Raw genomic sequence first — 144,179 nt, forward strand, 5'->3', positions numbered from 1 at the left:
CTAAATATCTTGTTTTTAGGAATGAAGTTTTCTATAGAGATTTACGTAGAAATATAATCTTTTTGCATATCTACCGCTTGTGACAAATATCTAAATAATGAAGTACATTAGGTTTTCAATGCCGTTTTCACTTGGAATTTCTTTTCCGTTTCCAACATAGCTAATGTCGATAATAATTTATAGCTGCTCTGTATGTAACAAACCCACGGCTTTTGGAAATGCTGCCGGTTCTTTCTCCAGGCTAAAAAAATTTTGAAAAATTATATTGTACAATGAGTCAGGAATTGTTCTCCGGTTTGGAAACAGTATTAACAGGAGAAAAGAGTGGGGCGAATGGTCACTGGCTTGAATGACCGTGGAGAGAGAGAGAGAGAGAGAGAGAGAGAGAGAGAAAGAGAGATAAAGTAACAGTAACGCTGAAAGTTCTTAACTGGCAGAACTCGAAGCAATACTCCATACACCTCGTTAGAAAGTATTTTGAAAACACCAAGGCTCATCTTTCAGCATGAAAACCAGCAATGTTGTCAGCACCCAACGTGTCTAGCCCTTAGAAACCGAGCAGATAAAGTTATAGAAATAACTGCTCGCAAACAGGCGCACAAACATTAATTCTTCGCAAGCTCCACCTTCGAATCGAAGAGGAACAGACGGTATGGTTCAGAAGAGTGTACCCTCTGCCACAACATATACAGTGATTTGCAGAACATAGATGAAGATATGAAGGCCGCTGTGGCCGAGCGGTTCTAGGCGCTTCAGTCCAGAACCGCGCTACTGCTACGGTCGCAGATTCGAATCCTGCCTCGGGCATGGATGTGTGTGATGTCCTTAGGTTAGTTAGGTTTAAATAGCTCTAAGTCTAGGGGACTGATGACCTCAGATGTTAAGTCCCATAGTGCTTAGAGCCATTTGAACCAATTTTGAGATGAAGATGTGGACGTATAAGCTCGGTAGAAATTAAAGATCACGAAATACTGATTTTTCTAAAAATAGCGGACCGTTTTCCATTTACAGAGGAAAAACTTATTTAAGTAAGACAAGAATTTAAGTCACTGAGCAAATACGTTTCGTTAACAATTACATTTTGGATATTCAAACTTATTTTCAAAAGAAGCGTTAAGTCTGTTCGCAGGCCCTGTAGGGTCCATCTGTACGGACTGGCCGCCATGTCATCCTCTGCTACTGGTATCACTGGATGCGTTATAGAGGGGCGTGGCGTCAGTTCACTGCTCTCCCGGCCGTTGTTGCTTTCGTGAGCTGTATCCGCTACTACTCTCTTAAGTAGCTCCTCACTTGACATCACGAGGGTGAGTGCACCCCGTTCCACTGACCCCACCAAGGAAACATCCCTGGCAGTACCGGGAAACGTACCCGCGTCCTCCACATGCCAGATAGCCGCGCTGACTACTCAGCTACTGAGGCGTTTTTCGAACTTATGTATTTCTTTTAAATTATCTATTAATTCTTGTTTTGATTTGTAGTACAGTATTAGATATTGTTTCATTTGTTGTTACCTTAATCGGCTTTTTAATAGCTACAGGTAATTTTACTTGTGTTTGTCCTGCGCGTAAGAAGTTAGTCTTCAAGTTAAATAAAGACACTTTGGTTGCTTATTTTGAGTAATGTGCAGTGTTTACGCGCAATGATTCAGGGACGAATCCATGTTTCATGTACCAATAAATCGGGGAAAAATTTATGATTGTATTTCGCTTCACCAGGGTGTTTAAAATAAAGTAGACTGTTTTCCATGTATCTTACTTATTTCACTTTTTGACGTAGATGGGAGGAGAGTGGCAGGGTAATTGTGTAATGTAATTGAACCGTGATTTATTTTCAAAGAATGTTCTTAAGAATTTATTTTATTTACTAGCGATTCATCAAGAACATTAACACATTTAATCACACTATGTAAGCGTGGAAGTAGTTGCCAGGGAGTAACTGATGAAATCATAAGCAAATTCCTTTCAACAAATGGGAATTTTATTCACTTTAATAGTGCCTAAAAGCATTTTTTAAAAGAAACAGATTTAAAATTATAATCAGAAAGCACCCTCTGAATATCAAGTTTCAATTCATTCAGAGGCAAAAAGAAACAAGTTTTGACTGTATGAGCTTTCGGGCAGAGAACCTTGTCGCTCCCTTTTGACACGGCCGTTGCTACGACAGCTCACAACAGCCTCTGAAAGACTACCCTGGTGCAAATCTGCAACACACCAGATTACTTTACTAAAAGTTTTAACATTTCACACAAGCACACAAACTGTGCACCCCGTAGGAGGGATGGAAATGGTACAAAACTCTAACATTAAAATATTAACTTCGCCACCGAAGGTGCAACTTGATTTTAACTTCTAAGAAAAGTCTTACGCTGAAAGGGTGGCAACTTTATATACTAAAATGATCATTTAAATAAAAGCCCATAAAATGCAATCTTATATAAAATTCTACAAGGTTGGCCAAACAAGTTAAGATGCTCTACAGTACACAGATACCGCCTCTCAAGATGATAGGAAAGATCAAAACATATTTCAGGAATGAGGCCGGTACACTCCAAACAATAAATTCGTTAACACACCAAATCCGACAAGCATGAGAGGCAGCTCCGTATGACAGACAGACACTAACTGCGTAACAAATGCGGACGAGAGACAGACTAGTAAGCTGGGGTCGAGAGACTGACGCACACCGACTCTGGAGAACTCATAGCGCCCCTTAAATGCACGTGAACAGGCAACCTTTCCTCTTTCCCACCAAAGCTGCGACTGCCATAGCGGAACCACCGCCAGAAACGGAGGGCGACTGCTTCACACTACGGGCTGCGGCGCACTCTTCAAATCAGCAATTTTTACCACGGCTCAACAGTGTGTGTGTGTGGGGGGGGGGGGGAGGGGGATTATGAGGAGACAGGCATGTAGGACGTGGAGGGGCCCTCCTTTCTGCACTTGCCCAGGGACACTATGACTGTACTTAACGCCCCCTCTGTAGCCTCAAAACTAAGCTAAACGCTGTAAAACGCTTGTGGTTAATTGTTTGGGTGCACAGCTTTTATATCTCGCGGTGCCAGGTGGAGTTCCTGAAGAGCAGCTGGGACCTGTGCTGGTGCGACCCGCGGCACGTGGAGACGGCGATGGCGGCCCTGGACCCGGTCCGCAGGGACGACGGGCGGCGCGTGTGCCACTTCCGCAACCACTACGAGCTCACCCGCAAGAACCTGCTCTCCAGGAACCTCTCCAGGCTCAGGTACCTGCAGCCGGCGCTTACCTGCCCTCATTTGAAAACTCTATGCGGAAGACGTGTTGTATAAACTTTTTCTTGCAGTTCCATTCACGGTCTATAACGCGGAAGGTAGGAAAGAAGATTAGGGTAGAACGTACCAGATACGACGCGGTCGTTACAGATGGAGCACGAGCTCAAATTGGGGAGGGACGGGGATATTAAAAGACAGCATCCATTCAAAGACGCAAGTCCGACTTTTGCCTTAAGTGATTTAGGGAAACCACGGGAAAACTGACGCTGAATGGGCGGACGGGTCCGCCTTACCATAGAGCCACCCCCTTCGGTCGGAAAGACGGAAACAAATAAAACATTTGCTTCAGTGTTAGTTATTATCACGGTCTCCAACTGTTTTCAGAGACGAGACTGGTTCCACCTTGACAGAGGGTTTGACATTTTCAAACTTTCGACATTTCTGTTACTTTCTTCCCCGGTTTAAAGAAGTCTATTACTAGTAGCACCATGTTCTTTCCGTTTTATTCTTCCCTCTCGATGGTTCCTATCAATCCAACAGGATATAAGTACCACTTCCTTGAGAGCATTCCCCTTTAAAATGTGTGACTTTGTAAGCAATCTCTTCTGTAGGCAGACTAGCGTTTAAGTATGCTGCCAGTCAATCGAAGTCTACATTTATAATATCTACACTCTGTATCCAAGTTGTAACACTAGAGAACCCTGCAGTTGCTAAATATCTGTGGGAATTAGATATATGTCCTAAACTCGATCATCTCTGTCCATTTCCTTCCCCTATTTCTGTCTATCTCCTCCTACCCCACCCCACCCCTCTATGCCCATTTTCTCTCTCCTTCTCTGTCCACCTACTCTTCCCTCTCCATCTGATCTTGAACTTTTTTAAATTATTATTGCAAATTCAGATTCTGTAAGTCATAAATAAGCACTTTTATTTTCTGTGAAAAGTTATTTCTCTGCCTCGTGATGACTGGGTGTTGTGTGCTGTCCTTAGGTTAGTTAGGTTTAAGTAGTTCTAAGTTCTAGGGGACTGATGACTGTAGATGTTAAGTCCCATAGTGCTCAGAGCCAGTGAAAAGTGATTGCGAGGCAAAAAACAAAACAGCACATTGTTGTGCATACAATGTTTATTTAAAAATACATATAATTAGAAATAATATCTAAGAGAGAAAAATCTTTCTATTGGTTTAAATACCCTACTATCGTAGTTAAACTTGATCGTCAAAAAAAGACAGAACCGTACTTGAACGAAACACAGCATCTCCTTCCTTGCAGTTGGTTTTAACTGAAAACCTACACAGTGGCCTTAAAAAAAGTATATAGCCCATGTCCACGCGAATGTATATTAGTGTCCTGTAAACATATTACGTAGACATTTATGCGTTATATTCAGGGTGATTATAATTAAAGTTAAACTTTCAAAACACTGTAGAAACAACATCACTTGTCAGAATGACGTCAAAATGCAACAGAATATTATCGGATAAGGGGGAAATCGTATGGCAGAAGAAAAAAGTAGTCTGAAAATTGATCAGTAGATGGCACTGTTGTGTCAGAATATGTTAATGAAAACACCTGTCAATCGCATGACCTAAAGTTGATACAAACACGTCTGTTATCGGCTTTTCCTCCTTTCGCGACTGCGACGTTCGCCATGACTATCTCAAGTCTGGATCGCACTCTGCTTGTAAAGCTGTATTACAAGAATGATGACTGTGCAGACGTCGCTCTGCTTAAGTCCCGGACACTGAAGTATTTTTTTTAAAAAAAATCGTTGGTCCTAAGACTGCCGTGGGTGGGTCTGGTGAAAATGTTTCGGAAATTCGAAAAATGGGTTCTTTTGGTGTGCAACCTGGTAGAGGGAGGAAACGAATTGATTCGACGTCAGTGCTCTCCAGCGGCCACAGCAATGCAGGAGGAGATGTGCAAACGTGTAGTGCACGGAGAGTTGCCCCAACATTGGACATACCCGTGTGCACGGTGCGTAAAATCCTACGAAACATCCTTCTTTGCTATCCATCCAAAATTGGCCATGTTCACGAGTTGCTTCCTTTTGACCTGCCAGCAAGAGATACCTTTGCTTTAGAATTTGGCATGGAAGTGGACAATGATTGACTGTAGAAGATTTTGTGAACAGACGAAGCCCACTCCCAACTGACAGGATATATCAATACACAGAATTGTGGAATATGGGCAACGGAAAATCCACACACAAATCAACCAGTACCACTTCATCCTGAAAAGCTCACTGTGTGGTGCGGGTTTATAGCATCATTTATGATAGGGCCAAATGTTTTCGAAGAAAAAGGTGCTTCCGGTCCTGTTACCTGTACCGTCACTGGTAAGCGCTATGAGTGTGTTTTACACAACCACGTCATTCCAGCTCTCCAACAGCGTGGAAGTGTGGATGGGATCTTTTTTATGCAAGATGGGGCACCTCCGCACATTGCAAATCCAGTTAAATAGCTGCTGCAGCGCCATTTCCCTCCAGCCTGATCGTCCCGACCGCCTGATCTTAATCCGTATGACTTCTAACTGTGGGGCTATCTGAAAGATGTTTTGTTCAGTGTTCCGATTGCAAACTTAGCTCCATTGAAGGCACGAATTGCGCAACACGTTGTGAATGTGACCCGGGAAACACTTCGATCAGTTGTGGAACATGCTATTTCTCGATTTCAACTTGTTGCAGAAAGCGGTGTACAGCGTACTGGACATGTTTTGCGGCAGTCACTCGGAAATTAATAATACGATTTGATTTTGATTCATTCTTTTTATGCTGTTTCTGGCTTCAGGAAAATTAAAAACCAATGTTATTGCTGTTTTTTATACGGTTTTTGCCATCAGGATGATTAAAAACCGATTTTCCCCATCCGATGAGATATGACTGCCTTAGTGGATGGGCTTACGAAAATAACAGTATCATATCTGTACATCAGTGCACACTGAGTAGTACAGTTTGTTTAACGTCAAACGTACACCTTAGGGTTTGGTGTATGATTCGTTTGTCATTTGTAGTCGACCACTATTAAATTATGATGCCATCTATTGCTACATTTTGTAGTTATTTATTTTTATTCTGCCATAAATTTTCCCCCTTCTCCTAAAATATTCCGTTGCAATTTGACGTCATTCTGACCAGTGGTGATATTACTACAGCGGTTTGAAAGTTTAAATTTAACTATAATCACCCTGTATATTAAAATATGTTGCTATGTCCATCCGAATATTTATTACAGTAATGTGTAAAATTTTGAAGTAAATCGGTCGAGTACTTTTCGAGGTTTTTGATAACAACGTTTCCCCATTCTTTATTAAATATATATATTTTCATATTATGAGACTAGCTGTTACTCTCAGCTGGGCTCATATGTGAGCGATGGTGAGTAAGTAGGCTACTGTACGTGCAAGAACACCAGCTGCCTTCATGTGTCTCCCTGTTTGGGTAAGAATAGCTCGTGATGTGCGCGCCGCTATCACTTTGCCCCAAGTTAAACCAAACGCACGAAGCTTCAGCTCGTGCAGCATCGCTCCAAGCAGTGCGTACAGAGGTGCATGGGCAGGTGCGTCCATCTGTGAATCGTGCTATTGGAGTAGCTATACATCATACGTGTACATTATGCTGCAAATAGTGTGGAAGTGTTGATTAAACACACTGAAGATTGCGTAAGCATTGTATTCACTACAATAAATCGTATCATGTAGCACATATCAACCGATGAAAGTATTTTCAAAATATGCTAAAGTTAAATATTCAAAGAGTAAATAGTTGTTTCAAAGACTAAATACTTTTCTCTAACCCGCTTAACATTCTTCAAACGAATACTACACAATTTCTGAAGTAGCCTCTGTTTTTGCTCTGGGTTCAAGCTATCTTCATACCAAATTTAGAGAAACCAGTTCAGCGTGTTAGTTGTAGAAATGTAATAGACAGAGTTGCTTCCGCGTTTATAATATTAGGAGAAGCCTATGGATAAAACTTCCGTCTACGACATCTTTTTTCCATGATCCGATTTTAGTGATTTAGATTGTATGGTACCCCAAGCTATGCTGGTGTTACCTGTGAAAACCCAGTGAAAGAGATCAGCGTGTTCAAACACAAACAAAAAAACGGTTTAAAATTAAACTTTAAATCAGGATATTTTTTTCGCGATTCGATTTTTATGAAATAAATCCTATGCAGTGCCCAAGGTGTTCTCAAGTTACCTGCGAAAATTCCATGAAAAATCATCTACTACTTTTCGAGAAGCGTGTTCAAACCGACAGAAACGACAGTTTTATAAATTTATTATCAATATAGATGGCGCTCCAGTAAGTGTGTAGAAAGAGGATCGTGTTCGAATCAACGTTGTGTCAAAATTTCAAACCACTTAATGAAGAACTTTCAGAGATTTACAGCTTTAATAAACTAACATTTACATTTTTGTTCATATACATGATATTTTATATATTTTAACAAAATATTGTTGCCTTCTTAAATTTTGTACACTTTGTGTGGTTTATTTTAATGTATTTAATGTATATACAATACAAAATTTTCGAAATTTGTATATAAATGTCAGAATTAAATTTTGTGCACTCTCGCTAGTTCATGCTTAGGAAATTAAAGTTGTAGACTATAGGAAAAAGACAGAGGGAAGGCGGTCGGTACTTGAGAGGTGAACGCACGAATAGAAAAGATGGAACGGAGCGTAGAGAGCGCGTACGTTATAGAATAAAGAATATAGCCTGTCGCCAGCCTTACAGCAGAAAGCAATTGGAGCGACGAGTGAGAGAAAAGTGCTTATAAATTGTTCCTAATGAGCCTCGGATTCAACGGGCTGGAGTCCGTAACGGCAGAGCATGTATTACATACTCTGGGTCAGTACTTCGACACTAAGAAGAGATTTATAGAGCGTATTACATGAAGAGCCACGGTTGCACAATCATGGTCAGCATCGCCGCCACAGCAGCTCGATACTTCGTCTATCTCTAGGAAAAGTAATGTTGTAGAATTATACTATAACCAAGAACTATACTTTCTCATATTTGCTTAATATACACTACTGGCCGTTAAAATTGCTACACCACGAAGACGACATTCTACAGAAGTGAAATTTAACCGACGGGAAGAAGATGCTGTGATATGCAAATGGTTAGCTTTTCAGAGCATTCACACCACGTTGGCGCCGGTGGCAACACCTACGAGGTGCTGACATGAGGAAACTTTCCAACCGATTTCTCATACAAAAACAGCAATTGACCGGCTTTGCCTGGTGAAACGTTGTTGTAATGCCTCGTGTAAGGAGGAGAAATCCGTACCATCACGTTTCCGACTTTGATAAAGGTCGGATTGTAGCCTATCGCGATTGCGGTTTATCGTATCGCGACATTGCTACTCGCTTTGGTCGAGATCCAATGACTGTTAGCAGAATGTGGAATCGGTGGGTTCGTGGGGGAACGCCGTGCTGGATCCCAACGGCCTCGTATCACTGGCAGTCGAGGTGATAGGTATGTTATCCGCATGGCTGTAACGGCGGATCGTGCAGCGACGTCTCGGTCCCAGAGTCAACAGATGGGGACGTCTGCAAGACAACAACCATCTGCACGAACAGTTCGACGTCATTTGCAGCAGCATGGAGTATCAGCTTGGAGACCGTGGCTGCGGTTACCCTTGACGCTCCATCACAGACAGGAGCTCCTGCGATGGTGTACTCAGCGACGAACCTGGGTGCACGAACAGCAAAACGCCATTTTTTTCGGATGAATCCAGGTTCTGTTTACAGCATCATGATGGTCGCATCCGTGTTTGGCGACATCGCGGTGAACTCACATTGGAAGCGTGTATTCGTCATCGCCATACTGGCGTATGACCCGGTGTGATGGTATGGGGAGCCATTGGTTACACGTCTCGGTCACCTCCTGTTCACATTGACGGACTTTGAACAGTGGACGTCACATTTCAGTTGTGTTACGACCCGTGACTCTACCCTTAATTCGATCCGTGTGAAACCCTACATTTCAGCAGGATAATGCACGACCGCATGTTGCAGGTTCTGTACGGGCCTTTCTGGATAATGTTTGATTGCTGCCCTGGCCAGCACATTCTCCAGATCTCTCACCAATTGAAAACGTCTGGTCAACGGTGGCCGAGCAACTGGCTCGTCACAATACGCGGGTCACTACTCTTGATGAACTGTGGTATCGTGTTGAAGCTGCATGGGCAGCTGTGACATGTACACGCCATCCAAGCTCTGTTTGACTCAATTCCCAGGCGTATCAAGGACGTTATTACGGCCAGAGTTGGTTGTTCTGGGTACTGATTTCTCAGGATCTGTGCACCCAAACTGCGTGAAAATGTAATTTCACGTCAGTTCTAGTATAATATATTTGTCCACTGAATACCCGTTTATCATCAGCATTTCTTCTTGGTGTAGTAATTTTAATGGCCAGTAGTGAACATGTCAAAGGGAACTTATTGAGTAAGACCTACTTATCCGGTTGATTGACATTACCTGAGTAAGGTTTCCAGCCCCGTTCCATTATGTAATCCGAGATATTATGAAATTCCAAGTCCTCATTCAAACAGTTATTTAATAATGATTTATTCATTGAGTTTTTAACGGCCTTGATGCGCCGGTAATACCGATTCCCGCTAGATCACGGAAGTTGGCAAGCGGGGTGCACTCACCCTTCGAGAGGCCAATTAAGGAGCTACCTGACTGAGAAGTAGCGGCTCCAGTCACGATAATTAACAACGGCCGGGAGACTGCTGTGCTGACCACGTAGTCTTCCCAATCCGCATCCAGTGACGCCCATCGGTTGAGGATGGCCGGTCGATCGGCCCGTCGCGCCTTCTGATGCCTGCTCTGTCGGAGTTTTTAATGACTGATTTGGTTTTAGGTGGAGTAAGTAGTTTAATCAGACGTACTTTGCTTCTTTCAAATGTTCCACGTGTTAGTAACATTGAATCACATCGATGACATTGTTAAATGTTTTTGTTTAATATTTCGCAAAGAAGCGCTACTGAAAGTAATTTTTAGTGTATAAATCAGAGAGTGAAATTGTTGAAAAGTAGATAGGTTAAGGAGCTACAATTTTATAGTAAAATCAGACAGGTTTATAAACAGTGTTTTCATTACCGAATATTGTTTACATATTTCCTGATATGCTACATAGTGAATGTGTTTGCAAATGTATATAACACTATTTTAAAGGTTATCATACATTAACTGTTTCTTTCATGGTTAGTTAAGAAAAAGACGCATCACTAACTATCTAAGCAAATTAGTCACAAATAGTTATAAAGTATAGTAAACAGGGGACATGTAGATAAAAAGCCACGAATTCTTTGCAAATTCAATTCCGTGTATTCAATTGGACAGTACGTATGCCTCGCCGACAGGCGCGTGATCAATGTAATCAGATGTCAGCATTTGAGACAGGGCGTGACGTGTATTTGCGCTCAAAGAAGCCGGTTAGAGTAATCGGGGAACTGCTCGACGTTTGAATACGAGTGATGCCACTATTCCATTATGTTGGCAGGAATGGATGAACTATGGCTGAACATGGCATCAGGAAGGAAGCGGTTGGCCAGGAGAGACGACAAAACGTGAGAACAGGGCAATCGCTAGAGAGGCACCCAGAGCCCCGAATTCATCGTTATCATTAATCTTACGTGCAACTGGTGCTTCAGTGACCGCAAGAACCATAATAAGCAGATAACAGAAAAGGGGCAGAGCTCACGGCACTCATTGCGCCGACTACCACCCGGCTCAGTACACCATCAAGCCAGTTTACAGTGGTCTCGGGCACATATGGCCTCGAATCTCATGAACTGGAGTCGAGTTGTCTTCAGTGATGAGTCCTGTTTCGATCTGAGCCCCGGTAACCAGCGAAGACGTATTTGGAGACCCCCAAACAGTGGTGGGCTACCAACCTGACTGTCGCTCGCCATTCGACCCAACAACCTGGAGTGATGCTCTGGGGTGCCATGTTATCGAGTAGCAGGACCTCTTTAATTGACACCTTCGGTACACTTACAGCACGGCGGTACGTCGACGACATGGCCCGTTTGTGGCTCTTCATGGCAAGCCATCATGGGCTTACGTTTCAGCAAGATAACGACCTCCCGCACACGGTGAGAGTTTCTACTGCTTGTCTTCGTACTTTCCAAATCCTGTCTTGGCCAGCAAAATCGCCGGATCGCTCCCCAGTTGAGAACTTTGGCAGCATTATAGTCATGGCACTCCAACCAACTCCGAATTTTGACGATGCAACGAATCAGTTGGACAGAATTTGGCACGATATCTTCCCGGAGGGCATCCAATCACCAAACCGAATGACTACTTCCATAAGTATCATAGGTGTCCCAGTACGTTACTGACTTGCTGAATTTGCAATATTCGTCCGCTTGAATAAATTATCCATTTTTTTTTCTGAAATTGTAATCATTTGTCTGTCTGTACATGTACGTCTTCTTCGTACATCGTTTGTTTTATTTTCTTTGAGTGTGTAAGGTCATTACTTAACATAGTCTTAAGATTTAAACAATTTCTTTGAGAGGAAGTTTAATCTAGTGTAAAATATTTACAATAACATACTATAGGGCCTTATATGGAATTGCTTGTGCTATTTGTCAAAGATTTGTCACTGAAAATATTTTGTTTTTACACATTGTACGAGGGTCGTTCCGAAAGTAATACCTCCTATTTTTGTTCATGGAAACTACAGGAGATACATAAATCACAACAGAGCAGCTAAATAGAGCAAAAGTTCAGCTACAGACTGTCATTTTTCCCCACAGTCACCGCCATTCGTTATGCACTTTTGCCAGCAATGAACCTGAACCTGCACGCCGCGCTTGCAGCTGAGGCTAACCACTTCCGTATAGCTTTGCCAATAGCATCCGAGTCTTGAAAAATGTTCGCCACGTAGTCCATCTCTGAGGCCCACAGAGATGGAAGTCTGAAGGTGCTAAATTGGGACTGTGTGGTGGATGTAGTAAGACAGTCAAGCTGAATTTTGCAATAAGTTGCGTGGTCGCTAAACTGGCATGGGCCTGGCGTTATCGTGTTACAGGCGAAAGCTGGTCTTCTTCTCTGGCCTTACCTTGGAAATTCGGGCTTTCAGCTTACTCAGTGTCGTCTTGTAGCGTGCTGAACTGACCATTTCTCCAGGCTCAAGAACCACATCCTGGCCATTACAGAAGACTATGTACATCACTTTGCCTGCAGACGGCTGTGTCTTGAATTTCTTCTATGTCTGAGAATTCGCATGTCGCTATTCCACAGACTGTCTTTTCGATTCCGTCTCATGGTGGTGAAACCACGCCTCAACTCCGGTGACAATACTACTCAGAAAATTGTCGCCTCCAACTTCATGATGTCCAGCAGGTCCCGACAAATTTCTATTCCATGAGATTTTTGTTCTTCTGTAAGCATCCGCAGGATCTATCTCGCACGGACTTTGCGATAACCAACTTTTTTTTCCCAAGGCATTACAGCTGACATTCAGCTTTGCACTCAATTGTCTGGTCGTTATCCTCCGTCGATCAGCACGGTTGAGTTGATCAGAACTCTCTTCATTGCGAGGGATGACAGCTGTGCATGGTCGACCGGGCCGTGGCACACTCTGTCCACCACCTTGAAAATGCTGCACCCTTCGCGTCAAATTGCTCACGTCTATTGTATCGTCTCCATACACCTTCAGCAAGTGTCAATGGATTTCAGTCAGCGTAATTTCTTTAGAAGTGACGAATTCAGTCACACGCCGCTGTTTTGTACGTGCCTTCATATAAGACTCCATTTTGGAACACTCCTATGCTGGCCCCAACTACCGCGGAAAAACGAAGCAGCCTTCAAGTGAAATAGGTAGGTTCAAGTACACCAACGACATCCGGCGTGGACATCCAAAGTCACTACAAAAAAAAAAAAAAAAAAAAAAAAAAAAAAAAAAAAAAAATGAAGAAGAAGGAGGCATTACTATTGGAACGACCCTCGTATTTGTAAGGTAGTGATTTGTTTAAAAGTACATTAAGGCACCATATCAGTTTCAGGGTCCCCATATGCTACTAGTTCTGTTGGTAGTTAGCAGTTAATGTGTTAATAGAACCCATAAATTGCATAACTTACTAGTTCATCCTCTCTGTCCAGAGGGCTATGAATGACTCATTATTAACATAACTGAATTTGCTAATACTTTCTCAGCTACTTCTGTTGTTGTTCTGCTAACTAAGCATGAAGATGACATAGCACGTAGATTTCATCCAGAAATGTTACAGTCATTACTATTTGTGCTGTAATTAATTACTCGATTTGTGCCGGAGACTGTATTTATCAGTATTATTTGTTATTTTGTCTGTTGAGGGAATATCGGTTCGAACCTCGTTACTGGCCAGTATCCTTTGGATCCATTACTACAGAAAAGAAAAAATTTAGTCTGACTGCTCGTATACTACGAGGGTTGTCCAGAAAGTAAGCTCATATCGGTCGTGAAATGGAAACCACAGTGAAAACCAGAAACGTTTTATTTGAAACAGTTAGGTACACCTTCCACCTACTTCTCTACATAGTCGCCGCTCCAACTTCGAGTTCTGTAGTAGTGTTGTATCAATCTTCCAATATCCTCGTCATAGAAAGCAGCCGCCTGTGCTTTCGGCTAGTTACCTGCACAGGTCTGCCGCTTGTTGTCTGTGGAAAAATGGTGTCTTCATAGCCAGCGATTCTTGTGAGCAGAGATGAGACTCAGGGGGAGCCAATTACGGACTGTATTGTTGGTGATGAAACACTTCTCATCAGAAACGCTGCAGGAGCCTCTTCATTGCCCCTGCAGTGTGCGGCCGAGAATTGGCATGAAGAAGGAACTGCTCGACAGTTGTGTTATGTGGGCTACAAGACACAGGCGAAATCTCTAACCAGGCCCTCTTACTTGGCGGGAGACGCTATTCCCTACGCGTTTTTACGTGCTCACTGTTCACTCGAAACTGAAAAGAGCGACGCGACACGATCGACGGTCATACTAGAGACACTGCCCAACACATCTGTGCAAAGCTTTACCGGATTTTCCCAGTGGTTTCCATTTCGCGACCGATCGGAACTTACTTTCTGGACAACCCTCGTATTACGCTCGAGATCATGGTCAAATCAAAAATCCTGTAAAAGGGGCGACATAAACCGAACCTTCAATAAAAAAGTTCGGTCTAGTGTTGTAGCCTTGACAGAAGCTATGTGATTATCCGATTTCAAATTTCAACGCTACCACTCTCAATTAAAGTTTATTATTGGCTGCCTCGGGTACAATACCCGGGCGGTCGATCTGTTTATTAGTCAATTAACCGCCCTATTTGAGGTTAACATGACTCACTGTTTGCCTAGGAGCGACCACATATCGTTTTATGAATTCCCTATGGATGATTCTAAGCTATCTATATAGCCCTGCGGACACGTGCTTAAAATTACGTCAGATGACACAGGTGGTTTCTATTTAAAAATTTGTTTATTGGAACTTAGGAACATAAATCACAGGTCATATCTGGTGGAGTACTATGAGAACTTAGCTTCTATATTTGCCTTTGCATCGAGCTATAAAAATTTGTAACTCGTTAGCAGTCACCTGACTTGATATAAAAGAAATAATCATGGAAATCTATGCACCAGTACTGAATGTAAACAAGATTCAGAAGTTGCTCGAGTACAATAAAGTTCCATGAATTTCATTTAAAATTCCCTTGTGGTTTCAAAACACGAACAATTTCACGTTAGCAGTAGCCTTCCTAAAATGGAAATAAAAGTTGGAAGATACAGCTGCTATTAGCGTTCAGTTTGAAAGTCTTCAGTTGTCTCACGCGTTAAAAGTAAAGTCTTTTGAATACTATCGGATTTCTTCAAACTCTGCTCTGCCCATGGCAGAGAAAAAACGTCCACGCAAAACGTTTAAAGTTCCATAGTCTTTTTGCCCAAAAATGGTACGTCCGTGTTAGTTCATTCTCAATCACGTTCCAGACCAACACCGACTACACTCATTTCATGTCCAGAATCGTTCCCCGGACCTATTTGTTGGCGCGACGTAAACAGGCTCCTTCATTCCATCGTTTGGTATATGGCCGGTGAATAGTCTCAGAAAAAAGAAAGTGTCTAAAAGCTGCCGTTTCTGGTCGGTAAATCTCAAAAATATTCACTATGTAAGACAGTCTGCGTCCTTTACAAAAAAGTTTGAGTTTGACATGTATGTTTATTCATATTGAAAACACGGTGAATAAATATATCGCACTTCCACATTCAAATAACTGATAGGAAAATTTTTGATTCTATTATTTTGGCTTGTAAAGTGCATACATTTTAACTCTTTTGCAGTTGTGTGCTCAATGTAAAGCTGTCATACACTGTTTGCGCTTTATCACGTTAATTATATACTTGATTTAGAAACGTAAATTAGCGAAATGTTAGACATTAAAATTTCAGGATCTAGGCTACATTTTAACGGCCTTCCACTTACTGTAATGCGTGCTATTGTTTGTGTCTCTCAGACTAATCATTATATATTTCTAACGAGGTCATTATATTGGTTTGAAATTTCCCGCACCTGGCTGTTCAAAGCACACGAAGAGGTAGTCATTAAGTCTATCACCTGAAAAAGTAAAATACATAATCAATTTGTTTGTTCGTTTAAAAAAATAGCTCGGGGCACTATGGGACCCCGTAATTTGCGTCCCATAGCGACGTATAAGTGTGCAATAGGTTGTCCGCTGCTCGTGGTCGTGCGGTAGCGTTCTCGCTTCCCACGCCCGGGTTCCCGGGTCGATTCCCGGCAGGGTTAGGGATTATCTCTGCCTCGTGATGACTGGGTGTTGTGTGGCGTCCTTAGGTTAGTTAGGTTTAAGTAGTTCTAAGTTCTAGGGGACTGATGACCATAGATGTTGAGTCCCACAGTGCTCAGAGCCATTTTTGCAATTAGGCTCAAAGGTGCCCACAACCTTCCTCTGTAAAGACGCAAAGCATGGCGCGCTGCGGCCTCACTCTCGCGCTCGACGACTCTTCAAACAGCAAGGTGTCGACACTTCCGAAAAGTAAAGGCCAGAGTTCATAAGTTTACGTGAGGTGCAAGGTGGGTTAATGATGTATTTTGTCACCAAACTGCACCACAGTTCTGCGCAACGCCATCGCGAACATGTCACACGATGGAAATCATCACACTCTTCCTTAACCACATTTCACCCCTTCTTTTGACGCCTCTGCGATGGAGGTCAGAACCGTGACGCCAAACGTTGAAAACACGAGTTCTTCTCATTCGTGGCGGAGCAAAACATTCCAGGCACTCCGCTGTTCATAACTGACTCGAAAATACCTCCTTGTATCGCATGAACCGAACGAAACCACCTCTGCTCTTGGGGCATTCATTTGCACACATTTTGCAGTCAACGACAGTTTTCAGTGCGAAGTGCAACAGAACGACATTCTTAACGATCGATGGCATTGCTGACACCTCCGTACCTTTCATCCCATCTCTAAGGACTTCGTGTGTTAGACCATCATTCAACATTATCTGACCCCTTTGTAGTGCAGTGCGAGTGCAGTTTCTGCTCTGGAATATAAGATGGAACCAGTAGGAACCATCCAAGGCCATTCGACGAAATTTGAACGTGATCTGAAGCAGAAAAGGATCCTTATGCCCCTCAAGTGTCGTGAACACAAAGGGTTGCGACATTAATAAGTGTGTGAATAAAATCGCAAAGGGCCTCTCTAAGACCCCCACCTAGTTCGGCAATACCTCCCTGCCTCCCGCGCTCCTTTATTGAGCACGATAAAAATGCCTATGTTCAGGCGCAACCAGCTGTTCAGTCTGTAAGTGCCCGCGGGAAGGATACCACTGACACGTTGCTGCTCTAGCGATTGCCTGCAGGCGTGCGAAACTGGAGGCGTGTCTAAAGGGTTGCGTGCCCGAGAGTTGGTTGTCTCGGTATAGGTACATTTTTAACGTTCCCAAAAGAAGCGCGAATGGTACCGAAGGCATTGCCGAACTGGCGGATCTTAGAGAGACCCTTTTTCGCTTTATTCACACATGTCAGTGTCTTCCCATTCCTGCTCCCCCAAACTCCCGACCCGTGATAAAGTCTCAGAAGGGCGCGGAACAGGAGGGAGGGTTGAAAAAGCGTAATCATCCTTTGCCACTTCGGATCATCTTCAAATTTCGTAGAATGGTTTTTAATAGTCCGTAATGGTTCCACAATGTATACCAGCGCAAAAATTTGGTACACAACTATGTTCTTAGAGAAGGGTTCAATGGTGCGTGGATATCAGCTGTGTCAAAGATGGTTAAGAACGTCGTCCTGTTGCACATCGAACTACACCTGTCTTTTTCGGCCGCGGATAGCGTGTAAATGAATAACTCAAGAGACGGGGTGGTTCCTTTGTCATGCACGGAGGCCTTTTCGTGTCGATTCTGAGTGGACAGAGTTTGACATTTTTATTCGGCTTCCATAAGAAAGCTGCGTTATTTCAACGCTGGGGGCCACTGTTCTGGTCTCCATCGCGGAGGCGTCAAAAGAAGGGCTGAAATGTCGGTAACGACCTTCCCATCGTGTGGCACATCTACGGTGGTGTTGGGCAGGATTATGGCGCAATTTGGTGCAAATTTGACCTCATTAATCTACCTTACTGCTCCCATGAGCTTGTGAGCTCTGGCCCATTTTTTCGCAAATGACGACACTTTGCTGTTTGAAGTATCGCCAATCCCGAAGGTCAGGTTTCAGGGTGCCACGGTTTTCCATAATTACAAAGGAAGATCGTAGGCACCTTGGAGCCAAATTTCAAACTTTAACGGTGCCATAGTAGACAAATAATGAGTTGCACAAAAGTGATACTTTTATTATGTTGCACACTGTATTTGCATGACACGACTGAATCCAGTTTTGTTTCACGTGGATGTGACCATTGGCAAGTCGGTCCAAATTTCAAATTCCATCTCAGAGAGTATATCCTCTAGTAAATGAGGAGGAAAATTTGTTCTCAAATAAAAGGAATAGGAGTATATCAAGTAAAGCGCTATAATGTTCAACTCAGTCCTTCGGTTGAGGACGGACAGTCTTAAGAACCATGCTGCCATTATTTATGACGAGAAAATCGTGGTCTCCGTTATTACATGCTCCATAAATGACTACAAACCTTAATAAACTATCTGCATAAATGAAATTAATCCCGGGGCGACTGAATTCGTTTAAAACAACAGAAAAAATTTAATGAAAAGGCCGTCAGAGTATTCTTTTTGCCAGTATGCCTACAGTTGTGGTTTCAGTTTAGCCTTTTTCACCTCGGGGTGTCCTCAGCTCTCCAACCCATGTTTTCTTTTTACCCATTTCTGTCTTTTCAGTGGCTTTACGTTGCACAGTTCTTAGTTTGGCTATTTCTTATTAATGTACTGCTGTTCAACTGAAGAGTAAAGCTAGGTTTGTAGTGGATTTATTGTCTCTGCAGAAGTCTTATTATTTGTTAATGTTTCATCCTGCGTTACTACCAGTGTAATGATAGCATAGTAAAACAAGTTCAAGTGAACTTTCTTGACTCTTATTTTTAAACAAGCTTTCCATAACAAAAATCGTTTTATTACATTTCCGTAGTACATGAAACTACATACATTTAATGTACAAATGTAAGCATGAATGGCTGCGGTTTTTAAAGAGCTCGATGTGTCAGTCCAAAAAATAACATTTCTCCATCGACTGATTGTTGTGAGCTATCACTTACAAACTTCGAATGTTAGTCTGAAATTAAATAATAAGTCGATAAAGTTATATCTTGTGTAATATACTCACATTGAAATTTCTAATTTATTATCTATGTTATCTTCCAGAATAGAGGTTAATTTTATTTCATGAGTACCTCTCCTAAAGGAGTGTGTTAAGCTGGGCTGACAGCAAGCAGCTTCTGCAGGACCCTTGACACCAGTAGTACTTTCAAAGTATACAGTAGATTAATGAACGATTAAGGGCGCATGTGCATCTACAGTCGACGCAGTAAGATCTTCTAAATAATTGCACCTTGCAGTGTTCCTTGTTTAGGAGATATTTAATCGGAAGCCACTTGGAAACGTTTCCTGGACGAAAATGGATGAGCTGAAACTTCTTGATACATTAAAACTGTGTGATGGATCAGGATTGGACTCCAGAATATTGACTTTCACGGGCAGTGCTTTTACCAGCTAAATCTCCGGCTTGGACCCCGGGTCCGGCACACAGTTTTAATCTGCCAGGAAGCTTCAAACCCCTACAGAGTGAACTGTTGATAGTGGGAACAATTCCCTAGGTTGTGACTCAGCCATTTTCCCCTTCCTCACGAGTGTTTGTCCCGCAAAGTATACGGGAGAGCTATTGCGAAGTTTGAAAGTTATGAAGCAAGTATTTGAAGGAGTGGGTCTATAAGGGGAGGGGAGGGGCTAAGTCGTCCCTGGATTATTGAGTCTGTAACAGCTCTCCCCGCGAAAGGAAACGTTCCTGGTTCGATTCCGGGTCCGGTACACAGTTTTAATCTGGCAGGAAGTTCCAAAACAATGCACACAACATTAGAAAGTAATTTTGGAATGAATGAACTGTACTATGTATGATTTTTATTTCTGTGCCTCACTGCTGGACAGGTCACAGGGTGACATTCAACCTACATGGTTGTATCCGTTTGCTCGAAGCAATACCAAAGGGCTCGGTGATAAAGTCCAGAATTCCACAAAGTTGTGGCAGTGTAGAACCAGCTCTGCCCCTCCTGAATTTTTAAAATTCTTTCCATAAAGGAAAGCAAATAAAAAGTCCTATTAAAATACGTTATACTATTAACCTTCTATATAAATAAAAATGTGAATGTTCGTTAGTGCAAAATTGTAAATATCCAAAAATTCTTCGCAGGCAACTTTGAAATTTGACACAACGTTGCATTCTAATAGGTGTGTGCTTTTGTATTCCTAGTACAGCACCACATATAAAACGTAAATATACAGAGTAGTCAAACAAAGTGTAGAATACTTTGAGAGGTGGATTGTACTCATCCAAACAAGAAAAATATGTCAAATAAACATGGGTCCGGAATGATACATCCTTTGAAGTACAACCGGTTGTTGTACCTGCTGGCACGCATTGAAGACGCTACCCTGTAGTGTCCGCACAACGGTGATTGGCGTCTAGCGGTCCTGAAACGTGTGCGTCAGATGTTCGCGTACATTGTAACGAAAGTTTGCTTGTGCGCTATCATGTATGAACTACATCCCTATTCGTTGCTGCAGAGGCGCAGCCTCTAGCAAGGCAGTATTACTAATGAGAAAGTAACACAGATAAGAGAGTGAGACACGCCTTCTGCTGCTGCAAATTGTCGCACACTGGTCCCAGAGGTTTCTTCCATCGAACGTAGCACACGCTCCTGCATGTCAGGCTTGCGGACTTTGCGGGTCCTTCCACTGTAAGTCTTCCGAAGTGCAAGGTGTGTCCCTCAGACGCTAGAGAAGTCTACCCAACAGTGGGCACTCTGTGCGGTGGATATTTTTCAGCGTAGAGGGCACGGGCTCGCCGGCTGTCCATTTGCTTAACCATGGCAGAATATCATATCTGCCATTTCAGTTGTCAAGTAGTAAGCTTCCATTGTTAACAGGTGGTTTGAAGAGAAAAAATGTAAATGCACTGTATCTTTTGTACGTACAAACAGCGCAACAATAGTAAACACATAAGAGAATCCGCCTTTCGAAGAAGGTGAAACACCATGATACGTACCTAGGGTTGACAGTACTGTACAATAAGGCACATAAACACGACGAAAACTAACACAGTCTACAACACAGCTGGCTGCAGACCACCTAATGGTAGGCAGAGTACTGTCAGTATTACATCATAATACCTAACCGACACATTTGACGGAGTGCCAATGCAACGATTGTGCTAATATCCGCAACCAAGCATCTCTTCCTATAAACACTTCTTAATCTTAAAATGTATGCGTTTCCAGACCCGTGTATATTGGACTTATTTTTCTTTTTTCAATGAGTACTATTGCATCTCAAAGTATTCTACACTTTTTTGAACACCCTGTATATGTAACAATTATAGGCGAAATCCATAAAAATGTAAATGTTTGTGTTTGCACAAAATCGTAAATCTCTGTAAGTTCGTCACCGATTGCTTCGAAATCTTGTCACAACGTTGCATTCGAATACGCGCATGTTTTTATATATCAATTTTTATTACATATATATTACGTAAATAACTACATAATATATAAAGCCGAGACGTTGCGACCAAAATTTCGAAAAGTTCCTTACCGATTTACTTTAATTTTTTACAGAATACTCTAATAATTATTCGAATAGTGAAACGCTGTTAGCGAGCAGGAAAGTTGTATTTATGGCTTATCGCCTTGTGACTAGAATACTACTACAGAATATGAATACGCAATAACAGTAACCAAAGATTAAAGTCAGAAAGAGAGGGAAGAGGAGTGGGAGGAACTGGAGATAGTAAGCGGAAAGGAGGAGACGGACAGAGAAAGGAGGAAGAGGTAAAGAACAGAGAAAGAAGGCAGGAGGAGATGGAGAGAGAGAGAGAGAGAGAGAGAAGGGAGGAGGATGGAATGGGAAAGGGGCAGAAGGTGGTGTACATAGATAGGGGAAGGAGGAGGAGATAGAGACGGTGGGGAGAAGCAGACCAGCACGTATACCCAATTCCCATACATTTTAGAAACGAGTGCTCATTGTTTTCTTTATTTTCTACTTCGCCAGACTGAGCCACAGCAGTGCGCGGTCGGGAGCAGCTAGTTAATAACGTAATATTAAAGTAAGACAGTCCATATAAAATTTATTTTCAACAGTTTTCATCAGTATGAGTACTGTCCTTCCATTTCCTGGTAAAGTTTTTGAGTGTCCGCTTCGGGAACGACTGCAAGTCATTCGAGTCCTCAAATGATATTTCATGAAAATCGGTTACACCTGACTCAGTCAAGTTAGGTGAGTTGGCATAGTGGTTAGCTATCTGGACGTGCATTCGAAAGAAAGTGGGTTCAAATTCCACCTGGCTATCCAGATGTAGGTTTTCTGTGGTTTCCCTAAATCGCTTAAGGCAAATGCTGTGATGTTACCTCTGAAAGCGGCTGAAGATTTCATTCCCCATCATTATCCTATAGGGGCTCCTGCTCAATTTATAATCACCTAGTCCATGGCGGAGCGTTGATCTCTAATCATTCACTTGTTTGTTTCCAATTCTACTCTCCCAGTATCAAAATGCACATATTTGGAAATGTACAAGTGTATGCTTGTCATACATAGCAACTCTGCGAATTAGGCTCGTCTGTACAAACACAGAAATATTTAAATCCTCCGTATTCACTTTACACGTGCAATAAAAGTTATAGTAGCTTTATGACAGTGGAATTGCGGAAGAGGTTGAAGACAAATATTCACGTACCTAAAATAATTTGTTATGTCATTTTCTCAGTGAGATTGGAACAGGTTTTATAATTTGCACTTAACGTGTAAGTTACTACATGCCTAGTAGTGCAAGAAATTTCATTTGATTGACTTGTATTTTCATTTTTCCTGAGCCTCAATATATCTTAACTTACTTAAGAGTAATTTTTTTTCTTTATCCAAGAAAATGACAATTTATCTGTAACCAGCCGCTTTCAGAGCTCTGTTAGTAGCTGGCGACACTGTTTCATATTGCCGAGTGGTAAGTAATTTGATTCTAAATGAAGGTTGTCCAACATCACTGGTAACTTCCTACATTACCGCAGGTTTTATACATTGCCCAAAAGAGGTTTTTTAACACACCATTACTTTCATAGCTCTTAACTATTTCTTTTAAATAGGAAACCTCTTTCCCTATACTATTTCGATCATAGGGAACGGCTAGGTAGCCCTGTAATGAGGAGAACAGTAAACCTGCATTCCCGTACAGTTCAGCAGAACGCTCTGTGTCTCCAATCGTGAACGGGACAGTGCGGCTTTCCGTACGCCGATCAGTCCGTCACCATGCCTCGACATACTGTTTTCAACTTGAACCGCAACCAAAGTTTCACTTTATGGCAAGAAAGGTTGTCAATACGGAAAGTTGCGTGCAGAGTTGGTGTACGTCATAGAGAGGTCAGTGGAACATTCATTAGGTGTGGTGAGACACAAAACGCGGAAGACCTACCTGATAGTGGTCGCCGACGATCAACAATACCAGCTGGTGACGGCTACAAACAAACTGAGTCGAAGGCGTTCCGAAAAGGTTGCAACAGAACAGTGCACAGGTTTCTAGCCGGCACGTAGGAGGGCTGTGACAGCACGCAACCGTCCTGTAGGACCAGTGTGACATCTAATATTTCGTTACAAATAAAAATGCAAAAACGCCGGTTCCTTGTTGTTTGAAGACGAGCAGTGAACAATTTGGACGTTGCGTGTATCAGTGGCATCGAGTACTCTTCACCGAGGGGTATTTGATTTTGTTGGCGCCAGGTGAAAAAAAATGGCTCTGAGCACTGTGGGACTTAACTTCTGTGGTCTTCAGTCCCCTAGAACTTAAAACTACTTAAACCTAACTAACCTAAGGACATCACAAACATCCATGCCCGAGGCAGGATTCGAAGCTGCGACCGTAGCGGTGGCGCGGTTCCTAACTGTAGCGCCTAGAACCGCTCGGCCACTTCGGCCGGCAGGGAGATGGTGGGTCAGTTCTGTTTTGGACTGGTATCACGTACGGATCTCTGACATCCCTCATCGTTTTGGAGGCTATTTTTAGGGCTGTATAGTATCAGGATAGGATCCTCCAACAAACATTTCAGTTCTTCATTCAACACATGGGCGATGCAGGGAAACACCGCAACAACTTTGTGAACAGCATCCTCCAGTAGGCAACAATCAACCGAATCGATTTGTCTGCAGTTGAGCATGCTTGTGACCAGTTGAAACTTGCGGTGCGTCATCACTTGAACCCTTCTCACCCACTGGATAGACTCAGGAGAGGGCGGCCCAGGGAACAAATGTCTCGGCATGTCCTAAAGAACAGACATCACACATTTATATAATTCATTCGCCTCTATGGACAATGAATCGACCACCTTAAAAGTGTGGAAGTACAATTACGTTAGATCTCTTACGGGAATCTCAAAGCAGCAAGCATGGCGGATATGGACGGAAACTGCAGGTAGATGGCGCTAGGTGGGAACATGAGTGGACCGGGAGACATACCGAGATAGCCTTCTCAGTTGCGCTAAACAGTGCTCGGATGGCACAGTCGTTAACGTAACTGCAGGAGTTTTCGGGTTCGAATTCCGGTCCGGCACATCTTTTCATGCGTTGCCGCTAATTCCGCATAAAGTTCCGATGCAGGTTCCATCAACTGTTACTTTCCTTTCCTTTCCTTTTTTCCTTTCCTTTCCTTTTTTCTTTTCCTTTCCTTCTTTCCTTTCCTTTTTTTCTTTTCCTTTCCTTTTTTTCCTTTCCTTTCCTTTTTTTCTTTCCTTTCCTTTTTTTCTTTCCTTTCCTTTTTTCCTTTCCTTCCTTCACCATCCATCTTCAAATTACACAACATGTAACAATGCCTGAGGTGGACCACTATGGTATTTAATGTTATCCAGAAGCAGTTTTATTTTAGAGGTGTGCAAAGAACTGTATTTTCGAACAGACTAGATTTATCATTTTTTTCCTTTAGTTTCTTAAGGACCACTCTTTCATTCCCTGCTCGAAACTTTCGCATGTACAGGGTGTAAACGATATTTATTTACAGCGTACCGCAGGTCTGAAGACGAAGTGGAGACTAAGAATTTGATACAGGACACCTGTCAGCCATCAAGTCGTGGAACCAACTCAAACTGGCCTACAAAAACCACCTAAGCTACAGCACATGCCTGAAGTAAGAGATTTCCAACAGTCTCTCGCTCTCTAGGTGCAAAGTATTGGCACCAGAGAAAAAATTAGTGGGACCTTTTTGTAGGAAATTGAAGGCAGCTTAAATTTGTGCTGGGATACTTTTTCCATAGTAGCTGCGGTTGCTCAAGGAAAACGTATAAATGTGACTTTTAAATGCGTTCTCACACTCACCACCCACAAAATGTTTAGTATGTTGTCCATGGCACTCACTCCCACCACTGTATAAATTATTTATACAATTTATACAATTATTTCCTAAACTTAACCTTTTTGGCCTACATTCACTCGGCTTTTACGCCACCAGTTTAGTTGGCTATTTTATTAACATTATTAATCTGAACATTCCCTTGAGGGTATTGAAACAAAGAAGTTTTTGTAAAAGTTATTCATTAACTAATTACGTTTAAAATCCGATCTCAATTTAATCCTCAAAAGCAGAGTACATTCCTAGTAAGAAGGCCAGACAAACAAATCATTTAATTGTAACTTTAAGCTGATAAAGTTTTAAAAATTATGAGGTAACATTTGCGCAAACGTTAGTTTTGTAATTTGAAGGCGCATGATTAAGCCGATGACATTATAATAGCTCAGTCAACGAAGATAAAAAAAGATCGAATATGGGAAATAATTCGTACAGCCGCAAATTTTTGTACAGTGTTATGAACAACGTACTAAAGATCTTGTGGGTGGTGAGTACGAGGGTGGGGGTATTTGATTGCCACTTTTCTGAGTTTTTCTTGAATAACTCGAAAACCGCAGCTCTAGCGAAAATGACCAAGTATAAAATTAAACTGCATAAACTTTAATTTTTCGCTAGGACCAATAGTTTGCGCTCGGAGAGCGAAGGAATATTGAAAATCTCGGGCACCGCGCGTTTGCTGTAGCCCATGTGGTTTTTCTGGGCCTGTTTGTGTCAGTTTCCCAACTTGATTGATCACAAGTGCCCTGTATCAAATTGTTAGTCTCGACATTTTCTAAACCGCTGTGGTACTCTGTAAAATTTGTCGTTTACATCTAGTATACAAGTGATATTAAACTTTTTTGAGTAATTTATTACATATCATTTGCCGCAACATGTATATCTGCTCCATCAACGGATGAAGAAAAATCATTTTAACACCAAAGCTGCTCTTTATTTACTGGCTTATTAGTTTTGAGCTTTGCACATTTTACGAGTCACCTATTACAGAGAACAAAATTTTTAACGAGTGGATTTGTAGCACGTGGGTAATAAAGATATCAGTGATAACATGTTTCGTATGGTAACTACTTGCGTATTTGTATTTGGGCTATGTTTGCTGAAGACAGTTTTCTTTTTCATCTCACTTAAGTGAGTATCATATCTGCCTTCCAAGATATCACAAATGTAGTTACATATTATAGTATTACGTTAATGTATGTGAATAATATATATTTTTCTTTATTATGGTACCCTCCATCATCCAACCTGATGTGATACACTTGACGCCAATATTTTATATACGCTGGCAATTTGTTCTTACTGGCTTGCACTGTGTGTCACGGTGTCTTCCTGAATACAAGTACCTAAGTACTACCATACGAACTATTTCATCACTGATACCTTTATTATCCACATGCTACAAATCTACTCACAACAAATTTTGTTCTCAGTAACAGGTGCCTTGTGAGAATGAACAAAGTCCGAAACTAGTCAAACAGTAAATAAACAGCAACTTTGGTGTTAAAATGTCTTTTCTTCAGTATTTGAGAGCTGCAAGACGCTGCTTACTGAAGACTTAAACGGAGAAGAGCTATAGCGCGTAATTTCATTGTTGCAGGCGCCGATACATACGAGAAGGCGGAGAAGAGAAGGCTTCTCTGTGCGACATCATGCCACTCACCTTCGAGCTGCCAGTAAGTGCTGCAACCCTTCAGCCTTTGTCGTTGCGCGGGTGGACGACATTTCAGGGACCAACGACTCTCCGCAGATATCTGTGTTACCAAAAGCTTAGCACATTATTTTGTCTGCGTGTAACTGTGCACACTGATTCAAAATTACTATTGATTATGGTATACATTCGTCATTGAATGCATTGCTTGGCTTTTATCCTCATTACTACGTCAAGCTAACTGCAAAATCTACTCGTACTTAAAAGGGACGTCTCTCAGCTCAAACAGGAACTTGTATTTAAACATTTGTTCACATTTCTAACCATGCCTCCGACGACGTGCGATTATGTTGCTCTATGTCTGTTCACAACAGCGCTTGCGGTCTTGGAGGAAAGCTGAGGGGGGTTAACGAGACAGTCAGTCAGCTACACAAGCAAGTAGTTGACGATTTTAGTATACGTGTGTCGGTATTGTCATACATGTATTGCAAACGTGAACGAAACAATTAAAGTTTGGAACATTTTAAGTATTGTGGCATCCCACTTAAGAAGGCGTTATCCAACGGAAGACAATGTAGCACAGGATAATGACACTTTCGCAACGTTTTTGATGAATCTGGTTATTCAGAAACATGAATGTTCATTTGACAGCACAACTGATGTTACATTGGAAAGGACACTGGATAAAGAAAACTAATTTATAGATGATAACACGATTAATCGTGTTCAAGAATGTAATCCTACTGGCAGTAGGGAAGACAGTACACCTCAAAGAGAAACTAAAAGTTCTGATGACGATGAGCCTTTACCAGAAAAGAAATCTTATACTGTTAGTATTTTCATAAAATTTTCGGAAGAAAATCTTGAACGTATTTATGATGATTATCATACACCTCCACATAAAGGTGCGACCTACAACCCGTTACTGAAGAGACATCCATCGATAAGAAGCACGTCGAACATCAAAGTAATGTTTGATTATGCGGAGGAAGAAAGACGTAATAAATATCCATTTCGAGGACCAAGGCAATCAAAGGACTGGAGATGAAACAACGTGTTCTACCCCATCTGACATAGCAAGGAATGAAGGAAAAGGTGTACAGTACTGGTATCTCAAATTTGAGCGATCCAAACTGTAGGAGAAATTGATCACACCAAGTTTAAATGTTCTGCAATTTCTTAGCACGTCTCAAAAAATAATACAGAATGTGCCATAGACAGGTCAGTGCTTTAATGGAAGACGGAGATGTACAGGAGGACCAAGATATTTGTTGTTCTGGGGCCCAGAAAACTGCAAGTTTCCAGACACAGTCACACTGCATTAGGAACACTGATCAAAGTGGATTTAATTATAAATCAACTTCTGGTGGGACACTGTCTGAGAAAGGGAAAAATCAACAGATACCTTGGTCGAGTCTACACGCAATACAATTCATAGTTTACAACAGATGTTAGGTTTTCAATGAGTCTACACTTCAAAAGACTGTCTTCAGGAAAAAAATTCCGGCCCCAAAGTTAAAAAGGTTATGAAGACGATCTTCCATCAAACATACATTTGGAAGCTAGCACATGTAGGAAAACGTCACAAGACCATTTAAAATCCTTTTTGGTAAATGTTGTTAATTACAATGTCGCAAATAACTAGAAGTGTATACTACTATGTGATTCCTGGAGAGCTCATAAGAACGCAACAATAGCAAATGATTCATTTGCGGGTAAATACATTGAATGTATGATCATTCCACCAAAAACAACATAATACGTACACTCTTTGGAAGTATATTTGTTCCGACGGTATAAAATATATCCAAAAACGGTAAAAGAATTCCTACGATTTTGTTCAGTGACTTCTACACTAAATTAGGGCCGGCAGCAGTGGCAGAGCGGTTCTTGCCGCTTCAGTCTGGAGCCGCGTGACCGCTACGGTAGCAAGTTCGAATCCTGCCTCGGGCACACATGTGTGTGATGTCCTTATGTTAGTTAAGTTTAAGAAGTTCTAAGTTCTAGGGGACTGATGACCTCAGATGTAAAGTCCCATAGTGCTCAGAGCTATCTGACCATCTTTGAACTAAATTAGGAAATAGGAATTTTCGTAATAAAAATGTATTCAGTTATTCATAACCAGCTGTCTGCTACAGTGTATCAATCAATGTTTCAATATTCCTAACAAACACGTTACTGAATTCTAGAATGTGATTCAAGTGGCATTTGATTTTGCATCTCAAAAGTGTGATTCTGAGGCAAATGTGCGTATTGTGATTTTCCGTATTGTTTCACACATTTTGTTGGTAACCTCATGTACATTTTTAAAGTACGATTGTAGGCAGATTAAGAGTAACACTTCGTACATCCATAGTTGAAATGGAGGACAGTGGGACATCAGCTGGTATAAATTTATATTAAAAATGAAGAAATTCCTCCAGCTGTATTTAAGGTGTCGATGGTTTGGTTTAGCAATGAAGCCCGCTTTCATTTGGTTAGCTTTGTCAATAAGCAATGTTGGCTCATTTTGGGGACTGTGAATCTGCATTTCGCGATAGAGAAGTATCTTCACCCTCAACGTGTGACTGTCTGTTGTTCAATGTCCAGTCGCGGAATAATCGTTGCGATATTCCTTGGTGACTATCGAACGGTACCATGGTTTTGGAAGAAGATTTCGCCCCTGTTATCCAAAGTGACCCTGATTTCGACAAGATGCGTTTCATGCAAGATTGAGCTCAATCCAGTCGAAGCAGGAGAGTGTTTGATGTCCTGGAGGAGCACTTTTGGGACCGCATTCTGGCTCTGGAATAACCAGAGGCCACTGGCATGGACTTCGATTGGCCGCCATTCTCCGGATCTGAATACACGTGACTCCTTTTTGTGGGGCTATGTTAAAGACAAGATGTACAACAATAACCTCAACACTATTGCTGAGCTGAAAACAGCCATTTAGGAGGTCATCAACAGCAATGACGTTCCGACACTTCACCGTGTCATGCAGAGTCTCTCTGTTCGTCTGCGCCGCAGGTATATCGAACATGTCATAACTTAAAACCGAATATCACTAGGGACATTTACATGTTGAATAAAGTGTGTGCGCGCCTTAGTTTGTAACTAATGCAAGATTTTTCATTTAGTTCAATAATTGTCACCCTGTAAATACAATTGGAACTCCGAATTCCTTTTAGAACCGAGAGACTTCTCTTATTAGTGCAGAGATACTCAAACTATTTTGGACCTGTGTCTGTCTTTTATTGGGCAGCTCTCCCTAATGTTAGTTGTAAGCTTTTTCATTAACTTCACATGTTTACAAGTATCTCTTCGTAGTTCGCAATTTCTGAGTAATATTTACTCCACATCATGTCGTTCCGCTAAAGTTCACATGGAGTTGACGAATTTTGTGCCCTAGCCTGACACAAACTAGGCAAGTCACTGCTGCGAACTGGATGAAAATATCGTCCCTAAGTCTATAACCGAAATCAACGGTGAGAGTGAAAGCTATAACTATAGGTAACGTGGACATAAATCAGTACAGATGAACAACACCTGGACCACCTTAAACAGCAATAATCGCTATCAGAGTTCCAAAAGCAACGTCCAGGTCTAGAGAACTGAGGTGATAAATGAATTCTGATCGAGGCGTCATGTAGACTTCTGTGGGGAGATTCGAAACTGCCGATTCAACAGCTGGGCTAGGTATTCAGTCGCGGCCACCGCAATCGGAATATCTGATACTCAGATACTGTCGTCAGTAATTTGTGAGTCGGCTTCTATAAATCTGGCGAGGATCTATATTACAGTTAGCATAAAACATAAATTTAAATGTTGGGTCTGGTTTAAATATTATGATACTTTTAAATACATTTTTATGACTGCATGATTCATGTGAGCATTTCCAGACGATTCACTGGTCATAATTGCGAATTTTGGTGGGATTTTGCACACTTGCTGTGAAAGATTAACCAATACATGCAAGATCGGTTTCTACGTCACAGGCTGAACCGAGCAGATGATTATAACGAGATGACGGCAGTGGTTCGTCCGTGGTTAAAAATGCTACCCTAAGTAAGTGTAAATATATAACTGGCGATATTCGACGGCCATTATAAAAGTAAAGATAGTTTTGATCCGATGAGCCTCATAATTCCAATCGTATGCCACTGCCGTATTGCGTAGATTCTTAATTACTAGCGTCAGTATGGTAAACAAAATTTTAGGACCGTGTTAAAATTAAAAATCTCACCAATTTCGAGGTTTATAGTGCAATTTGGGTTCTAGATGCAGAGAAAGTCTGCTATATCGAAATTTAAACATCAATATCTGAACTTTATCGAGATGCGATGAATGAAGGTTGAGTTCGTTAATGGTACATTACGGTTAGTGACGTGCGAAAGAAATTTCATGAAGAAGAACGACCAGGAATATCTTCTGTTATGGCTGATGAGCTCATATCAATGATGCAGGGAAAATTTAACAGCGTAAACTTCTCACTATTTTGGGATTTTCTGAAATTTCACGATCAGTTCTCTGTTAAATTGTTAGAGATGATTTAGGCTAGAGAGAAGAGTGCGCTTGCTGGGTTCCTCGGATTTTGACAGATGAGCACAAAAAACAACGGAAGAGATCTGCACCGACTTTCCTCACAACGTTTTGCATTGAAGTTCAGATACAAAGCGTCAGTGAGCAGAATGGTTTCGTTCACCATCCCCAATAAAACCGAAAGGAGCAAACTAATTTTGAGCATAAATAATGTTATGGGCACAGTGTTTTAGATTCTAAAGGAAGTGTTATTCATCGAATTTACGGGTAGAGGAGAGAGCGTAGACCAGCGATCGATCGTCAGACCCTACACCACTTACGCCATGCGGTGCCGCACAAACCAGTGGCGTGTCTTCTTGTCCAGCCGCACTGTGCTTGTTCACGACAACAGTCAGCCACATTCTGCTGCGTTGACGAAGGGTTTGATTTGGAAATTTAAGTACGAAGTTTTTGAACATTCGCCTTACAGCCATCTTTCATTTCCTGAACTGAAGCATTTTTGGGCGAAAAGAAATACGGAAATTATAACGAACTGAAAAGGAACGTTAGTGTCTGTTTCAACAACTTAGTGACAAATAAGTAAGCAGAAGGCATAGGATCGCATGTAGAGCGCGGCGGTATATGTTGAGACTTGAACGGCAATTACTTTTGATTACAAATGTCCGAACAAACTAACGTTCTTTACTTTTACAATCACCATCGTAAATTTCTGCAGTAGTTTCACTCAGCCAATTTCTGCTCATTCCCTTACGAAATAGAAATGAAAACTTTGTTAGTGATAAATTTGCAAAATAGGGATGCAAACAAGTTAGAACCACACACTATGATGCCATCTTATTTTATGTCCACATGGAGCGTTAGACAATATACTGCTTTCTCAGCTTCGAAATTTATGTTTGATTCCTTGTCGGTCACAAATTTACCAATGTTCGAAATTTTTTTGGTTTGTCAAATATGTAATCAATGATATTTAGTCTAGTAGGAAAAGGGAAATATGTAAAATCCTCTTTTCAACATGTTAACCGCCTTTGAATCCACTGATACCCACATAGTATTCTTCGGGATCTTACCTTGATTTCTGAGAATCTCTACAGAAGCTTAAGCTGCCATTTCACGCGTCTTCGCAAACTAAATCTGTGTGTCTTGTCTGTAGCACCAGATACAGTCGGTAACTGCAGTGACAGTGGTACACAAAGTACGCTCCGCCACACACCACAAGGTGGCTTGCGGAGTATAGAGGTAGACGTAGATAATTAGCAGTGCAGAACGATGCGGTCGCAGATTACATGAGCGAGCATGCAAGTTCTGTGTAACCGTTTTTGAGCGCTCAGCAAGAACGTTGAAGCCCACGTCGTTATTTACTTCCAGGTTCGTGTTTGCACCTGCGTACGAATGGGGTTCACTAGCAGTCGTCGGAATCAGTGGCAGAACACAACTCACGTCAATCTCTTTGTCGCGAAAAAGAAGTGCCATGAAAACTTATGAGGCTCGTGAAATCCTGATCAGTACTGCGTCGGCAAGGAGTTTATTCAAGTACTTCCGGAATCAAAGCTTGCTTCTGCGTTATGTCGTCCTTTTGCTAAAACACTAGCTACATGTCCAAATGTCTGTGAAGTGTTATTATGACATGTTTTTCCATGCCAAGTTCATATGAGTCCCAAATAATTAGAACTCGATTAACTGATAGGAAGGCGCTAGGAAGGATTCATTTTTAGTCGTAAAACACGATCAGAGTTGGCCGTTGTCTATCGCGACATTGCGCTGTGCAGAGTAACTTCCCGGTAAAACGTAATCTGCAGAAAGTCCAGATTTTTGTGTCACCAACAGTTTTGTCGACAGTTAACCTAAAAGGTTTTCGTTTATAGAAACGACTACGGAAATCGCCTTAGGTCGGAACAGACATTCGCACAGGAGACTTCCTGTTTAACAAGTTTCTAGCACAGGGCCATTTTCCGCAGGAGCTATATAATTTGTATCGATCAGAACGCCTTTTTTATGCTGCTACTGAACGAACTTAATCACTGAGGCGCATTTCGCATTTAAAGAATCTGGACTATTGTACAGCTTTCACTCGTGTGGTAACAGACTGAATGTCGCATTTTTTCCATTCTTTTGGGAGTTGTTAACATTTCCAAGCCGAAATTTCCTTGTTTCACTAAATTTTCTGCGTATACTGTGTCTGACACTATAGATTCACTATAGGTATCAGCACGATACACCGCATGAAGTTTTGTTCACTGTTAAAGTGACGATAACCACAGTAAATCTGTAGTGAGACACGGAAATTTCGACTTGGACACATTAATAACACCCAAAACAACGGAAACTACTCTAATGCCTTTACCTCATGAGTGAAAGCAGTACAGTCGTCAAAAAGTCAGATATAATTTAAACTGACATCCCCTGATGTTGCCTAGTTAATAAAGGCAAAACTGGTCTGACTGCTGAAATACTCTCGGTCGCAATATGCGGGAAGCGTTTCTTGGTCCCCTGTGGGCATTAAGTAGCAAATACGTACAAGGGAAAGTATGCCCCATTCTCCAGACGGAACTCGCCAAGTAGCTCTGCTGCCCAAGTCCGGAGAAAATACGGTGTTTACGAAGTTTCGACCCTCTTTCATATGACTCGCTACTTAAGCATTTTGCAACCAATATGCTTATTTTAGACAGAAGAGTTTCATGAAATCTTTATAACACGACCATTTAGTGTAAGAACTTGTTGGTTTTACGTATGTTAGAGTCTTCGTTTCTCAACCACGGCAAATTAACTCCGTAAATATTGGTTTGCGTGAAACATGTTACATTGCTTATCGATTCCTTTCAACATTGCCTGTACGTCGTTTGATATTCTCTAGACATCGAAAAATCACCCTGTAGAATGTGTTGCGACATTCGGCATATTTCTTTATTTACTCAGTCTAGATTACTGCGAACGTGGTTTCTAGCACGGAAATCACTTTTGTGTTTAATGTGAATGTTCAGATTAAAATGTGGGCAAGTGGCACTGGCTTTGTGAGTGAAATTCTGGAGCTTCCACTTCCTGCTGAATCTCACTACACGTAGTCTGTGCTTGTTCGAAAGTTTGTGTGATTCGAAGTACATCTTCTAATAAGAGACCCCAAAATTTTAATTCTTCGTGCGAGATTCCTTTGACGCGTATATTTCTACACAACATTATGATTTAAAAAATCTGACTATGAAATCTGACATTGTCTACAAGTAAAAACAGTGTTAGTGTTAGAGTTCTGCTACCCTCGTATGATACAGTTGCTTATGACTTTTCGACTTTGATGAGGTCTCAGCCTAGATGTAATAATCTTGGTCTGACTTCGATAATGTGGGCTCAAAAAACACACATTTTCTTGGACGTAACTGATACGGTTCTCGGACAGTACCTGGTTTGACTAACAGGAGAAAAATTGCATGATCTACCCATGAATGAACTTTCTGTCTTTGCTGGTAAGTTACATGGTATAGTTCGAAATGCTGCCGTAGACCGCATATGTATAGCCTCCAGCCTCCTTGAACGTTTTCAAATCATGTGAATATTGAAGCATGGGGCCAAAATACAGCGGCTGTGAGGCCACTTGGATCGGTTATGGATGCTGCTGCTTAATGAGCCAGTTCAGGAGCTGATGCTGCTGTTGCAGCTTTTGCACTGTTCCGATTTACACAGTATATCGGCGTTGCATTTCCACAAGCCACATTACGGTGTGTGGAGGAGCGTACATCTGCTACCACTATCCGATCCCCCTCTTTCCGTCTATATTCGCGAACGGTGAGTGGGAAGAATGATTGTGATAATACTCCGTATCAGCTCTAACGTCTCGGACATTCCTGCTGTGTTCATTTCGCGAGTCGTAGGTGTAAGGAATTAACATGTTGCTCAATTGTTCCCGGAACGTACTCTCTCGTAATTTCTGTAGAAAACTCCTCCGTGATGTACAATGCCTCTCTTGTACCGTCTGCCTCTGAATTTTGTAGAGTATCTCTATAGTGCTTTCACGCCCACCCCGTGAGGGGTCTCTTTTATTAATGCAATCCTAGTGAGGATCCCAAGCTGATGAGCTATGAACAATACAAATATTTCGTAGGCCACATCTTTTGTGGCTCAATTACATTTCCTTAAGATTCTTCCGCTGAGTATTAGCTTACCGTCTGTTTTTTTCTTACAGTTGGATGGTTACTCCTAGGTATTTTTATAGTGTAATCGTACAGTAGTGAATTTCTCGGCCTGTTTGTGCACACTCTGTTACATTTACTTATGTTCAGGGTCAACTGCGAGTTCCTGGACCAACCACTGCTCCTTGCAGATTTTCCAGCATTTCGCTACATTCCTTAGGCGTTAGGTGGACAACTGCATCGTAAATCGACATCTACATGCACATCTACATTTGCGTACATACTCCGCAAGTAGTCGTAGGGAGCGATGGAAAAACAGCTGTCTTTATGCCTCCGTACAACCCCTAATTTGTCTTATCTGCGTATCCTTAAAGCGAAATATGAGTTGGCGGCAGCAGAATCGTTCTTCAGTCAGCTTCAGATGTCGACTTTCTAAATTTTCTCAGTAGTGTTCTTCATAAAGAAGGTCGCTTTCCTCTCCAGGGATTAGCATTTGACTTCCTGAAGCATCTCTGCGCTACTTCGGCGCTACCAATAACAAACTTTGCAGCCCATCTCTGAACTGCTTCGAAGTCTTCAATACGACTTGCTACCGATACCAAACGCTCGAGCATTACTCAAGAACTGCTCGAACTAGTGTCCTATATGTGGTCTCCTTTACAGATGATTCACACTTTCCCTAAATTCTCGCAATAAGCTGGGGTCTGCCATTCGCGTTCCCTACTACAGTCCTTACATGCTCGTTCCATTTCATATCCATTTGCAACATGATACCCAGATATTCAATCGATGTCACTCTGTCAAGCAGCACACTGCTAATGCTGTATTCGAACATTACGAGTTTTTATTTTTCCTACTTATCTGCATTAACTTACATTTTTATACATTGAGAGCTATCTGCCATTCATCACACCAACTAGAAATTTTGTCTAAGTCGTCCTGTATTCTCCCACAAACACTCAACGACGACACCTTCCCATACACCACAGCATCATCAGCAAACAACCTCGCGGGGTTTCCGACGTTATCCTGCAGATCAGGGCGTGTTGAAAAGCTAAGCCTCTGAATTTTCTACGTGCAAACCTTTGAGGTTTTTAAATAAAACAAACGTTACTAACATTCCGCATCTTTATTCGTCATGTCTATATATTTTTTTCGCAACATACTGATTCTGGCGACGATCACAATTTTCCCAACAGGAAAGCAGTTTGTTGATACCGTCACTGAAGAATATCGGACTTTGTTGACGGAGCCACAACCTCACCTGTGGTTGCACTGCTTCATCAAAATAAAAATGAAGTCCTCGAAGGTGTTATTTAAGTTTTGGGAACAGATGAAAATCTGGAGGGGGCCATGTCGGGACCGTATGGAGGATGATCGCTAACAGTGACCCCAAGGCGTCGGATTGTTGCAGATTTTGCACCGCTCGAGTGTGGTCTTTCATTGTCATGCTGAAGAAAAGGGTGCTCCATGTGCTGACAAAATCTGTGAATTCAAAATTCGATTACAGCACGCTATTTCTTGCGCACCGTCATAGTTACGTTACACATCCACATGTTGCAGTCTAACATTCAAAGCCCCCTATAGGCAGAGGGTTGGAAATGCGTAGACATAAGAAAAAAATATGTAGGTTATTGATAACGTTTTAAGAGTTTTCACGTAATAATTCGGAGGCATTACTTTTCGACACGTCCTCGTATAGCGTGATCTTTAATGAAGCTATGATATTCCTTTGGGTTCTTCAACAAATTACTTTTAAATCTGTCGACTTGGCTCGCTAAGGATAACGGACTGAGTTCTGTCTCTTAGAACGTCCTGAATGTAGTCAGAAATCTGGTCCGATACTCGTTAAGCTTGTATTTTGTTCACTAAACGACCGTGCGGATCTGAATCCGATTAGTTCCGAAAGTCAAGGAACCCGGCACCAACTCTCTGCATCTCATGCACGAGCGGAGCGATTTTGGTTCCCCAAGATCCCTACTTACGGAATCCATATTGGTTTTTCTAGAAAAGATTTCCTCCTCCAAAAACTCATACTGCATACTGCATGGACATTAAAACATGTTCCATAATCCTACAATGGATTGAACTCAACGATATAGATCTATAACTAAGTGCATCGGTCCTACGGCCCTTCTTGAAAACGCATGTGGCGTATGCTATTCTTCCAGTCGCTAGGTATCCTTCGTTGCTGCAACAGCCTACGATACACTACTGCTGCAAGATGGGCAAGTTCTTCCGCACAGTCTCCGTTGAATCACGCAGCTATCGCATCTGGTCCAGATGCCTTTCGACTGTTAAGCTATTGCAGTTGCTTTTCTATCACGTTTCTGAAATTAAATTAGCGTATGGCATCGTTGGCCGGGAGGCCCCATCCGAGGACGCTCGGCCGCCAAGTGCCAGTCTTATTTCAGTCGACGACACACTGGGCGACTTGCGCGCCGGTGGTGAGGATGAAATGATGATGACAACGCAACAACCAGTCTCCGAGCGGAGAAAATCTCCAACCCGCGCGGGAATCGAATCCGGGCCCGCTTGCATGGAAGGCGAGCACGTTCCCACCCAGCTAAGCAGGCGGCAATACCGGCCATTTCAGCGGTCGTTTGATCTCCTGCGTTGAAACAGTTTCGAAAGACCGAATTCAACATTCGCAAATTTAATGTGAACAAAATCAGATTTCTATTGAATCTCAAAAAACATACATTGTGCAATTAAACCTCTGCTATGTTTGGTATGAGACGGTTAGTATATCACAGTATTGCTTACGTCCAGGATAATAGTAACATGTAAGTTAAACTGAATTATCACAGCAGACTCATTTTCTTAGGCGCGACCACATAGTCCCAGACGGGGAATTGCTGTAGTTGAAATGTCATCGTCGCCCGGAGCAGTGGTTCTCAATCTGAGGGTTTCACTTCTTAAGGGGGCAACGAATCTAAATATGGTACCATTATACTTGACACCTAAAACCAGTAGCATTGTAAAATGTTTTTACTATTACCAGTAAGTATGTGACTATAATAAATTACAAAAGAATTACATAAATGCAAAAATGCTTTTAATTCATTTATCCAATAAATAAATGTTTAACTTATACAAGCCGCTAAAATGTCGACAGGAGCTCTCTCTTGGAGTACACAAAGCGGACTAGCTCAGCTTCAGACAGCGTCCCTCCCTGCGAATTCGGATGGTCTCAGTGTGCTCCCGTATTTTATTTGTTCGCAGGGTGACTACAAGATGTTCACAGAGCACCACCGCAAGAACCCAGAAGATATCTGGATCGTCAAACCGGTCACCGGCAGCCAGGGGCGTGGTATTTTCCTCTTCAAGAGGTCAGTCCGCAGCGACACACATTACTGTACTCGTATCTACAAACTGCTGGCAGAAGGCGGCAGAGCCGTCTATAGAACCAGAGTCGCTCTGGTTGTGGGAATTTGCTGTCAGGTGACTCATTAATCTGTAAATATTAAGCCGGCCGCTGTGCCCGAGCGGTTCTAGGCGCTACAGTCCGGAACCGCGTGACAGCTACGGTCGCAGGTTCGAATCCTGCCTCGGGCATGGATTTGTGTGACGTCCTTAGGTTAGTTAGGTTTACGTAGTTCTATGTCTAGGGGACTAATGACCTCAGTTGTTAAATCCCATAGTGCTTAGAGCCATTTGAACCATTTGTAAATATTAAGAAGCGAACACTGCATTATGTGGAGTGTTTTCTCCTTTTTCTCTTCTGCAAATAGTGATTTATTCTCGTTTCAGTATCGACTCTAATCTGGCATGCTGCTCAGGATTCCTTTTTCTTTTTCTTTTTTTTTTTGCAAAAAAAAAAAGGTTGAAATCGTTCTGAGCACTATGGGACTTAACATCTGAGGTCATCAGTGCCCTAGAACTTCGAACTACTCAAACCTAACTAAACTAAGGACATCACACACATCCATGCCCGAGGCAGGATTTGAACCTGCGACCGTAGCTGTCGCGCGGATCCAGACTGAAACGCCTAGAACCGCTCGACCACAACGGCAGTTTTTATTATTATTATTTTTTTTTCGCAGGCTAGATTGCTAGATTTTACCTTCTTTTTTCTCATGTCAGCACTGAGGGAAAAAAATCTTCATAATTATCTGCACGTTGCGTACACTGATGTCCAAAATTAAAGCAACAAGCCGCTATTTCCCCGTCCTGTGTCTAATTCACGATATAATCATACAGACTGGCAACAGATGTCCGTACGATCGTGCTCTACGCGGAATATCGCATTACGGTCAACGGACACCCGTGCCAGTGATGAAGCCAGGACACCTATAAAACGAGGTAGAGTTTGCCGGGTAGCCCCACATCCACAATCGCTGTGTGCTCAGTCACAGACGGTGCAGTATGGCACAGAGAAGATGCCTACCAGACTCTCTGCGGTGAAGGGCCAGGGAAAGAAAGAAAGTAGGACAGTCGCCAGCTGATGCGGTCCGATGGTTCAGTGTGAATCGTTTTGCTATTTCTCTGATATGCCGACAGTGTATAGAGACCGAAACTGTTTCCAAAAGATCAGGGCAGGACCGACAACGTATGACTTTAGAAGAGAGGACAGTTATTTGGCTGTAAGGGCACGGCAGTACCGCCTTTGTGCCACACCGCAACTGGCAGGTCAGCTCGTGGCATCCACTGGACGTGTTGTATAGGCAGAGTGGCCTTTATCGTCGGAGTATGTCTACCTCTGGTATGTCTTCGCAGAAGGAAACGTCTAGAGTGGGGTCATCAACATGTCACCTCGATGGTCGAACAGTGGGCCAAAGTTGTTTACACAGACGCGCACTGATTTAGTGTGGAGAGTCATTCTCAGTGGATTCGCATCTGGAGGAAACGTGGGACACGATTCAGGGTTGGCTCAAATGGCTCTGAGCACTATGGGACTTAACATCTGAGGTTATCAGTCCCCTAGAACTTAGAACTACTTAAACCTGACTAACCTTAGGACGTCACAGACATCCATGCCCGAGGCAGGATTCGAACCTGCGAACGTAGCTGTCATGCGGTTCCAGACTGTAGCGCCTAGAACCGCTCGGCTACCCCGGCCGGCCACGACTTAAAGACTTATACGTTGTGGAAAGAGACTTGTGTCGAGAAGGATCCTTAATGATGTGGGCAGAGATTATGCTTACCACGTGAACCTCTCTTCATGATATTGTATGGGTGAATCGACAAGGTTTAACTGCAGTAATGTATCGTGACGAGATCTTGGCTAAATGGTTCAAATGGCTCTGAGCACTATGGGACTCAACTGATGTGGTCATCAGTCCCCTAGAACTCAGAACTACTTAAACCTAACTAACCTAAGAACATCACACACATCCATGCCTGAGGCAGAATTCGAACCTGCGACTGTAGCAGTCGCACGGTTCCGGACTGCGCGCCTAGATCCGCGAGACCATCGCGGCTGGCAACGAGATCTTGGAACCTCATTTGCAGTTGCGAGGTGTTATGTTTCAGATGGCTCTGAGCATTATGGGACTTAACATCTGATGGTATCAGTCCCCCTAGAACTTAGAACTACTTAAATGTAACTAACCTAAGGACATCACACACATCCATGCCCGAGGCAGGATTCGAACTTGCAACTGTAGCAGTCGCGCGGATAGGGAATGAAGCGCCTAGGTGCTGTGGGCCCAGACTTTGTATTCATGGATGACAATGCTCGACTTCATAGAGCGCGGGTTCTTGAAGTTTTCTTGGAAACGGAAGATAATACACGCATGGCGTGGCCTGTTCGTTCTCCCGCTCTGAATCTCAAAGAGAATGTTTGGGATGGAAATGGAAATGAGCGTTTGGCGTCATTGGCCGGGAGACCCCTTACGGGACAGGTCCGGCCGCCTTGGTGCAGGTCTTAGTACATTCGACGCCACATTGGGCAACCTGCGCACCGGATGGGGATGAAATGATGATGAAGACAACACAACACCCAGCCCCTGAGCGGAGAAAATCGCCGACCCAGCCGGGAATCGAACCCGGGCTCCTGAGGACGGCAGTCCGTCACATTGGCCATTCAGCTATCGCGACTAACAGCATGACTGGGATGCACTGGGGAGACGGCTTGCATTACGTCAGTATCCACCAACCACTCTTCAAGACTGCGAGCAATTCTCCAGGGACGCGCAGGGTAGCCGCGTGGTCTCGGACGTCTTGCCACGGTTGGAGCGGCTGCAGCCGTCGGAGGTTCGAGTCCTCTCTCGGGCATGGGTGTGTGTCCTTAGCGTAAGTTAGTTTAAGTAGTGTGTAAGCCTACGGACCGGTGACCTCAGCAGTTTGGTCCCATAGGAACATACACAAAATTTAACTCTCCAGGAAGAAAGGGCGTTATTGCCTCAACATGAGACTGGTCACATCTTTCATAGCATAACCAATCGTTGTCAGGCCTATCTTGCTGCCACAGTTGGTCACACCCCATTCTGAGGACATTAACCATTTGTCGTAATGTGCTTGCAAATCCGTTAAGTTGAAAAAAACGAAGATAATTTTTGTCTACCCTTATGCATGTTGCAGTTGTTTACGTTCTGTATTCGTTATATTGTTTCTATTTTATCATCACCTGATTATACTGTTTTGTACCAAAATTAGCGTAAGCTTGCAAAATTTCCGTTTGTTGCTTTAATTTTGTATACCAGTGTACATTCCGAAAGTCGTTGTAAAGTTAAAGCGTGTCATTCTTGGAGGAGCTATACAGCCTAACTATTGTACGTAGTCTATTACTTTATATCATTCATATTTGTGGGCCTTCTTTTGCTATAGTTGCTGGTTCAATCTGTATATTTTGTAGATATAAGGGTATAACAGTTAAATTTATCTAAAAGATAAACAGCATCCACTAGTGTAGTAAGGAATTATGGTTATCTCAAAATAAAAAACCTATGTGTTTCACTGTGTAGTCCTGGCGTATTATAATACATTTCTGTCTGGAATAAGCAGAATGATCTATCAAAAAATGGTTCAAATGGCTCTGAGCACTATGGAACTTAACTGCTGTGGTCATCAGTACCCTAGAACTTAGAACTACTTAAACCTAACTAACCTAAGGACATCACACACATCCATGCCCGAGGCAGGATTCGAACCTGCGACCGTAGCGATCACGCGGTTCCAGACTGTAGTGCCTAGAATCGCACGGCCACAGAATGATCTACGAGGTGCATTCAAGTTCTAAGGCGTCCCATTTTTTTTTTCTAATCGATGAAACTGGCGTTACTTCTCGACGTAATCGCCCTGCAGACGTACACATTTTTCACAGCTGACACCATGATTCCATGGCAGCGGCGAAGGCTTCTTTAGGAGTCTGTTTTGACCACTGGAAAATCGCAGAGGCTATAGCAGCACGGCTGGTGAATGTGCGGCCACGGAGAGTGTCTTTCATTGTTGGAAAAAGCCAAAAGTCACTAGGAGCCAGGTCAGGTGAATGGGGAGCATGAGGAATCACTTCAAAGTTGTTATCACGAAGAAACTGTTGCGTAACGTTAGCTCGATGTGCGGGTGCGTTGTATTGGTGAAACGGCACACGCGCAGCCCTTCCCGGACGTTTTTGTTGCAGTGCAGGAAGGAATTTGTTCTTCAAAACATTTTCGTAGGATGCACCTGTTACCGTAGTGCCCTTTGGAATGCAATGGGTAAGGATTACGCCCTCGCTGTCCCAGAACATTGACACCATCATTTTTTCAGCACTGGCGGTTACCCGAAGTTTTTTTGGTGGTGGTGAATCTGTGTGCTTCCATTGAGCTGATTGGCGCTTTGTTTCCGGATTGAAAAACGGCATCCACGTCTCATCCACTGTCACAACCGACGGAAAGAAAGTCCCATTCATGCTGTCGTTGCGCGTCAACATTGCTTGGCAACATGCCACACGGGCAGCCATGTGGTCGTCCGTCAGCATTCGTGGCACCCACCTGGATGACACTTTTCGCATTTTCAGGTCGTCATGCAGGATTGTGTGCACAGAATCCAGAGAAATGCCAACTCTGGAGGCGATCTGTTCAACAGTCATTCGGCGATCACCCAAAACAATTCTCTCCACTTTCTCGATCATGTCGTCAGACCGGCTTGTGCGAGCCCGAGGTTGTTTCAGTTTGTTGTCACACGATCTTCTGCCTTCATTAAACTGTCGCACCCACGAACGCACTTTCGACACATCCATAACTCCATCACCACATGTCTCCTTCAACTGTCGAAGAATTTCAGTTGGTTTCACACCACGCAAATTCAGAAAACGAATGATTGCACGCTGTTCAAGTAAGGAAAACGTCGCCACTTTAAGTATTTAAAACAGTTCTCATTCTCGCCGATGGCGGTAAAATTCCATCTGCCGTACGGTGCTGCCATCTCTGGGACGTATTGACAATGAAGGCGGCCTCATTTTAAAACAATGCGCATGTTTCTATCTCTTTCCAGTCGGGAGAAAAAAAAATCGGAGGCCTTAGAACTTGAATGCACCTCGTATCTTCTCTAACACTGCAGGAAATTAAGCGTCCTCTCTTGACAAAGTGGAGTTGAGCGAAACAAACAGAATTCGTTTGTAGAAACAGTTTCCAGTCGCTTACTATACAGATCACAATAAAGCAGTGGTATTATACAATTTTCTGGAAAGATAGTGGAATACTGAAGGAAGAGAAGATGAGTTTTTAACATACCGTCTACAACGAAGTCATTAGAGACGGAGGAAAAGCTCGGATTAGGGAAGGATAGGGAAGGAAATCGACCGTGCCTTTCAAAGGAACCATCCCGCCATTTGTCTGAAGCGATTTAAGGAAATCACCGAAAACACGATAGCCGAACGCGTCTCTGAACCGTCGTCCTCCTGAATTAATGGAATAGGCTGTCTGCTAAGAAACTCTAGAGGCGTCAGACCAAGAAATGCCTGATCTAGAAATAAATGTAATGGTAAATTAAATCAATGTCGGAGAAGATCTAAAAGGGAGAAGAGGGACAAGCCACCTATAGTGATAAAGCTCTCTGGCGGCTACAGTGGCGTCTGTGCTCTGGAGTCAAACTCATTCCCACCCAGATAACCGCAGAACAAGAAGATCGTATAACCATGTGCTACGCGTTCCTGTTAGTAAATATTTCCCCCTAAGAAGGGTAGATAGCATCGGCTTCTACAATGAAGTGCTGAGATCTTAGGTGCTGTGTAATAGCTTTGTCTCACGTATTTACATACAAGATTTGCGGTGCAGGAAATTATATACGACTACATAAAATAAGTCACTGTGAAATCTCTTATTTCGACTCTGCTTATGAATGGCTTACATTTTTTCTTCCAGTCATTTCCTAATTATCAGTATTTAAAATTAACGAGCTTGATTGCTGACGTAATTATTGAGTTACAATATGAGTAACAAAATGTGTCTTTCGGGAGATAGGTATTTTGATGTTAAAGTCAAAGCTCTGTAGGAGGAACGAACATCCATCCCTTTTTCTCTCCTGTGAGTGTATGTTTTGTTTATGTAATGGGCTCCGCCGTATGCAGAATCCCAAACTGGAGGAAAAATTGCTTTTGTAATGAGGGGGTAGCCATCACACAGAACTTGATTGCAGCGAGATGCGCCATTGTCTGGAGCAGGAAGGGGCAGCGGCCGGAGTCAGAAAGGTCACGTCGGCCGGCTGTGTGGTGGTAAAACGCACAGTCACAGTCGCTCTCGAGGCACTCGCGTTTAGAAAGGACCTCATACGACGATTACCTCATGGCTTTTTGTCATCGCCTTTTGTGGACATTCAGAATCCTTTCATCGAGCTGTTTCGTCATGCTTCCCTCTTTCGCAGTAGTGGTTTGTGGCACTCATTGCTACGAAATTACAAATTACGAGACGAAAATATAGTCTCCCCATGTGTCTGATTACTGGGTGGTCAAAGTCGATGAAAAAAAAAGACGTCAAGACGATTCTACCAAACCCCGCGACTAATGGAAGTCCCACATCTCCGCCGCTATAGGAGCAGTGATATGTAAACTAGCAAAATTTCGCACATAAATACCTTTACACAATGAAAATATTGTTAGAGTATTGGAAATTAATTCGGGCTTTCTTAGTTGCTCACTGTTTCTCTTTCGCCCGCCATGCACATTTCCATATGTGTATCGGAAAAGAATTCACCAAGATGGAGAGGACGGGCATAGTAACGTTCTTCCTGGGAAAAGCACAAACTTAAGATTTTCTCGAAAAAAAAATGGCACTCCTGGTTGTTCGGCCGTATGGGGGACGACGGTCAGGCTGGTATCCCATCGCTACCTGGAAATCTCCGGACGCGCTTCGCTAGTCATTGGGGCTGAATTCGGAGCGAGACTCATGACTGAAGAGAAATCTTCTAGTCAATGTGATTTCAGGCCAAAGACGTGTCTCGAGATGCCACAGATAGTGACTAGATACAAAACTAATTGCCCGACAAACAGGAGTGATGGTCTGGGAGCGCCATTCCTTTTCATAGCTGGACTCCTTTGGTTGTCATCCGCGGCACCTTTACAGGAGAGCGGTACATCGAAGATATTCTACTCCCCGTTTTGTTGCCCTTCATGGCAAGTGATCCTGGGCTTACATTTCAGCACGATAATGGCCACCCTCACACGGTGAGAGTTTCTACTGATTGTCTTCGTTCCTACCAAACCCTACATTGGTACAGGGAGCTCGCCGGATCTCTCCCCAATTGAGAACGTTTGGAGCACTATGCGCGGTGCCCTCCGTCCATCTCGGGATTTTGACAATCTAACGCGCCTACTTGACATAATTTGGCACGATATCCCTCGGGAGGACATTGAACCATTCTATCAATCAATGCCAAGCTCAATAACTGCTCGCATAAGGACTGCAGGTAGATCAACGCGTTTTGACTTGCTCAATTTGGGAAGCACTTTCTCTTGCATAAATCATCCAGTTTTTCTGAAATTGTAATCATTTGATTGTCTGGATATATACAATATATCTACTGATTCCGTCCCATTCTGATAATCCCTTCGCTGCCGACACAGACTTCGACGTTGCTGAAGAATCCTTTCGATAGTCTTAAGGTCAACTACGAACCAAGTCTGTCCGCAACTCATATGGCAGTATCGTTCCGCGATCCACCAGAGAATGTAGGTTTTCCACTGGGGTTTTTAGGATCGTCCTCAAATCCAGTCTCTGCGCCATGGCTGCTGTGTGGGCACTCCCCATTACGCAGTTCTTTCTTATGGAACGCAAACATCCAAAAGGTACTCATATCCGCATTCACCTGCTTACCATGCATTTAGTTGCAGTGAGGGTCCTTGGGGTTTTTTCAAAGTGATTTCTTTTCGAAATAGATGTACAAGCAGTAGTAAACTGCCTGCACCGATGTCTTCCACGATTGTGTCTTCATTGTCTCAGGTTTCAACATCCTAGGTAATTTGCAGGTAAGTTGTATGTGATACCGAAGGCATTACAGCCACCTATATACAGAAAATCCTTCTTCCCTTGTTGTAGAAAAAGGAAGTGTGTTACTCTGCTGCGTACTGAAGCTCACAGAAATTCAGTAAAATCAGGAATCAGGCATGAGTTCCAAAGGACACGCAGCGTGGTATTGTTCTCCCTCCCCCTGCAGACTGCCACCTCGCTCTTGAGTGCGACCAGGGATGTACCGTAAAGGAGACCTAAGCAGAAAGAAAGAAAAAAATTGGACGTGTGATTTGTAAATTAGAATGATATAAAAATATTTTTGTAGTGAAAAGTAAATAATTATTTTGTTTCATTTCTTTACTCATAAACCGAACAAATGTAATTACGTCGCTGCGGCTCCATACGAGACTTCTATGAACAGCCTCAACTATCTGCAAAAAGTTCCCATTTATTTATGGATGTAGCAGAAACACTTCTGACTGTAGGTGTGCAACACAGAACGGATACAATTGTGACCATGGGATTCAAAATTATGATCTTTTTGCTAGCGCTAGTTGGCATCTTATGTAATGAAAAAAAACTGTGGTGTAATGTTGTCTATTTCTTATTTGTTACATTGTTCTTATTTTTGTTTTTACCAGCTGAGGAGCACGTTAATTCGAGTCAGCTTCGGTTCTTCTGGCATTTATCCTTGTCCAATATTCTTGAACTGCAGTCCTCTTCGATCTTCCTTTCGTGGTAATTTTACCTTGGGTTTCATTCCGCCCTGCAATCCTGCGACAAACCGATCTTTCATTTTTATTTGAAAGTCACCCTGTTATAGATCTATGATTCCTCTACTCCTCTATCTTCTAAATCCATTTGTACCTTTTGGCTCCAGCGTACTTTGGTATTATCTGATGCGCCAACCTACAATGGCCCATTTCAGGACAAGTCCGAAGAATATGCTTCCTCTTTTGGTGACGATGTCCCAAATTCTCTCTATCTGGGTATAAAGATTTTTTCATAATACGAGTTAACTTCTTTATTAAAGTGTAATCCCAGATCTTTATAAATTAAAAAGTAATATGTGTTATAGACAAAATCTTCAATGTGAGATGTCTCGAACCGCATTTTTTCAAACATTTATTAGCATAATTCATGTTGGTATATGTGACGTTATATAAAAAAAAATAAACTAATGAATGTCGCTCACGAGTCTGAAGTTTTGTGACGATTACGCAAGGCATACCAAATACTTAGCGTCAGAATTATCTAAGTGTTCGAAGATTCTAAACTGAGTTTTTGTGAAATGGGGAAGTAATAGTAGCAAATTAATATTAATTTTTTTTAATGACGAAGAAATTTACACATTTGGTTTTAACTTATGATCATTGCAACTGTTCAACGTGACGACTGCCAGTCGTAGCGAGTCCATTACAAACATACAATAATGAGTCTAAACATTATGTAAGCTAACTCAGCCCATAGGCCCTGGCGGATGAATTGCTACCGACCAACCCCTGTAACGCCTGCCGCCAATGGCGTCATTGGATGCCGTATGGAGGGGCATGGGGTCAGCACACGGCTGTTTTGGCCGCTGTAAGTTTTCGTGACGTGCAGCCGCTACTACTCCGTCAAGTAGCTCCTCAGTCGGCATCACGAGGCTGAGTGCATCGCATACCAGTCTTCCCACCAAGAAAAAAATTCCTGGCAGTACCGCGAATTGAATCCCTGTCGTCTGAATGGCAGTCAGTTGCGCTACCCACTCAGATACGGAGGCAGACCAGTACATAATGGCCACCTGCTAAATAGCGTTTTGGTCCACAATGGAACGCTGTACAGAAGGGATTATACGTGGCGTGGATTGGACAAGTGCTCGGTACATTTTCGTAGGTATGTGGCGTCAGATACCTACTCACAGGTCAAGCAGTTCCCATAAATTGAGAGTCGGATATTTAAAGGCGCGGAGCTGGCGAATCGAATTTCGTGGTTCGGACATCGATGTGAGTCCGCTGTCACGCTGCTCAACCCGGGGAACGATTCCGGCCTTGTGACAAGGACGGTTATTCTCACATAGTCCACAGCTGTCATGGTGTCTTCCATCACTAGCGTAGGACCCATGGAAGACCAAGCTAATGTCACCTATAGCATAATACTGCCCCCACCGGCCTGCGTCTACGGCGAGGTGCATGGTTCGAGCAGTCTTAGGCCTGGATGACGCCGCATCGAGACTAACTGTCGACCTGGTGAAATAAAAAAACATGATTCATCCAACCAAGCACTAGCTTTTCACTGATCCATGGTCCACTCTCGATCATCTCGTGGCCACTGTTGTAAATCACGATGTCGTTGGGTCAACAAACGAACATTTAGGTGCCCTATGTTCAACAATGTGCGCTGAATTGTGTGCTCAGAAACTCTTGTACCTCCAACATCATTGTGCACTGTCATCAAATGTGCCATAGATCACCACCTACACTGCTTTACAGAGCGGGCAAGCATCCGACATCTACTATCTGTGATGAGACATGTACGTACAACATTTTCTAGTCTGTTAGTGTTTTCTCCGTCCTTCAACCAAGTTTTGTAGAGATCAGGATAGTACCACGCTAACAGCCGACTCGCTTCGCCCGTTTCCGGAATGAAGTTTAGAGTTGCTGGACCGTAACAATCTGTCATCTGTCAAAGTAGATTATGTGAGCTTAGTTCCCCATTTGCTGCCTGTACTTCGTTAGAACGATCCCCAACGGTCTCTGCTCCAGATACGTACTATCCCTACCTGGTCACCTGCCCGAAACGTCACAAGGCGGCATTCAGTCTCTCGGTGGGCAGCGCCTATAATCCTTTGCCTCACCAGTGTAATTCATTGCTAGAACCAAACTCTTGATTCAAAATTATTTTTACAATTGGGCTATAAGTAATTCTCCACCAATACACTCCACATTGAACGTTCGAGGATACTGACTGACTGGTAGGCTAATGGGTAATTATTGATGAATCTACTCCCATAAAATCCAGCAACAGTTTGAGGCGGATTGCAAAACTTTTATTTGTATATTCATTGGGATATGCAGGCAATACACCCTGCTCCACCGATCATTATATTAAGGTACAACATGAACTGTTACAGGACATCCATAAAGGGAGGAAGAGTCCGCAGCTCGTGGTCGTGCGGTAGCGTTCTCGCTTCCCACGCCCGGGTTCGATTCCCGGCGGGGTCAGGGGTTTTCTCTGCCTCGTGATGACTGTGTGTTGTGTGATGTTCTTAGGTTAGTTAGGTTTAAGTAGTTCTAAGTTCTAGGGGACTGATGACCTTAGATGTTAAGTCCCATAGGGCTCAGAGCCATTTGAACCATTTGATTGAAAGGGAGGAAGACGAACTACCTTGAAATAAACGATATTAAAAAATATATGCCCTTTTTCCCATCTTCACTACTGAATGATGAGACACAACTCCCCTACTTGTCACTTATAACTGCATATACTGCTCATAATCCCACCCAGACCATGTTGCAATTTACCCCTCCAAGTCACATGCCCCATTTTTTCCTTCATTTCAGTTACTAAAGTTCCACTTGCGCTGTTTATTTACTTTTATTTCTTACTTCGTATATTTACAGCTGCTTCACTTATAGACTTATCTCACTAATATGACTTGCCTGTTCGTAACATTGGACCTGTTACAGACAAGATTGTTTAGTTCAGCCACTGCCTTGGAACATGTTAGCAAAGTATACTGTTCGATTTACTTTCATCTCAGAACAATTGTTGTAATTTGTTACATAGTTCATTACTTAATATGGCACATATTTTATTTAAGTTCAGGCATTTTAAACTGCATTTTCACTTAAATAATTTCTATCGTTAAAAATCTTTGATCCTACAAAACTTTCACAGCGTCGCATATTTATTTGATGATAGCGTCACAGCCGAAAACCGGTTTGTAAAATAAACATTTATTTATTTATTTATTTACTCGTTCAACATTTACAAAGACATTCATTACAACGTATCAACTAAAATATTCTGATAGCTGTGTAGTGATATGCAATACTCTTTACATATGTTCTTACACTAAGGTGAAAAAATCATGTAATTGCAATAAGCGTATATAAAGATGGCGATAGTATCGCGTACACGAGGTATAAAAGGGTAGTACATTGGAGGAGCAGTCATCTGTACTGAGATGATTCATGTGAAAATGTTTCCGATTGGTTATGGCCACACGACGGGAATCAATAAACTTTTAACCTTTTAACGCGGAAGGGTAGTTGGAGATAGACACATGGGACATTCCATTTCGGAAATTGTTAGGCAATTCAATATTCAGAGATCCACAGTGTCAAGAGTGTGCCGATAATACCAAATTTCAATCATTACCTCTCAGCACAGACAACTTAGTGGTTGACGGCTTTCATTTACTAATAAGGAGCAGTGGCGTTTGGACAGAGTGGTCACTGCCAACAGACAGGAAACACTGCGTGAAATAACCACTAAAATAAATGTGGGACAAACGAAAAACGTATCCGTTAGGACAAGGCGGAATTTTCCGTTAATGTACTTGGCAGCAGACGACCGACCCGAGTGCCTTTGCCCACAGCATTACATCGTCTGCGGCGTCTCTCCTGGCCTCGTAACCACTTGGGTTGGACCCTATATGACTCGAAAATCGTGGCATGTCAGATGAGGCCCGATTTAATTTGGTAACAGCTGATATTAGAGTTCGAGTGTGGCACGGATCCCTCGAAGCAATGGACTCAAATAATCAACAAGGTACTGTGCAAGCTGGTGGTGGTTCCATACTGGTATGGGCTGTGTAACATGGAATGGACTGGGTCCTCTGGTCCAATTTCGTCGATCATTGACTGGAAATGGTTTTGCTCGGCTACTTGGAGACCATTTGCAGCCATTTATCAACTTCATGTGCCCAAAGGACCATGGAATTTTTAGGGATGACAATGTAACATTTCACGAGGCTTCAGTTGTTCACGATTGGTTTGAGGAACAGTCTAGACAACTCAAGCGAATGATTTGGCCACCCAGACTGCCCAACATTAATTCCATCGAACATTTATAGGCCATAATTTAGAGGTCATTTCGTGCACAAGACTTTCTCAGTTAAGGACGGCTATAGAGGCAGCAGGGCTCAGTATTTCTGCAGGGAACTTCTAGCGGCTTGGGAAGCCCATAACACGTCGAGCTGCTGTACTACGCCGAGTAAATGAAGGTCTGACACGACATTATTATGTATCCTGTGACCTTTGTCACCTCAGTCTATTATACTGTACAATATCATAAACATTCTTGAGACACTCTGTAGCTGAGTTGGAGAGTCCGTATATGTCCTTCAGATCACTCTCATAGCGATGCATTGACACACAAGTAATCGTTCCACTGACAGAATTTTCCCGCATTCAGATTCAAGACTGTTCTATAGGCCCCATTTGTTCACTAGTTGCTTACACCTACCTACACTCGTTCTCACAAATTTGAAAGTTCTCCACAATTTCCCCTGGAGCATGTATCCATCGATCTTCTTGCAGTATGGTCCACCAAGTTTCTTTTCTTGTGTCTACATACACCCTACAGTTCTTTCGAAGCTATCCTCGAGTGGAAGTCATGCAGCTCCTAGCCGAGCCCGCATCTCGTAGTCGTGCGGTAACGTTCTCGCTTCCTACGCCCGGGTTCCCGGGTTCGATTCCCGGCGGGGTTAGGAATTTTCTCTGCCTCGAGATGGCTGGGTGTTGTGTGATGTCCTTAGGTTAGTTAGGTTTAAGTAGTTCTAAGTTCTAGGGGACTGATGACCATAGATGGTAAGTCCCATAGTGTTCAGAGTCATTTGAACCATTTTCCTCGCCGATTTTCCATATAAGTGACCTGAGTTTAAGTCTGTTTAGAGGGGCCAGGTCGTGGTGATACAGAGAGTTTTGGGTTGTCGAGAATTTTTTATATGACTTCCTGATAACTGTAATCTCCTAATTTCAGGGGGATTTTTGTTTGCTAGACGGGGAGTGAAGCACATGGGATGGCCCAGAGTGGTTCAGAGATTATCCGCATGGTCTCCTTCCGCTGGACGTCCACTTTAGCTACGTTTGCATTTCTCATCCAGATTGACGAACAGTATTCAACCACGCTGTAGAGAAGAGATATAATTAAGCAATACTGTATAATATTACACCAGTGTCATGCGTGTTTTCATTCATAATGGATAAAATATTCTACCAATGACCGACGGAACAACTCGTCGATGTATTACATGCAAACTTGGAAGATCTTGTTATGAGTAATGCTTCGTCTGCCATAAACAGCTATGAATTGTAAACAGTGGTGAACTCTGACAGTGTTATGACTGTGTAATATTTTTTTCAGTGCAGTACTACCAACGTCGACGAGTACATAGTTGTTTGATACGACGAGAGGTATTCAATAAGTGATGCAACACATTTTGGTTCAGGGCAAAATTCCAGTTGAAAAAAAATGTGGAATTCGATGTAGGACATCGTGGAATATTTCAGATTCGGCCGTTATAGTTTCTAGTAGTTCCGATAGGTGGCGGCGCTTTCCACAGTCTTCAAAATGCCGTTTGTAACGGAGGAGCGATCCAGGTAGAGAGCTGTCATTCAGTTTCTTTTGACAGAAAACCAGAGCATCTCAAATATTCTATGGCGCTTGCACAGTATCTACGGAGACCTGGCAGAGATCAAAAGCGCGCGAATCGTTGAGCAATGCGTCTGTCATCATCCCAACAAGGTCGCCCAAACCTGTACGATCTCCCGCGTGCAAGCCGGCTGTACACAGCTGTGACTCCTGTAGTGTTGGACTTCAGTGTATTCGTCACCACAAAAATGCGAACGAACTTCTCTTTGTCCATGACAGCAGAAGTCTTCGTACAAGCCAGCCCACTGACGAAACTTCATTCGACTGTTCGTCCTCATCCACTCTACAGCCCTGATGTCGCACCTCCTGACTTCCAGCTTTTTGGCCCGTCCGCGTGCTTAGCTGGGTGGTAACATGCTTTCCTCCCACGCACTGGGAACGGGGTCGATTCCAGGCCGGTTGGGTGGTTGCTTGTTTGGGGGAAGAGACCAAACAACGAGGTTATCGGTCTCATAGGATTAGGGAAGGATGGGGAAGGAAGTCAACCGTGCCCTTTCAAAGGAACCACCCTGGCATTTGCCTGGAGCGATTTAGGGAAATCACAGAAAACCTAAATCAGGCAAGCCGGACGCGGGATTGAACCGTCGTGCTTCCGAATGCGAGTCCAGTGTGCTAACCAGTGCGCCACCTCGCTCGGTTTCCCGGCCGGTTTGGAGATTTTCTCCGCTCGAGGACTGGGTGGTGTGTTGTCCTCATATCATTTCATCCTCATCACCGCCCGCATGTCCCCCAATGTGGCGCCGACTGAAATAAGACTTGCACTTAGCGGCCGAACCTGACTGAGACATCCTGGCCAACAGCGCCATACGATCATTTCATTTTATCTGTTTGGCCCAATGAAGGATGCACTTCTCGGGACGCAGTCCGTGGATGATGGAGAGGTTAGTGATGGTGAAAAAGAGGGTTTATTAGCCAAAAGAGGGGGAATAATGTTGTGTACTGGAATCCTGAATAAAATCAACCTGACCGGCCGGTGTGGCCGAGCGGTTCTAGACGCTTCAGTCTGGAACCGCGCTACCGCTAGGTTTGCCGGTTCGAATCCTGCCTCGGTCATGGATGTGTGTGATGTCCTTAGGTTGGTTAGGTTTAAGTAGTTCTAAGTTTTAGGGGACTGATGATCTGAGATGTTAGTCCCATAGTGCTCAGAGCCATTTTTAAAATCAACGTGCCTTCAGAAAAATGTGTTGCATTACTTATTGGACGACCCTCGTGTTATCAGTTTATAAATACGTGCCTCGCACGCAGCGCTCGTTAGCTAATTACGTGAGAAGATGTTTAGTAGGTGACTGGCGTGACGTGCCCGCAGGCTGCAGCAGCTGCGGGAGTGGCTGCGGAACCGCGAGCCGGCGGAGGAAGACGGCGACGGCGGGGAGCAGGCGCGCGGCGGCACCACGCACATCGTGCAGCGCTACGTGCACCGGCCCTTGCTCGTCGCCGGCCGCAAGTTCGACCTGCGCATCTACGTGCTCGTCACCTCCGTGAGTCTCGCCGAAGTAGCGGCCGCCAGGCGCTACGGAGCACAGTGCAAACTTGCAGCTCGACACTGTGTCGAAAATTAGCTACCTAGGCAGAGCACTAGACACTCCGTTGAAAGAACACACTGATCGCTGTGGAGCTAGTAGCAGGCGGCACCTGACCCTCCACTGCAGACGTGTCATGCCAGTGAAATGGTGTGCGGGCATTCTATGGAGTCAGCGCAGTGTGCAGTTGCAATACTACCGTAAGATATCGTAGACCGTCTTAAGTAAGCGTAGACTACGACAGTTTTCCTAGCAGCTTTGGTCAGTTAAGGTCGTTGGTTGGTCTGTTGCTTGATTCGGGAGGAGGGTACCAAATAGCGAGGTCATGGTCCCATCGGACGACTATGGTTAGGAAGGTTAAAAAGTCGGTCGAGAAGGTTAGGAGAGTATTCTTACTAGAAACAGCAAATAAACAGTTGTTAGCATCCCACCTAGTAAATGAATCGACTTCATTTACTTCCGGGGCGATGGACGTGGAAGAATTATGGGCAAATTTTAAACACAACGTAAATCACGCATTGGAGAAGTATGTGCCAAAAAAGTGGCTTATGGGCGGAAAAGACCCACCATGGTTTAACAGCGCAATTCGGAGAATACTCAGGAAGCGAAGGCAGTTGCACTCGCGGTACAAGAAATATCGGGAGAATGAGGACACACAAAAGTTAGTATACATTCGTGCTGCTGTAAAAAGAGCAATGCGCGAAGCATACAACTACTACCACAGTCATACCTTAGCAAAAAAACTTGCTGAAAACCCAAGGAAATTCTGGTCTTACGTAAAATCGGTAAGCGGGTCGAAGGTTTCCATCCAGTCACTCACTGATCAGTCTGGCCTGGCAACGGAAGACAGCAAAACGAAAGCTGAAATTTTAAATTTAGCATTTGAGAAATCTTTCACGCAGGAGGATCGTACAAACATACCGCCGTTTTGAGTCTCGTACAGATTCCCGTATGGAGGACATAGTGATAGACATCCCTGGAGTTGTGAAGCAGCTGAATGGGTTGAAAATAAAAAAAAATCGCCAGGTCCTGATGGGATTCCAATTCGCTTTTACAGAGAGCACTCTGCTGCATTTGCTCCTTACTTAGCTCGCATTTATCGCGAATCTCTTGCCCAACGTAAAGTCCTGAGCAACTGGAAAAAAGCGCAGGTGACGCCTGTATATAAGAAGGGTAGAAGGACGGATCGTCAAAACTACAGACCAATATTCTTAATATCGGTTTGTTGCAGGATTGTCGAACATATTCTCAGAGAAGTTGCTATCCATGCATCAGCACGGCTTTAGAAAGCAACGCTCCTGCGAAACGCAACTCGCCCTTTTTTCACCGGATATCTTGCGAACCATGGATGAAGGGTATCAGACGGATGTCACATTCCTTGACTTCCGGAAAGCGTTTGACTCGGTGCCCCGCTGCAGACTCCTAACTAAAGTACGAGCATATGGGATACGTTCCCAAAGATGTGAGTAGCTCGAAGACTTCTTAAGTAATAGAACACAGTACGTTGTCCTCGATGGTGAGTGTTCATCTGGAGTGCCCTAGGGAAGTGTGGTAGGTCCACTGTTGTTTTCTATGTACATAAATGATCTTTTGGTTAGGGTGGATAGCAATGTGCGGCTGTTTGCTGATGATCCTGTGGTGTACGGAAAGGTAACGTCGCTGAGTGACTGTAGGAGGATACAAGATGACTTGGACAGGATTTGTGATTGGTGTAAAGAATGGCAGCTCACTCTAAATATAGATAAATGTAAATTAATGCAGAAGAATAGGAAAAAGAATCCCGTAATGTTTGATTACTCCATTAGCAGTGTAGCGCTTGACACAGTCATGTCGATTAAATATCTGGGCGTAGCATTGCAGGGCGATATGAAGTGGGACAAGCATGTAACAGCAGTTGTGGGGAAGGCGGCTAGTCGTCGCCGGTTCATTGGTGGAATTTTGGGAAGATGTGGCTCATCTGTAAAGGAGACCGGTGATAAACGCTAATACGACCTATTATCGAGTACTGCTCGAGCGTTTGGGATCCCTATCAGGTCGGATTGAGGGAGGACAGGACATAAAGCAATTCAAAGGCGGGCTGCTACATTTGTTACTGGTAGATTTGATCATCACGCGAGTGTTACGGAAATGCTTCAAGTACTCGTGTGGGAGTATCTAGACGAAAGCAGGCGGTCTTTTCGTGAATCGCTACTGAGGAAATTTAGAGACCCAGCATTTGAGACTGACTGCAGTACAGTTTTACTGCCGCCAACTTACATTTCGCGGACAGACCACAAAGATAAGATAACAGAGATTAGGGCTCGTACAGAGGCATATAGGCAATCATTTTTCCCTCGTTCTGTTTGAGAGCGGAACAGGGAGAGAAGATGCTAGTTGTGGTACGAGGTACCCTCCGCCACGCACCGTATGGTGGATTGCGGAGTATGCATGTAGATGTAGATGTAGAGAAGGAACTCGGCTGTGTCCTTTCAAAGGAACCATCGCGGCATAGTACCCGCATTACCTGTAAGTTAGGTGTGTTGCATACCTGTCGGGCGTTACCTCATAAGGAGCACTTTCATTACGCACGCGATCAATGTCTTGCTGGATTCCGCTAGAAACATTCAAGTGGTGAACCATGTAGAAACTCAGTGGGGTTATATAAACGACAACATAACCTACGAACATTTTTCTTCTACACAGTTTCCTCCTACCTGTAACTTAAAAATAAACAATATTTATAGCAAAATTTAAATTATCCATGTTTTAATTTAAGTTTTACACGAGAGCTGTTGACTTGTAACTTGCAACGGTGGGATGGTGTAGTAAAAATTTTAAAAATCTTTACGGGTTTATATATAGCGTTAGGAAACGCAGTTTCCTCAACAAAACGGTAAAATATTAAGGAAAACTACAAAACAAAAATATATGAACCATCACTTCAATACTTTGTCGAACTCATCTAAAACATGTTTTTGTTATTTCTAAACAACTTTCACTATTATCAATGACAACAGGAAATTCATGCCTTTGATTGCAATGAAGAACGTTCAGTTGAGTACAAAATAACAATAATTATACATATTTTATGCAAAATGCACTTATATCAAAAGTAATTGCTTTAGTTGCATAAAAGCGCATGTCACGCTAGCAACTAATTTTTATTACTCCTAAAATGCAGTTTATATTGGGGCCAACAATGAACGATGTGCAGTTCCATTTATGTGCAAAGCTACAGCCAAACAAACAAAAGCACTAAGCGAATTCTTCGGCTCCCAGTTTCTCTATTACACATACATTTATATTTACTTCCCTCCCAATTCTACCGATTCTACCGGTATTTCTACCGTTCACTACGTCATCTATGCACTGTACCAAAACTAAGGAACCGTAGTATTGCTAGAGCACAACACTAGCGCAGTGTGGTAGTCGACGTGGAGACGTGACAGACTGGAAGAAACGAGCTGTCGTGTTTGGACGTGCCCTTGACCATACTGTGAATGACTTTGCCCAGTTTGTTGATGTATTAAAGCGGACCGTAGAATGTCTACAAGGATTGGTGTACCTCTTCCAGTCATGTAATATGGCGTAACAACAGTGGCCTTGAAAATGGCTTAATCGACAGGGACTGGAAAAAATGAAAATCTTTTCAATGATATCGGTTTCAAACCTAACAAGAATTGTTGATGTCAGAGAAAGAACGTTCATCTCAACCAGCGAGCGGACGTAATGCAAATTCGGAGTCAGATGTCTGACAAAAGACCATTTCTCAAAGCAACATACACAGCTGGATTTCTTCAGTGGGCCAAAAACACAGAAACTAGACAGTACCTACGACTCGCTCTTTTGCCTCGCTTCAACTGATGCAAGCTGTCGACAGCACAGTTTGCCCATCGAGCAGTTTCAGCCACATTGTGTGGACGGCGTACTTCAGGCAAGAGTCGGTTCTGTCGTTGTTTTTTCGAGTGTTTCTTGTACCTTAACTTGGGCTCACTAATTCAGACTATCGTGATTATGAACCAGGATGTTTATTTCAACATTACCGGTGTCTAAGTGTTACTCTTTCGTCTACATCTTCAAGGTGACGACAACCGTGTTCACTGGGCTGCAGAAACGCGTTCCTCGTTTGACGAACACCCACGCATTCTATCTCAACTCGATTGGCCCGCTAAATCACATGGTCGTAACCCCATAGAAAGTGTATGGGACTATTTGTAACGGCAATCACATCCCCGCAATTTGGTTGCTTCACAGGGTCTAATCATCAATGACAGACTCCAACTGGATATGCCACACCGGAAGGAGCTTGGGGGGGCAATCTTCCTCGCCGAAATGAGATATTTATTGAGGCTAAAGGTGGAGTTAAACAGTATTAACGCGATGTCTCCTGTGAGTACTAACTTTTTGTCCGGCACGCTTGTGTCACAGAAACACAAATAAAAGGGCCGCCACCAGATATATGTTCCCGAAATAATTATTCTGAGGTAAATTTTAATTACACTCTAAGACAAGAAAAAGATGGACCACGAAGTAATTTTCAGAATAGTACGGAAATCGGTTGATGTGATGTACATATACAGAGAAACAAATGATTACAATTTCAGAAAAAGTGAGATGATTTATTCAAGAGAAAGAGCTTCACAAACTGAGCAAGTCAGTAAGGTGTTGGTCTACCTCTGGCCCTTACGCAAGCAGTTATTCAGGTTAGCGTTGATTGATAGAGGTGTAGTATGTCCACCTGAGGGGTATCGTGCCAAATTATGTACAATTGGCGCGTTAGATAGTCAAAATCCCGAGCTAGTTGAAGGACCCCGCCCGTAAAGATTCGAACGTTCTCAATCAGGGAGAGATCCGGCGACCTTGGTGGCCAAAGTAGGGTTTGGAAAGCACGAAGAAAGGCAGTAGACACTCTTGCCCTATGCGGGCGGGCATTATATTGCTGAAATGTATAAGAGCAGGGTGGCTTGCCATGAAGGGCAACGCAGTGGGGCGTAGAATAACGTCGACGTATCGGTTTGCTGTAACGGCATCGAGGTTGACAACCAAAGGGTCCTGCTATGAAAAGAAAAGGCACCCCCAGACCATCACTGCAAGTTGCTGGGCCGTAAGGCGGGCGACATTCATGCACCGCTGTCTGGGGCGTCTATAGACAAGTCTTCGTTGGTCGTCGGGGCACAATACGAAGAGAGACCATTTGTTTGTCTGCACATGAACATCACATCTACCGATTTCCGTCCCATTCGCTTAATTCCTTCGTGGTAGGTATTTTTAACTCATTATTCATTTATTTATTTTAGTATATTACTCTATATTCAAATTATAACAGTATCATGTTGAAATAATTGAACAATTTCAACTTTGAAATCAAGCAAAACTTCCTCTCAGTATAGCTGTTCATGTTAATATTGACATGTCTCAAGAATCCTGATAACCTTAACCAGAGCTGAGGAGCTCTTCCATCCGTTTCCACTTCAAGAATGAGAGCCAGTCACAGTGAAACGTCCCACTCCTGAACTGAAACAACCAGGTACTGCTCGGTCTTCGGGGAGTCACTGTTTCTCTATCGGCGCCATTCTTTAAAGTAAAAAGTACTGCCAAGTGTATGATTTACGCCATGAGAAGTACAGTCTCCAGAGTTAATTAATCTCACCAATACTGCAAATGTTGTTGATATCATAGTTTAATAAGAACTGTCATAAACATTCCCATCTACGATCCCAACTGGCACGAAGTCTGCGAAGGCGTGCATACTAATTCAGCGGCTTGTGACGTCCTAACAGTTAGCGCATCATGTAGCAAATCAACCGGTGCCAGTATTCTGGCACCCTGTTGAGAGATGTCAGAGGGAGGTTTGTTGGGTTTAGGGAACAGCAGGACACAGGAAGTCTTCCACAGGTCAGTGTAAAAGCCAGTGGAAAGGAGGATCTTGTACAGGGTAGCAAGGGCAGCCAGGAAGGATGGAGAGATTCCTTGAGGTGGCGGTAGGTGACGCCATCGTGACCAGGGCTGGTGTTGCGTTTGGAGTGGAGGACAAATGTGACGTTGTTTCTGGTAATGGGAGTGTTGATGTCTGAGGGGGCTATCTGATCCAAGTACAGCAAACTACTGCCGAGGGGTGGGAGAGAGGTACCAGTGTGTTCAAGGACAGTGGGGAAAAGGGAATAATCAAAATGGTGATCATCAGGAATGGACATCTCATGTAGTTGGGAAGCAAAATGGGTAGCCTTACTGAGGTTGTCATGGAAGGGGTGATTGTCATGGAGAATAAGATAATGTTGGGTGGGATGGCTACCAGTAAGGTGGTGGAAAGCTAACCAGTACTTGGAGGAGTTGACAGGGAGGGTGGAGTTGAGGCGTGTGCACATCTGACACCAGTCCCGGTGTTTCTTTCCTGTAAGGAGGTTCTCGATGGGTCGCTGTAATTGCTGGTGGCCGATGAGTGTATCCCAGTCACGGGTGCAGAGGAAGGAGTGGTAGAGCCTGTGTGATACACGAAGAAGGACAACCTGTGGAGGAAGCATAGGGTGGTGAGGGTGGGTGAGTTTTGCAGGAACGCATCAGTTCCGGTTTCCATTGTCTGTGGAAATGGCGGTTTCGGCGTACATACAGATTTTACTGCACATATGGAACGGTTCACAGGTTTCATAATTGCTAGCTGTTGACCAGAGTACAGTAGTGTACTTTTACGCACGTTCATTTTTCGTATGTCAGGTAAGAGCTATATCCATTACAGAAAATGATAAATTTGATAGTCTATAATTAGGTTTGTAGTGGAGGGTCAGATGACAGAATTAACATGAGGCTGTGCAGCATGGAATGGAAAGCTGCTTGTTTGTGGGTGCTGTGAGATCTCAAGGCCTACACTATCGGTAGGTACTGGTTTTTTTCTGTAAAAAAACTTATTCAAAAATGTCCCTGAAAATTGCCGGCCGGTGTTGCGAGCAGTTCTAGGCGCTTCAATCTGGAACCGCGTGACCACTACGGTCGCAGGTTCGAATCCTGCCTCGGGCATGGATGTTTGTGATGTCGTTAGTTTAGTTAGGTTTAAGTAGTTCTAAGTTCTAGGGGACTGATGGCCTCAGATGTTAAGTCCTAAAGTGCTCAGAGTCATTTTTTGATCCCTGAACATTTCAAATGGTGAAGGACTAAGAAGGGAACCCACAGCTTGGCAGTAAAACTGTCTATAATTAGTGTTCGCAGATTAAAAATAAAATTGGCCAGGTGCAAGTAGAACTCGCTTTCTTATGAATGTAGACAGTTCGCCAACGCTCTTGCCGTAGTGGTAAAACCGGTTCCCCTCAGATCACGGAAGTTTAGCGCTGTCGGGCTTGCCTATCACTAGGATGGGTTACCGACCGGGTCTGCCGAGTGCTGTTGGCGAGCGGGGTGCACTCAGCGCTTGGGAGGCCAATTCAGGAGCTACTCAACTGAGTAGTAGCGGCACCGTTCACGAAAAGTGACAACGGCCGGGTGAGCGATGTGCTGACCACATGCCCCCACGTATGCGCATCCGGTGACGCCTAAGAGCTGAGGATGACACGGCGGATGCTCCATACCGCTGGGCCTTCGGATGGTGTTTGTTTGTATATAGACAGTTCATCGATCCCTGTAGTCGAGGATCTCGATGAGTTTTACCGGCAAGAATTGGTCCCAGGAATTCCAAGACTTTCGCGAATGTTTCAGTTTTAAGTCTAAAGTCAACAACAATTGACAAAAGAAATATTATTGTTATACAGATACAAATTACATAATTTAGGATATTTTCCTTTACCTGTACTGTGAAATCTTGCTCCTTGACAAATTTCATGATTCTATGTCAACGGAAAGTACCCTATAGACTTTCATGAATTTGCGAGTATAAAAATATGCCACATGAATGGCACCTTAGGGCTTAGTATCTGGCATCAATTTCAACTTGATCCCTGAGAAAAAGGGTTTTTAACAGTCGGGCAGACAGACACAGAGAACAGCAAAATGATCCTACAAGCATTCCGTTTCTGCCGTTTGAGTTACGGAACCTAATGTTTCTGTTTCACATATGTTTGAGTTACGACAATTGTGTTATCTAATTCTACCAGCTTTACTCTACATTTGTGCACAAATTCTGTTAATATGTCTGTGTTCTCATCGGTGGGAACATCTGTAAATAAGCCAGTGACGTTAACGACGAGTGACGTTAACGACGCTAATTTAGAAGTGGGTGGGACATTTATGTCACTGATTTCATCAAGAAGTGCAATGGAGTTTATGATTCCACAACGTAGGATTACGTGATTTTCTTTTTAAGCATTTTATCTATACAGAAGCGCCGAAGAAACTGGTGTAGCATCTGTATTCGAATACAGAAATACACTCCTGGAAATGGAAAAAAGAACACATTGACACCGGTGTCTCAGACCCACCATACTTGCTCCGGACACTGCGAGAGGGCTGTACAAGCAATGATCACACGCACGGCACAGCGGACACACCAGGAACCGCGGTGTTGGCCGTCGAATGGCGCTAGCTGCGCAGCATTTGTGCACCGCCGCCGTCAGTATTAGCCAGTTTGCCGTGACATACGGAGCTCCATCGCATTCTTTAACACTGGTAGCATGCCGCGACAGCGTGGACGTGAACCGTATGTGCAGTTGACGGACTTTGAGCGAGGGCGTATAGTGGGCATGCGGGAGGCCGGGTGGACGTACCGCCGAATTGCTCAACACGTGGGGCGTGAGGTCTCCACAGTACATCGATGTTGTCGCCAGTGGTCGGCGGAAGGTACACGTGCCCGTCGACCTGGGACCGGACCGCGGCGACGCACGGATGCACGCCAAGACCGTAGGATCCTACGCAGTGCCGTAGGGGACCGCACCGCCACTTCCCAGCAAATTAGGGACACTGTTGCTCCTGGGGTATCGGCGAGGACCATTCGCAACCGTCTCCATGAAGCTGGGCTACGGTCCCACACACCGTTAGCCCGTCTTCCGCTCACGCGCCAACATCGTGCAGCCCACCTCCAGTGGTGTCGCGACAGGCGTGAATGGAGGGACGAATGGAGCCTTGTCGTCTTCAGCGATGAGAGTCGCTTCTGCCTTGGTGCCAATGATGGTCGTATGCGTGTTTGGCGCCGTGCAGGAGAGCGCCACAATCAGGACTGCATACGACCGAGGCACACAGGGCCAACACCCGGCATCATGGTGTGGGGAGCGATCTCCTACACTGGCCGTACACCTCAGGTGATCGTCGAGGGGACACTGAATAGTGCACGGTACATCCAAACCGTCATCGAACCATCGTTCTACCATTCCTAGACCGGCTAGGGAACTTGCTGTTCCAACAGGACAGTGCACGTCGGCATGTATCCCGAGCCACCCAACGTGCTCTGGAAAGTGTAAGTCAACTACCCTGGCCAGCAAGATCTCCGGATCTGTCCCCCATTGAGCATGTTTGGGACTGGATGAAGCGTCGTCTCACGCGGTCTGCACGTCCAGCACGAACGCTGGTCCAACTGAGGCGCCAGGTGGAAATGGCATGGCAAGCCGTTCCACAGGACTACATCCAGCATCTCTACGATCGTCTCGATGGGAGAATAGCAGCCTGCATTGCTGCGAAAGGTGGATATACACTGTACTAGTGCCGACATTGTGCATGCTCTGTTGCCTGTGTCTATGTGCCTGTGGTTCTGTCAGTGTGATCATGTGATGTATCTGACCCCAGGAATGTGTCAATAAAGTTTCCCCTTCCTGGGACAATGAATTCACGGTGTTCTTATTTCAATTTCCAGGAGTGTATGTAAACAGGCAGAATACGGCGCTGCGGTCGGCAACACCTGTATAAAACAAGTGTCTGGCGCAGTTATTAGATCGTTACTACTGCTTCTACTACGGCAAGTTATCAAGATTTAAGTGAGTTTGAATGTGGTGTTATAGTCGGCGCACAACTCATGGGACGGACAAAGCATCTCCGCTGTAGCGATGAAGTGGGGATTTTCCCGTACGACCATTTCACGAATGTAGCGTAAATATCAGGAATCCGGTAAACATCAAATCTCTAACATCGCTGTAGAAGGAAAAAGATCCTGCAAGAACGGGACCAACGACGACTGAAGAGAATCGTTCAGCGTGACGGAAGTGCAACCCTTCCGCATATTGCTGCAGATTTCAGTGCTGGACCATAAGCAAGTGTAAGCGTGCGAATCATTCAACTAAACATCATCGATATGGGCTTTCGGAGCCGAAGGCCCACTCGTGTACCCTTGACGACTGCGCGACAAAAAGCTTTACGACTCGCCTGGGCCCGTTAACATCGACATTTTAGTGTTGGTGGATGGGAAGATGTTGCCTGGTTAGACGAGTCTCGTTTCAAATTGTATCGAGCGGATGGACATGTTCAGATATTGAGACAACCTGATGAATCCATGGACCATGCATGTCAGCTGGGGGCTGTTTAAGTTGGTAGAGGGTCTGTAATGATGTGGGGCGTGTGCAGTTGGAGTGATATGGGACCCCTGATACATCTAGATACGACTATGAAGGTGACCACGTGTGTAAGCATCCTGTCTGATCACCCGCATCCATTCATGTCCATTGGGCATTCCGACGGACTCGGGAAGTTCCAGCGGGACAATGCGACACCCCACACGTCCAGAACTGCTACAGAGTGACGCCAGGAACACTCTTCTGAGTTTAAACACTTCCGCTGGCCACCAAACTCCCCAGACATGAACATTATTGAGCGTATCTGGGATGCCTTGCAACGTGCTGTTCAGAAGAAATTACCATCCGCTGTACTGTAACGGATTTATGGACAGCCCTGCAGGATTCATGGTGTCAGTTTCCTGTAGCACTACTTCAGACATTAGTCGAGTCCCTTCCACGTCGTGTTGTGGCACTTCAGCGTGATCGTGGGGGCCCTATACGATATTAGGCAGGTATACCAGTTCCTTTAGCTCTTCTGTGTAATTCTGTCGTTAGTAACTATTGTTGTAGCCTTTAGCATTGCGTTATTGGCGTGATTCTCAGACTACAAGCATATAGCTGTCTAGCGGACTCTGACACTTCAGGTTAGTGATCGGTCTTCGCGTCCTGGAAGGCGTGAGAGTGTGGCACTCATTTGGCTTTTGGTGTTGCAGTTCTGCCCGCTGAAGGTGTGGGTGGCCCGCGAGGGCTTCGCGCGGGTGTGCACGCACCAGTTCTCGCTGGAGCACCTGGACGACAAGCTGGGTCACCTCACCAACACCACGCTGCGCCTGCGCAACGACCCCAGCGACACGGTACAGGAGACACCGAAAACTGACTGATCCAGCAAATACTGAAAGTAGGAGGATTATGTACATACTACTGTTAGAAAATGTCAAACTGGAGAGTAGAAGTGGTCAAGGACCTAAGTGCCAAATTTCACTTTTGTCAGGAGAGTGAAAGAACAATGTACGGATTTCCTTTTTCATGTAGCTTATTTGTATCGAAAAAACTGAGAAGGTATTCTGAGACCGCTGAATTAGGTTGTCCACCTTGCGACGTTAAAAAAATGAGACAAATGAGAAAATAAATAATTTATAAAGAACGTTGTAAGAGGAATACCATGAAATCAACATGTTCTACTCGTAAATGCCAGTAAGAAAACTTATGTTTCAGGTGTCATATATACAGACTCACTACCCTTTATTTATGATACCACAAGCACAGAAGTACAGGAGTATCATTTTAACTACTAGAAACGTAATCAACAAACTATTTATCATGCCTTATAAATTTTTTACAAGAGAATTCATGAAACGCCCCTCCGCTTTGTCTTCTGTTTCTTCCACAACTCTGCTCTTGGAATCAGAAGTTGCAAAGTTGACTGTTGACATTTTTACGGTCTGCAGTGCATTAAATAGCCAGTGGACTTGCCGTAGTGGCAGTACCGGTTTCCGTCGAGTCGCCGAAGTTAAGTGCTGCAGGGCTTGCCTAGCTCATGGATGCGTGACCGTCTGTGTCAGCTGAGAGCTATTGGCAGTGGGGCTGCACTCCCTTGTGAGGCCAACTGAGGAGCTACTTGACTGAGAAGTAGCGGCTCCGGCCACACAAACTGACAACGGCTGGGAGAGTGCTGACCATATGCCCCTCTATATCTGCATCCAGTGATGCCTATCGCCTGAGGATGACATTGCGGTCGGTCCGTACCGTTTGGCCTTCTGAGACCTGTTCGGACGGAGTCTAGTGAATCAGATAACCCCGTTGAGTCACATACTATTATTAATAGTGCAATGTTCACTGAACTGAGGGAGCCCTACCATTGAGCTAGTAGGTTGTCGGTGACTGGCCTTCCCCATCCGAACGCGGGTTCCTCACAAGCGACTATTAATCAAATTGCTTGCATATGAAGTATCGTCTCTGTTGTGTAACTGGATTCGTGATTTCCTCTCAGAAACGTCACATTTCGTAGTGATGGACGGTAAATCATCTAGTAGAACAGAAGTGATATCTGGCGTCCCGCAAGGTAGTGTCATAGGCACTCTGCTGTTCCTGATCTACATAAATGATCTAGATGATAATCTGAGCAGCCCCCTTAGATTGTTTGCAGATGATGTTTTAATTTATCGTCTAGGAAAATCATCAGACGATCAAATCCAATTACAAAATGATCTAGAGAGAATTCCTGTATGGTGCGACAAGTGGCAATTGGCACCAAACAAAGAACTTTTGAGGTCATCCACATGGGTATTAAAAGAAATCGGATAAATTTAGGGTATGCGATAAATCTCACAAATCTGAGGGCTGTAAATTCGACTAATTACCTAGGAATTACAATTACGAATAACTTAAATTGGAAAGACTGCTTAGGTAACATTGTGGGGAAGGCGAAACAAAGACTGCGCTTGGTTGGCAGAACACTTTGAAGCTGCGACAAACCCTCTAAAGAGACAGCCTACATTACACTCATCCGTCCTCTGCTGGAATATTGCTGCGCGGTGTGGGGTTTCCGACTTTGATAAAGGTCTGATTGTAGTCTATCGCGATGACGGTTCATCGTATCGCGACATTACTGCTCGCGTTGGTCGAGAGCCAATGACTGTTAGCAGAATATGAAATCGTTGGGTTGAGGAGGGTAATACGGAACGCCGTGCTGGATCCCAACGGCCTCCTATCACTTGCAGTCGAGATGACAGGCATCTTATCCGCATGGCTGTAACGAATCGTGCAGCCGCGTCTCGATGCCTGAGTGAACAGATGGGGAAGTCTGCAAGACAACAACCATCTGCACGAACAGTTCGACGACGTTTGCAGCAGCATGTACTATCAGCTCGGAGACCATGGCTGCGGTTACCCTTGACACTGCATCACAGACAGGAGCGCCTACGATTGTGTACTCAACGACGAACCTGGGTGTACGAAAGGCAAAACGTCATTTTTTCGAATGAATCCAGGTTCTGTTTACAGCATCATGATGGTCGCATCCGTGTTTGGCGACACCGCAGTGAACGCAGATTGGAAGCGTGTATTTGTCATCGCCGTACTGCCGCACCACCCGGCGTGCTGGTATGGGGTGCCATTGGTTACACGTCTCGGTCACCACTTTGAACAGTGGACGTTACATTTCAGATGTGTTACGACCCTTGACTCTACCCTTCATTCGATCCCTGCGAAACCCTACATTTCAGCAGGATAATGCACGACCGCATGTTGCAGGTCCTGTACGGGCCTTTCTGGATACAGAAAATGTTCGACTGCTGCCCCGGCCAGCACATTCTCCAGATCTATCACCAATTTAAAACGTCTGGTCAGTGGTGGCAGAGCAACTGGCTCGTCACAATACGCCAGTCACTACGCTTGATGAACTGTGGTATCGTGTTGAAGCTGCATGGGCAGCTGTACCTGTACACGCTATCCAAGCTCTGTTCGACTCAGTGCCCAGGCGTATCAAGGCCGTTATTACGGTCAGAGGTGGTTGTTCTGGATACTGATTTCTCAGGATCTATGCACCCAAACTGCGTGAAAATGTAATCACATGTCAGTTCTATTATAATATATTTGTCCAATGAATACCCGTTTATGATCTGCATTTTTTTTGTGTGTAGCAATTTTAATGGCCAGTAGTGTATTTTGTTAACACCAATCTACGTAGGGAGAAATAATCATCATAATAGAATAAGAGAAATCAGAGCTCGAACGGAAAGATTTAGGTGTTCCTTTCTGCGACGCGCCTTTCTAGAGTGGAATGGTAGAGAAGTAGTATGAAAATGGTTCGATGAGCCCTCTGCCAGGCACTTAAGTGTGAATTGCAGGTAACCATGTAGATGTAGAAACGATAATTTTGTAACTGTCACGTATTTAAGGCTGTTAAACCCGAGAAAAAGCTTCACGAATAAGTTAATTTGGAATTAAGAATTTTTGCCGTCATGCTGGTTCGTCAGCGACTGTTCGTAATGAAAGGTAACAGTCCAGCCCGTGCAAATTTTATTGGTAAATGTGCTAGGCAGTTATTTGTTAAGCAGTTTGCATTGTTTCCTGAAGACTTGGCACCGATTGAAATATTTATTTTCGCCAATGTCTTCCTTATCTCAAGATACTGTACCTAGCATCCTGTAGTGTGTATAGAACGTTGCCACTAGAGGCCGTTTGCCGGCTGGAGGCGCTATCCCTGGTGCGCTGTCTGCAGCCGGGCAGCAAGTGGCCGCTGATGGACCTGCGGCAGTGGGTGGAGCTGAACCACGGGAAGCTGGCCATCATGGGGCTGGTGCACGACGCGGGCCGCCTCGTGCTGACTGCGCTCACCGCTGCGCAGACCGCCGTCTCGCACGACCCCCACTGCTTCGAGCTCTACGGCTTCGACATCCTCATAGACGCCGGCCTGCGCCTGTACGACTCCTTCTACCCCACTCTCCCTAATGTCTCACCTCATGCGTCCCCATCTTGTAAGCATCGACGTAATGGCTCGCTTGCGTGCATTGCACAAGTATCAATGTTTATACACTTCGTTCTTCCTTCTCTTGTGCCTTTGTCCCACATCGACGCAGGGGTGCGTATTCGCAGATCTGGTAAGGTTGCAGGTAGCTAAATGCATTCTCTGAACATTATTTCGAGCAGTTAGTTCAAGAACCCACGCGAACAGTAAACAGTTCTGTAAATACACTTGACCTGTTACAAGACAACCTCCCCATCGCACACCCCTCAGATTCAGTTACAAGTTGGCACAGTGGATAGGCCTTGAAAAACTAAACACAGATCAATCGAGACAACAGGAAGAATTTCAGTGGAACTATGAAAAAATAAGCAAAATATACAAACTGAGTAGTCCTTGCGCAAGATAGGCAACATCAAGGACATCTGTGGGCTAAGGAGCGCAGTAGTCCCGTGGTTAGAGTGAGCAGCTGCGGAACGAGCGGTCCTTGGTTCAGGTCTTCCCTCGAGTGAAAAGCTTATTTTTTATTTTCAGTTTATGTGACAAACTCTTATATTTTCATCACTTTTTTGGGAGTGATTATCACATCCACAAGAAAACCTAAATCGGGCAAGGTAGAAGAATCTTTTTATCCATTCGCCAAGTGCACAGGTTAGGTGGGTCGACAACATATTCTCGTCATCTGACGCACATTCCGTCACCAGTGTCGTATAGAATATAGCAGACGTGTTTTCCTGTGGAGGAATCGGTTGACCTATGACCTTGCGATCAAATGTTTTCGGTTACCATTGAAGAGGCATGTCCTTTCGTCTACTAGTTGCACGGCTTTGCGATGCGGTCGCAAAACACAGACACTAAACTTATTACAGTGAACAGAGACGTCAATGAACGAACGGACAGGTCATAACTTTGCGAAAATGAAGAAAGTAAACATTTCAATCGGGGGAAGACTTGAACCAAGGACCTTTCGTTCGACAGCTGCTCACGCAAACCACGGGACCACGGGGCTCCTGAGCTCAGAGAATCCTTGATGTTGCCTATCTTGCGCATGGACAACTCAGTTTGTATATTTTGCTTATTTTTTCATAGTTCCACACAACTTCTTCCTGTTTTCTCTATTGATCCGTGATCAGTGTTTCAAGGCCTATCCACTGTGCCAACTTATAACTAAATGTGAGGGGGGTGCGATGGGTAGGTTCCCTTGCTAGCAACAAATAATCCTGAGCTGATAACAAGCATCAAAACGGATACAGGGATTAGTGAACTCAGGGTTGTCGTAGCGAGACTGAATGCTGTAATCACCAAATCGTCCAAAACCAAACGAAAAGTATACCTATTCAAAAAAAGCAGATAAAAATTCAATTGACGCCTTCCTGAGAGACGATCTCCACTCCTTCCAAATTAACAACGCAAATGTCGACCAGGCGTGGCTTAAATTCAGTGAAACAGTATCGGCAGCAGTTGAGAATTTTGTACCAAATAAATTAACAAATAACGGAATTGATCCCCATTGGCACACAAAACGGGTCAGAACACTGTTCCAGAAACAACGAAAAAAACATGCCAAATTTAAAGGGACGCAAAATATTAAAGATTGGCGATCTTTTGCAGAAGGTCAAAATTTAGCGAGATGCTTACAAACCTGGCAGAATATCCAAAGAGATTCTCGGTTTATGTGAAGTATGCTAGCAGCAAGACACAGTCAATGCCTTCTCTGCGCGATAGCAATGCAATTACCATAGACGACGGTGCTGCCAAAGCAGAGTTGCAAAACACACCCTTCCGAAATTCCTTCACAAAGAAGACGAAGTACATATTCCAGAATTCGAATCAAGAACAGCTGCCAACAAAATAACGCAAAAATGACATCCTCGGAGTAGTGCAGCAACTTAATCACTTAATAAAAGCAAGTCTTCTGGTCCAGGTTGTATGTCCATTAGGTTCCGTTCAGATTAGGTTAATGCAATAGCTCCTTACTTAATGGTCATATACAACCATTCGCCCTACGAAAGATTCATACCCAAAGACTGGACAGTTGCACAAGACACACCAATATTCAAGACAAGTAGTAGGAGTAATCCACTAAATTACAGGCCCATATCGTTAACGTCGATATGCAGCAGGATTTTGGAATATATGTTGTGTTCGAACATTATGAATTACCTCGAAGAGAACGGTCTATTGACTCACAGTCAACACGGATTTAGAAAACATCGTTCTTGTCAAACACAACTACCTCTTTACTCACACGAAGTGCTGAGTGCTATTAACAAGGGATTTCAAATAGATTCCGTATTTCTAGATTTCCAAACGGCTTTTGACGCTGTACCACACAAGCGGCTTGTAGTGAAATGGAGTGCTTATGGAATATCGTCTTAGTTATGTGACTGGATTCGTGATTTCCTGTCACAGTGGTCACAGTTCGTAGTAACTGACGGAAAGTCATAGCGTAAAAGGGAAGTGATTTCTGGCATTCCTCAAGGTAGTGTTCTAGGTCCTTTGCTGTTCCTTATTTATATGAACGATTTAGGAGACAATCTGAGCAGCCCTCTTACGTTGTTTGCAGATGATGCTGTCGTTTATCGACCAGTAAAGTCTTCAGAAGATCAAAAAGGTATTACAATGATTTAGAAAAGATATCTGTATGGTGCAAAAATTCGCAATTTACCATAAACGATGAAATGTGTGAGGTCATCGACATGAATGCTGAAAGAAATCCGTTAAACTTCGGTTTGTACGATAAATCAGTCAAATCTAAAGGCCATAATTTCATCTAAATACATAGGAATTACAATTACGAACAACTGAAATTGGAAGCGACACACAAAAAAATGTTGTGGGGAAGGCTAACTAAAGACTGCGTTTTATTGGCAGGACACTTAAAAATAGTAACAGATCTACTAAAGAGACTCCCTAAACTACATTTTTGTCTGTCCTCTTTTAGAACACTGGTGTGTCGAGTGGGATCCTTACTAGTTAGAACTGACGGGCTACATCGAGAAACTTCAAAGAAGGACAGCACGTTTTGAATTAACGTGAAATGGATGAGAGTGTGGTATTGAAATGATGCGGGAGTTTTAGGTGGACATCATAAAAACAAAGGCGTTTTTCGTTGCGACAGAATCTTCTCACGAAATTTCAGTCATTAATTTCCTCCTCCGATAGCGAAAATATTTTTTGACGCCGACGTACACAGGGAGAAACGATTATCATAATAAACTAAGGGAAATCAGAGCTCGCACGGGAAGACATAGATGTTCGTTTTTTCCGCGCACTATACGTGAATGAAATAATAGAAAATTATTCTGAAGGTGGTTCAATGAACCCTCTGCCAGGCACGTAAACGTGATTTATATAGTATTCATGTAGATGTAGAGTTTCAGAGGTACCCAGATGCCCTTCCTGTTCCCAGTCCGTTACCCCCAGAACGAAATATGCGTACTCCAGCAGCCTGCGAATAGCGTTATTCGGGCGAAAATGAACGAAAGTTTCCAAAATTATTGCGAATCGAGTAACTGAGGCGCGAGTGGGGTGCCAGCCAAGTATTCACTGGGTGTGATATGGAAAACCGTCTAAAAGTCACATCCACGTCAGCCGGCACACCGATCCTCGTCGGTAATAGGCCGGGCATATTCGATCCACCTGTGCAATTCCCCATCCAAGAAGCTGCGCTTTAACACGCATGGCTATCCAGGCGGGTTCTCAAAGTTTATATACTAACTTGCACTTTTCGTTTTGCTGAATATATTAAGCGTTACTGCCAAGGATTATGCGATCATGGTACAATGTTCGTCTCCCAGCACGGACACTGTTCAAAAATGACAGGGTCCCTGCTCACACAGATTGCATCGTACAAGACTGGTTCGCAAGTACAAGGATGAATTATCACATCTCCCTTCACCTTCAGGGTCACCTGATCTCGTTATTATTGAGCCTTTGCGATCTACTTTTAGGAAAAGTGTGCATGACCGCTTTCCACTATCGTCATTTTGACCTGAAAAATGTTCAAATGTGTGTCAAATCTTATGGGACTTAACTGCTAAGGTCATCAGTCCCTAAGCTTGCACACTACTTAACCTAAAGTATCCAAAGGACAAACACACACACCCGTGCCCGAGGGAGGACTCGAACCTCCGCCGGGACCAGCCGCACGGTCCATGATTGCAGCTCCCCAGACCGCTCGGCTAATCCCGCGCGGCTTGTGACCTGAGCATGTCAGTATTTTTCAGGAAGAATGGTATAAGATTCCCTTCAAAACCGTACGGAACATGTATTTATCCATGAGAAGATTGGAAGCTGTTTCGAAAGCCAATTCGTTTCCTGTATCCTATTAGGCAAGATAGTGTGTTGTGTTTTTCGGTGTGTCCATATTTTTGCCCAACCCCTCTACCACCGGTACACAAGTCGAGACTAATGAAACAGTTCGTGAAAGCCTTAACGAAACGTGTAGAATATTTCAAGTATTTCTAAAACAATACGTTTCCTCAACTACGAGAAGCAAAAATGAAAGAAGGTGTGTTTGTTACTTTGACATTCAAAAAATTATGTTCATATTCACTTCCAACCTTGAATCAAAAATTACAGAGGGGATTGGGGGAGGTAGGTTTCGGTGTCATTCATGGCTGTTGCTACGCTTTTAGACAACGAAAAGGACCGATATTATATTTCTTTTGTTGCCAACATGCTAGAAAACCGAGGCAATTAGACACTACGATGGTATATGAATGTCAAGAGTCACTTTTTGTACAATCACCTTAATTTTTTCCCTGCAAGTTTGTGTGATGCTAGTGAGGAACAAGATAACAAAGTGATGGAAATGCTGCATCAAGGCCGCTGGAATGATGGTGGGAGACTGCTGTTGGTCACTTCACTAATACGTGAAACAGAAGAAGAAACTATGCTAGATGCTGTATAGAGACGAGTGAAAGGAAATGTAAGCCAGTGGACAAGTAATTCCTCTGTAAGAAATGCGGTTTTTCATGTTTATACGTCAGTGCAACCTAGTGGACAGTGAGGAATAAAATTAATATTTATCCAGTTACACGTGTTTTACTAATTTTTCTAGTTTCTAATGAATACACAGCGCGTCACAAAACTTACATGATAGAAAAATCCGAAGTCACAAATACAGTGCACAGCCCCCTCCCTCCCCAAAGAAAACGAGATTGATTTATTACCAGTATGTAATAAAAAATAATCAAATATTTCGTTGGCCTGTGTAGTTGTCCTTTATATCACTTTGTTTACAAATCCACAGAAGATATCAGGAAGATATAGTTTGCTTAACATTTTAAAGAGATGTACGCAATGTTGTATTTTTTTCTTATATAACCAGTATGTTAGGGAAATGAAATGAGAAAGCAGGCATCCGGTGAAAACCTTTAGTCTCTAAAATGAGGAATTGGAGAGAAAACAGAGACCTGAAGTTCGCCGGAAAACGTAGCTTACAGTCAGATAAGTTAAACTGCCCGTAATCTTAACTCTGTGCACCGGCTTTAAAGTTGGAGCGTTAACTTCCTGTTATTGTAATGGCTCACAGTCGCACGTTATTTCCCAGAACATTTTCTGTTTGTCTTCCGCTGTCTGTGCTTACTTTACACTATCCAGTGTAAAATGTTTCTCTGTTGGATCAGAACTCTAGGTAATACTCGTGTGAACCCTGTCTCCTTCATTCCATTTGAGTGCTTTAAAAATTAACGTCGTTGTTGAGAAATCTTAGTTCTTGATTAGCTGTCAATCTCCCCAAGGAACTTTTTTCTTAAGTGAAGACTAAGCAGAATTACTAGTAGAAATGACAGAAAGAACATAAAGTGAAATTTGTAAATTTCGTAATAATAATTAATTTTCTGTCTTTCTTTTGTGGTCCGGCTTAGTTTTTTCTTGTAATATTATGACATTTCACAATGAATACTCTTATTGGACGACAATCATTTTGCTCTCCTTTCTGGTATTTACCATTAATATACCACATCATCTGGTTAACTATACTAATTTACGACACATTGGTAACATAAACAATTCCGCCATCAACCAGTAAATGACGAAATTTTGTTCTGCGTGCTATTTCTGTGTCATATATCCGAGTGACGTATATCGACTGCAAAAACAATGCAATCAAAACATCTGCGTACATGTCATGCGATTGAAAAACTGTGTATACTCTTTAATGGGGTGCTTCTTGGTGTTCTGCCGAGTCATTGTTTTCATTTTATGCTCAATAATTCAACGACTGTACCAGGCATCTTCCTCAGGTGTACTCGCCGCCTGGACTCCAACCAGACCGTCGTATTGTTGGTCCTACGCTGCTATTTATATCTGAGTTCGATTTCCGACACCCACTATGGATGTTTCTGAGAATCGTCACTAATACTACACGACAAGAAATTTTATTCAGCTTCTTACACTCTGGTGGATGTGAGGAGCGGCGAGAATTTAATAAATTGAGTGTCAGACGCCATCTTTATTTAAAATGAAACCGCTGTCCTTATTTACTATGTTTCCTGATTTCTCTACTTCGATAGACTCTTTAATTATGGTGTTCCACAAACTTGGCGTTTACACTACGATACTAATCTCATCGTATGTCATTTCCCTAATAGATTCGAACCAGTGATAGGCGACAGCCAGTTTGCTTGGTTCTTTTAGTCAGGTGTGCCGCTGATATCCCTTGCATCTCTGCTCGACTATTCTGATAATCTCCCTAACGTCAGACATGCCACATCTGCGTGGTACGCGATACACACCCAGCTTTCGGAGACCTAGATCGTCTTTAACATTACAAACAATACTTTTTATCTTAATTGAAGGAAGCTAAGATACTGGATGCCATGTTTCGGTAGGAGTATAACGACTTTTTTTCCAGATATTGGGAGGTTATTAGATATATAAGCGATTTTGGCTTCTCTTCATTGGTCAAGTCTCAACCTTTGCTCCCGCATCTCGTGGTCGTGCGGTAGCGTCCTTGCTTCCCACGCCCGGGTTCCCGGGTTCGATTCCCGGCGGGGTCAGGGATTTTCTCTGCCTCGTGATGGCTGGGTGTTGTGTGGTGTCCTTCGGTTAGTTAGGTTTAAGTAGTTCTAAGGGACTGATGACCATAGATGTTAAGTCCCATAGTACTCAGAGCCATTTGAACCATCTCAACCTTTGCCACAGGCGATTTTGTTTTTGATTGCAGCGACTGTTCAGTTTGATTATCTGAGTACTCATTTCTTCGGAATGCTATTCGTAGAAGTTATAATTCTTCGGCTCTCTTTGTATGAAAACTTTCGAGCTATATGTACCAGGGTCTTCAGCACCGAATGTTGTTGTGACGTATGATGGATGTGGTTGTAGAGATAGTCTTCAGTGCGCACAGGATTTCTCTATACACGGTGACTCAAGGATCCGTCCAGTCTTCTCTTAATTCGCTCGTCGAGAAAAGGACTCTCCTCTCAATGGTTACTTCCCTAAACCTTGAGATAAGAGAATATTAGTAGGACCATGTTGTATTAGACGTATGTTTGTAAATGAAGTGTGTGCTCCACTTTTTTAGGTGGCTGCTGGAGGTGAATGCTTCTCCATCTCTCGCTCCAAGTGATGCTGATGACCAGCGACTGAAGCATGACCTCCTCCAAGATGTATTTAACATTCTGGACTTTGAAGGAAAGTATGTCAAGAGCAAGATGTAAAATTTCCATTATCTATGTTTGTAGACTGTGTAATAATTATTCTTCTACGAGTAGTAGGTCTCCTGCTTTATGATATGTGAATCATAAACAGGTTCACCTTTTTTATAATTTTTATAATGAATTCTTTCATTAAAGGTGCCCACCTGGTTTGTTTTCCTAAAAATACGGACATCTTAATGATAAGGAATGTCTCGTCACTTTCTCAAATGTAGATGACAATACTTAGTTAAAGTAAATTTGTCCTCAGAACACATATTCTACTTACTGAAGTAACAAATATTTTACATTCTCGATCAACATCTTTGTGTCATAGTGCCTCATTCCTTTCTCGTTACAGTTAGAGAACTGGCTCGATACACAGTGTGTTCCAGGAGGAATGGTGAATATTAGGGATGTGACAGGAACGATCAGTTGAGGCAAAAAATTGCATATGGACATATGCACTATTCCGAATGGGTTTCCAGGTAGAACACATTTAATGCACATTATTATTTATTTTCTGTGTTATTCTGTACATTGTCAGGTTTACACGTGCACAGCACTTTGCAAACATGCATTTTACTCATTATCAGTTGTTTTTTTTTTAAAAACTATTTTTAACACATTCACCTCCAAGAAAGTCGCCATGTGCTGGCAGTAGGACAACGCTGTACCATTTCAGCAATGTGTTGCTGTTCTTTAACAGGATGTTGAACTAAACATTCGGGAAAAATGGGAACTAGGAACAACAGCTGTCTCACGCAACGCCCTGGAAACTCTGGTAAACCGCGCGGGATTAGCCGAGCGGGCTGGGGCGCTGCAGTCATGGACTGTATGGCTGGTCCCGGCGGAGGTTAGAGTCCTCCCTCGGGCATGGCTGTATGTGTTTGTCCTTAGGATAATTTAGGTTAAGTAGTGTGTAACCTTAGGGACTGATGACCTTAGCAGTTAAGTCCCATAAGATTTCACACACATTTGAACATTTTTTTTGAAACTCTGGTAAACACTCTACAAGCAAAATTTGACATATCGTAAAACGTTAACAGAATCCTTCGACGGTAGTACGAGCACTACGATCGTAGAAGCTGTAAATGTACACAATATCTGCGTATGCTTCCTTGGTGTAGATGTGTGACATTTTAGCAAGCGCGCATACACACACAGTTAACAGATGCTTCTCTCTGATACACTCTTAGTCATTCGCACTACTCCACTCACAACACACCGCAGACAGTTTCACTTCATCTGGCTAGTTTGATGGCAGGAGGGCGTCCCGAGCAAGGAGGTTGAAATCAACGAGGTTAAAATAAAACGCCGACGAGGTTGGCTGTGTGGAACACATACGTGGGACACTGGCCTAAAAACAAATGCACATTAAATGTGTTCTGTCTCAGAAACCATTCGCAATTGGGCATATAGCCACATGAATTTTTCTCCTCCAACTGAGAATTCCTTTCAATTCCCTGAACAGTGACCATTCGTCATGGGTCACAAAGTATAGGTTTTCAATCATAAATTTGAATAAAACTAATAACATTGTATTTAAATGAAAAATGGCTTTAGAGAATGTCATACTCTGATACATTCGTTTTTGAATTTTTAAATAAAGTGCTCCATAAATTAAATGGAGAGAATGTCAATGGTATATGTCTCGAGCTGTCCAATGCATTTGACATCACTGGCTGAAAAACACTACTTTACAAACTTAATAGCGTAGGCGTCTGGGTCACATTCAACAAAAATATATTACCATAGTCTAAAAACTACAAATAACGAGAACATAACCATACAAGGAATTTAAAAAAAAAAGCTATTCAGTCAGTAAATATCACAAAGACATACTATGTAAAATTAAGTTTTTGTATGTAATAAAATCACAATTTGATGTAAGAGTTTAGCCTTTCAAGGTTTATGGTGCTTCGAAGTTCTTTACTGTTGTTCGGCTGTGTGACGTGTGACGTCGTCCATAGGGGTGTGCTATTGTTATAAGCTGGCTTCAGGACCACCTGAAGATGCCACAAATCACCTTATTGAAATCTCTCAGCATTTGTACGATATCATATGCCTGAATACTGGGGGACACGTCAAACCACAACTCTTTCTACTGCGTGTGTGTATACAATAAAAAAAATATTATTGTGTAGTGTAAAATAACTCTAAACTGTTTCATTTTATTTAACTATAAAATATATATCTGTAACTACCTGAGTACCTATGATTGCACAGGTATGTGTTTATCCTAGTCTTCTATTAGTCTAGTTCCTTCTTCCCCCTTTCTGTGTTCACTCCATTCTCCCCTTTCTCTCTGCGCACCTCTTCCAAACCCCCCCCCCCCTGCCCATCCACCCACACTCTGTCCATCTTCTCCTGTCCCTCTCATTGTGCACCTACTCCACCCCCACCCCCCTCAGTCTGTATCCTCCTTCCATTTCTCCAATCTCCCAATCTCCTACTCCCTGCTCTCTTTGTTCATCTCATTCTCTCCCTGTTATCTCATTCTCCCTTTCTCTCTCTCTGTCCATCTACTCCTTCCTCCTTTGTGTCCTCTGTGTTCTCTCTCCATCACCATATTATGATACCCACCCCAAACAGGAAGTTACTGGTTCTCACCCCCACAGTATTTCCTTCCAGGTAGTAACGTTTACTAAATTTGCATGAAAGCGATCCAGGAGTTTAGGAGGAGATTTTTACCTGCGGCATTGCCCAGGTTCGCACATGTCACATGTATTCATTTATGTTTAACGTATTTTATATTTGTATACATATTTTATCGGCACGTACCTCTTCCGAATTTAGCCCTCCAATTTCATTTTCACGCAGCTCAATGTTTATGACGTCATATCTCCTGAACTATGTATCATACAATGATACAATTTTGTTGGTACATTCAGTGGTATATGTACATAGTGTCTGCGAAAAATATTGCGAATATGAATAGAGTTAGTAGAAGAGAAGTAATAAATCACCACGTCATGCATGATGTGGCCATATTACTGCACGAACAACGAAAATGTAGTAAGCGATAAACTTTTTTTTCCTTTCATCATTTTGTGCTACACATCGTGAGCTACACATCTTTTTCACCCTCACCCCCACCCCTCTGAGAGGTAGGTGGTTCTTACCTTCACAGTGGTTCTTTCCAAATGATAAGTGATAACAAGTTTGACTGAAATCGAAACTGTGGTTTGGGAGGAGATATGAAGCAAATACACATACATCGCATTTTTATAATATGTGTGGATATCAATCCACATACAATTCCTCGTGTTTTATTGAACACGGTACAAAAAGTGACGAAACAGTACCAACAAAGAACAACAGAATACAGTTCAGTATTCGTTTCTCACAAATTCGCAATGACTGACACTGACATCTAAGATACGTCACTGCAGAATACGACAAGCATTCTGGTATCACGGTCGTTCATCAAAGTACGTTAACTTACTAACTGCAAACATTTCAGCTCATCATATTCTTTATGCTTATAGGGATGACTGTCATAAGGTTTTATACACTGTTCACGTTGTCACGTGGTAACCGCAGTCAGGTCCAAATCCAAAAGCAGGGTCGTCAGACCTAGCGCTGGAAGCACGTTTCTCTACATCTACACCATGCTCTCAAGCCACCAAATAGCGTGTGGCGGAGGGTGTTCTGGTACCACTAACTGAACCCGCCTCCCTGTTACAGTCGCAAATAGCGCGTGGAAAGAATGATTGTCAGTAAGCCTCTGTATCAGCTCTAAATTCTCGAATTTTCTCGTCGTGGTCTTCTCGCGAAATGTATGTGAGAGGAAGTAACATGTTTTCCGACTCTTCTTGAAAAGTTTTCTCTCCAAATTTCAATAGTAAGCCTCTCCGTGATGCACAGTGCCTCTCTTGTAACGTCTGCCAATGGAGTTTTTTTGCAACCACCAACGTACAGACAGAACAGAACTGCCCCCCAGACTGAGAGTACTGTTATTTATATAAACACCGAATACTCCAGAATATCTAAACATTAAAAACATAATACATTACGAGAACCTTCTAGAAACGATAAATAATGAATAATAAATACTGCTGGTGATCGAATTTGAACTGGGTACTCACAGCTTGCTCTCCTCTGGAGAAACAGCGATCTTCTGTTTCAGAAGTTCTCACTGGAAACGACTACAGCGACCTAGATATAGATCTCGTCAGTAACCCTCTATATGGCAGCGCTAGAGGATCCTCGTGCTTGGGTCGTATTGCTACGTCTTCCTCACTCTGATGAGCATCAAAAGTAGCCCTTTCTATCGAAGCTTCGCGATCATCGAGCGCGCTTTCAGTTTACAATACCCCATCGTTAATCTGCGCGTCAGGATTGTAGCAGGGCTTCACATGGAGGACATGAAAGACGTCTCTGTGCTTTAGCCTTCTTGCTAAAGGGCCATAATCCTAGACTTTGTATACGACATCTGACAAACGACAAATGATACTATACGGCATAAGGTAGGGTCTTACTAACTTCTCCGACTGTCCCACATTTTGTACAGACATAAAAACCGTACCAAGTCTTTCGGACTGTATCTCACTGGCTCGCGCTTAGCGTTACAGCACTCTCAGACCTTCTGGGCGTTCAGGGACCACATGCGAGCTAGCTATATGCTTCTCCGGTCCTGGTGATGAGCTGTTTCACGTAGTCATTCTGAGTATCGTCCGGCTGAAACGAGTCAAGTATCCATTATTGTTTCGGCCTCGTGACAGTGGATCAGAGGGAGCAGTACAAAGCCTGTAGGTTCTTGCTTCGCTGTTTTATATGCGAAAGTGATAATGGGCAGTTTTGTATCCCAGTCTACCTCTTCTGCAGACGTCTCATTAAAGCGTTCTTTGAGATAACTCGTCTGTGGGTAGTCTGTAGTTCTCATCCTGTAGGTGATAACACAGTGCGAATTTACCTCTCCTACTAGTCGAGACTGGAAAACCTTTCCACAATTAAAAATCATCACACATGATGCTCAGTGTGTCAAAATGATTTTTTTTTTACAAGGAACCTTGCAATTTCCAGAAATTTGGCATTCAGTACAGCTTTGGTGATGACCATTTACACCCCATTCGACCACAATTCCTCTTCGACAATTTCTTTTCATCATTTTGAAATCTCCTTTGAGCAGTTCCCATTTCTTCAAGGTTTCTATGGTTTTCGGCAGTATTAGATCTTCCTTATGTTCAGCAACCAAGTTGTTTACTGCAGCAATGACTGAGATTTCATGCAGACTGCTGGTTTCGGCCACAGGATTCCTTGACATGCAGTCGACATCCTTATGTTTGCGTCCGCTTTTATATCACTGTGACGACATACCCCTTAAGCCTCAGTGCCCACTTCGCCAGTTGATCTGACGGATCCTTCATGCTGGTCAGCCGATATACAGACTCGTTATTCATCACAACAATTAATGTTTTGCCTAATAAATACGTTTGGAACTTGTTGATGGTTCAAACAACGCAGTCTTTCTCACATTGAGATCACAGATTTACTTCAAACTTCGTACGTCTTTAGTAGGCCATCGAAACAACATAATACGCAAATAGTAAGGCGCACTACTCTGGCAATTCCGAGAAAATCACAGGAGAAGTTTCACGCTTCTGTTATGTCTCTTATGTATCTGTGCGTTGGTGCTGGACGTTTGAGTTCATGGTGATCAAATGATTAGCATTCGAGCTACAGAAGACGATGTCTATCAGGTGATAGTCCGACTCGGTTTCCAACTTAATAATTAATCTACTTGTTTCATCATTGGTTATATTCTTTCATTCATATGACATTTAAGACGTAATGTAATGCAAAAAAACACGTGTTTCAATTTATGTTTTCCATGTCTGTATGACAAATACCATCCCGCAACGTGTGATGTCGAGATCACACCCGACAAGTAATTGTACATTACTCTTGTGGTCTGACACATTGTGACATACTATATTACTGATTGTGAATAATGTCATTCGCATCACTATTTATGAGGTTTGACTTATGCTTCCCATGCCTGTCTCTAATCCTTGAAAATTTATTTGCAAGTAGTAAATAGTCAAATAACATATGAAATTCACAACAATTTCATGAAAATATACGTGGGTTTTTTATTATATTCCCTCTCAAACGTCATATGAATTAAAGAAAGTGAACAGCGTTGAAAAAAGATAGATCAAAAACTAAAGTAAACTGGATCTAAACCGTTGCCTCACTCACGACGCTCTTGCATAGCACGAACGCTAACCGCTGGCCCACACTGACTCTTTAAGAGGAGCACCTCAGATACGTGACTTACTCAATAGACGCATAAAGCTTTTTTGCGATTTTCTAGGAATTGCCAAAGTGGTACATCTTCCTACTTGCACATTACGTTGTTTTACTGTCCTACTAAAAGTATACAAACTTTGAAGAAAAGCAGCGATCCCAACGCCGTGGCCCGCCCTGTCAGTTGTAGAGTAGCTCCTCTTGAACTTAGGGAGTACCCTGGCAGTATAATCTAACACATTTTCAGAACCTTTCCGAATTTGCACTAGAAGTTCACCTATCCCATAGCCACTAGCATAGGTGTGAAGTCTTGTCTCATTATTTTTGTCAAAAAATGTTAGGACTGCAGAAGATGTTAGTGCCTCCTTTTGGACAAGGAAAGATAGCCTTTATACCTCATTTCAGGAATATTTGTTGTCTCCCTGGAGTAGTTTTTTCAAGGGGTGTGCTTTGGTATAAAAGTCCTTTTTGGATCGTCAGTAGAACTAACACCTTCTGACAAAATTCCTCACATCACCAATTTGTCAAGGAACCGACAAATCTGTAACTGCTTTTATTTACTCTAGATTGGTATGATTCCATCACCATTAACTAGAAGCCCCACTATTTATATTCTTTGGTCGGCAAAGCGGCATTTTTTTTTTCAGATTCAGGTGGAGGCCTGCAGTCTGAATACGCTTCAGTATGGCTGTCATGCAGCTTAGAGGTACTTCAAACATTTTTGAAAAAACGAGAGTGTTACCCACGTAGCAAAGATACATCTTCGAATTAAGATGCCAAAGCAGATAGTCCATGATACGCTTGAAGGTGGGTGATGCATTACGCCCTGTGCTGTCTTTCTTCCTCTCGAGGCTCGCAGGAGAGGACCAAAGACACACTGGCAGTTCAATATTGTCAACTTGCAACATCTTCTCCACTTGCGTTGATACAGTGTTGTACCACGCGCTACTTGGTCTGTCTTTTCTCCACTCCTGATTTGAAAGCATCTAAAAATTGCTGCAACACAGCTAACAACGTTGTTCCTCCGTCAGGATGAATGCTTTTGGCTGTCCAATAGTCTGTACTGGTACCGGTGCATGAATCTTTGTCAGTAGCACTAAGCTGCCTGCCTGGACTGGTTTCACTGTGCCTTTACACATACCATCAGGAAAGAGTTGTGGGTGCTCGTGACAATTAGTGCTCCAAAATTCTCCTTGATCACATGCAATGCTTATGATCACTGCTGGTGAGTAAATATCTTTTGTGAGCCATAGTAGCTATTCGCAGGCGCAAAAAGCTTCGCAGTTTAACTGAATAACTTGACTGTCAACTGGAACTCATATTGTCGGTGTTGGCAGGATAAAACAACTTCAACGGCAGATAGCTACTCCGAACAATCTTTGTTGTGTTTGCATGTTTGAATAGATTCATCAATCAGGAGTGCTGATCTTCCACACTCTATAATTGTTTGATACCTACAAGAAATCCCATCCAAGAATAACAGCAAGACTACATTCTGTTCAAGTGAGAGATTCATAGTGCTGTGTTCTCCCATTCTTGCAAAACATGTTTTTGTCAGCTGGACATGCTTCCCATTTACCACATTCAGCACAGTCACTTTCATATCATGGAACATAACCTACTTTAGCTGACAATGAAGAACAATAGACATTACAGAAAAAGTAGTCCCTTAGTCAACTGGCAACCATCATGATGACATCAATAAGATTTCAAGACATCTTGATAACTGTCTCCCATGAAATATTGCATCTGTAATGGCTACACCTCTATAGATGGCCACTTTGTTTAGTTTACCTGAATGTGGTGAATAAGTCAGTGGATGGTAACCCTGTAAAGCATTGGGGAACAGCTATGACATGTTGGGCAGCAACCTTGTCCAAGGTGTGGCTATGGTCTTCATCCTAGAAGTCGACTATAATGGTCTGCAGTTGACTGTCCGAGTATGACTATTATAATAGTTGACATTTTGTGGGGTATTACTTATTAAACACCTATCTGGTATGATTTACACATTGGAAACATACCAGCATGTTGTTCACTGCCCTCCAAATATTTATTCTTCTGCATAGTGTAACACTTGGTAGAGGAGTTCATTGTGCTTTTATTTGTGTTGGTCAGATGCTGGATATTTGTTTGATGGCTGTGGCATTGGTCCGATTTGGCTTAGTCTATTCCTCTTGGTATGTTCAGCTGGTGGCAGACATCCAACATTCTTCTTCAATATTCTCTGTTACCTCCTGACAAATGGGTCTATATTCATAGCTACTATCTCTTGTCTACTTGGTCTGACATTTCTGACTGCCATAAATCACTGTATCTCTTATCTTACAGCCTGGTACATGAGAGATGTGTGTTCATGGGGCCTTTTGCAACTATTATAGGTACCACATTTGGGAGTTGGTCATACCACTTTTCTTTCATCCAAATGTTATTTATTTATTCCGCCCTTGGTTGTGGCCTAGTTCTTGCCCTTTCAGGTGACAGTTTTTACACTGTCTAATTGGAACCATAGTAATGTAGACGTTTTGAAGTACCCTATGTATTCACCAAAAAATGTCACACCATAATCACAATCAAGTCCAAATGCTAAACAGGGTCATCAGCAAAGTACAACCGTTAGCACTGAAAGCACATTTATTACAGACACCAACATACAGACAGAACAGAACTGTCTCCTGTGTAGAGAGTGCTACTATTTATACAAACACTGAATATACCATACTATTTAAAATTACAAAAGTAAACTTCAAAAACTTCATATAAATGATAAATGCTAAATAAAAAATATTTATTGGTGATCAGATTTACATTGTATACCCACGACATGGCTGCTAAAGATGACACCTGATGCTCCAAATTGCATGCAGAACAGGTTACAGCAATATTTAGTCATCCTTGAGTCAGGTTTCAGCTAAATATTGTGTTGGGTGGTCCATGCCATGCTGTAGCCTGAAATTAAGAAGGAAAACATCTGACATTGGATTTCAAATTCAGCGTAATGGCCAATGATGCTACATCATACTTATATTTCACAGGGAGAAACCCTAAACCAAAATTTATAAAACTTTGGTTCAAGCATGTGATAATATTTAGACAGTAGTAGAGCCTTGTCACACAAACTTTTAGCTTCCAGTAACCACTGAGAGCAATTCAATTGGTGACCAGTCATCAACTGCATTAGATAATAAATCTGATGCTTTTATAATTATATTACATAATAATGAGACTTATAGATTAGTTTCATAAGCCATTCCCATTCCACATTATAGGCCTTCTCTTCATCAACAGGTCTGTAGCTTAACAGCAGATACTGATGGTCACAAACCTGTCATTGAACAAGTGATTACTAATGCAAAAAGAGAGTTGTGAAAGGAATATAACATTATACTTCTGGGACTTAGAGGGATCTTTTTAGTTACATACAGATGTTAAATTATGCTGAACATGCATCAACCACAGCAGTGGTTGAGCAATGATATGGCTTCACCACATTTAATAATGATATTGGTATGCCAGTACGGTGGCAGCGAGAGCTACACTGTTGGTTCAAAAGCAGTGACAAAGTCTTGTATAGGTAGAGTGAAATTAAATTGACTTGGAAAAACTTGGAGAAAAGCTATTAAAAAATCCTCCAATGAATTTGAGCAACAACAAAAAAATTATATCTCCAGGTCTTTCATAAAAACCCAGGAATGTTTACTCAGTTCTAAAACACCCGTTGGACTAACATTTTTAGTTCACATATTTGCTACACAAATACATTTTAGATGGAAAGTTGGAATCCTGTCTTCTGTCTGGTTTTCCTTTTCCTTGTTCTGTTCCTTATTTTGTCCTCCATAGCTAAGTGGTAAGTGCAGAAATGGAAGACATGAAGTCATTGACAGTACTGTCAGTCACCTTAAAACAGACACTAGACAAACTTTTAAGGCAACCATACAAAATCATGTCTTATTACAGTCTGTATAGGATACCTAAAGATCTGCTGTCAGTTCTAGCTGTCCTTTCATGCTATTTCAGTACCAGACATGTGTTACACAAAACTGTAAAATTCGTGCTATAGTCCAATAGCACGAATGTCAGCTTACTATAAAATTGTAGAACAGACAGCTGAACATAGTTTGAATGTTGATATCCAAATGACTATAGGAAACAACCCATTTTGTAGACTTCTGAAGTGCTTTTTACTTATTCGTGCATGAGAAAGACAACTCTCACGGAATATCTTATCTTTTATATGGATCAGGATATTCCTCCCATCTGCTCAACTGGCAAATGAGGATATTTCCAACTTTACAAGATTATTTCCAAATGATACAATCTTTTATAGAAGATAATATCCTTTGAAATCAGCAGATTTTCAGAAAATTAGTTCTTGGTGCATCATTTCACACACTTTATACAAAAGAAAATTCATCCTGACAGCCATTTAGAGATTATTTCCTTTCACTCAGTCACTATGTATTACATGTCTGATCATGCAGGATATGAAGAGCAATGAATAAAGACTCAAGGTAGAGAAACACCTGTTAAGAACAAATTCTCTAAACTGTAGGCCTATTAATAATGAGCTATAATCAAATATTTACTATATGACATCATACAAGCTAAATTGAGTAAAATAGCCGCTTTTTATTTTATAACACATCATTATTATACTTATGCAAGAGGAACAGTTATCAATATTCTGTAAGAATAGAGACCTATTCGCAATTAGCATTGCTTCTTGGCAGACTACTAAGAGGCATTTTCAATTCACAGATGTAGGTAATTTTTAGAAGAAGACCCCACTAACACTTTTTTGTTTTCTTTTACAATCACAAGGATTCCTTATTTCTTTCTTCACTTCTATGGTAACATGGCAAACACCTTTGTAGCAGAGTACTGAAACCCATGTTAAAAACTACACAGTGATTCAAATTTTCCTGAAATTTGTTTGTATACTGGTAATCTAATATCATGGTTGTTTAAGTCAATATACAACTGCAACTGATTTTTATTATTAGCAGCAAACATACTTCAGCAAAAAATTTACCGGAAAATGAATGTCAGACTTCTAAGATTTTGTAGCACTCTCTGCTAAATTATGGTTGGCTATTTTAAACATTACTGATTTTGCTTGGTTTTATGGATGAATAATTTATTTACATTAGATGCATTATCCAGGAAAATTTGTTAACATAAAAGAGAATTTATGTATTAAAACTAGCTTTGTTCTTATCTCTAAGTTGAAACTATTTTGTTTGTATGAACAATGAGAAGTATATCTAAAGCAAAAACCCTCAAGCTGAAGTTTTTTGAATGACTCAATTTTGGTTTGTAGTCTAGGTATACCCTAAAGAACTTTACATACAGAGTTAAATATAGTTCATAGTGATTAATGACAAAAAAGATAATTTGTTGTAAGTTTTGTAACTTGTGTCTCAGTGAAGTTAATGTTTATACAGTATGATGTGAATCAATGTATAGTTTAGTTGTGATTGTTGATTCATCAGCAAATACTTGTATTACCCTTTTTGGGCTTGAACAGGAGACAGACTAAACTCTTGGTAGAGCTAATGACAGGCCATTGGAACTTTAAGAAAAACCAAAATGTGATGGATATAAAAATAGAAGCTCTATGTGAAGGTAGCATGGTGAGGGTGATGGAAATGCACCACACCAAATCTTCCAATACAAGGTGGTGGAGCTCAAAATACACAGAAATAAAAAATTAGTGAAGAGCTTTCTGGTATTCTTTCATGGTTCTGGTTGGCTTTACTAGAACCACAGAGAGTGAAACCACACTGTTTCATTATTTGCAATAGTGGGCTTCCAATGTTTTGGAGAGATACAATGATATTATTCCTGGCATCATTGTGTGGGAAACCATTAGGTATAGTCCCACATCAGGACTGGCTGTGGCTGAGAGATCTCTGACGGTACAACAGTACATCATAAACATTCTGTGTCCTTACATGTTACCTTTCATGCAACACTATGATGGAGCCATTTTTCTGCAGGACAATGCTTGTCACTTCATGGCATGTGTCTCTGTGAGCTAGCTGCATAATGATGAGGTACTGCCATGGCCAGCAAGATGCCCAGAATGTGTGTGGAACCATGTCGAATATCACCTCCATCTTAAGGCCAGTATCTATATTACAACAGTTGTTTGGCAAACTTGCCTCAGAAGAGGATACAATGGGTTTATGGTACCTTTCCCAACTGAATCAATGCTTGCATCTCATACTGCTAAGTGGGCTCATAGTGCCAAGTTCTATGTAAATTTCACTCAATTTTGTAATCACTGAAATAATGTCACATATTCTCTCAATCTGTAAAGTTTAATTTTGTTTCTTCCTCCCCTTATGGATGCTTTACTTTTTTGTCAGGTGGCATGTATGTATTTTAATATTCTTTTTCAACTCCTTAGGCAATTTGTTATACAATTTTGTTCTGGTAGAAGATACTGTTTCAGGTTGTTTTGTAGGTTTTCCTAGGTAAATGAAAGTCAAAATTGGCTGTTATTCTATGATTATGTATAGAACATTAATGAAATACTTACTAATTTTCCCTGATAGGACAACAGGTGATAGATGTATTCACTGAATGCAGTAATCATATCCAGTTTTTTAAATAGTCCTTTAGAATGAGCTTGGCCATTTATTTTGGTTATAGTTATTTTGGCCCTTTTCTGAAGTTTTAAAATTGTGTGCACCTTTGTTCATTAGAAAAGAATCCCATACCTAAGAAGTGAGTGCATGTAGGAATACTAAGCACTATGAGACATTGTCTTTTATAGATCCTCTCAGAAGCCTTCATGCATAACATGCTGATGATATATTCTTCTTGCCAGTATCCTTTTGTGTTCATTTCATGTTAACTGACAATTAAAGTTTATATCAAAAATTTTTGTGTTTGCTATTCAATGTACAGGTTTATCATCTATGTTCATTGAGACAGAGTTGCTTTCCATTTTTGTGCTGAAATACATGTTGTTTGTTTTCTTTATGTTCAATGTTAATTTATTACATATTGGCCACTATTAGACATCCTTGAGGGTCTACTTTATCTTTTCTGTTAGTCCTGTTGTTTTATCATTGACTATACTGTCACTGTTGACAGCAAAGAGAATTTACCTCCATGTCTTAAACTGTCTGGAAAGTCATTGATACTTATTAAGAACAGAAGTGGATGTCTCTGGTTTGTTTAATAGCATTTTATGGACAACAGTGTTAAAGACCGTGGACAGATCTAAGAATGTACCTGTGACACAGTCATCCTTGTTAAGGGCTTCAAGTTCCACTTTTTTTAAACTGTGGTACAGTCAATCCTCCCACATCAGAAACCACAGTGTGCTTTCTTTAAAAGATTAATCTTATTCATTTAACTATCTAAAAAATCTGCCTAAATATCTTCATAAGATTTCAAAGTGACGCAAAGGCAGGCAGCTTGCATTAAATATTCAGGAATGTAAAACTGTGCATGGCACAAAACATCAAAACCTAGTAGCAAGAATCACTATTAAATAACGAATTTGGATGTGTATTACAAAACCTATGCTTTACTCCTGTAAGAGACTAGCTGGGGCTAATTACAATGCACACAAAGGCATTTAAGCAATAATTCTTCCTATACACCATACACTAATGGAATAAGAACAAACTGAAATTAGCCATACAGCAGCAATAACCTTTTACAATGCACTTCACCAGTGGATGCCACTGTAGCTAACAGAAGAAGATATTTATATACAAACCCCAGGCCCCTCACAAGCACTTACATCTCAGTCCATAGAACTTCTCACCCCACCCAAACCATGCACACCCACCTTTTACCTTCTTCCTAAGATCTACAAACCCAATCATCCTGGTCGTCCTATAGTTGCTGGCTTCAGAGCACTCACCGAATGTACATCTGCGTTAGTTGATCAACATCTGCAACCCATAGTACAAAGACTTTCCTCCTATATTAAAGATACCAACCATTTCCCAGATCATCTGAAATCTGTGCCCATTCCACTCGCATCACACACCTTGCTTGTCACCACTGATGCTGTCTCTCTCTATACCAACATCACCCACGTACACGGTCTGTCAGCTGCTGCTGAACATTTCCTCAGTCAATGCCCACCTGATTCCAAGCCTATAACATATTTCTTGCTCATCTTAATCAACTTTATACTTACCAACAATTACTTCACATTTAAGGGGCAGACATACAACCAAATAAGGGAACCAGGATGGCTCCTTCCTAAGCCAGCCTTTTCACAGGTTGCTTGGAGGAGGGTTTCCTGGGATCTAAAAGTCTTCAGTCCCTGGTTTGGTTTAGATGCATTGATGACATCTTTGCTGTATGGAGTCATGGTGAGGCTGACCTGTTAAAATTCCTGGAATCTCTAACTACCTTCTCCTAATTAAATTTCTCATTCCCTGTTCCGAATCCCAAGCCACTTTCCTTTATGTTCATATCATCCTCACCAAAACCAGCTACACACTTCTGTTCATATGAAACTCACTTAGAAACAACTGTATTTACATTTTGGCAGATCCCATCCTTTCCATGTCACATGTTCCTTGCCATATAGCTGTGGCAATCGAGGCAAACGTATTTGTTCAGATGCAGACTCTTTCCAGCAATGCACCACTACTCTCACTTCAGTCTTCACTGGACATATTATCCCAACACTCTACTTCAAAAGCATATTTGCTGGGCCATCACATCCAATCCTGATACTGCTGATCCCTCCAAATAACAACTTCAGAGTACACCACTTGCTACCCAATAGTATTATCCTGCTCTTGAATGTATCAATCAGTTACTTCCTAAAATCGTGCCCTGAAATGAGAGCCACTCTGTCTGAGATTTTACCCACCACATCTAGAATAGCTTTTTGTCACCCTTCCAATTTCCTCAATATCCTTGTCAAACCCTACGTTCCTTCTGCACCCATCTCCCTACCCTATGGCACCTACCACTGTGATGTCTCCAGTGCAAGACTTGCCCTATTCACCCTCCTACCACCACCCATTCCAGCCCTGTAACTGGCAAAAAATATCCTATCAAAAGGAGAGCGACCTGTGAAACAATATGTCATATACCAGCTGTCATGTAAACACTGTTCAGCCTTTTACATTGGCATACCTAGTTATCAATCATGATGATTGGGTGTAGGCAGAGGATGTATACAGACAACACACAATATCCTGTTGAAAAGCACACTGCACGACATGACAGTCATGTCCTCGGTGCCTGTGTTATCACTCACACCGTCTGGATTCTTCCCCCAAACACTAGTTTCACATAACTCCACAGTTTAGACCTATCACTAAAACATATTCTTGGTTCTTGCCACCCACCTGGCCATAATTTATGTTAATTCCTTCCATCTCAGAATTTCATCTGTAAAGTTTAATTTTGTTCCTTCCTTCCCTTATAGGTGCTTTACTTTTTTGTTGGGTGGTGTGTATGTATTTTAATATTCTTTTTCGACTTCTTGGGCAATTTGTTATACAATTTTCTTTTCTGATAGAAGATACTGTTTCAGGTTTTTTTTTGTGTTTTCCTAGGTAAGTGCAAGTCAAAATTAGCTCTTGTTCTATGCTTGTGGATAGAACATACTATCCTGTCTACTACCTTTAAGCTCTCAGATTTCCAAATGTTGTCTGGCGCAGTCCCCAAGAATCATTCTTTCCTTCTCCTTCTGTCCAATAAGTGCCTCCTGATCTGGGGTTCTGGGTGACTTTTCTAAACTGTACCCCTTTCCCTAAACCTCTCCGGGTCTTTTCCTTCACCCCTCTTCCCTCCCCTTTGACTCTTCCACCAGAAGAAAGAGCCACTGGCTTTGAAAGTTTGTAAAAGTTAAACCCTTTTGTGAGTGTGTTCCCCTGCCACCGCTTGATGAGTAGATTTTATCTGTCCATTTACATTATAAATGTATATAGTCTAGCATAATAAGGAAATTATATGAGGAAAAGCAGAGAATTTCAAGGATTCAAAACTTGGTTCAGTTTTGCTAAACTTATTCCAATTTTCTGTCGCCTTAATCTCACAACACTAATCATTAGTTCTGAAAGGTCAGTTTTCACGTTAGTGCTCCATTTCTTTCAGATTTAGTTGTTGTTGGTATCATATTATTTATCTACTTTACTACATTTTACAGACTATAAGATGTAATGGACTATAACACTTCTTAATTTTTAAGCATTTTTTTGTAAATAACATTTTTACCATTTTTATTGTTACACTGCAAAGCCAGACTAAAAGAAAATCTTAGTTTATAAATTCAAACTGACCTTTAAAATCCCTAAAAATAATCATCTGAACTTTGTTGTTCTTCTGCTTCTGTGTCATCATTGTTCTAGTAATTGGATTCCAACAGCCGAGGGTGATGGTGGTGAACTGCCCAGAACCACAGAAAGACAACAGCCATAGACAACAATGAAGATGTCAAGATGCCAACAACAGCTATGGATGGATACAGCAGAATGGCATGTCTGAAGAGTGAACCAAATCAAGAGCCTAGATGTAGCAATATCAGGAACCAAACATTGATGGGTACAATGTACAATACAAGAGCACAGTTGGAACATGACTGACTTTTGAGCCCCTCCACTGCTGGCTATATAGGGCCCCCATAAGTGCCGATAGGCTGGCATGGTGATCATGGCCTGAGAGCTCAGCACTGTGGCAGAGATAGCAGCACTTGCAGATTATAGAAGTGCTGCCTAGCAGCTGTCATCTATGTCCATGCCTTCTGGCAGGCTGTCCAAATTGTCAGACTGAGATAGCAGATCCCTCCCATCCCAAAACGGGCATACAGGGAGTGAAGCAACCTGGCCGATGTTTCAGGTGGTGTCCCGTCAGTGGAGTCACCAGCTGGGAGAAGGAACATGAGACTTAAGGCACTGCACTGGGAAACTGCAGTGTGGGGATGACCACAAAGCAGATGGAGGCTGTAATGCAGTCTCCATACCCTTGCCCTTGGGAGCTGCCACTGGTGTCCTGGAGAGCAAATAGTACTCATGAGGCAGAAGGACGTCTGAGGGCAGGGACTCCAACTCAGAGAAATCTGTTACTGGAGGGGTAGGCTGGAGGCAGGGACAGAGTTGGTTCATGTGCTGATTCTCCAAACCTTGTGAGATGTCAACCATTCAAAGGTGCCACCCATGATAGGCTACTATAGTAGATAGCATCCATGAGGGCTTTGCCCCATAGGACCATGCCCAGACAGCCGAATCAGGAGGATGTCACCCAGCATGCTGGGTCTGGGGTTTCTTGGGTAGGGGTGCCAAGAGATGGAGGAGAGTACATGGCCCTCAGCCATGGAGGAGCTCTGTTGGGCTATATCCCAAAGAAGCCATTGTCCAGACATAGCCCATAATTAGGAGTGCCTTCATTTTACAGGCAGGTGGATAGGCAGGGCTGGTCCAATACCTTGGCCATCACAAAACCCAGACTTAACCCCACTGGACATTTTCTTTTGGGGCCACATAAAAAATGTTGTGTACACTGAACAAAACTTGAAGGAATTCTCTTTTATCATATGTCCTCAATGATGTAATATTTCATTAATTTCCCCATTAAATTTATACTTAATACTAAGGAGCTATTTTTTAAACACCCTGTATTAAAATCATTTTTATATGAATTATAATGCCATTTAGACAATGTCCTTGAAAGCATTTCAATATGTCATCTTCTAGTTTTGGCCCTTTTTGCATTCAGTCCTCTATTTGCACATTTAGTCTTCCCCATTTTCTTTTTTTCTGTTCTTCTTTACTAGCCTGCCAATTGCAAGTGGTCTTTTCAGTTGGCAGAGGGTGAAAATGCTACTCAGCTGCATTGTTCCCATGATTTTCTGCATATGCTATTAATTTCAATTTATAGCCTGCGTCATATACATACCTTTTATTTTTTTCCATTACAAAACTAGCTACTATTTTTCTGTTACCAGTAACACAAATCACTTACTGTTCTCTGGTACCACAGACTGCAGTGACATAGGCTAGACAGTGTTCTGGGTTTGTGATGGTAGGGCAGGAGGGAGATGGCTTTAGCAAGTTTGTGAATCCTTCCAACTCATTTTCATTGCATCAGTGTACTGCTTCTCCCAGTTGAATCCAATGTTGCCAGATAGAAATAGGTTTCCTATGGCATTGAATATATGGACATTTTTGAGACTGGCGGGAATTTTAAATCAAACACTGTACATTTTCATATTAATTTTGAGTATAAGATGCGTCTGAATTTTGGCAGCAATTTTTCAAAGAAAAAGTGCATCTTATAGTCTGTAAAATGCTATAATATAATTCTTGATTCATATTTCTGAGTTTCATTTTCAAACTTGGAAAACTAAAGGCAGTTCAAGAGTAGCATCTTTTCCAAATGGAAGGAGAAAGATACAAAAAGCTTCACTTTTGAGTTGATATTTGATACTTTGACATATGATAGGATACCATACTTAGACGAATAAAAGTCACAAATACATTATGAAAGATTGTAAATGAGTCATCAAAACCAATATACTTTATATGAAAGTAAGTAAAAAGTTAAATATATGTTTTGCATCACATAAAATTGTTAACTTTCGAAGGGATAAGTTCACCTATTTAGTTCACTTGTGTATCTTGCAAGATTTTCATGAACTCCCATGTTCATCATCATATAAATGACAATAATTACGAGATCAATCTGTAATAAATTCAGTGCACTGCTATATCTGCCTGTCTTACTGAACTGTTTCAGATTAACAGGAAAAGAACGAAGAGTTGGTGGTTTTGACTTGCTATGTAATGGAGAGCCACTTTGGGCTCCAGTTCCAGGTGGTAGACAAGTTGACACAAGATATTTAAACCTTTATCTGGGTAATTCAAATTTAAAATACTGTTTCTGTGCATGATTACATCTTTTAACTCACTCCCTACCAGTTTGTGGATTTGATCCCAGTGAATTAGGAGTGCTATTACACTGCTGTAGAAAAGAAAGTCATGTAAATTGCCAGCACTTAGTCACATATACAGTGTGAAAATTTAGTGCTTTTATAATTGAGTAGGCAGATTCCAAAATGAAGTAGGTTATGATGAATAGGATCCACAAAAAATTCAAGGAACTAACCAGAACATTATGATACTCTTATGAAAGAGGTGTTTTTTCTTGTTATATATATATATACCAAGCGGGAAAGCGCTGGTAGACAGGCACAATAAAAAAACACACAAACACACAAACAAAATTTTGAGCTTTTGCAACCCACAGTTGCTTCGTCAGGAAAGAGAGAAGGAGAGGGTAAGATGAAAGGATGTGGGTTTTAAGGGAGAGGGTAAGGAGTCATTCCAATCCCGGAAGTGGAAAGACTTACCTTAGGGGGAAAAAAGCACAGGTATACACTTGCCCTTCACTATATCCTCTCTTCGCGTTATTCGCCAGGCCTCAACCTTTGCTAATTTCAAGTTGCCGCCGCTCATACCTCACCTGTCTTTCAACAACATCTTTGCCTCTGCACTTCTGCCTCGACTGACATCTCTGCCCAAACTCTTTGCCTTTAAATATGTCTGCTTGTGTCTGTATATGTGCTGATGGATATGTGCATGTGTGCGAGTGTATACCTGTCCATTTTTCCCCCTAAGGTAAGTCTTTTCGCTCCCAGGGTGGAATGACTCCTTACCCTCTCCCTTAAAACCCACATCCTTTCGTCTTTCCCTCTCCTTCCCTCTTTCCTGAAAAAGCAACCATCGGTTGTGAAAGCTAGTAATTCTGTGTGTGTGTGTGTGTGTGTGTGTGTGTGTGTGTGTGTGTTTGTGTGTTTTGTTCATATATATATATATATATATATATATATATATATATATATATATATATATACTACCCTCCCAAACTGGTACAGAAGCAGATAACCAGAGCTACTTCCTCATCCCCTCAAACCCAGAACCTCTCACAGAAGAACCCCAAAAGTGCCCCACTTGTAACAGAATACTTCCCGGGACTGGATCAGACCTTGAATGTGGCTCTCCAGCAGGGATACGACTTCCTAAAATCCTGCCCCGAAATGAGATCCATCCTTCATGAAATCCTCCCCACTCCACCAAGAGTGTCTTTCCGCCGTCCACCTAACCTTCGTAACCTCTTGGTTCATCCCTATGAAATCCCCAAACCACCTCCCCTACCCTCTGGCTCCTACCCTTGCAACCGCCCCCGGTGTAAAACCTGTCCTATGCACCCTCCCACCACCACCTACTCCAGTCCTGTAACCCGGAAGGTGTACACGATCAAAGGGAGAGCCACATGTGAAAGCACCCACGTGATTTACCAACTGACCTGCCTGCACTGTGATGCTTTCTATGTGGGAATGACCAGCAACAAACTGTCCATTCGCATGAATGGACACAGGCAGACAGTGTTTGTTGGTAATGAGGATCACCCTGTGGCTAAACATGCCTTGATGCACGGCCAGCACATCTTGGCACAGTGTTACACCATCCGAGTTATCTGGATACTTCCCACCAACACCAACCTATCCGAACTCCGGAGATGGGAACTCGCCCTTCAGTATATCCTCTCTTCTCGATATCCGCCAGGCCTCAACCTCCGCTAATTTCAAGTTGCCGCCACTCATACCTCACCTGTCTTTCAACAACTTCTTTGCCTCTGTACTTCCGCCTCGACTGACATCTCTGCCCTTACTCTTTGCCTTTAAATATGTCTGCTTGTGTCTGTGTATGTGCAGATGGATATGTGTGTGTGTGTGTGTGTGTGTGTGTGCGAGTGTACACCTGTCCTTTTTTTCCCCTAAGGGAAGTCTTTCCGCTCCCGGGATTGGAATGACTCCTTACCCTCTCCCTTAAAACCCACATCCTTTCATTTTTCCCCTCTCCTTCCTTCCTTCCTGACGAAGCAACTGCCAGTTGCGAAAGCTCGTAATTCTGTGTGTGTGTTTGTGTGTTTTGTTCATGTGCCTGTCTGCCGGCGCTTTCCCGCTTGGTAAGTCTTGGAATTCTATATATATATATATATAGAAAGAAAACTTCCACATGGGAAAAATATATTAAAAACAAAGATTCCTATATAAGAGGTTATTTCTAATATAATAGAAAGAAAACTTCCAGATGGGAAAAATATATTAAAAACAGAGATTCCAAGACTTACCAAGTGGGAAAGTGCCGGCAGACAGGCACAATGCACAAAACACACACACAGAATTACTAGCTTTCGCAACCGATGGTTGCTTCTTCAGGAAAGAGGGAAGGAGAGGGGAAGACGAAAGGATGTGGGTTTTAAAGGAGAGGGTAAGGAGTCATTCCAATCCCGAGAGTGGAAAGACTTCCCTTAGGGCGAAAAAAGGACAGGTGTACACTCGCACACACACTCATATCCATCCGCACATACATGTATGTCCTTTTTTCCCCCAACCATCGGTTGCGAAAGCTAGTAATTCTGTGTATTGCAACCAACGGTTGCTTCTTCAGGAAAGAGGAAAGTAGAGGGAAAGACGGAAGGATGTGGGTTTTAAGGGACAGGGTAAGGAGTCATTCCAATCCCGGGAGCGGAAAGACTCACCTTAGGGGGTAAACAGGATAGGTGTACACTCACAAACACACACACATCCATCCACACATACACAGACACAAACATACCCTGGTTATTTGCTTCTGTACCAGGTCGGGAGGGTAGTTATGGGATGCGAAAGCTGTTTTCAGGTTGTTGGTGTAATGCATCAGGGATTCCGGACTGGAGCAGATTCATTTGCCACGAAGACTTAGGCTGTAAGGAAGGGACCATTTGATGTGGAATTGGTGGTAGCTGTCATAATGGAGGTACTGTTGCTTGTTAGTGGGTTTGATGTGGAGGGATGTGTGAAGCTGGCCATTGGACAGATGGAGGTCAACATCAAGGAAAGTGGCATGGGATTTGGAGTAGGACCAGGTGAATCTGATGGAACCAAAGGAGTTGAGGTTGGAGAGGAAATTCTGGAGGTCTTCTTCACTGTGAGTCCAGATCATGAAGATGTCATCAATGAATCTGTACCAAACTTTGGGTTGGCAGGCTTGTGTAACCAAGAAGGCTTCCTCTAAACGACCCATGAATAGGTTGTCATACGAGGGGACCATCCTGTTACCCATGGCTGTTCCCTTTAATTGTTGGTATGTCTGGACTTGAAAAGTGAAGTAGTTGTGGGTCAGGATGAAGCTGGCTAAGGTAATGAGGAAAGAGGTTAGAGGTAGGGTGGCAGGTGATCAGCGTGAAAGGAAGTGCTCCATCACAGCGAGGCCCTGGATGTGCAGAATATTTGTGTATAAGGAAGTGGCATCAATGGTTACAAGGATGGTTTCCGAGGATAACAGATTGGGTAAGGATTCTAGGAGGTCGAGAATATGGTTGGTGTCTTTGATGAAGGATGGGAGACTGCATGTAATGAGTTGAAGGTGTTGATCTACATAGGCAGAGATACGTTCTGTGGGGGCTTGGTAACCAGCTAAAATGGGGCGGCCGGGATGTTTGTGTTTGTGAATTTTAGGAAGTAGGTAGAAGGTAGGAGTGCGAGGTGTCGGTGGGGTCAGGAGTTTGATGGAGTCAGGTGAAAGGTTTTGTAGGGGGCCTAAGGTTCTGAGGATTCCTTGAAGCTCCATCTGGACATCAGGAACTGGATTACCTTGGCAAACTTTGTATGTAGAGTTGTCTGGAAGCTGACGCAGTCCCTCAGCCACATACTCCCAGCGATCAAGTACCACGGTCGTGGAACCCTTGTCTTCCAGAAGAATGATGATGGATCGGTCAGCTTTCAGATCACAGATAGCCTGGGCTTCGGCTGTGGTGATGTTGGGAGTAGGATTAAGGTTTTTCAAGAAAGATTGAGAGGCAAGGCTGGAAGTGAGAAATTCCTGGAAGGTTTGGAGAGGGTGATTTTGAGGAAGAGGAGGTGGGTCCCGTTGTGATGGAGGACGGAACAGTTCCAGGCAGGGTTCAATTTGGATAGTGTCTTGGGGAGTTGGATCATTAGGAATAGGATTAGGATCATTTTTCTTCATGGCAAAATGATACTTCCAGCTGAGAGTACGAGTGTAGGACAGTAAATCTTTGATGAGGGCTGTTTGGTTTAATCTGGGAGTGGGGCTGAAGGTGAAGCCTTTGGATAGGACAGAGGTTTGGGACTGGGAGAGTGGTTTGGAGGATAGGTTAACTACAGAATTAGGGTGTTGTGGTTCCAGATTGTGTTGTTTGGAATTTTGAGGTTTTGGGGGGAGTGGAGCTGGAAGTAAGTCTTTCCACTCCCGGGATTGGAATGACTTCTTACCCTCTCCCTTAAAACCCACATCCTTTCGTCTTTCCCTCTCCTTCCCTCTTTCCTGATGAAGAAACTGTGGATTGCGAAAGCTTGAATTTTTTGTGTGTGTTTGTGTTTGTTTGTGTGTCTATCAACATATCAACGCTTTCGTTTGGTAAGTAGTTACATCATCTTTGTTTTTTTATGTATATAGTATGAAATGAATATTGGTTTCAAACTATTGAGGATGTTGAGATTTACAATTCAGTTTATGTAATTGTAAGTTCTGTGGACTACACAGGATGAACCAGAACTCGATTGACAAACTTTCAGAGGTGATAGTATGGACAAAAACAAGAGAAAGTCTAGTAAAAATGGGCTCTAAAATACATACCTTCAGAGCTATGAGCACTTGTTTTTCTTCACTGCTGCAAGATATATATTTCCTAATGCAAGTTCTTTGTTTTCCATATTTTGGGAGATGATAGAATGGACCAAAACAAGAATCAATGTGCAGTAAACATGAGCTGTTAAGTGCATAACTTAAGAGCTGTGAGCACTTTTTCATCTTCATTGCTGTGTAAAACATCTTTTCTACTAAACAAGTATTTGTAGTTTTTAAGGTATGTATTTTAGAGCCCATGTTTATCAGACTTCTCTAATTGATTTGGTGCATACTGTCACCACAGAAAGTTTGTCATTTGAGTTCTGGTTCACCCTGTACTGTAATTCTTGCAGATGGCCAGTTTGGAGGCTACTAAATTAATTCAGCTCTAAATATTTCTGATTGCTGATCATTTACGAATGAATTTATGTAACTGAAGCTTCAAGTCTAAAGGCATATGTATGTGTGATTTCACAACAATGACCACTGTACAGTATAATGTCAGTTACAAACTTTAGCTACAAGCTGTGCAAGATGAAATGTCACATATCAGTTTGTAAAACAGTATTTCTGGTACAGAGAAAAACATACTTATGACTATGCATATATGAATTGATAACCACCCTGCAGCCATTCTTACAGAGGAAGGTTTGTGTATATAATTTATAAATATTTTATGCAAATTGACACAATTATGATGAATTAAAATCCAGCACTGCTGTGAGATCAATGCCATTCCCTTCTATCTGTGAACAGCAGAACTCCTTGGAAGCACAGCTCTGCACAGTGTAACCCAGCCCTGTTCAAACTGAGTGCATGTTCTCCATTTCCTTTGATGTACCAACGACAGGCAGAATGTGTTCAGCATGGTTTGGTCAGTGAGAATGCGCCTTCATGTGTTCAGATATTGCTTGTTTGGACACTTTTCTGGTAAACAAATCTCCAGTGATGAGAAACAGATGCAGATCTTTAATGGCTGTTAAAAAAAAGTCATTTTCAGCTACATTTTATTTGCAAAAATGTATAACCTAAAGTGCACCAACTAAAGAGTAGAAGCTTCTTGAAGAAAGAAATAGATATGAGTACAATATTCTTGAAAACTTAAACATAGAAGATACAGCAAGATTCAGAATTTTTGTACACCTAATGACAGAAGATTGTGAAAGCTTCTACAGATGGTTGAGGGATGCAGTTTGAAAAAAGAAAACAAATTTGGAGTTCCAATATGGGCTTCCATCAGACTGCAACTGCAATTTGCACTCATATTTTACTGAAAATACTTTCAACAATGAGTAGTGAGTTACTTAATGTAAAAGTATTGTAATACAAATGCATAGCAAAAAACATGTGAATCCAGAATCTGTGATTTTTAGTTTTTTGTGTGTAAAGTAAAATGTTTTCAATAAACTACAGCAGTGCAGTGGATGATTTAGCTTCTAGCTTTCTGCTTTTCTTAAATCAACCATAGAGGCACACACATCCCTCTGAGTGGCAGGGTGAAAAAATGCACCACAAAGATTCTTTGACAAATTATTGTGGCAGTGAATCCTTACAACAAATCTGTGTATATTGAGCTTGACAAGAGCAATGTTGTTGTTGGTTAAAGATCTACATCAGGCTTTCCTTTATCATTTTATTTCTTTTGTGGGCTTCAGACATGATCCACTTAGCCAGCCTCCATTACATGATATGCTAGACAGGAATATCAACAATGTAGGAAAAGATTGACTGCTACTTACCATAAAGAAGACACATCAAGTCGCAGACAGGCATGATTAAAAGTCACTCACATATAGCTTTTGGCCACAGCCTTTGCCAGTAAAGACAGGCACACACACAAACACACACACTCACACACACACACACAAACACACACACACACACACACACACACACACACACACACACACACACACACACACACGGCCTGAGATGCTGGAGTTTGCAGTCGTGTGTATGTGTTCATTTGCCACATGTGAGTGTCTTTTAATCACACCTGTCTGCAACTTGATGTGTATTCTTCCCAATAAGTAGCAGTATCTCTTTTCCTACATCATTAAAAGACGTATCCAGTTATTCACACACATACACCCATGATTTGCACAGAACACAGAATATTTACCTTAGTTGTAGACATATAAGCTAAATCATACTGTCCTCCAATCATTACCATGAAAGTCACTTCAAATGCCAATTAAATATGAGGCATATAACATTTATGCCTCCTGAGAGCTTTTTTTGGTATGCATTGTGTAAACCATTTAGTTGTATGAAAGTAATGATGTTCTGTTACCTAATGTTGTTCTCTGGCTTTTATGTGTAACTGTAATATTATACCAGACATGTCATCCAGCCATAGACACTTTGTGCTGCCCATGCAAAGCCAAGGCAGATCACTTGCATAGAAAAATGAGTATAAATACTATCATTAATTGATATCCCATCATATTGCGCTTCTCATTATCTCAACAGCCATGTGATATTATTATTAGATTGTACTCACATTAGACACACAATACACAACATACAATAAAGCCACTATTATTCCTTCACCTGGTTGTTGTGTATACAATCATACTGAAAAAGTGTCACGTAACATGCTACCAATGTGTAAGAAGCATTATGCTCTGATGTCACAAGCAAATCGTAAGTGCTGCATTAGAAGTTTAACAAAATTGTTGTTCACTGAGACCAGCAAGATGTGCAACAACTACTGATGCCATGCATCCACTTAAATAAATGCTAAGCCTATATTGGCTGTTACCCAGGAGCAGGTATTTTTAAAGGGTCAAATTATGAAAAGTAAGCAGATCAGTCTCCTTCTCTAACATGCAGGTATAATATTGCTTGTACAATACTGTAGTTAAATAAACCCTGTAGACCAGTTGTGCATGACTACATTCCTCATTTACAGTTCCCCTACTAAATCTTATCTAGATATTTCTCACCTTTTAAGTGTGAGAGAATAATTGGACAACTGAAATCTGAGTCCTGGTCTTATTTGGTAGAAGATTCATTAATAAGCAGCTGTTCACGTTCTCCTGAAATAGACACTAGGAAGAATACAGTGTGGGAACAATTCCACCACTGTCATAAACATTATGAGCAAGCATTGGGCTCAAATAGTTGTGAACTGTCTGTCCAAACAGACCATGGGAGGCCAAATGGTACTGACCAGCTGCTGTGTCATTCTCAGCCTACAGGTGTCACTGGATGCAGATATGGAGGGGGATGTGTTCAGCACACCGCTTTCCCAGACGTATATCGGTTTACGAGACCAGAGCCACTACTTATCAATCAAGTAGCTCCTCAGTTTGGCTCACAAGGGCTCAGTACACCCCGCTTGCCAACAGTGCTTGGCAGACTGAATGGTCACCTATCCAAGTGGTGCTAGCCCAGCCCGACTGCGCTTAACTTTGGTGATCTGACGGGAACCGGTGTTACCACAGAGGCAAGGCCTTTGGCCAAACAATTGTGAGGTCATGGTTAATTTCTGTAAATGGATTGTCCAGTGTATCACTCCAATTGTAAAACATTCATTGAGCATTCATCACTTTGAATACTTGTTATTGCTGTTCTAGCACATAGGTTCTTTACCTCAAAAAGAAAAAAAAGAGAGAATTAAATATTTATTTCTGACAATCAATCCTTTATCTCAAACAAGTCAGTTATGATCCTCTATCATATGTACAATTTTGACCCTAAAGGTTGGAAACATATTGTACAGGCATGCATATGTGAAGAATCAATTTTTGTTAAAAGTGGAAAAAAATTATTAGTTTTTTGCAAGTATCTTATCTTTTACAATGATGTCTTCCTACTCATGTATGTTATGAACACTGGAGAAGTATCAAGTGTCAAGTATAGGCAGCTGAAATTGCATATTGTTCTACTTATGAGCTGAAAAGTCAATCTTCTAAAATATGTTGTTCAGTTACTTATTTGCTTGCAGGATGAGTTACATGGAACAAAGATCTAATGCAACAGTGCATTTATGAATCAACATTCAGTAACACATTCCGAAATGTGATGTGTTAATAAAGATATTTTAATTGTTACAAAAGTGGTTTATTGACAGTTTATTCCACTAGTGCCATGGCACCTACACAAAGAGCATTAATAAAACATATTGATAAATTCTTATAAAAGTACTGCACATCTATCTTAATTAACATTTCAACATTTCATTTGTGATTTTTCCCATTATAATTTCATATTAATGTTTTTCAATATGCAGGGTGTGAGAATAATCGTCAAAAGCAGCTGTTAGAGATATGGTCAAAAGCAGCTAAGACAAGATATACTGCAGTTAAATAGATGAATTTCTGAATGTGGTTGAAGCTGTCATTTCTACTGTCTTTTTAAAATTGTTGCCTTATGCCACAAGAATGAATTAGTTGCTCTGTGTTGGAAGGCCTATATATTCATGAATTTGTGAAACAATAAATTTTGTTACCCACAAATTTGTTAAGCAATAAATTTGGTTAAAAGTGGAAAAGAGATTTTTTCATTATTTAAGTCACCTATACATTTTGATAATGGGATGGTAATTGTGTAAAATAAAAATGGCACACAGTTAGTAGAGCTTTACTACAAACAGCACAATCAATCATCAAAAATTCACTGAAGAGTTAAATCAATATGGAAAACAAGCCTGACTGTTTAAACAACAACCCATTAAAATTAAATCTTAGGTGAAAAAGAGGTAATTATTGTAATCCTTTCCAACATCTGTCTGTTGGTGGTAAAGTTAAGTGCTGGTGCAGATTGATGATGATAAGATCTGCAGATGGATTCCCATAACTGACATACTTCATTTTAAACTAGCCCCAACCTGTGCTGTTACTCATGGTTGAACAGTTATTTATAAAGAAATGCTAATGCCAAAACTCACTATCCATGTGTACTCATGATCACAGAAGTTATCTCTTGAAGTTATTGAGGTGCAAACCACTTGTGGACCAGTAAACTGTGCAACACCAGATTTTAAGACAGGGGAAAAAGCTGACAGGACATATGCTACTCACAACGCACTCAAGTACTTAGGAAAAAATTCTCCCATGACTATGTAGCAAATTACAAAATATACAAGGAGAGGGGGTAATTAATTTCATGACTTTGCAACATGCCTAACATGTAAAAGATAATAATTGTCTTGATATGTATGGAGTGCCAGAAATATACTGTAATATGTGTCTGTAATCAATGTTCTGAGACTTCTTGTTCTCTTTGTATTTATATAGAGATTTCTGGCTCTCAATATATATCATCAGTGAATGTAGTGCTGTCTGTATGAAAAACATATTGTACCCAGATGAATACCTGCCACTTTTAATGTTATTAGAATTAATGTAATACCTTCAGCTGCTGACAGGTGTTGATGCATATCAACGGGGAGAGGTGAAAATATGTGCCCCGACCAGGACTTGAGCCCACAATCTCCTGCTTACATGGCAGATGCTCTATCCATCTGAGCCACTGAGGGCACAGAGAATAGTGCAACTGTAGGTATTATCTTATGCACTCCTCCTGCGAGACCCACATTCTCACCTTGTCTGTCCACACACTACATTCGTAGTGTCCCACCCCAGCACACTCATTACTCATGGAAGACATTCTTACCAAGTCCCGTAAGAGTTCGGGGAATATGTGTGCATCCACACGCAAGAAGAAGGTCATCGCCAGTATTGCCAGAACTATATACTTATATGCGTATGGTGTCTGCTCTTTCGGATGTGTCATAGGGATGACTGTCATAGGGATGTGCACAGAAAATCAACACATCAGGACAGTGCTGTTTACAAGCCAATAATTCTGTACAGTGCATTGAGAGATAGCAACAAAAACATACCAAACATTAATGAAATAACTAAAAATTCTACCAATAAACGACAGATAATACAGCATTAATGAATATCTGGAATTTTACTCAAATCTGTAGGTCTGCTTCATAACTCTCTAAACAAGAATTCATAATTATCAACCATTCCTAGATAAAACCAAACTTCTTTCATCCATGTATGTATCTAATTAGGTTAGTATGCATAGTTAACCAAAGTACTGGTATTTAATAGGTTTAGTAAAATCAACCGAGGGGTTTTGCTAGCGAATATATACCTATCCTTTTTCCCCCCTAAGGTAAGTCTTTCCACTCCCGGGATTGGAATGACTCCTTACCCTCTCCCTTAAAACCCACATCCTTTCATCTTTCCTTTTCCTTCCCTCTTTCCTGATGAAGCAGCTGCCGGTTGCGAAAGATCGAAATTCTGTGTGTGTGTTTGTGCGTTTTATTCATTGTGCCTATCTACTGGCACTTTCCCGCTTGGTAAGTCTTGGAATCTTTGTTTTTAATATATTTTTCCCATGTGGAAGTTTCTTTATATATATACAAAGATTGCAAGACTTACCAAGCGGGAAAACGCCGGTAGACAGGCACAATAAATAAAACACACACACGGAATTTCTAGCTTTCGCAACCGACGGTTGCTTCTTCAGGAAAGAGGGAAGGGGAAGGAGAGGGAAAGATGAAAGGATGTGGATTTTAAGGGAGAGGGTCAAAAGTCATTCCAATCCCTGGAGCGGAAAGACTTACCTTAGGGGGAAAAAAGGACAGGAGTACACTCGCCCACACACACATATCCATCCGCACATACACAGACACAAGCAGACATTTGTAAAGGCAAAGGGTTCGGGCAGAGATGTCAGTCAAGGTGGAAGTATAGAGGCAAAGAAGTTGTTGAAAGACAGGTGAGGTATGAGTGGCGGCAACTTGAAATTAGCGGAGGTTGAGGCCTGGCGGATATCGAGAAGAGAGGATATACCTGAAGGGCAAGTTCCCATCTCCGGAGTTCAGATAGGTTGGTGTTGGTGGGAAGTATCCAGATAAGCCAGATGGTGTAACACTGTGCCAAGATGTGCTGGCCGTGCACCAAGGCATGTTTAGCCACAGGGTGATCCTCATTACCAACAAACACTGTCTGCCTGTGTCCATTCATGCGAATGGACAGTTTGTTGCTGGTCATTCCCACATAGAAAGCATCACAGTGCAGGCAGGTCAGTTGGTAAATCACATGGGTGCTTTCACATGTGGCTCTGCTTTTGATCGTGTACATCTTCCGGGTTACAGGACTGGAGTAGGTGGTGGTGGGAGGGAGCATAGGATAGGTTTTACACCAGGGGTGGTTACAAGGGTGGGAGCCAGAGGGTAGGGAAGGTGGTTTGGGGATTTCAAAAGGATGAACCAAGAGGTTACGAAGGTTAGGTGGACATTGGAAAGACACTCTTGGTGGAGTGGGGAGTATTTCATGAAGGATGGATCTCATTTCGGGCAGGATTTTAGGAAGTCGTATCCCTGCTGGAGAGCCACAATCAGAGTCTGATCCAGTCCCGGGAAGTATCCTGTCACAAGTGGGGCACTTCTAGGGTTCTTCTGTGAGAGGTTCTGGGTTTAAGGGGATGAGGAAGTGGCTCTGGTTATTTGCTTCTGTACCAGGTTGGGAGGGTAGTTATGGGATGCGAAAGCTGTTTTCAGGTTGTTGGTGTAATGGTTCAGGGATTCAGGACTGGAGCAGATTCGTTTGCCATGAAGGCCAAGGCTGTAGGGAAGGGACCGTTTGATATGGAATGGGTGGCAGCTGTCATAATGGAGGTACTGTTGCTTGTTGGTGGGTTTGATGTGGACGGATGTGTGAAGCTGGCCATTGGAGAGATGGAGGTCAATATCAAAGAAAGTGGCATGGGATTTGGAGTAGGACCAGGTGAATCTGATGGAACCAAAGGAGTTGAGGTTGGAGAGGAAATTCTGGAGTTCTTCTTCACTGTGAGTCCAGATCATGAAGATGTCATCAATAAATCTGTACCGAACTTTGGGTTGGCAGGCTTGGGTAACCAAGAAGGCTTCCTCTAAGTGACCCATAAATAGGTTGGCATACGAGGGGGCCATCCTGGTACCCATGGCTGTTCCCTTTAATTGTTGGTATGTCTGGCATACAAAAGTGAAGAATTTGTGGGTCAGGATGAAGCTGGCTAAGGTGACGAGGAAAGAGGTTTTAGGTAGGGTGGCAGGTGATCAGCGTGAAAGGAAGTGCTCCATTGCAGCGAGGCCCTGGACGTGCGGGATATTTGTGTATAGGGAAGTGGCATCAATGGTTACAAGGATGGTTTCTGGGGGTTACAGACTGGATAAGGATTCCAGACGTTCGAGAAAGTTTTTGGTGTCTTTGATGAAGGATGGGAGACTGCATGTAATGGGTTGAAGGTGTTGATCTATGTAGGCAGAGATACGTTCTGTGGGGGCTTGGTAACCAGCTAAAATGGGGCGGCCGGGATGTTTGTGTTTGTGAATTTTAGGAAGTAGGTAGAAGGTAGGAGTGCGAGGTGTCGGTGGGGTCAGGAGTTTGATGGAGTCAGGTGAAAGGTTTTGTAGGGGGCCTAAGGTTCTGAGGATTCCTTGAAGCTCCATCTGGACATCAGGAACGGGATTACCTTGGAAAACTTTGTATGTAGAGTTGTCTGAAAGCTGACGCAGTCCCTCAGCCACATACTCCCAACATCAAGTACCACGGTCGTGGAACCCTTGTCTGCCGGAAGAATGATGATGGATCGGTCAGCTTTCAGATCACGGATAGCCTGGGCTTTGGCTGTGGTGATGTTGGGAGTAGGATTAAGGTTTTTCAAGAAAGATTGAGAGGCAAGACTGGAAGTGAGAAATTCCTGGAAGGTTTGGAGAGGGTGATTTTGAGGAAGAGGAGGTGGGTCCCGCTGTGATGGAGGATGGAACTCTTCCAGGCAGGGTTCAATTTGGATAGTGTCTTGGGGAGTTGGATCATTAGGAGTAGGATCAGGATTATTTTTCTTCGTGGCAAAGTGATATTTCCAGCAGAGACTATGAGTGTAGGACAGTAAATCTTTGACAAGGGCAGTTTGGTTGAGCCTGGGAGCGGGACTGAAGGTGAAGTTTCTTTCTATATATATATATATATATATACTTACCAAGCGGGAAAGCACCGGTGGACAAGCATAATAAAATAACACACAACACACACACACAAAATTTCTAGCTTTCGCAACCAACGGTTGCTTCTTCAGGAAAGAGGGAAGGAGAGGGAAAAATGAAAGGATGTGGGTTTTAAGGGAGAGGGTAAGGACTCATTCCAATCCCAGGAGCGGAAAGACTTTCCTTAGGGGGAAAAAAGGACAGGTATACACTTGCACACACACACATATCCATCCGCACACACACAGACACAACCTTCCTGAAGAGTGAGCCAATTAAGGAAGGGCACCTTACATGGTGCATTGTGTCCATCGTGCATTAAGATCTTTAACCCACTTTATTGTCGTGGCATTGCAGTCTCACTCATCTTCCACCTCTTCGGTGAGAATACCTTCTTGGGTGTGTTTTCCTTCACCCACTATGCAGTGTCATTTTCTGTGCCAATGATGGCCATTAAATTCTTATGCACCTCATATCCAGCATGGTAGTCAGTTCATTGTGGTGCGGCCCCCATGTATCCTGTTGGTTGTAGCCATCTGACTACACAGGGATCGCTCTGCTGATGCCTGTGCCATTAACTCCCCACGTATACCAAGGACTGGATGCCATCATCCTGGAATTGCAGGACTCCCAGCAATGGCCACCCTGCCAGGTGGCCTTTGATGCAGCTGGGAGGTGCCTTGGAGAGGGCCCCTGGTTGGAGTGGGTGGCATCAGGGCGGATGATGCGTGATGAAGTGTACCACATCATCACTTGCTGTGATCAAATGCCAGTAGTCTCTAAGTGTTCCAAGTCTCAGTACAATGCAAGGAAGTATGACCCTAAATCATTCCCCTCCTTGGCCATCCCAAGGGAGAAATTCCAGGCTAAGGATGGCAGTAAACCTTATTCACCCCAGTACCTCATACGTACGAGAGCTGATGGGGACTCTTTTGTCTCAATGAAGCCTCCGTTTTTTGTAGAGCATTTAGAGGACAAGTTTTGGGGAGCTGGAGGGCTTGTCCAAAATGTGATCAGGGACAGTCTTGAAAAAAATAGCATCCTCTCTTCAGTCACAGGTATTACTCACTTGTGACAAGCTGGGGGATGTTTCCGTTAGCATCATGCCTAAAAGAGCTTAAATGTCATCCAGGGTATTATATTCCACAGATACCTTCTTTTAAAATCTGATCTAGGCGCGCAGTCCGGAACCGTGCGACTGCTACGGTCGCAGGTTCGAATCCTGCCTCGGGCATGGATGTGTGTGATGTCCTTAGGTTTAAGTAGTTCTAAGTTCTAGGGGACTAATGACCACAGCAGTTGAGTCCCATAGTGCTCAGAGCCATTTTTTTAAAATCTGACGACGAGCTGAGCACCAACTTAGAGCAGCGACAAGTTCATTTCATCCAGCATGTCTATTGGGGTCTGACGGATAATCGGGTTACCACTGGTGCCTTCATCTTGGCCTTTGAGGGTGACACATTACCCGAGAAGGTCAAGGTGATGGTCTGTCGATGTGATGTCAAGCCATATATCCCTCCCCCAGTGTAGTGCTTTAAGTGCTTGAAATTTGGCCGTATGTCTTCCCACTGTACTTCCAGAATCACATGTTGAGATTGTGGACATCCACCCCATCACAATACTTCATGTGCCACGCCTCCCATCTGCGTCAACTGCAGAGAGCATCATTCGTGTTGCTCAACAGACTGCATGATTTTACAGTGCAAAAGGAAAATCATGGAATACAAGTCCCAGGACCAACTGACCTACACTGAGGCTAAGAGAAAATTTGAGCAACTATGTACTGTGGCTATGACCTCCTCTGATGCCACATCTATGAGAACATTTGTAGTCCCATCAGTCCTGCAAGTTCCAGTTGGCTCTCAGAGCTGGAAGACTATACCTGCCCCCCTTGATGGTGTGGGGCACTTTCCTCCCAGTTGCTCTTGCACCACCTACCTCGGAAGCACTATCCCCCCAACCATCGAGGACACCAGTCCCCACTTCTCAGATGGAGAAGCGTAAGTCTTGTTCAGCTCCTCTCCCTAGTAAGGGGTCCCTTGGGTCACTCCCTTGCCAGGTTTCTGCTAGTGGGAAAGACGACACCCGCCAGTGGCTGAAGTGCCCAAAAGCAGCTGGTTGTAGGGCTTCATGATCTTCCTCAGACCCAGAGAGAGAGTCAGTGAAGCCCTCCCAGCCAGAGAAACCCAGCAAGAAGACGTCCAAGACGAAGGGAGCGAGAGAAATCCATCAAGAAGATCCCCAAGACCAAGGGAATTGCAGTGGCACCTACACTGCTCTGCATCTGAGGATGAGGTGAAGAATCTGGCGTCCACTGAGGATCTAGATTTCCCCAGACCCTCAGACACAATGGATATAGCCTGTTCAGGAAAGTCTGTGGCAGAAGGTGACCCTGAAGTGTAGACTGCGTCATTGAGTGTTTCATTCCTTCCCGGTCTCACGTCATCCTCCAGCGGAATTGTGGCCGTCTTTTCCACTACCTGGCTGAGCTACAGCAACTGTTAATCTTTAGACCTGCTTTCTGCATTGCCCTCCAGCAAACCTGGTTTCTGGCAATGTGGACCCATGCCCTTCGCGGCTATAGGGGTTATTAGAAGAAATGCATCGAATTTAATAGTCAGGTGGAGTTTGAATTTATGTCCTGCACTCGGTATGTAGTGAACCTGTGCCCCTTAAAACTCCTCTTGAAGCTGTGGCTGTCAGGATACGGACAATGCAGGAAATAACTTTCTGCAACATATATCTCCCTCCAGATGGTGCGGTACGGCTGATTGTATTGGCAGCACTGATTGATCAACTTTCTAAATCTTTCCTACATTTGGGAGATTTTAACGCCCATAACCCCTTGTGGGGTAGCACCATGCTTACTTGCCATGGCAGAGATGTCGAAAATTTACTGTCCCAACTCGACCTCTGCCTCTTAAATACTGGGGCCGCCACATATTTCAGGGTAGCTCATGGTAGTTACTCGGCCATTAATTTATCAATGTGCAGCCCAGTACTTCTCCCATCTATCCGCTGGAGAGCGCATGACGACCTGTGAGGTAGTGACCACTTCCCGATCTTCCTGTCACTCCTTCGGCGTCTTGCTCATGGACGCCTACTCAGATGGGCTTTAAACAAGGCAGACTGGGTAGCCTTCACCTCTGCTGTCACCGCTGAATCTCCCCCACTTGGTGCTATCGATGCTGTGATTGATCTGGTCACTCTATTGATAGTTTCTGCGACAGAAAACGCAATCTCTCGTTCTCTACGGTGCCCCCGGCGAAAGACAGTCCATTGGTAGTCGTCGGAAGTCACTGAGGAAATTAATGAGCGTCGGCGAGCTCTAAAGCGACATAAGCGGCACCTTTCCCTAGAGCAATTAATAGCCTTTAAGCGACTCCGTGCTCGCATTCACCAGCTTATAAAACGATGGAAATAGGAGTGTTGGGAGAGGTACCTTTCGACCATTCCGTGCCATACATCACCTTCCCAAGTCTGTAAGAAGATCAGACGTCTTTATAGGTACCAGATCCCAACAGGTGTGCCTGGCATTAACATCAGTGACGTGCTCTCTACTGACGCAAACTCGATTGCCGAGCGCTTTGCTGAGGACTATGCTTGAGCCTCTGCATCGAAGAAATACCAACTTTTAGCACTCTCAAACGCCGGATGGAAAGGCAAGTCCTCTCATTCCCCACGCCGCAGTGAACCCTATAACGCCCCATTTACATAGAGGGAGCTCTTTAGAGTACTTGCGATATTGCCCCGACACAGCTCCTGGAGCAGAGTGGATCCACATTCAGATGATTAAACATCTCTCGTTTTCTTACAAGCTATATCTCCTCGTCATCTTCAACCGGATCTGGTGCAATAGCGTCTTTCCATCGCAATGGTGGGAGAACACCATCATTCCGGTGCTTAATCCCGGCAAAACTCTGCTTGATGTGGATAGCTATTGGCCCATCAGCCTCACCAACGTTCTCTGTAAGCTGCTGAAATGTATGGTGTGTCAACGGTTGGGTTTGGTCTTGAAGCCACGTGGCCTACTGGCTCCAGGTCAGGGCGGCTTCCGCCAGGGTCGCTCTACCACTGATTATATTGTGTCATTCGAATCTGCCATCCGAATAGCCTTTTCCAGACGCCAACATCTGATTGCTGTCTTTTTTGACTTATGTAAAGCATACGACACGACCTGGCGACATCATATCCTTGCCGGATTGTATGAGTGGGGTCTCCAGGGCCTGCTCCCGAGTTTTATCCAAAACTTCCTCCTGCTCCATATTCTCTGAGTCCAAGTTGGTGCTTCCCATAGATCCCCCCGTATTCAGGAGAATGGCGCTCCGCAGGGCTCTGTATTAAGTGCATCTCTATTTTTGGTGGCCATTTACAGCCTAGCAGCAGTTGTAGGGCCATCGGTCTGCTCTCCTCTGCATGCGGATGTCTTCTGCATTTCGTGTTGCTCCTCCAGAACCGGTATTTCTGAGCGGCGCCTACAGGGAGGCATTCACAAGGCGCAGTCATGGGATCTAGTCCACGGCTTCCAGTTTTCACCTGCGATTTCATGTGTCATGCACTTCAGTCAGTGTTGTACCATTCATCTGGAACCTGAACTTTACCTTAATGACGATCCACTCACTGTAGTGGAGACGTTTAGATTCTTAGGTCTGGTTTCCGACGCCCGATTGACTTGACTACCTCACCTTCATCAGCATAAGTGGACATGCTGGTAGCACCTCAGTGCTCTCCGCTGCCTGAGCAACATCAACTGCGGTGCAGGTCGCTCTACGCTGCTCCAGCTCTACAGAGCCCTTGTTCAATCCCGTCTTGCCTATGGGAATTTGGTTTATGGTTCAGCGGCTCCCTCAGCATTGCATTTACTCAACCCAGTGCACCACGGTAGTGTTTGCCAAGCGACAGGAGCTTTCAGGACGAGGTGAGTGACCAGTGTGCTGGTGGAGGCCAGAGTCCCTCCATTGCAGATCTGATGTGCACAACTGCTCGCCAGTTATGTTACACATATTGTAGTTCTCCTGAGCATCCGAATACCTTCTCCTTTTCCCACCCATGGCAGTTCATCTCCCGCATTGGCAGCTCAGGTCAGGGCTCACGATTGTGGTTCACGTGTGATCCGTTCTCTCTGAACTGGAGTCCTTCCCTTTACCACCTCTACTTGAGGTCCATTCATGTACACCTCCATGGTGTACACCTCGGCTGAAACTTTTTCTGGACCTTTTGGATGGCCCTAAGGTCTCTGTTAACCTCTTTGTTCTCCACTGTTGCTTCCTCTCGATTCTTGACGTGTTCCAGGACTCTGGAGTTGTTTACACCAACAGCTTAATGGCTGATGGTAATGTTGGCTTCACCTATATCCACAGAGGCCATATTGAACAGCATTTCTTGCCCTCTGGCTGCAGTGTATTCACTGCAGAGCTTGTGGGTTGGGTTTTATCGGGGCAAGAGATGAAACAGCAAGGTCATCGGTCTCATTGGATTAGGGAAGGATGGGAAAGGAAGTCGGCCGTGCCCTTTCAAAGGACCCATCCCATCATTTGCCTGGAGCAATTTAGGGAAATCATGGAAAACCTAAATGAGGATATCCGGACGCAGGGTTGAACCGCCGTCCTCCCAAATGTGAGTCCAGCAGAGCTTGTGGCCATATCTTGTGCACTGCAGTACATTCGTTCCTGTTCTGGTGACTCGTTTTTTCTCTGTTCTGACTTCCTTAGTAGCTTACAAGCTGTCGACCAGTTCTACCCTCGCCATCCTTTGGTAGTGATCATCCAGGAGTCCATCTCTGCCCTGGAACTGTCCAGTCAGTCAGTGGTGTTTGTGTGGACCCCAGAACACATTGGAATCCCAGACATTGAACTTGCTGACAGGCTGGCCAAACAGGTTATGCAGAAACTGCTCCTGGAGATGCGCATCTCTGAAACTGACCTGCATTCTGTCTTACGCCACAAGGTTTTTCAGCTTTGGGAGATGGAGTGGCATAACAGTACGCACAACAAAATGTGTGTCATTAAGGATACTGTGAATGTGTGGAAGTCTTCCCTGCAGGCTTCTGTCCTTTGTCAGCTCCGAATTGGCCATGTGAGGCTCACACATGGTTACCTCCTCCATCATGAGGACCCACCTAAGTGATGCTGCGGCTTCCAAATTATAGTTGCCCACCTCTTGCTGGAGTTCCCCCACATTTAGCTGCTCTGCAGCAGACTTTTAACTTTCCCAGCACCCTATCTTTGATGTTGGGCAACAGTACCTCAGCATCAGCTTTAGTTTTACATTTTATTTGTGAGGGTGGGTTTTATCAATTGATCTGAGTTTTAGTGAATGTCCTTTGTCCCTCTGTGTCCTCCACCCTAGGGCTTTTAGGGTGGAGGTCTTAATGTGTTGCAGAGTGGGTGGCTTCTCCTTTTTTATTCTCATAGTCAGCCAGCCATTGTAATCTGCTTTCTTGTTTTTAATCTTTTTCCCCTGTTTCTTACATCTCTCTGTGCTTTATTTGTCCTGTTTTGTCCATTGTAGTGTTTGTTGTCCTTCTGTTGTTTTTTTGGTTCTTCCTTTCTTCTGTTATTGTGCCATACATCTTTTTTGTTTTCTTCTTTCTCTTGGATAATTGTGCTACTGGAAAACGGGACTGATGACCTTGCAGTTTGGTCCCTTTCTCATCCTTTTAAACCAACCAACCGATCTTCACATTATTCTTCAGTTCAATAAATATCTTGTTCTAGATACACTTAAAAGTGGCCTGTGTATTAACTCAGAGCATAAGCTAATTCCATTCTGTATTTCTTCCAAATCCTTCCAGCTGCTTCAGAATGAAGGAGTAACAAACGTAGTCAGACACAAACTTTTGCATTTATAATATAATGGGATTGTTGTGTTAGTTATTTGAGATATTAAGCACATCTGATAATGGGACAGCTAGTCCCAAAATTGATTATGTGAAATAAAATAATAAAATTGATATAGTGCATTGTGAGGAACTACTTAAGTCAGACATCACTTAGTTAGCAATAGTAGCCTCCAGTCTTACAATTTATAGGTGATTATTATCATTAAATAATGCTGTCTGTCTTTGCAAATATTAAGTAAATAATAGTGAATAAACTGCAGCTAGTTGGCATAACTGGAAAAGAAGCCATTCATTTAAACTACTGGCTCTCTGGCGTGGTATCTGTTAAATACAAATATAAGCTTGTGGGAGCAGTTGCCACTGGAGAGAAGTGTTTTTAATTCTCTGGGACAGACCCAGTTGGCAGTTTTATTACTACTCAGATTTTAATGTAGTTTTTTTGTGCTTTTTGTTATATTTACTTTTGACATTTTGTGCCTACAAGTGTCAATAAAATTTGTAGCAATCCTGATGTGTGGAAATTATTTTGGATACAACATATGAATATCCAGGGTACTATAAATCAGTGATCCTGCAAACAATCAGACACACACATACAAACAATATCATCAGGTCAAGTTACGCACACTCACATGAAAAAGCTGTTAGCAGACCTCTGAGATGATTTCCAGAGACAGGTTGAAGAACTGTAATTGGCAATGGAGGAATAGAAGAGTTCTGCATTGAGCCCAAATTAGGAAAGTTGGAGAAGTCATCACAGGTACGCTAGTATGAAAAACAATTTAGACAATGAGCTACGCACATAATTTGGTGGTAAACGATGAAATTGGCAGTGACATTGTGCATATGCTGATGGTGTTGTACAATACAGTGTACCACATTAAGATGACTTGAGGTCAACCAGTTTGCTGCAGCTGCCTGTGGGCACCATAGCTACCCATGCTAAAAAAGGAAGATAGCAACTTGAAGCCTTGTGGTGACTATCAAGTGTTCAATGCCTGTACAATGCCAAGTATGCAACATCAGAGACTTTACCAATGTTCTGACAGGAGCGACAATAGTTAGCTTATCTGACTACAAAAAGACATTGAAGTAATGGAAAAGGAATACCAAAGACAGCAGTAACAACACCTTTCAGTTTCTTTGAGTACATGAATGTCATTCAGCTTGAATGCGGGGCAGGTGAGGCAGTGGTTTGTTGACAAGGTGCTAATGGGATTGCAGTGTTGTTTCATGTTTTTAGATAATATTGATGTTCTTGAAGTCAGAGCATTTGCATGAAGAGCACCTCAAGGCTGTTTTTGAGTGCATCAGCAAATATGGAATTAGAGGCAAAGAGGCAAAGAACATGTCCTGACAACAGTAGGTCTCCTTCTTGGGCCAAACAATGTTTGCAACTGGACAAGTCCCCTAAAGGATAAAATATCCTTCATCAAAGAGATATCTCAACCAACTGATTACCATCAAATCAGAAGGTTTCTATGAGCAGTGAAATTCTACCAACAATGCCTACCAGGGGTGGCTGAAGTGCAGGCACCATTGACAACAGCACTAGCAGGCAATAACATGAATGGCCAATGGTCATTGCAGCAGACAATGGAAATCAGACAGCATTTGATCAAGTGAAGGCAAACTTTAAAAAGGTGGTTCTTTTGGCACACTGGTACAGCAAGCACTGTTAGTTATAGTGGTTGATGCCAGTCAAAAAGTGATGAGAGCAGAAATGCGCCAATATGTGGACAGGCAGTGGCAACCTTTGGGTTTCTTTTCACACAAATTCACAGTGACACTGGCAAAATGAAGTGTGTACAATAAGAAACTGCTGGCAATGTATAAAGCAGTGAGATATTTCTGTCCATATGTACAAGTTCACAATTTATACAAACCACAAATCCATCACATTCAAATTTGCATACATAAAGGCACCTGTTTCCAATAGAAATTGCAATGCTTAGAATTCATCATCCACTTCAAGATGGGTTTTTGTCATATGAAAGGAGCTGAAAATGTTGTCACCAATTTCTGGTCAAGAAGAGAAGCTATCTGTCAGATGACGGATTATGATCAGTTGGCAGTGGCACATGATACAGACCGTCAACTACAGGAGTATCAGCAGAACATCACTATTGGACTACAACATAAGCAGACATGGCCAGCAGGAGTGGGTGTTACCATTTGGAATAAGCCTTGACCTTTTGTCCAGAAGAAACTACAGGAAGCGATTTTTGACAGCATTCACAGGCAAACCCACTCTAGTGCTAACACTAGTGTGAAACATCTTACAGATAGGATTGTGTGGCCAAGCATTAAAAAGGATTGCTGTAGATGGACAAAAATGTGCATAGTGTGCCAGAAATGAAGAGATGGCTGGCATGTCAACAAGCCAGTGCAAGAATTCCCACCAACTACAGAATGCTCGAACAGTCCACAGGTGTACTGCCAGTCCATTGTGTCCAACGAGCACAATATTTCAGCGATCAGACATGTCACCATCATCAGGTGCACTGATGAGCTGAGCTCCTAAGAGCGGGTGGACATCCTAAATCCCCTTCCCCTGCAAGGTGTTCTCTCTACGGTCCGCACCCATGGCTGCGTGTCAGTGGTCACTGAGATTCTGGCATCTGCATCTGTGGTGGCGTCAGTGTAACTGCCTTGTCCACCCTGGTCACTCATTCGTTTTCTTTGCTGAGCCTCTTTTTAATTAGGCTCAGTGCTGGTTCCCATGCCTTGCTGAGGTTATAGCAATAATCTCTGCTGATGAGTCCATCCTGATGCTACCTCAGACACTGATGCCACCCTCTCAGTGGCCACCGACGTGTGGCCATGTGTGCAGACATCAGAGAGAATGCCTTGTAGGGGAAGTGGTTTAGGATGGCCGCCCACCCTCAAGAGCTCAGTTCGTCAGTGCCCCAGATGAAGGCGACATGTCTGATCACCAAAATATTCTGCCTGTTGGACACTATGGACTGGCAGTACACCCTTGACTGTCCGAGCAGAAATACACTGAGAGAAGTTGAAGAAACACAACTACAGAGTGGTTCACACATCCCCCTGGACTCATGGGATTGATGGTGCACTCAGAAGAGTACTATTATTTACTGACTGCTGCGGACAGTCACACGTGATGGGTGGAACAGTAACAGTCATACTGTGGATCAGTTAAAACAAAAGAATTCAGAAAGAGGATTTAAAAAGGGAGACATAGAAGCAGGAAAATGAAGTGGTATTACCAGGTAATAGTTGTGGCAGTAATTGTGCCTCAGTGAAATAATTTGCACATACTGCACTGTTTATTTCCTCATTGTGGCAACAAACATTGAACCTGCTCCCCAAGACCCATGTGTGGAGATGTATTAGATTTTCTCAGAAAGATTATGTTTGCCACATCAACAGACACTATTTCTGGAATATAGCACTCCCCCCCCCCCCCCCCTCCCAAATAAATGAAAATAATACATAAACCATTATGTCACAAGAAGTGGTGCACCTCCTGGTTTTGATAATGACTCTAGTGAGTACTAAAATTATATACTGACTAGATAAGATTACCCCTCATATATCCTTGTAACCAGAAATGGCTCAAGGCACATTTCTTGCCAGATTTAATAATGCAAAAGTGACTGATGTACATGCATAAAATTGGAAATAAGCAAATCATAACTCATTACAGGGCCTAAGTCATTCCTTTAAGCATTTTCCAAAATTTTTGAGAAGTTGGTTTATGAAAAAAACAGTAAGTCATTAGTCACATTCTAAATCATTAGATGCCTTACATTCTAGTTCTTGAAATGCATTCTCTGAAAAAAGAACCACATATGACACTGAAATGCAGTTCTTGCAGAGATAAACAAAGAAAATCAGGAAGCTCAATTTGGCTTGTTTTACCTTTGTAGCGCCCACCATTGATGTTGATGTGAAAATCACAGCAGTATCTTATTTTCTTAGTTTTATTCTCTGTTGTCTTGCTATATTATCTTCTGAAGGATGAAGCTAAGGCATATTGAATATTTATTCATAAAAAGAGAGTGCTAATAATATTATGTGGTGATGGTTTTTTGTTGCTAGGTGGGGTCACATCAGAGATATGAAGGTCAACTTTGTTTTTTTAAATGGGATGCTGTAGTTTGGTACTCATTTTCTGATAGTGGCTATCAAGACAAATCCAGTTATTTGTAACAGTAAGGTCTTTGAAGGTCAACGAAGGTCAAAAAGGTGGCATGAACATCCAAGGTGTTCAAAGTGATGACCATTGGTATCAATGCAGTGTTGCAATCTTCTTATTATAGATTGAGTGGTATTCCTTACCTCTTTGGCACTTATCAAAGCACATGCTCTGACAATTCTCTCTCATATATTGTGCAAATAGTAAATATTCACTGAATATGTCAGATCAATCTAATGTGCCATTGACATGTAAACACCATTTGACAGTTTCGCAAACAGCACTAATAGGAACAGTAAGAGTAGCATCGTCGAATGAAGAGAATGTGAATGATGTATTCCTTCAAAGAACAAATTGATATGATTTTCATTTAAGGAGAATGCCAACAAAATTCAGTGAGAGCTAGAGACTGACATGCTGAAAGATATCCCCAATGCACTCAGCCTACGCATCATACATTTAAATATGTGTATGGTAAATTGACAACAACTGGATCTTTAATGCACTGGAAACATATCTGGCAAAGGGAAGTTACTAATGAGGAAATGAGAATTGGTATTCTCATCACTGTGGTTCCAGATGCTTGTGTTAGTTCACATCAAATCGCAAAGGAATCTGGCATGAGCCAGATAGTGTTGTTCATGTTCTGCATCACTATAAATATCATCCTTACCGTATCAGTCTCCACCAAGAACTAACTGATATGGATTGTATGCATCACATTGAATTCTGCTGATGGGCTCAACATAGCCACTATCAGAAAATAAGTACCAAACAGTAGCATTTTTTTTTTTTTTTAAATTGATCTTCATATCTCTGACACAACCCCATCTAGCAACAAAAAACCAACGTCTTATTTTGGCCCCCATTCAACTTTTGTCCCACAAACTCTTCAGCTCCTATCATACTTTTTGGAGTTATTCTTGGTGTCAATAGGTAGTGACTCACCCTGTATAGTGGCAAAACCCCACCATGTCCAAAAGTATCCACAATACATTGTTATTTGTCAACAAAATTAAGTAAATGTTTGTATGCTCCACGTCCTCCTCCTCCCTTCCACCCCCCCCCCCCCCCTTCCACACTTACACACACACACACACACACACACACACACACACACACAACAGTAAACTTCATGTCTGTCAATGTTTAAAAGAATACAAAATCCCCGTGATTGGCAAAGATTTATGGAAACTTGAATTTTAGAGTGGACTTCAAAGAAAAACCCTATCTCAAAATCTGACAGAAAATCCAAAGCAATTATGGTTGTGTGTAAAGTACCCCAGCAGCATGACACATTCAATGTCTTCCCCACATTATAGCAATGATAATACCACCACCGACAGTACAACAAAGTTAAATACAGTATTCTGAAATTCCTCACCAAAGAAAATGAAGCACATATTCAAGAATTCAAACCAAGCATAGCTGCCAATATGATAACTTAAAAGCAGACATCCTTGACATAGTGAAGCAACTCAAATCATATAGAAAAGTCAAGTCTTCTGGTCAAGCCATATACTAATTAGGTTCCTTTCAGAGATTACTGGTATAATAGCTTCATACTTACGAACAATATACAACCACTCACTTGACAAAAGATCCATAGCTAAAGATTGGAAAGTTGCACAGCTCATACCAACACACACGATGCTAGAAAGGAAACAGGAGTGATCTGTGTGGCTGTCTGAAGATACAGACACAGACATTGTAACCATCCATGATGTATCCATGCCTCTAAGGGTTAAAATAATGATATAATATTTGTCTCCCTGTGCCAGACTCACCAATTATTTGAACATAATGCATGCTCAGAAAGCCAAAGTAGTTAAGGTGACCATTCATGATAAGCTACTTGGTTATTTACAATTCTGTTATAGGAACGACTTCTCCACCTATTGGGTGACAAGATGTAACCATGTAACAGAGAACCATTACTGCAGACATGAAAGGAATCTCATAATTTCTCAAGCAGAAATGATGTCATGGTCAACTGACTGGCAGTGTGACTATCTTGCATCTTTAGAGTATATACCAAAACTTTTATTAACTTTTATTTGTGGAGTTATTCTACAGAACTCTTAAAAGAAAAATGTTCAAATGATTCACTTCTCAGCATTGTTTCTAATGGAATGGTATGTTGCAAGATCAAGTCAGTCAGAATAATCACAAAAATGTGAAACAATTAATATGAAAGCTGGTGATGTGAAAGCTAACAGCTTTTGTTTCCTGATTATAATAAGATCAAGATGATGGATCTATGAAAAGCAAACTGGAAAGTCTGTGATTTTGTTACAGTTAGTAAACATAAGTCAGTTTATGAGAAAGATTTCACCCACACTGGTCTGCCGAGATATTCAAAGTTTGAGAAATTCAGGATTCCAATCCAAAAACAAATCTGCTAGAAGGTTACATGTTGATAACTGTAGCTGGAAGTTTCTACAGCACAGAGGAAAAGAACGGTTCACCGACATATCTAGAGCAAAACTTTATACAAAGAAAAGGAAATGTAACTTTTGTAAAAACATTGGGTTTTTATAAAATGCACAATTCTTTGATTGTTTTGCAAAAGAGTGCATGTGGAAGAAGTGAGGAAAATAGGTGTGTAAAATTTTTCCCACTGCCACCATCTTTCACTAGAATTGACTGAAAAATATTCCACCATCTTTAATTATTTCTTATTTCTCGCCATACTTGATAACATCATTGAAAAAGAGCATGTGGCTTGTGATATGACAATGCTGGTGTCATACGTAAAGGGAGCATGACTTGTAATATCATGGGAGGTCAATGACACAGATCAAATAATGTCACAAATGCAAATGAAGTGCACCAGATAATATGTAGCCTTCCCACTCACTGAGTCAGATGTCAGAATGCTACTAACAATGCTGCACCTAACAATAAGCTAAATGAAGATTTACTCTGGAAAACAATAACCAACTCAGCAGTTGCCACTTACCACCATAAGGTACTTGCTATTGACTTAGGTTTTGCCATTTCCTTCATGTGGATACTCAAGAGTCATTGACATCATTGAGCCTATATGAAATGGTACCTTTCATGTTTATCACACATTAATGGCAGATCTGGGGAAAGCACAACTACAGAACACAGTCAAAAGTAGGACAATAACTAGTATACAATGTATGATAGTGTATACAGGGAAGCTCTGCCTATAGCATGATGCAGAGAATAAACAACATCAACAGCTACAACAACCCAAAAAGGAGTCATTGACTGCTTTTTCCATACCTGGGACATCAAACACAATACACGGAGTAAAGAATGCTATCAATGGGAGATCTCAGATTGATTTCATATTTTTAAATTTCCAGAAGGCTTTCAACTCCACTGTTCATTTCTAATCAGGTTGCATTCCTATGGAGTGTCATCTCGGTTGTGTGATTGGAGAAGGTGATCACTTGTCAGAAAGATCTCAGTTCTCAGTAACTGATGGAGGGTCACTGGATAAAATGAAAGTGGTATCCAGTGTTCATATAGGGAAATGTTGTTCCTAATCTATATAAACAATTTAGCAGACAATCTAAGCAGCCCTCTTAAAATTTTTTCAGAAGATGCTGTCATTTACTGTCTAGAAAAGTCATCATAAGATGAAAATCAATTGGAAAATGGTTTAGACACGATATCTGTATAGTGGAAAAAGTGGTAATTGTTCCTGCATAATGAAAATTGAGAATATGAAATAACAAACAGTCTTGGTTGCAAAGCTGTATTTTTTATTTTGTTTATCCTCCAATGACATGTTTCACCTTATACAGGAGTCTTCAGATTGGCCTATGAGAAAAAATATTGCCTTTCATATAAATTGCATGGTCCTAATTTAGCAAAACTGGACTAACAATAAAAAAATAAAACAACTTACTGGCAAAATATGGTGTTAAGCACATAGGATGCTGCAGGAAACTGCCATGGTCAGAATCTGAAGAAAACATTGTGCAGTTTCCTAGAAGATAAGAGTAAAATATAATGGTGTATGGCTGATAAAATGTACTGAAACCAGTAAACAGTCTAATGCACTCTAAAATAAAATTTAAAAATACATAAAAAATAACTTACTGATATAGAAGTTGTTGAGAACATGCTGTAACCACATGTGCTAAAACACATAAAAGGCCCACCACCTAGGTGCTCTTGTCAATTTTTTAAAAAAGTCTGCAGATGGTGCTCTACAAAACAGTTCACCTCAAGAGTAGCCAAGAAGTATTCAATAGCAAATATCCAGCTTAGTCTCACAAGAAGTACACCTATCTGTATAAATAAGCAGCAGATTACCTTGTCAGATATGCAGTGGCATCTACATCCACTAAAGCAGGATGAAGCGTATGTAGATGCATTACACAGTAAATATGTAGGGGACACAGGTGCCCATGCCTCTGGCTGTACACATAGTACTGGGCATAGAAATGTACAAGAAGAATACAGCTAGTATACACAGCCTACAACAGATGACACTTGTAGATGTTTGGTTGTGAGAGCTATAAGGTTTCCAGATATGATCACAAAGAGAAATATGACAGCAGTAAAGCCCTATAATATATGTGAAGTCATCCACATTAGTATTAAAAGGAATCCATTAAATTTTAGTGACACATACTTATGAATTACAATAATAAATAAGATACATTGGAACAATCACATAAATAATTCTGTTGGGAAGTTGACCCAAAGATAGCATCTTATTGTCAGGACACTAGCAAGATCAACAGGACAATTGAGGAGACTGTTTACACTATATTTGCCAATCCCCTTCCATAGCACTGTTGTATGGCATGAGATCTACATCAAATAGGATTGATGAGGACATTGAAAAAGTTCAAAGAAGAGAAATTCATTTTGTATTATTGAAAAATATGGGAGAGAGCATCACAGAAATTATATGTGAGTTGGCATTTCAATTGTTAAAGCAAAGGCATTTTTCTTTATGGCAAGATGCTTTCACAAAATTTGAATTGCCAACATTCTCCTCCAAATGCACCCACCTACATAGGAAGAAATAACGATTGTATCAAATAAGATAAATCAGGGCTCACACAAAAGGATTTAAATGTTTGTTTTTCCCACACACCGTTTGAGAGTGAAACTCTAGATAAAAAAAAACCTGAAGGTGGTTCAATGGACCTTCTGTGAGGCACTTTATTGTGATTTGCAGAGTAGTCATGTAGATGTAGAGTGTGCATTATATTTGTACCACATATGGCCATCCTGTTCTACAGCATGCTGCAGAACTTCTCTGTAGCACCCAACAGAAACAGAGGCCATATTTGAAGAAATGCTCCAAGGTGGAATAATCTATTATTCTGACTCTCATAGTTTTCACCTTTGCATCTTGCTCACAAGACAGATAGTTTGTTGTGCCCTTATAGTCGTTACTATGCTTTAAATGACACGACAGTCCCAAACAGATACCTACATCAAACATTCAAACTATCACAGGCTCATTAACATATATGAGAAGGTCTGTGGCACCTTGTGACATCCTGAAGTTCATGACAATTATGCCCAGTGTCCTATTTAAATTTTAATTTTTGCCAATTGGTCTCAAAAATGTTGTATGGACATGGCAACATTTTGTGAATGAAAGGTTACAGGAGCTTCCATTTTGTTTCACACATATTCATGAGAGTCTACTATTCTCACTATATACCTGACTACATGAATGACATGTGCAGGAAGTGAATCAGCAGATGCATAGCTCTAGCATAGTAGTGAATGAAGAGAGGTGAGTCATCAGCAAAGCAGAAGTGACTTTCCTGGGACACACAGTTCCAGCAGATAACATTACTGGACATTACTGGACATTACTGGACATTACTGGACATTACTGGAGAAGACAGCAGCTGTACAAGCCGTTCTAAAACTCACATACTACTAGCAATTATGATGTTTCCTGGAAGTGATCTAATTTTATCACTGCAACCTCCAAATAATGGTGGCTATAAAAAACACTGCTTACACACTAAGGACGTGGCACTACAGGGTGATGATCTCCCACATAGAGCCCCGAGATGGAAAAATCTTTCCGTAAACTTCATGTGAGCCTAAATAATACAGTGGTCCTTTCTTACCCAGAGTCATCTGTCCTCTTGGCAATATCATAGACACTAGTCAAACAGAAACAGGTGCAATCCTACACCAACAAATTAATCAGCACTGTCAACCATTGATTTTTTTTCTAAGTTGCAATCAGTGCAGCAGCAGCGAAGTGCAAATAACAAAGAACTGCTTGCAATTTGTGAAGCTGTTAAATATTTCTGACCACAAATTGAAACTTGCCCTGTGACACTTTACACTGAGGTCAAACCATTAGTCTCTGGTTTCTAGACCAGCAGTGACAAGTGTTCCCTTGAGATATAGAGTTTGGCAACCAATTTACAATGGATATGTGCCACATGAAAGGACCAGATAGCATCTTGTATGACTACTTTTCACACATCTGTGATTTGGGAAATTATAAACTACAAAGAACTTGTCACCGCTCTGACTGCACATCAACAATCACAGCATTTACCAGCAGACCCTTCCACAGGACTGTGACTCACCCAAATTCTGGTGCTAAGCACAAAGTTAGTACTATGGTGCAGCATCTCCCAGCATAAGCTAAGACACTACTACTCTCCAAAACTATGCATAGCTGTTTTCAACATTATTCACAGTCTATCACATCCAGGAGCAAACACAACCACCAAGTTACAGACCAACTATTTTGAATGCCCCTTCATTAAAAAAAATGCCCCTGCATGAGCACATTCATATATTCAGTATCAACAATGGAAAGTGAGACATGTACACATCAACATCGAGCAGTTTTAAGGCTCTCCATCAAGATTTATCCACTTCCATGCAATCTCATCTCATCTCACCTGTGGGCCACTACAGATATCTTTCCATAATGGTTAACAGATGTACTTGGTGGACATAAGATATTTCTACCAAGACAACAGCAAATACCTTCAACTGAATGGGGGTAGCCTGATTTGGCTGTTACCTCTACATAATTACAGATCTGGAGCCACACTTTGAATCTGTTTTGTTCCAAGGATTCTTCAACTTGTCCAGTATCCAGTGCCATCATAAAACAAGCTACCACCCCATCAGCAATATAATGGTAGAATGTTGGCATTGGACCCTGAAGGCAGCTCTCGTGTGCTGACATGAGGAATGATAGAGATCCTCCCTTGGTCCTTCTAGACCTTTGCACAGTGTACAACCCAGACATAAGAACATCATTAGCAGAATGGTGTATGAGAAACCTTTATGCATTCCAACAGACTACCTCACACCTACACTGTTGCCTTTCACAGCAGAACTGACACAAGATCCATCACCTACCTGCCTCATGCTGTCATGCCACAGTGAAAAATGCATTTTCATGCAGTGTTGCAATGAGGAGACCACACCACTGAGATCTTGCAAAATGGAAAAACCACAAAAGTCTCTAACAGGTGCACCAAGTCAGCATGTCCTACCTTCACCCATACAAGGTACCATATTGCTGCCACAAGCTCCATTATGCCTGGAGATGACTGTGTAGCAGTTACCACCTCCATCCATCAGCCAGAAACCACATGGTCACTGAATCCAGAGCTGCACCAATGCTGCAGCCCGCAATCAACACACATCCCAGTTGGTAAACAGAGTTTCAGCTTTGTTACATTCCATGTGCTTTGTGCTATAAAAAGTAATTATGTATGCTTCAGTTCTATGTATGTTATTTTATTTGGTGTTAAGCCTTATCCACAAGTTATTTGCATGTTCCATAGATCACAATTATGACTTCTTGCTATGATATGGAATGAGTCAGTTTTAGAATTACAGTGCATCTCAGCAGAAGATGTGGCAACATGCTGACCATTTACATGATTTACTAAGGTTTGAATGTTGCACACACACACACACACACACACACACACACACACGCACACTTGCTGTAACACTTTACCAGAAATTCATATATAGTATAGAGGGAGTTCTCAAGCAGATGTAATTTCAGGTTGTGTTTGAATTTAATCTTATTATGCATTAAATTCTTTATACCACTAGGTAGATGGTCAGAGACTTTTATGATTGAATACTTCACAATGTTCTGTACCACATTCAGACTAAGTGGTGGATAGCATAAATCATTTCTCCTTCTAGTGCTATACTTAAGGATGTTACCAATTTAATAAGTACTGGGAGGTTGTTATATGTATGCATAACTTATTGAGGAGTGTCTGCAAAAGGTCTAGAGTGGATACCACATATTTTCTACATTACATAATGTGTCAGCAACAAATAATTTTTTTCAGTGATGAGTTACTCCAGAATCTGATTCCATAAGACAGTGAATGAAAGTAGGGAAAATATGTCAACTTCAAATAGTTTGGTCAGTCCTGTTCTGAATTATGATGCAAAAAGTCTTCAGTTAGCTTGCATCAGACAGATCACAGACAGTGGTCAAGAGTGTCTGGGGTGTCCTCATATGTATGTGTGTGTGTTTTCAAAGGGAAGAAGGCCTTTTGAGCAAAAGCTCACACTTGCAGCAGTCTTTTTGTTGTGCCTGTTTGTAACTCAACATCTCCTCTATGTGGTGAGTAGCAATCCATCCTTTTCATAATACTGTCAAAAGCAAAAGTAGTTTCACCAGAAAATTTACTCCCACTATACATAATCATGCAGACTGGCTGTGTGGATGTGAAATAAGAAATGCTTTCTTCTGTTACATGTGTGTACCAATGAATGTTGCAGACTATCCTTGGTCCACAAATGGGGTAATGGACATTAAACACTTAGCTAAAAAAAAAAAAAAAAAAAAAAAAAAAAAAAAAAAAAAAAATGGCAAAATAGAATACTTCAGAAGAACCTGGTATTTTCTGCAGTTTGGCCAGCCTGATCACAGGAATGGATTCCACACTGTAGGAATCAATAATTGGCGCTCTCCAAAACAATTCATAATGAGCTGGTGGACTCTATATATCCTGTTTACCATTTTCTAAAGAAACACTGCAAACAGGAGTTGATGAAATGGCAGATTTTGCAACCTTGTCTTAATTTATATTTATTATTCTGTAGGAATTAAGTGGGGGGAAATATATGAGCTTCATCTATGAGTGAGAGGCACAATTAGATGCAGGCATGAGTAAAAACAGTGTATGAAAGAGCAAATATTGGGCAGTGTTACACCCCCCCCCCCCCCCAACCTAGGTTGCCAGGTGTTCAATTTTTTACTGAATTATTCAGTATTTCAACCCCATGTTCAGTGTTCAATTTCAACCCCATGTTCAGTCTTCAATACTGAAGTATGAGTGGTTGGGTACTTTAGAATTCCATTCATGTTACAAATTAATTTATTTATTGATATGCAAAATCAAGTCAATAAACATTTGGTATGCTGTTGTCAGCCAACACATGCTGCATTTGTGCTCTTGATTGCTCATTGTCCATCTCTTTCTTTTTTGCCGTTTGGCTGCAACCATCCGAGCCTGCCAGCCTATGCCATCTACTGATTTATCAGCTGAACCTCAGAGTTTAACACAGTTGTCATTTGACTTTGATGTGTTTCTAATGCATGTTTGACCAATTTGTGAATTAATGAAACATAATAGAAAGGAAGATACCTATTGGTTTGAGTAAGTTAATATTAGTGTATTACAAGATCATTTTAATCACATATAATCCTTGCTTTATGGCCAACAATTTCTTTAGGTACACCTACTTCCTTAAAATCTTTTGTTGTGTAGTACAATATATATTATTATTTTGATTGATACAGAAATATTGGAAAGAGAGTTATGTACTTAACATGAAATATGGATTCACTGCCTAGAAAAATGAAAAGTCACTGTGGTTCTTGTGCTTTTAAAAATAAGTGGTCACAAGACAAAAGATTCTCCAGTTGAATTAGTCCAGAGGACAACAAACACCAGGTAAGATGGATGGTTTTCTCATCCTCATTTTAGTGTTAAGAATCATGGAATGAAAGCTCTTATTCAACACAGTAATGGCAAAAGTGCCTTTTATCAGTGCAATTAAAAAATGTTTTAGTAGCATTAATAAATTTCTTGTTCTGTCTTCTGGAAAATTGAAAGAGAAAATAGATGTAGTTGAACTCACTAATCTGACATATATAGAACATGGACACAGCTACAATTCCTATGACTGTGGCAATAAAATAGATTCCATACTCTAACAATGGAAAATCCAGGATGGAGTGTAACAATATTAGAGAAGGAAAGTTGCTAGTCACCATATAGTAGAGATGCTGAATCGTGATAGGCACAACAAAAAGATCCACACAATTATGGCTTTCGGCCATTAAGGCCCTTGTCAACAATAGACACACACACACACACACACACACACACACACACACACACACACACACACACACAACTTGCACACACGTCTGCAAGTTGCGTTTGTGTGAGTGTGTGTGTGTGTGCGTGTGTGTATGTGTGTCTATTGCTGCCAAAGGCCTTAATGGCCCAAAGCTATGACTGTGAGAATCTTTTTGTTGTGCCTATTGTGACTCAGCATCTCTGCTATATGGTGAGTAGCAACTTTCCTTCTCTAATATTGTTAGATTCCGTACTCTATAAGGCTCTGGGATAGTTTCAAAGGTGCAGTTCAATAGAACAAAAATGGAGGCACTAATGAGTAATATTTTGGTGCCCTATTTCATAGAAATTGTTGTAATAAATAAATGAATAAATAAATAAAATAAAAAAATCAAAACCGTCAATTTTCAATATCTCTTGTAGCTTCCAATAAAGGTAACAGAAAAATTTCCTCGCTTTCATTGATGATGAAGATGAACCGTAAATCACTTGTTAGATTTTTATGTATGAAGAACTGAAAGAAACATCAGAGCCTACCATGAATACAATTAACATATTTAAGCAGAGAAAATGCAACTAACAGAAGAAAAACTATCAAAAGGACATTGGTGATTCCATGCAGCATTGCCAATTTGGGAAGTGTCTACAGTCACATGAATCATTTATGGTATGAGGCTAGAAATAAACTGAGTAACAATAGTAAAAGTGAGATTCTTCATTCACTGTAGTTTGAAGTTTATAACACACAACAACTTTTACCAAAAAAATTAAATATAAGAAAACATTTTGAAGGCTGTAACTAGCAATAATAAATATAGTTTTTAATGTTTTCTAAATGTTCTATTGTGTTCATCCTCAGCTAAGAAAATCCTTTCACCAGTGTTCACTATTTTTTTTTTTTTTTTTCAATTTAATCTGGCAACCCTGCCACCAGCTCGTCCTCATTGTAGAGCACTGTGCAACACAGCAAAAAGAATTTAGAATATTTTTTATCAGTTTGTATGGATTCTCTATGTTCTTCTCGAAGTCAGTGAAAAGAGCTACTGTATTGGATAGTGTTGTGAAGAAACATACTCGAAGAGATGCAGACACAAGATGGAATTTTAAAACACCAATTTAAGTATAAGAAATAAACAGCTAAACTACTTGAAATCATTAAGGATGATGACAGCAATGACCATTTAACAACTGTTAAAGCAGTTTGACATCAAAAATATTTCTCAACAATAACTAAGAGTTTCTCTTTTGGCTTGAGTCCAGTAAGATCCTGCCACATTGTGGTATTATGTTTAATCAGCTGCAACTTGGAGATGTTGGAAATATGAATGTAACTCATTTCAAATCAACAATAGAAATGATGAGAAATTTTCTGGGTTTTAATCATCATTGGGATAATGAGAATGGAAATGAAGAAACTGCCAACCCATAAGTTTTCATTCTGCTCACTCCTGTAAAGTTGCTGCACATTTAGCAATCACTTATCAGCAGCTATATCATTCCAAGCCAGATTGTTTCAAAAACACAAGCTGTTATTCCCTAACAAAGAGTTTCAGAAGAGAATTAAATTCTTTGATGTAAACAAAAATGAACTGTGACAGGAATTGGCAGTCATATACAGCAGAAATGATTTCCAAACTACAAACAGAGCTTTAACACTTCTGAATTATATCTATGAGGATAATTTAGAAACAATTATACCAGAATGAGTGAAACTTCTACTAATTTCTAGAATATCAATGACAACAGCAGAAAGCAAGAGCTGTAAAGAATAAAAACTTTCATTAGAAACACAATGAAAGAAGAGAGACTGAATGTTTCAGCAATGTGCTCCATAGCAAAAGAAAACACTTTTTAATGAGTATAATTTTAATGAACTTTAACTTGCCACTTTGCAGAAGGGGAGGAAAGGAGATTGGAGTTCATTTGCAAACGTTTTAATTAAAGTAAGAATATCATTTTAATTTTGTTTTATAAATTACTCTCTTGCCTACAGAAAATATTAAAAACTATGTATTTGAATATAAGAAAGGGAAACATTCCACGTGAGAAAAATATTTCTAAAAACAAATATGATGTAACTTACCACACGAAAGCACTGGCATGTTGATAGACACACAAACAAACACATACATACACACAAAATTCAAGCTTTCACAACCAACGGTTGCTTCATCAGGAAAGAGAGAAAGAGAGGGAAAGACAAAAGGATGTGGGTTTTAAGGGAGAGGGTAAGGAGTCATTCCAATCCCGGGAGCGGAAAGACTTACCTTAGGGGGGAAAAGGACAGGTATACACTCGCACACACATTGAAAATGTCTCCTTGTGCCTGTGTATGTGTGGATGGATATGTGTGTGTGTGTGTGTGTGTGTGTGTGTGTGTGTGTGTGTGTGTGTGTGTGTGTGTGTGTGAGTGAGTGTATACCTGTCCTTTTCCCCCCCTAAGGTAAATCTTTCTGCTCCCGGGATTGGAATGACTCCTTACCTTCTCCCTTAAAACCCACATCCTTTCGTCTTTCCCTCTCCTTCCCTCTTTCCTGATGAAGCAATTTTGATTGTGAAAGCTTGAATTTTGTGTGTATGTTTGTGTTTGTTTGTGTGTCTATGAACATGCCAGCACTTTCGTTCAGTAAGTTACATCATCTTTGTTTTTAGATAAACTATGTATTTGTGCATACATTTTTATATTTTTGTATCACAATAAAAAATTGTGTTTGATGATGGTTTAAATTATGTCACTTGCTACAGCTACATCTACATCTACATACATATTCAGCAAGCCACTGTTCAGTGCATGGCAGAGGGTACCCTGTACCACTATTAGTCATTTCCTTTTCTGTTTGACTCACAAATAGAACAAGGAAAAAATGATTGCCTTTGTGCCTCTGTGCAAGCCCTAATTTTCCTCAACTTTCTTGTTTTTTCATGAAACATGTGTTGCAGCAGTAGAGACATTCTGCAGTCAGCCTCAACTGCTGGTCATGATACACTAAATACTCTATTTTCCCTGTTCAAAAAATGTTCTGAAGAGACAAAATGTTGCATGTGATTGTTAGAACAGACATGCCACCCCTCTTAACATACAGACCACTTGGCACGACTGTTTCTCACTCTTTGAGCAGTATGACAAACTCTTTATGAAGCATTCTGTTGAATTTGCAAATGCAGAGCTTCAGGAATTGCTCAACAGTAAGGGAAATCTCCCATGGAGTTTATTAGTATGTCACCTCTCACATGATCTACATCTGAATATTTCAAGAAAGAGGCTACCGTTACCTGCCTGACTAATTCCCAGAGTCATTCCGTGTAATGAATGAGTTGTCTGCCAAATCCTCGTTTTCCAGTACTTTCACAAGGCCTTTTCTGAGGTAAATATTTTCGATAGTAAGTAAAGCTCTGCTTTCTGCTGCTAGATGAGCCAATCATGCCTGACTGATGTCTTTTCATCCACTGTCAATGGCATCATGTTGTGTGGAGGGACATGTAGTCAGCACACTTCTCTCCTGGTCATTGTTGGGTTTCTTTACCTGGGGAATCAATTGAGCAGTTCCTCAGTTGGCGTCACAAGGCTTAGTGCACCCTGTACCAATCATTCCAACAAGAAAAAATACATGGCAGTAACTGGAATTGAACCTGGGTAGTGAACCACACTGTCTACCCAGCTATGGAGGTGGCCTTTTAAGTAGATAGTGCTGCAAAATAGATATAGAGACAGTTGCAAGAACCAGTGAAAAAAATAAAACATGGTACCTTGGACAGTACAAAGAGTAACAGACAATATACATTTGGTGTTTTCCAGCAGAACATAAGAAGATTGTTAAATAAATATGTAAATAAATAAGTTAATAATAATTACAACAACAAGTTCTGCCAAGGAATTTTCTAATGGACTAGAAGGTGTATTTTTGGTTGTTTCTGGCATGTATGTCCCTGAATACTGGACACCTTTCTGAAACAAAGCAAATGACTATAAATATTTAATGAAGATTGTTCTTACTCCTAGTATTGATTCCTAGAACTGAGTTATTCATTTTAAAGGAAAATATAGTATGTATAGCTTATCTCATGAAGCAATAAATATATTGGGCAGCAGTAGTCAGTACACCCAGTTCTTTGAAGAGGACTCTGCAAGAAATTCTTGAATTTACATAAAAAATAAATTGTGTTACACACTTTTAGATCTAGAAAAATTTAGCTTGGCTTGAGGAGCTATACCAAACTATGAAACTATATAGCATCATTAAAAGGAAATAAGAAAAACGGTCCTTTCTCTTTTTTTTCTTTTTCCTTTTTTGCATCACCAATGACTCACAACATTTGTGTCATCATCATCATCATTATTTAAGACTGATTATGCCTTTCAGCATTCAGTCTGGAGCATAGTCCCCCTTTAAAATTCCTCCATGATCCCCTATTCAGTGCTAACATTGGTGCCTCTTCTGATGTTAAGCCTATTACTTCAAAATCCTTCTTAACCGAATCTAGGTACCTTCTCCTTGGTCTACCCTGACTCCTCCTACCCTTTACTGCTGAACCCATAAGTCTCTTGGGTAAACTTGCTTCTCCTATGCGTGTAACATGACCCCACCATCTAAGCCTGTTCGTCCTGACTGCTACATCCATAGAGTTCACTCCCAGTTTTTGTTTGATTTCCTCATTGTGGACACCCTCATGCCATTGCTCCCATCTACTAGCACCTGCAATCATCCTACCTACTTTCATATCCGTAACCTCAACCTTATTGATAAGGTAACCTGAATCCACCAAGCTTTCGCTTGGTCAAAAGATTGAATGGTGCACAGATAACTTAGTCTTGGTACTGACTTCCTTTTTGCAGAAGAAAGTAGATCACAGCTGAGCACTCACTGCATTAGCTTTGCTACACCTCGCTCCCAGTTCTTTCACTACGTTGCCATCCTGTGAGAATATGCATCCTAAGTACTTGAAACTGTTCACCTGTTCTAACTTCGTTCCTCCTACTTGTCACTCAATCCGTTTATATTTCTTTCCCACTGACATTACTTTCGTTTTGGAGATGCTAATCTTCATACCATAGTCCTTACATTTCTGATCTAGCTCTGAAATATTAGTTTGCAAACTTTCAATCGAATCTGCCATCACAACTAAGTCATCCACATATGCGACACTGCTTGTTTTGTGTTCACATATCTTAATCTCACCCAGCCAGTCTATTGTTTTCAACATATGATCCATAAATAATATGAACAACAGTGGAGACAGGTTGCAGCATTGTCTTACCCCTGAAACTACTCTGAACCATGAACTCAATTTACCGTCAACTCTAACTGCTGCCTGTCTATCTATGTAAAGACCTTTAATTGCTTGTAAAAGTTTGCCTCCTATTCCATAATCTCATAGAACAGACAATAACTTCCTCCTAGGAACCGGGTCACATGCCTTCTCTAGATCTATAAAGCACAGATACAATTCCCTGTTCCACTCCTAACACTTCCCCATTACTTACTGTAAGCTAAAGATCTGGTCCTGACAACCTCTAAGAGGCCTAAACAACCTCTAAGAGGCCTAAACCCACAATGATTTTCATCCAATTTGTCCTCAACTAATACTCGCACTTTCCTTTCAACAATACCTGAGAAGATTTTACTCACAATGCTGATTAAAGAGATACCTCTGTAGTTGTTATAATCTTTTCTGTTTCCATGTTTAAAGATTGGTGTGATTACTGCTTTCGTCCAGTCTGATGGAACCTGTCCCGACTCCCATGCCATTTCAATTATCCTGTATAGCAATTTAAGACCTGACATTCCACTGTATTTGATGATTTCCGACTTAATTTCATCCACCCTAGCTCCTTTATTGCACTGCAATCTATTGACCATTTTCTCCACTTACTCAAATGTGACCCTATTTCCATCATCATTCCTGTCCCATTGTACATCAAAATCTGAAACATTACTAATTGTATTTTCACCTACATTGAGCAACTCTTCAAAATATTCCCTCCATCTGCCCAAGGCATCAACAGGATTCACCAGCAGTTTTCCTGACATGTCCAAAATACTTGTCATTTTGTTCTTACCTCCAATTCTAAGACTGCTAATTACACTCCAGAATGGTTTTCCAGCAGCATGACCCAAAGTCTCCAGCCTGTTTCCAAAATCTTCCCAAGATTTCTTCTTGGATGCTGCAATTATCTGTTTGGCTTTCTTTCTTTCTTCAACATAACTTTCTCCGTCTACCTGAGTTCTAGTATGTAGCCATTTTTTATATACCTTCTTTTTCCTTTTGCAGTCTGCCTTGACTGTGTCATTCCACCAAGCTGTTTGCTTCATCCTACCTTTACACACTACTGTTCCAAGACATTCTTTAGCTACTTCTAGAACTGTGACCCTGTACATTGTCCATTCCTTTTCCAATGACTGTGATTGACTACATTCACCTAACTAGTACCTTTCTGAGATCACTGTTATGTACTTGTGCCTGATTTCCTTATCCTGAAGTTTCTCCACTCTTATCCTCCTACATATGGACCTGACCACTTGCACTTTCGGCCTCACAATACCAATTCCACTGCAGATTAAATAGTGATCATTATCATCAAATAATCCCCTGAATACACATGTGTCCCTCACAGTCTTCCTGAATTCGTAATCTGTTATTACATAGTCAATGACAGATCTGGTTCCCCTGCCTTCCCAAGCATACTGGTGAATGTTCTTATGTTTAAAAAAGGAGGTTGTGATTACTAAGCCCATACTGGTACAGAAAATTGCATTACAAAGAAATATCTTTTTAGACATTTTAGCAGTTCTGTGGTATGCTCATCTCAACTGAATTTCTTATCAAGTTGTAGTCAGAAGATTTTAAAACTGCCAATATACTCTGCCTTTATGACCTCATATGTTATGTGGGTTGTCCAACAGCCAGTGCAGGGAATAAGCTGCAAGCTAAGTGCAGGAAGAGAAGTTTTGAGAAAATCACCAGTGGGTGAGAAAGTAACATTAACTCTGTTCTTCTGTCATTCTACCAAGAAAAGAGCAGAATTTCTAGAAGAATTTAAGTAAACATCTCAATCTCTATTGATAAGGTCACTTTCTAACTTAATATCTGCTGCTTGCTTAATAACACTATCACTCTAGCTGGAAATGTATGACAGAGCCTATTTGATGTTAAATGCTACAGAATGACAGTGGTACCATGGGAATGTTCTCCAGTAGCATGTTTTCTCAACTGTGGTTAAATGTGTGACACTTATTCTCCATACACCAATCCTTCATGCTCCTGATGTTGCAACCCATGCAACAGTTGCATAGGATACGGCAAACACTCACCTTATGTAAACCAGGATCATCCTTTACAGACCATTAAAGGGTTCTTAGCATATACAGTAGTCAAAAACATTTCACACTATGTTTCCACAGAATTTAACCATTTATGTTGGAAATGCTACCTGTGGACTTAGGTTTGTCTTCACAATTTTCATCACTCATCTGATTCATGGTTGGTTGATAGTACCTGATCTGTCTTTCACTATAACGAATCTGTTGAAAGGTGACTGTAAAATGCACTGAATTGGCTGACAAACTTTCAGGCATGAGTCCTATGTATGAAGGTGCAATGTCCCCCTTCATGCTGGCCTGGATGGTGATAATAATCAGCCTGCAGATACAAATCAGTGTGCAATGACTTCTTATAAATGGCATGTCCCAGTTTACTGCCAACCTACCTCCTAACCAACACATCAAGGAAGGGAAGGCAGACAGCCTTTTCCATCTTAATAGTGAAGTTATTATTCGGATTTGATTGGTATTGATAAATCTACAGAACATTTTTCCATTGGTGTTCATAACTCTGCAACTCTATGACCAATACTTAGGGTTATGGTCACTACCAATCAGTCAGTTCATTTTGTCCATATTGTTGGAGGAGCTGTGTCTCCTGTGGTGAAATCCTGGGACCAGTTGGTGGGTTGTTTTCTGGCACTAGACTGAAAATTCTCTTGTTGATGTATTTTTCAGTTGTAGCGGATTCCACACTATTAGGCTATCGAGGAATGATGTGTCTATGGACTAATTTATTTTTGATGAGAATGACTGTTACCTCCATCAGAGTAGTTAGATCTGTCATCCCTAGAGGCTTCCAATCTTTGAGTAGGAAGTAGACGGGTTTCAGTTACTAAAGCTTCATTGATCTAGTTATCACTGAGAAATACCTCAAGAAGATTCCATACTCTAAGAATGCCACTAGTATTCCAATTCATAGTGATTAAAGATCTGTTTGTCATTGAGAAGGTTAAATGCAGCAGAAAATACAATTGTAATTTTTTAAAGTGAATCAGGTGCCTCTTACATTCAAGTTGCAGCAGCTTTGACAGAGTGAACAATTATTGTGAAGTTAAACTGATTCATGAAATTAATTACTTCTTTAATGTCAGATAACAGAATAGTACCTGCCTTCTTTTTACTGGCAAGTATGACTCTCATGACATTTAGTGGTCAATTCTGTATTACATATGGGTTCGGATACATTTGACCAGTTATTGTATATTTCTGATGGATTCAAAAAGAAAAACAATATTCAGTAGGATAACTGGTTAAATGATTTAAGGGATACAGACACCAGCTACTGAAAACTTCAGAAAGAATTCTTAGTAGAATGAGATTTTAATGTATGTTACTCACTGTAAAGATGACATGTTGAGCTGCAGACAATCACAATGAAAAGATTGTTACACTTTCAGCTTTCAGCTGAAGCCTTCTTCTGATAAGAAAATACACGCACATTCGCACAAGCAAGCACATGTAACTGCCGTATGAGCTGTCAGTCTGAGCTACCGGATATGGCAATGATGTGCACTTGATGTGTGCTTGCTTGTGTCAATGTGTGTGTGTGTGTGTGTGTGTGTGTGTGTGTGTGTGTGTGTGGGTGGGTGGGTGGGTGTGTGTGTGTGTGTTTTCTTTTCTGAAGAAGGCTTTGGCTGAAAGCTAAAATGTGCCTTTCTGCAACAAGCGTGCCATCTTTATGGTGTGTAGCAATTTATTCTTTTCTTAAGGTGCCATCTTTATGGTGAATAACAATCTATTCTTTTCTTAATATTGTTGATATTCTAGCCTGGAGTTTCCAGTATGTGACATTCCTGAGAGTTGTGCTTTGAACAAGGTCAGAAGAAAAGACAACTGTTTTCCATGTTCGTGTTTGAGAATGCATTGAAGATGATTATTACAAGGACAACAGTACATTGAAATTTCATCTCGTTCATTCTATAGATAATGTGTTATCCAATCAAACAACAATGACAGTGTCTTGATATTGCCTCTTGTGAAAATATTCTTTTCTTTTCCAACTTTTGTCTGCCAACTGCAATGTCAGTCTTCCAGGGCACATCAGACAGATACGGGTAAAACTGTTTGCCCTCTTATAGTCACCGTAGTTTTGGAGATAGATCTCTTGGGGCCATTTGGAGTTTAGTCTGGACCAGTTGGTCCAACCTATTAGTCATGATGATGTATGTAAAATTTTACCATTGTTAGAAATGCCCAAACCAATTCTACAAAGCCGGACTGCAGAATTAAACAGGCAGAGCCATCATTTTAAATTTGTCACTAGTACCTATCACGAAACCTACGCAGATCACATGGTGCATGATGTTATTATTCATCTCTGGTGCTCTGTGATTATTGGTTGTTGTTAACTAGCTTTTTGCTTAATTCAATTCTAAAGGAAAATATTAAATGTTTTCACAAAATAAATCTAGATGTTATCAACCAAAAGTGATGTTGAACCTGGGCCTTGGCTCCTCCATGAATTCTTGCTGCCACCAATGAAAGGCCATTTCAATGAATTTTATTACTGAATATATGTACTGTAACAACACAGTTAAAGTACCTAACCTATGGTCACCTATGGCTGAAAGCCACATACTGTTCTTGCTGCTCACTTTTGTCCAATGAATACTTTCTTTCTAAGTCATGAGTACCACAGAAACTTATTCCATAAGACATTACTGAATGGAAAATTGCAAACTATGTCAGGAAATTTATTCGTTGGTTCCAAAGACTAGGCATTATACAAAGAGCAAAGTAAATGACATCAGTTGATTGAGAAGTTCATTAATATGCTTCTTTCAAATGAAGGTATTATCAATATGTAGTCCTACACCCAAAAATGTGGAGCATTCTACCCTATTTACTGACTCCTACCCTATGCTAAATCAATTGTTAATATGACTGTTGCATAGAACTGAATATAGTGTATGTTTCAAAATTTAAGGAGAGTCCATTTTCTGAGAACCACTTAATAATTCTTTGGAAAACATCATTTACAGACTGTGTTTCTTTTCCTCTAAAGGGATTTATCATAGTATAAAAAGCACCAATTCTGCCTATTGAATGTATAAAAAACTGAACCATGTGGGACTCCTTTTGTGATTTCTACTCTTCCAACACTGGATTATTCAACACAACATTTTGCATTCTGTTTGTTATGTATTATTTAAACTAGTTATGTACAGAGCCATCAATTCCACAAAGTGTGATTATTCCTAAGAGAGTAAAACAATCTACACAATTCAATGTCTTGGAAAGAGCACAAAAATACCAACTGACAATATTTCACCATTTAAAGTTTGTACTATTTTATGAGTGACTGTATAAATAGCATTCTCAATTAAACAACCCTTCTGGAATCCAAACTGTGATATGCTAAATAAATTGTTTCTACTTAAGTTAAAACTACTTTTTCGAATAATTTGGAAAAATATGTCCATAAGGAAACTGGGCAATAAATGTTTATGTATTTCTTGTCACCTTTCTTATGAAGAGGTTTAACATTTGCACATTTTAACTCATTTGGAAAAACTCCCTGTGCCAGTGATGCATTACACATCTCACTTGGGACACAGCTTATTATGTTGCAACACTTTTCAGAATTCTGTCTGAAATTCCATCAACACATCAGTAGCTTTTATTTATTAGAATTCAGTTAATTTCAGTGAAAGAGATTGTTGCTACTTCTGGTTCCTAATAATTATGTTGAATGTTTTTTTAGAATGTAGATACTTCTTGATATTTTAATGACTATCATCAAAATATTACAGTAGTTTTTGTTATATTCAAGTAATGTTGGATCTTGAATGATTCTGGTCTTTATATAAATTTCTCTCTTTCTCTTAGATTAGTTTTTAATTCCATTAGTTATCCATGGCTCATTTTTTAAGGATCTCTTGGATAACTTTTTATGAAAGCAACTTTCAGATTTTAAAACAAATTTACTATGAAATAAACTAAATTTGATATCAACATCTAATTCTATATATATACTTCATCCTACACCACCTCTTTTGTCTCTCTCTTAAAAAATTGTAGCCTGTTCTCAGTAAAAAGCTTTATTGCTTTGTATGTATTTGCCTTGGGGCTGGTTGTTTATTTCCATTAACTGTACATCACAATCAAATAGCCCATTAATGAGTAGGTACATATTAATTGTTTCAGCCTTACCACTGTCTGTAAAAATATTATCAGTCAGTGTCCTACTACCTTGCTGCACATGAGCTGGAAAACTGATAACTGAAATAGACTGAAACATGTAAATAATGATTCTAGCTCATTTTTCCTGTCCTTATCTTTTAAGAATTCTACACTGGAATCCCCACAAATTACTAACTATTTTTTCATGTTTGACGGGTAGCTAGATAAAGCCTCTAGATTTCTTATAAATGTCTGAACAATTTGTAGAGTGGATCTGAAGACTGTTACAGTTATCAGAGACACATTCTGCTGTAACAATTCACAAGCACATGAGAGATCTAGATCACTAAGTCAAAAGCTTTAGCAGAAACTGCAATCTCGCCTCACAACATAAAATCATGCTTGGTGTCAGTCTCATGTGACTGAGACAGCTACCTTCAAAACAAAGAGTATCAATTTTGCTAATAAGCAAATATTGATGTCTTCCACATACAACTAGCCAGTGGAACCATCATTTGCAGGGAGGGACATGGCAGTCGATGGGTTCAATAAAACATGCGTGAAAAAGTGCAGGAAAAAAATATACTTCATAGTTTTGAACATCATGCAAACAGAAAAACAGAAAGACATGTCTAGAAAATCTCGTCAAGAAAGAGGTTATTACAGATGGAGCACAAGAACAGATTGGATAGTAATGGGGAAGGGGTTGGCTGTTTCCTTTACATAGGAATGAACCTGGAACTTGTGTTAATTGCTTTGAGGGAATCACAGAACACCTCGGTCTGGATAATTAGGTTAGGATTTTAAGTCCACTTCATATTAATGCCAGTCGAGTACCTAGATGACTGATTGTAAAGTTACATACAGGAAAAAATACTTAGTTCTTGTGGTAACTCACAAGATAATTAGTACATTAATGTGA

The 144,179-nt window shown here is 41.8% G+C and overlaps 1 protein-coding gene across 1 annotated transcript; it reads left to right on the forward strand.

Annotated features, from left to right (window-relative positions):
* Nucleotides 1-3,142: 3,142 nt before the first annotated feature.
* Nucleotides 3,143-96,731, forward strand: LOC126355383 (probable tubulin polyglutamylase TTLL9; the record flags this gene model as incomplete). Its single annotated transcript, XM_050005678.1, has 8 exons — nt 3,143-3,237; nt 26,889-26,964; nt 38,807-38,913; nt 54,896-55,067; nt 66,202-66,342; nt 69,711-69,910; nt 77,485-77,598; nt 96,578-96,731. Coding segments are annotated over 8 exons (1,059 nt in total), but the record flags the coding sequence as incomplete, so codon positions are not given.
* Between the last annotated feature and the right edge of the window lie 47,448 nt (nt 96,732-144,179).

Source organism: Schistocerca gregaria, chromosome 3 (assembly GCF_023897955.1).
Source record: "Schistocerca gregaria isolate iqSchGreg1 chromosome 3, iqSchGreg1.2, whole genome shotgun sequence".
NCBI lineage: Eukaryota > Metazoa > Arthropoda > Insecta > Orthoptera > Acrididae > Schistocerca > Schistocerca gregaria.